The 143,869-nt window shown below is 43.3% G+C and overlaps 3 protein-coding genes across 3 annotated transcripts in view; 2 read left to right on the forward strand and 1 right to left on the reverse strand.

The window, feature by feature from the left end:
* The window catches only part of AGBL4 (AGBL carboxypeptidase 4), an 880,299-nt gene extending 864,091 nt beyond the window's left edge, over positions 1 to 16,208 (forward strand). Inside the window, exons 12-13 of the mRNA XM_041421668.1 lie at positions 4,571 to 4,667; positions 16,085 to 16,208. Coding sequence (XP_041277602.1) covers positions 4,571 to 4,667; positions 16,085 to 16,208 — 221 coding nt within the window. The remainder of the gene's footprint in view (positions 1 to 4,570; positions 4,668 to 16,084) is intronic.
* Positions 16,209 to 40,122: 23,914 nt separating this feature from the next.
* On the forward strand, positions 40,123 to 82,383 carry SPATA6 (spermatogenesis associated 6). The gene is made up of 13 exons (XM_041421815.1): positions 40,123 to 40,279; positions 44,821 to 44,958; positions 46,389 to 46,437; positions 47,176 to 47,217; positions 48,564 to 48,688; positions 52,905 to 52,985; positions 54,805 to 55,083; positions 56,764 to 56,851; positions 58,540 to 58,580; positions 59,673 to 59,842; positions 68,909 to 69,008; positions 72,516 to 72,583; positions 76,449 to 82,383. Exons 1-13 carry the CDS (start codon positions 40,232 to 40,234, stop codon positions 76,627 to 76,629), a joined length of 1,410 nt encoding a protein of 469 aa, XP_041277749.1. The 5' UTR covers positions 40,123 to 40,231; the 3' UTR covers positions 76,630 to 82,383.
* Positions 82,384 to 88,073: 5,690 nt separating this feature from the next.
* On the reverse strand, positions 88,074 to 108,492 carry SLC5A9 (solute carrier family 5 member 9). Its single transcript, XM_041421536.1, has 14 exons — positions 108,283 to 108,492; positions 107,528 to 107,599; positions 105,688 to 105,792; positions 103,694 to 103,858; positions 101,045 to 101,150; positions 100,391 to 100,471; positions 99,424 to 99,629; positions 98,467 to 98,602; positions 97,487 to 97,594; positions 97,155 to 97,305; positions 95,951 to 96,119; positions 95,214 to 95,429; positions 89,813 to 89,954; positions 88,074 to 88,282 (listed from the first exon to the last, which is right to left on the reverse strand). The coding sequence occupies exons 1-14, from the start codon at positions 108,409 to 108,411 to the stop codon at positions 88,074 to 88,076; spliced, it is 1,995 nt and encodes a 664-aa protein (XP_041277470.1). The 5' UTR covers positions 108,412 to 108,492.
* Between the last annotated feature and the right edge of the window lie 35,377 nt (positions 108,493 to 143,869).

A 143,869-nucleotide genomic window follows, 5' to 3' on the forward strand; every position in this document is an offset into this window, starting at 1 on the left:
TTCTTCTGGTTTTTAATTTGAGCTATTAAAAAGATTCATTTTTCTCTTTGTTCTCATTTTCCTTACCCTCTGTCTCCCTTTCTATTTTTTTTTTTTCTTCTTCCTCTCTGTCTGTCTTTAGGATAACTTAAAGCTGTTTGTCTGAAACAAAGGACTTGCGTGGGTCTGGTCAGTGGTGCCTCTGGACTGAATGGTCGCATTTCAAATCCTACTTAGGATTAAACTTGGATGAATTCCATAAGCTAATAACCCAGTGCAGTGTTTCAAATTGATGGAGGTGCCGTCCTCTAGATGAGACATAAAACCAGAGATCCAATCTGCTTGGCAGAGACCCCACAGGACTTATCAAAGATGAGTGGGGGCTGCTAACTGTTTTGCCCTTGTCAAATCCTTACCACCATCACGGTTTCTCTTCCTGTTCCAAAGCAATGACACTGGACCTTATGAAAATGAGATGGTGAATTTGAAGGAGCCATCCTTTTTTCTAATTATTTAAAGCAGTTTGCAGTGTCTGGCAGAAGGAGGAAAGAGAGATAATCCACTCACTTGAAAGTGGAATGACCCTGAATTTCAAAAAGCAAAACAAAAGCGAGCGAATGGTGCCACCACGCTCTGCAGCAGTGACATTATTAAAGGATCAGTGAGCTATTAAAGCAGCAACATTTAGTACCTCCCCTAATGACTTGTACTGCTAACTGGTTTCCAAATTGAGATTTTTATTGCCTCCATGCACAGACAGAACAAGGCTCTGTCTGCACTTCCAGAGGCTGGAGCTTAAGCAGACTGTTCACAATAGGCTCAATGAATCATGTCAGCTGAAAACTAGTAATGGCTCATGAGAGTCCCCACTCCTCTGTCCTCCTTTCTTACCAGGGCTGGAAGCTTTGGGCTGTGGGGCATGATAGGGATCATAAACGTGCAGGATTTTGCAGAGCCCACAGCACGATTCTTGAACCTCTGAACATCTGTGAAATTTGGCAGAGTTGTGCATAAACAGACTGTCCTGAAATCTCCCCAAATCTGCTGATGCCATTCACAGAGTGAATGCTGTGAGAAGGGCGTTTGCAGGAGGGACACTGGTTTCCACTTCCAAGTGGAAATATGGAGTATGGAGGAATGAGTCTGTGGAGAAAGAGATGAGAGGGAGCTGCAGATGCTAGTGAAGGTAAGGACACACCCAGCTGTTTCCAACATGGCTCTCCCAAATACATTTTGACTGTCTTGTGTGACCTGAGCTCCCATGATGGGAATAACTGGAAAATGGCCTTCTGTCAAATGTAGTTCAGGCTAGGAAGGGAGATCCTGTGGGCACGCAGCACGTGTGACTGCAGAAAGGAGGCTGGTTAAAAACCAACCAAGTGACCAAACCACCCAGTAGAAGTGGGTTTGGGTTGCAGTAGCTGTTATTTATGTGCTCAGGATACACTGTAAGCCAAAGTGGAGTTTGAGCTTTCCATGCACCAGAGATAAATGCAAATGTTATTGCTTTAATTTGTTTTCCTCTGCTGGTTCTGCACACACGTGCTGCTGGCGCTTGCTGAGGGAGGCACTCCAGCTCTTGCCCAGGCTGGACAGTCACAGGGAGAGACTGATGCTCTGCCCCTGGTTTTATGTATCAGGTGCCTGATTTCCGTGACAGAAACCGTTCATCCCTTGCAGAAGTGACAGGCAGAGCAGAGGGGGCAGGATGGCTGAAAGACTAGTATTAGAACATGCACATTTTTTATCCCATGCTGGTTTGAGTCTCTTTTCATCATTGCTGACTGCAAACTATTTCCATTTTGTGACTTTTCAGTGGATGCATGTGGCACTGCATTTCCAGTTTCTTCACGCTCTCCATCTATGTCAATACTCTGCAAAATGCCCTTACCTTTCTTAGCAATCTTAGCAAACAGGTCTCTGTGTGGGTGGCAAAATATGTTCAGAACTGTAGGAGAATGGGGTGAAGTGGCCTGGGAGGCCCTTTTATGTTTCCTTACTCAAATTTCATGCAGCACCAGTTACACCTAAACCATTCATGTCTGCTGTGGGTTTAGCCTGTTCTTGAAGACCCCTGGTCTGGAGATTTCCTAACATGTTAAAGCAGGTTATTCCAGTGGTTAACTGTCCTTAACAGCTTCAGAAAGCTGTTCCTAAGACCTGAGCTCAGCAGTGGAACTGGATTCATGCAGGCTGGGGTTAAGGCAGGGAGGTAATGCAGGAGCTTGTGGAGCCACTTCCTGGGCTGCCCCCACTGCCATCCAAGGGCTTCCTCCCCTAGGACAGCAGGTCAGGTTCTTCCCACCGTGCAAAGAAAAGCAATGCAGAGAGACAAAGAAAAGGGCAGCAGGGCCACTTCTGGCAGAGAAGCTTTCTGAGATTGCCACTGACAAAACGTCCTCGAGACTTTACTGAGTCCAATTACCACTTTATGTCTTTAAAGTGACGAGTAAATGAAAGAAACTACAAGATCAAGCCATGTTAGTCTTCTCAATCCCTTAAGTGCCTGACAGCCTTCTCCCCTTCTTCCTCGCTTCCTCAGACTACTCTGAACTCTTAACCTTCGCCACTGCTTTGAGTCCACATCCGCAGCAACAAGACTACCCCCAGCCATCCCCAAATTCCAGAAACAATCACAAAACACTTTCAGAGCAACACTGCCCTCCCTCGAATTGCTAAACTTCAGGCTGTCTCCAACTTTTCTGAGCCTCCCTGCATGCAGGGCTGGCCTTGCCCAGCAGTGCTGCTAGGCTGCAAGGGGAGCTCGCTGGGCACTGCCACAGCTGGGGGACAGCTGGTGCTGATCCACACTGCCTGTGTTGGTCCACACAGCCTGTGCTGATCCACAGAGCCCATGCTGATCCACACAGCCCATGCTGGTCCACAGTGCTGCCTCTCCCTGTCCGTGCAGACAACAGCTGGGAGCACCAGCTGCTCCAGCTCTGCCCTGCTGCCGGCCAGAACAGAGGTGCCCACAGCACATGTGGTATTAGGATCATGAGTGTGTCAGGACAGACCCTCAGGAGGGACAGATCCATGGAACCATCCCCAGGCACAGCGGTGGGAGCTGGAAAAGCAGGATAAGATCATTGGAGAGAAGAGCAGTCTCAGGAGTGATCCTTAGCCACTAGACCTGACTGCTAGAGCTGGTGTCTGTGTTTTTGCAGAAGCAAAGGCTGTCACGTTGGCTTGACCTTCCTTATAAATAAATAAATAAATGATAAAGAGATCTCACATTGCTGTGTGAACCTGATGTCTCAGGCTCACTTGTTTTGATGTGTCTAATGTAAGTGGGCGGGTAATAAAAGCTTCATTTAGAAGCCAGTGTGTTCAGTGGCGCTGCTGGAAGCCCCTGGGATGCCGCACTTCTGGAATTTTCCTCTAATGGAAACATCAGCAGATAACTACTGATAAAGCAGAACATGCATACATGCACACAAAACAACCCAGCAATGGTTTATCCTCCTGGACTGCAGGGTGTTGGATGCAGAGATTCCTTCAGACTCCCCAGGTTCTGTACCCACCTCAGCTGCTGCAGCAGCCCTGCTGAATGCTCCTCACCATGACCCTCTGGGGCAGTGCCCTGGAGCACCCTGTGATTATTGCAGCCTGGGTGGGCATCAGTTCAAAACAGGCCAATAAATGGAATCCACTGGGTATTTCCCAGCTGGACATCACCCTGTGGATGATAAGGAGATGCTGCTCTGTAACAGCCAGATTTAATGCTTTTAATGCTTTAACAGACTTTTCACCTGAGCAGCAGATTCACCCCATGGACATGTTGTCTGGGATATTGTTTTTCAATGCAAGCCACAGGTTATTCAACTTCTTTGTAAGCAGTTGAGTCTTCAGGAAGGTCTGGTTCCTGTGCCCTGAAGTCTCCATGGCAGCTTTGATGTGCAGCACCTGCCTAATGCTGGGTTTAGGGGCCAGCTGAAGGAGAAATCGTGGCTGGTGAGAAGACACACCAGACTTACTGCTGAACTTGTTAAGGTAACCTACTGTCCTTCCAGGTCGGTGCTAAAATCACCATTTCAAGTCCTGAATACAACACAGGGAAAGAACAGTGAATTCTCCCACGACACTCTGGAGGTCAGAGCTAAAGGTGTGGAGGGCTCCAGCATTAATCCCAACCTTCAGTACACTGGTCCATGGCAGGTTCACACCGTGGTATAGCTGACCTTGTATCCTGGATACAGAAATACTGCCTGTATCCAAGCATTTTAAGGTAATTATTCTCCCTGAATGTGAAAATTGGAGGGCCCCTTTTGTCTAGTGCATTATTTCATGAGAACCAGAGGGATCTGCAGCCAGGCATGGGGGGAAAGGGAGATTGTTTCCTCCTGTCTGGGTTTTTATGCAGCATCTGCCTGTGAAAAGAAGAAGCAAACAAGATGACCCCCACCTTATCTGCCTGCATAAGTCATTTTTGCCTGAAGCCTGAGCTCTGTGGGATGGTTGATGTAAAACTTGCTCTTGCATTAAATAGAAATAACTTACCTTTAGACTCTGCTCTTTTTTAAATTATTATTATTGTTATTATTATTACTTTTAATTATTTTTAAAATGCTCCTTAATTAAAAACTCACAGATATGAAGCTTGGAAGAAATGTGGCCAGGACATTCTTGGATTACTACAGGCTGAACTCCTTGGTGGAGGGACCACTAGCACCTACTCCTAAAACTCGGTAGGTCAGAAAGCAATTTCTCTTGCTTTACCTGGGCTGCTCTTTTAATACCTTTCCTGACTAAACTTCAGTGCTACTGCATTACGGCTTTATAACAAGTGCTAGTCTAACTGTGCTTATTTTATTGAAATTCCATTTGGAAATAAAGCATTTGTGATCAGGAAAGATACCTGGTTTATGTCTGAAAAAATATTCAGAGGATTTTGGAGATATCGATATCTTTCCTGAATTCTGTCTGCTGTGCACCAATCTCCCACCAGTATCTTTAATGGACTTACCCTTCATTTATCTCCTGAGAGCGAATCAGACCCACTTTTATTTCACAAAGTTTTAATTCTGGAAGTGAAAACTTTTTCAGTGCTTCAGGAAGTTACTGGCAAGCCTGTGCTGAGGCAGAGTTCTCCCCCTCCCCTTGGAGCTGCTGCAGTGCTGGCAGCCAGCGGCAGGTTCCTTCTGCCAGCCCAGCTGCACACTTTGCCCAGGGATCCCCTCTCCTCTACTCCAGTTTCACAACCAGCTCAGTGGGTGTTTGTCCAAAAGGAAGTGGGATGTGAAGTCAGGCACTGGTGAGCAAGGCACAAAGGCATGAAATGGCCAGGCTTGGCTCCCTGCAGCACTGCTGGTCCTTCTCTGGTGTTGGCCAAATGCATCCTTTCAGTGTCCCTTCGCTTGTGTGAGGAGCAGGGGAGATTCCACTGAGCTGTTTATGGAGAACCAGCATTCCTTGAGCTGGAAAGGCTGTGTAGCAACATGAAGAGGGGTGCAGAGCAGGAACCGGAGCACCTGTTTTATGGGAAACATCATATTCAGTATTTCCTCTGTTCTGAGAAAACAGCAATAATGCCTCCAAACTGAAAAATTTCAATTAAATGCATTTGGAAAAATTGGAATGTTTCATTTGGGTTTCTACTCTTAACAGCACAACCAATATATATAGTTTATAGTTTGCAATGGAAAAGGCAATTCCAAATTGGCAAGGGAGGCAGCTGAGCCTTGAGATTTTCCTGCTTTTTTTCCTCCCTTAAAAGAGTAGCTGTGGGAATGTTTCTTGTTTGCAAAGGAACACTTCCCTACTGAAGATTTCCTAGTGATGTGTAAGATGGATGTTACAAATATCAGCTCAGACCAGAGAGTAATTGCTGGAGTTCCTTCTGCAGCCTTTAAAAATCCTCTCATTGCAGCCATGCTGGCAGTTCCTTATATATGTGGTCAGGGCCAGGCTGCCTGTGTTAGGCCTGCTTTGAGCCCATCTCCCTTTTTCTGTTTGTGATCTTGACACCACAGTTTAGGCTGGCTCAAGGAGGATTGTCAGCACTGCAGCTCTGAATGCTCTTATCTGCAGAGACCTGCAGGGTTAGCAGAGAACAGCATCCAGCATCTTCCTCTCCTCCGGAAATTGAATGTATCATTTCTCTCAGACTCCCAGGGGCCACAGCCTCCAAGGCTAAAAACCCACAACTATTACTGAACCTAATTACCACCTGACAGCAAAGTGCTTTTCCATAGCATCATCCAGTTACCTCATCAAAAGGAATGGTTGTTTGCTTTCTTCATTTTAAATTAAAGAACCACTGACAGTGGTAACTGAAGCATTTTAATCTCATCAAATATCCATGTCCATCTCTATAGAGACAGCCACGCCAGCAGGGAAAGATACACATCTCTAATCGGGTTGCACAGAGCAAATTCTTCTTGTCCCCCCACCAGAGCCTAATGCAGTAAGGGATCTTTTGTTTGGGGGGTGCTACCTCACAGTAAAATCCTAAATACAGTCAATGTTCAGTCCAAAGCCAAGAGATGTTTAAGGAATAGATTTTTAAAGATTCATGTTGTTAATTTCCTGATGGATTTCAAATACCAGCTTTTCCCTGTAAGTAGATAAATGTCTTCTATTTGTATCCTGGGCTTTGTCACCTGACATTTGATCAGAGCCTTTGTGTGTGTGTGTGTATATATATATATATATATATATATATATATACACCTAAAATGTACACCAGTGAAATGAAATTGTTCTTTGAAGCTGCTGTGTTAACTGCAATCCTCTCCAAAAGGAATTGTTGCAAACTGCTGGGAAACAGAAGGGAGATGGCTGTAGCTTTAAATGTGCCTTGGCTAGGCAGTGGCACTAAGAAAGGACTGGAATATGTAAAATGATACTAAATATCTGTGTAATCAGGACTAATTATATGGCACGGTTATTAGCTGAAACAGGACATGTTGTGCCCACAGTTTATGAAAATATATTTAAACATTACTGGATTTCACATAGTCATTGAAAGAAAGCTGCAGAGTTAATAAACGTGTAAGGGACAGCTAATTGCCTGCTTTGTCCCAGACTAGGACAGGCAGAACAATTTCTGTTTGAGGGAATTAGTGCAGCCAAAATGTGTTAGAATGACAGGCCTGGAAATAGCAACAACCTGCAACACTTCCAGAGCACGTCTGACCGTAAGGAAGGAAATGTTTGTGTTGGAACCACCATGTTTTGGAGAAGGAAATTGGGGCACATAAAGGGAGAGGTGGACCTGAGGGTCAGAAACAGGGCTGGTACCCAAATTCAGGCGCCTTTACAAGAGCTTTGTCCATGCAGTCAGGCTGTCAGGGAACAGCCATCCTACACTGCAGGCAATGCAGGCAGCTCAGTGGGAATGGAATCAGGATCATCTGGAGTAAGAGGCAATAACTGATGCACCAGTTCTGGTTACAGAACAAGATTGAGGCTGGAGGTGGGGCACCCTCTGCCACCAAAAATGCAGCTTATTTCAAGGCTCATGAGAAATAACTGTATCTGTATTCTCTGAATAATGTCATCACGTGCCTGTAAGTGAATCCAACTGCTTGGCTGGACCTGGCATTGAATTCCACTTGTCCTTGCCTACAGGAGCCCAAATGCCACCTGTAGATCAACATATCACAGAATCACAGATTGATCTGGGTTGGAAGGGACTTTAAAGGTCATCTAGTTCTATGCCCTAGATGGTGGATCTTCCACTAGACCAGCCCCCTCCAACTTGGCCTTGAGCACTTCCAGAGATGGGGAATCCACAGCTTTTCTGGGCAACCTTTTCCAGTGTTGGAGCCCAGCACAGCTCATCCAGCTCCTCCCAGAACCCTTCAGCCCCTTCCCTCTGACTGAGCTTCCTCCAGCATCCCCCCAGTTCCTCTTGGAGTGACCACAGAGTTTCTCACAGCCTGTAAAGGAAAGTCAGGTTTGAAGCAGTAACCCCAGTGTGTCCTGCAGTCCTCGTGGCAGGGAGACCCTGTGATCCCAAACAAACACCCAGTTCACAAAGATAATGTCTGCTGTTATCTGCATGCTATGTAATTATTTTCCTGAAGGTGACGTGTCTGCAGCAAGGTAGGGAAGCGTCAATGACTCAGCTGAGGAGGGCAGGAAGGTTAGAATATTTTCCTCTGGAGCTAAGGAATTAAAAGCCTTGCTGAAAATGCTGGATGCTCTTTGGAGTGACAAGCCAGCAGGCCCATGAATTTCTAGCAGGGCACGAGAGAGCTTTGCGCTGCTCTGCAGAAGCTGCTGGAGAAGAGAGCACTGCCACTTAGCTGTGCTTGAGAGAGGCTCAGAGAGCCTGTCCTGGACACTGAGACAGCTCTCTAAGGGTGGGTTAAGTGGGCACAGAGCAGGAGAGAGCAGTGCAGAAAGGGGCTGTTGGACAGCAATGGAGGTTCATGCCCTTCCTCTCCTCTTGTTCCTTTTCTAAGCTGTTCAGTGACCAGAGTTCCACTCCCAGTGCACTCACTGGAAACCATTTGAGTGGGGCTCCCTTTGATGTTGCCAGTGGCACAAGGGAGCTCTTCTTCTTACAGAGTCTCTGTCCTGCTCCACCTCTTTCTACTTATGCCAGAGGAAAGGTTAAGATTTCTTGGGTTGAAAGTGTGAAATGTCCCCCTCTGAAAGGAGGTTGGTAAAAGGTGAAAAATTTGTAAGAGATTAAGAGACAGCAGAGTACAGCTGTTACAGAGAATGACTAAGGTGGAAAAGCAGAACTTTTGGTGAAAAATTCACAAATGCCAGTCAGCTTGCACTGCCTGAAGCTCATCCCTTTGCCCATATCAGCATTTCTCTGTTCTTTCACTCTGGCTCCCTGGCTGCAACAGAGCTCTACTCCAGCACAGCATCAGCAGAGATCTTCCCTCTTTAGACCACTGACTTTTTTCTCTGAGAGCCACCAGGTCTGTGTTACTCATATTCTGGACACACTGAATTTCAAATTCTAGATGTGCTGAGTGTTTAAACAGCTCTGGCAGAGGTTAGGGAAGATAGGTTTTGAACAGAGTGTGGGTATCCTGAAAATCCCACCTGGACCTTGCTGGTGGAGCATTCTGCAGCTCGTGTCTGCCCCATATTTTCCTGTAGGTAAAACCCAGGTGTTCTGTTCACAGAAGTGCTGGAAATGAAATTCCTTCCTATGTGGGAACCTCACAATTGCTGCAGTGATACACATGAGAGAAACACGCAGAAGAAGATGAATAATTCTAAGAGCAGGGATCTGATGGCATGTGGCAAATAATGCCTGGGGCCTCACACTGAATGAAAAAAGGACAGAACAAAATATTGACTGGCCCTTCATTAATTGCCGTCTGTCCATCGTGCCCTGAATAAAGAAGCAGCCTTGTTGAAGAAAAAGTAGGCTGTGATGAGGTAATTAAAGACCCCATCAGAAGGCATATCTGCCAGGAGGTTGAATTAAAATTACTCTGACAGCCTTTATTCTGGCAATTCCTCCTTTTGCTGCTTGACTTTGCAGCTCTAATGATGATGTATGAGAGCACAGCTGCATCTCCAACTGGCTGGATCTGCCCACAGGACTGTCCCACCAGCCTCAGAGGCCATGGGCACTGTCTTCTGCACCACACTGGCTGGGGATGGGGAAAGGCTTTGTGTGTGGGCACAGTCTGACCGAAGGTAGGTCCTTCTGCCTGGACAGCTCATTTTGAGCCCCATCTCAACACTAAGCAGCTGTGCCCAGAGGTTGTGTGGGCTGACAGGCTCTGACACCATCCCAGGACTGTGCTGCTCTCTGGCATGTGCTGAGTGCAGGTCCTTCTGCCCCACTGGGTCTGTAATTTTCTCCTGAGTTCACATCTACCTGTGTTTCAGAAAAACTCCTCTCTGCATTTTCAAGGTCAGAATTTTTGAGGTTTCACCTACAGCTGGCTGTGCTTTCTTTGATCTGGCCATGACTGGCGTGAGATCTGAGTGAAGCCACCTCCCTGCTTTATTCCCAAGAAGCTCTGTTTCCATCCCCAGCTCACTTGTCCCAAACTTAATTTATTGTCTTGTTGTCTTTTCTCCCACCATTTCCAGTGGCTAAGAGGAGAGCAGAGTGTAATAAAGAAAAAAAATGTTCTAGATCAAATGAATGAAAGGTCAGCAAAATGTCTTACAATTTGCAGAGGAGGGAGGAAATGGAATGAGGGCAGCAAAATAGAAAAGAGTCAAACAGCTTCAATTTGATTTCCAGGTCTCTAAATTGTATTAGTAATGGGAGCACTACTAAGGTTTAAAGGCAAATTATATGTTTTGCCTAAAAAATTAATTTTGGAGGGGTTTCCCCCCGTTCTTTATTTGTAATTATAATCTGTCAGCTCACTCCCACACACAACTGCACATTTTATGCAACTCTTGATACTTGTAGCTGTCACTAAAGAACACCTTCCAGATTTTGAACGGTGACATTTGCGTGGGTTCAGTGAAAAGGATTCATTTACAGAGTTTAGAGATGTGCAGTGCTTGGCCAGCTCCCAGCAGAGGCTTCACCAAAATTCCTCATTACAACAATTAGCTCCTCAAGCACTTGGGAACGAGGCTGCCAGCTGCAGGGATTTTACCCTGGATTTAAGCACGTGCACAGTAAAGCACATGCAAACACCCAAATACATGTCCAGCTTGGTCCTGCTCTTGGAGACTCCCTGAACAGAGGGAGTGTAAAAATACTTCAGGATGGCGTGCCTGACAGGGGGCCTAGCAGGCAAAAATAATCTGCATTACTGTATGAAGTAGTCAGGGTCCACGTTAACAATCCCTTTCAAAATGAAGGTGCTGTCGGCTGTTTTAATTTAATTTACTACACTTTAATTTACTTTTTGGAAATGAGCTAAATGAATAAATTGAATTATGGCTACTTTAACTCTGAAGGAGCATATCACATAAGAGCTTGCTGTGGTTTCACTAATCAGCTTTGCATTTAAACCCTAAATGTATTTAGATTAGCTCTCACAGGCATCCTCACTTAGGTATGCCTGCAGGTACCCACCTGCTTTCCTTCTCCTTCCCTGGTCTTGTTGCTCTGAGGAAGCCAGGTCTCAATAAGCAGATTTACAGCATTTGTGCTACTTCATGCATCACCCTGGCCTGGGATTTTCCTGCTCTGAAAGCAGAGACAGTGTGAAGGGTGGGTTGACGTGGATAATGTCTGATGTACACAGCATGTTAATCCCAATATCCTGCTGGTAACTTGAACGAGCTCAAGAGACTGCCATTTTCTGCTACATCTCATCAGGTGAGTGCAATCCATTATTGTCCTGCTGCTCCTTAGGAAATGGGAGGACAGGAGCAAGACAAAACCCATTCCTGTGCTTTCAGGAGCTTCCAGCTCCAGGGTCAGCAGAGGCACACAAGGGTGGCTGCGTGTGAGCCATGTGAGGTGCTTGTAATTGTGGCTCCTTCTCTTATGTGATGGTGTGGCTCCAGCTATAAACAAATTATTCCTGCCTCTGGGCACTGTCTCCTGGATAAAGCAGGTGTGTCTTGCTACACTGAGCTGGAGAGGGAGGCCAGGAAGTGAGGGATGGATGGATGGCAAGCTGCAGGATCCCCCCTGTGGTGGAGGGAGAGACATGTGCACACCCTCTAACATCTGCCTTCTCTATATCAGTATGGGCCAGCCCCTGCACTCAGAAGGGCAGAGCCATAGAATATGGACCTGATGAGATTTCCAGGTAGTGCTGGGATTCTCCACACACCACTTTAGTGGGGTTTCTGTGGCCCAGAAGTCACAATGTGCTGTAATAGATGGGTGGGCATCTGGCAAACATGACTACACACTCACTTACTGGAAATAGGTGCTGGTGACCACTTGAGAAAAAGAAAAATCAAGCCTGTGGTAATGGCTGAGCATTTCTGACCTTTGCTCTAACATTTCAAATTTTTTTTATAGCTTCTAATAAGCCTTGCTTTGGAGCATGCACATTATCTCACTGTCAGGGCACTGGCTGTCATTATCTGCTGGGTCATTTGGTTTGTGTTCTTTACGATTGAAACTTGTCAGGCATTCTCAGAAAATACTGCGCTCCCCTTGCAGAGTCAAACATGGAGCTGGTTAATTGTGCATCCCTGAGAGTGAAGCATTGGGACTGATCAGGCATTGATTGTTTAGCTGAGATGGACGCAATGGAAACGTGTAAAAATTAGATCAGCAGCAACACAACAGCAGCCAGATTTCTTAGTTTCAGGGATCAGAGGTTACCCATTTTCCAGCCTTGATGACTCATTTTTGATCCCACTCACATGTCTTAGATATCTTTATTTTTACCTCCCTTTGCAATTTAAACACCAATTCTCTTCTATTTTGACTTTCTTTAATACATCAGCTGCAAAGTCACTGGTTCAAATCTCCCCACCTTGCCTCGCTTCACGAGATGGAAACAAAAGTCAAGAAATATGTGCGTGAAAGAGCTCAAAATGCCACAGCAGCACAAATGTGCCCCCACTGGTGGCTCTGTAAACCTCAACTCATCCAAAACATCAGCCCAGTTTGTAAGTCTGCTAATTAATTTTAAGGCCTTTAAGATTTGGTAACAATTAGAAATCCAGGTATTGTTATTTTGGATGTGAACACTACATTCAGAGCAGGTGTATATAGGGCTTGTCCTGTAGATGGGCTGGGAGAGCTGCAGGCAGCAATAGCAACATCCCCAGTTTCAGAGTAAAAACAAGCTTTGCTGGGAACACCAGGCTGTTAGACCTCAGTGTGAATTATGCATCTGCTGTATTTAGATAGAAGCAATTTTCCTGTTGAAATCAGAGGTTGGCATTTTCTTTCCCATGGGGTTCTGTAACTCAAAATTGTGTTGAGATCAAGCATGTAGTGGAGGCTTTTTTAGCTGTAAAGGTGAATGTATTCAGATTATTCAAGTGGTGATTTTTTGGATGTACAATTAGTTGAGTGAGAGATGTGGTATAAATTTGGTATTGTAATTGCTATGCCTCTGAGATTTCAATTTGCAAAACAGTTTGCATGGCTGCACGATTAACTGTTGTCTGTGCGATGAACATGTAGCAGAGCTGTGGTTTGATTGTGACTGTCAATTGGCTGTATGTCCAAAAAAACCACTTTGTCACAAGTACCTGATGTGAACTGACTGGTTGATTCTCCTGATGCTTCAGTTCAGTGGGTGGCTGAAAAAGGCCAGAGTCTAAAAAACTCACCTGTAAATGCTGTTGGCATGAGAGGAGTTCCTTTTCCTGTGTTAACCAAATCAGGAAAAAGGAAGTTTAACACCCATTTTTTTCCTCTTTTCATATTTTGCATTATATTATTTCCTTCACTTGCATAGAGAAGCATGGGAATGACACTCAGCAGTGCTGCTGAGTGACTGGAGTGGGTGCAGAGAAATGGGGGTCTGCATGGACCAGGAGCTGAGCCCTGCCTGCCCACCCAGTGCTGGCTGTGCCCTGGGAGCAGGCAGGAAGGCTGTCAGCAGTGACATGGGCAGTGCTGATGCAGCCCCAGGGCAAGGGATGGGCTGCCTGGCTGGCTTTCTGATGTTTTTCATGAGTCCCCATTTGGTTCACAGCTGCTGCTGTGTTTGGGTCTCCAGTGTTGTCTAGGAACATGTCAATGTAATTAGACACAGAACCAGAGAAACTGCTTGCTCTCACTTCACTGTGCCTTTCAGGTCTCCCTCCCAGGGTCCCAATTTATTTATTTTTGTCTCAGTGTTTATCTCTTCAAAATACCACTATGCCTTAGGTTGGTGATTGAACTGTAGAGACGCAGTAAATACTGAACTGGTGGCAGCTGTGACAGTGGGGAGGGAAGGGCTGGGGCCCCTCAGCAACTACATTATTACAATTTTTTTTAACATATATTAAAACATTCTTCTGCAAATAAAAGCAGAGGTACTGAAAAACACACTTGTGTGGTGAGGAAGGCAGGTTTCTCTGTGTCACTACAGAGGGGCCCAATACCTTGGGGTGAGTCAGGGTGCAGGGAGCAAGAAAACTGGGGTTCCATCAGCTCTTTCCAGTTCTTCCCAGGTCTGCTGCGTGGCCTTTGGCAGGTCACTTCACTTCTGACGTGTGACACGGATGTGTGACAGAGCTCCTCTCCCTCCCAGTGTCTGAGGCTCAGCAGGGTTTGGTACAGCACCAGCACCAGCCTGCCCAGGGCCAGCAGCTGCCCTGGGGAATACAAATACCTGACCTCAGAGGGAGCAGACTGGGAGCTCAAAAAGCATATCAGGCACAAGTAAAGGATCTTCTAATTTGTGTCCTGCCACAGCAGTGGGGGAAAATGAGCGAAGCTTGCAAGGCATGGCTGAGGGGGCCAAGAGCTGCCTGAGGGAGCACCCTGAAGGGTCACTGGAGCCCCTTGGCTGGTGTGAGCAACACTGACAGCACACTTTGATTGCCTTCCCTGGGATGGGAATGGATAGTTGGGTTTTGCTGCTTGAACAAAGGAGAAGCTCTCTGAAGGTATATCTTCCATCAGGGGATGGTGATGGCTGCTCAGAGATGGTGCTGCTCTGGGGTGGGTGTGAAGGAACCCCATTCTCCAGTGGTATTCCACAGGCAGGCTTATAGGGCAGCCAAAGATAGTTCCTCTGGCTCCTGGTCCCAGTGTTTGTCTCACAGACAGCTTTTCAGTCCCACTGAGAGCCACCAGTGCTGGCAGGGGCTGTGAAGGGAAGGTTCCTGCTCTGGGATAGCCCAGTGCTGGCTGAGCCTCCCTGAAGGAGAGACAGTGCTGCAGGACCCACACCCTCTGCAATCCAGCCCCTCATCAAGCAAGGCTTCTGGACACAATGGTGGGAGCTGTGACCCTTTTTCCCCAGGCCTGGCTCTGCCCAGACAGACAAACCAGGGCTGAGGCTGTCTGGTCACTTGTGCCAGTGTGTCATCTTGCTGTGACCAGTGTGTCAGGACCTGGAGGGAGGAGGGGCAGTGAGAGTGGTAGGCTGTGAGATGGAGGATTTTAATTACAGCCTCTAAGCAAAATGGCTCTATAAGTAAACAGAACAGAAATGTTACTGAATTAACTGTTAACAGAGATTTATTTTTCCTTAAAGTAGAAAAAATTCATCATGCACACTGTAAACACATACACAGAGGAGTGTTTTGTTTGGGAAACAAATAATAAGACTTAGTTCCTTATCAGCAACTGAAGTGTTACAAAGCAAGTCTTTCCACCAGATAAGCTGTGGGAAGCTGGGGAGCTGGTTCTGTGGTGCTGAGAAAAGCTCAGTTCTTACCCTGTGAACTCCTGGGGCATCACTGCAAAAAGCACTTTGTATTTATCACAACCCTGCTCCTTTGGAGGCCAGTTATAAAACTCCCACAGCTCTGCAGCCTGAAAGGGGCACTGGGAACTTCAAACTATACTGACAACTGAAATTTGGCATGAAATTTGGCTAGATAATTTGAGTTAGATAATTGAAGTTAGAAAATTGGAGTTATGGGCACAGTGAAATAGCAGTGTCACATCTTTGTGGGCTCTGAAGGCACTGGTCTGGATGATGGAAAAGCTGGCATCATGTTCTGGGTGTTCCTTGGCCACAGAATCAGTCTGTCCCCAAAGACTCTGAGCCAGCTGTGAACACCCCTGGCAGTGGGGGCAATCCAGCTGTGAGCAGATGTGTGAACCCAGCCCTGCTGGGCTGGGTGTTCCTTGGCCACAGAATCAGACTGTCAGTCTGTCCCCAAAGACTCTGAGCCAGCTGTGAACACCCCTGGCAGTGGGGGCAATCCAGCTGTGAGCAGATGTGTGAACCCAGCCCTGCTGGGAATGGTACGTGCCCCAGAAGGAAATACTCAGAGTGAGAGGAGGGCTGTTCATGAGCAGAAATGAAGGGACCTCAGTAGGAGAAAACAGTGGGAAGTGCTTCACCCAAAGAGAAGCAATGGGATCCTTCTCTTGGAGAGCTCAGAGCTAGCACAAAGCCCTTGAAGCCTCCTGGAAGGACTAACCCTGCTCTGGCCAGAGAGGGATGGGACCAGCTGGTCTTTAACACCTCTAATTTGTCTCGAGCTGCCAAAGCCCTCCTTACAGATGCACTTCGCTGCGAGACGTCACCCACGGCTTCTCCTCGGAGCGCACCCCACGCACAGCAGTTACCTGCTGCTGGAGCACCGCAGTGCTGACAGCACCTGTCCTCTCTTCTTCCTTTGGCAGGAAGGACAACGTGCCACTCTACAAATGCACTGCCCAGCGGGGCCCCGGGAACAGCCACGCTGCAGGCAAACCCGAGAAGAGGAGCCAGGCGCACCTGAAGGACTCATCTCTTTCCACTCGCTGAGGAGAGGAGAGGAGAGGAGAGGAGAGGAGAGGAGAGGAGAACTGTAGGGCAAGGCAGAGGAACACGTCGCAGTCAGGAATCGATGATGTTTCTCTTTTTTTTTTTTTTTTCCCAGACAAATATTTCTAAGATAACAAATAGTCCAAGGAGCAAAAAGGGAGAGGGAAATTAGCTAGAAATTTTACTATTGATTCTTTTTTATTTATAGATGGTGAATCAATTTCAGGGTTTGGTTTTTTTTTTCCTATCTGTGGGGGGAAAAAAAAGAGTGAACTTATAGATTTGCAGAAATCATTTGTGGTGTCTGAAAAGCTATTTGTTAAAATGAGAAAGCCTCTCCTTCCTCCACCAGTCCCCTTCTCTCTCTTTAAAGGGGTAATCCATACAGTGAGCTAATGAGGGAGTCCTGGCTTCTCTACTCCACCATCTGATGTCTCCCCTTTTAGTGTTGGGCTCAGAAGCTCTTATGCCTACTGCATGTGCTAGTCCTGTTAGCTTGCATTAAGAGAGCCTGATAAATAGCTTCTGGGAGCCAGGCAGGTGCTCCTCAGTGTGCATTTATCATCCACTGCATGGCTGGGTTTTTTGCTCTTCTATCAGATCATCTGAGGAGAGGGGTCATGTGAGAAATGGGACTGTCAGGCTGCAGGCATGAAACTTGCGGTGAGACCTGTCCAACAGGCAGGGACAGTGGTCCTCCATCAAAAACTGCTTGGGGTCTAGAAAGACCAAACTTGCTAACAGACTGAGGCAGTGTGAGTGAGGAATAGTGCTGAAAGGGGTGAACAAACAGTGTTGTGTAAGAAACCCCAAGTAAAACCTCAGCACCTCCCCATTACACAGACAGCATGTGAAATCTCTGCTCAAAGCCATTGTCACAAGGCAATGTCTCCTGAAATGTGTGACTCTCTGAAACACCTGACCTTGATTCTCAAACTGGAGACAAAAAGAGGATGACCCAGAGTGGAGTCTGAATGTCTCCCAGGGGATGGAAAGGAAGAATGCACTTAGAAGTGCTTCTTCTCAACCCATCAGAAGCCTTGGGAAGCAGCTTCTCTTCAGCCTTCTGCCAGGAGCTGGGCTGGAATGGTGGCTTGAGGGAGAGAAGGTGCCAAGACCCAGCAGGAAAGAGAGGGAAAGGATGAATGAGACTGAGGGTGAAAAAAGATGAGTGAAACATGACTGAATGAGCTCCTCTTGATGTGGGGTGGCCCCAAAGAAGTACTAACCCCAGACACTGTTCTCTAGTAAAAGAAATGTGTAGGTTGTCCCTCTCCTCTTTCCCAGGACAGGAATGCCATGATCTAGGAACAGAGTCAGGCTGAGCTGGGTCCCACATCCCACTGGACCTCCTGGGAGCCATTGGCACATGGTTTCCACCCAGTTTATATTACTGCAGCCAGAAAGAGTGAGCAGGTATGAGTAAGGACAAAAGCTTGGCTCTGCATGCCTCTGAAGAAGGACAAGCTACTCAGGATCTGCCAAAACTTGAGCTGAACTCATCTGTGCATTAGCAACCCATTAGCTGGGCCTTCCTTAGTTGCTGTCTGACAAGGGAAACTCACTTGAAAGCAAGGAGGTATCCCACTGTAAGGAAAATTATTTAAAACACCAAGCAAACCTGCTACCGTCACTATTTCAAGGTGAGAGGGTTAAACTGTGTACATTTTTGAGGAGAATAAAATGCCTTCATATGATGAATTCCAAGGCATCCAAAAGGCACAGTGCTGGCTCTCTGTCTCCAAAAGCAGAGTAATGAATAGCAGTGACAGTGAGATAATTAAAATGACCTCTTGGAGATATGGATTAGAAGGTACGTGGAAGGGGGGGATAAGTTCTCCTTTGAATTAATCTACTGCTAATTTATGACTATCATTGGGTTTTATAACATTTTAGTGAAGATTTTCAAAGTTGGTTTACTGGAGTTAAAATGTTCTTTCCCATGTTCATTGCAGAATTCCTTGTTATTTATTTTTGGATGTTACTATATATACATACATACATATATATATATATATATATATATATATATATAATGAGAGAGTTTCAATATTTGCTTAGCTGCTAGAAAGACTACTCTAGAAATATGAATAAAGTGAAAAAAGCAGCTGTGGAATGAGTGTGTTTTTTCATTTCCATTTCTTCCTCCTCACAGGCTCCCAGATCACTTCAAAACCAAGACGGCTGGATTCTGGGAAGCCCTTGTGCTGCCCTGCTATTGGCTGTCACAGGCTCCCTCTGACAGTCTTTTAAGTTTAGATTTAATAACTGGATTTTCCTAAAAATCACTGTCTCCACTTCTTACTTGTCTTGTGCACAGGTATCTGCCCCACAGCCTGAAATCTGCAGGTCTTAAGACAGACCTAAAGTAGACTCATCTCTGCCAGAGATGCTGCCTTTCTGCTGAGACATTCCAACCTTTCAGTGGCACAGGAAGCACAGATTGGAGACAGTTACCCATATGGGGAATGATGACATCCCATTTGTCAAGTCCCATGGTGCTAACCTTCCCATCCTCTCCACCTGCCTAGCAATGCTGTAACATCCAAACATAAGGTTATCTGCCAAGAGCATCTGCCTTGCTCTTCAGCCAGGCAGCACGCCCGTCCTGGAACCCATCCTCCTCATCCTTGTTCCAGAATGTCTTGTTCAAGCTCTTTGCTCTTGCCTCCCATTTCCTTCCTCTTTCAGTTTGTCTCTGGCACCTTCTGGCCGAGCCACAGTTGCCAGCACCCAATTTTTCCGAGCTGAGATCCCAGTCACATCTCTCCTGAACCCCATAGGCAGAGCTGACTTTATGGTGCTTTACCCACAGTTGCTTTCAGGGTTCTGCAATAAACTGTGGCTCTTGAAAGCTCTCCCTGACCAGTTGGGGATGGGAGCCCGAGCCTTTCTTTCACTGAGGGGTCTCTGCTACTTTGCCTGAGGGTTTACACATCCCATTCTTTGGGGAGACTAGCATGGGAGCTGAAAACAGGAGACCTTTTGTTCCCAGCCTCTAGTTCCCTTCCCTGCCATGTGAGTGTTGAAGTTCTCCTCCTCTACCCGCTTCAGAATCTACTTCTGGCTTGCCATTAGCCTCTTCTTCCTGGAGATGATCTGTGTCTCAGATGTAAGTAATTAATGTTGAACTCCCAACAGTAATTCCTTATTAGTCACTTGTGTCAGGACCAAGGTAAGGTGACACCAGGGATGCTGATAGGTTCAGAAGCCAATATGGGTCCAAAACTAGGCTTTGATTTGGACAGAGTGGTATTTACTATTAAGAGCAAAGGCACATGTTTATCTGAACACAAGTGGAGGGCTTTTCTTGTGAGGAGACCAGTGGACCATTGCAAAGCCCTGCCTGCCTCTTCACATTCCCTACTCTGGGAGCTGCAGGGCTCTCCCTTGGAGCAGTAGCAATGTATTTGCCTCCCTTCGTACAGGACTGGATGATGAATATTAAAATGCTGAAATTAACTTGTTTTCCATGCATTCTGCTCTCCTGACAAGAAAATCCCACTACAAACCCCTGCACGGGCAGTCTAACTGCAGTGAGTTAGACCCTCACTGTGAGGGGATTATATATTCTGATTGGGGCTGAGTTTGCAATTATTCTCTCTGCCACACCAAAGACCTTTACTGCAGAGCTGCAAACCAGTTATAGGAACATGAAATGCTTTGACTTCTTCACTAGGGAAACATTAATCCAATCACAGGTTATGTCCATTACAGACTATGGCAATATTGTATACAGGAATTCCCAGGAGAAGATTCTACAAAAATTGGAATCTCTCTATAACCATGTTATGAGATTTACTGGTGTGGATAAAATGGGCAGAGTTAAAATTACCAGGCTGGCTATCTCTAAAAGACAGGCGAAGTCTGCTGGCTATCATTGCTTCGCAATATTACAAATGGAAAAGCCCTGAAGTAATTGAATAACACATCTGCTGAAAAAACCTGTGAACTGCTATAACCTAAAGATAGACTGCGAGGAAACAATGTAGGTACGGCACCCGGTTAAAAGGAAAAAGATGCTTTCCTTACCTGGTGCAGGAAGATATCACAAATGCAGGTACAGATTCTCTCTTTGCCTCCTAGATTACGTGTGTCTGTGTGTGTGTGCTCTATATATTTTTGTGTGTGTGTTCGTGTCTACCTACCCCTTTCTTTGCTCATCAAAATGAGTTAAACCAGGTTCCTCAGGAGGCAGAGGAATGGTGCTGGATGGGAATGATACATAAGCAGACCTCAGTCTGTTTCTTTTTCCACTGGAGGTTGCTGAAAAAAATTGGCATGGCTGGCAAAGGAGCTGGTTTCCATCCCCTTAAAGTCTCTCTGTCCTTCTGCAGAAAAAGATTTCAAAGCACTTTGCAAGAGTTGATGGAGGTTTTCCCTGTGCTTCAATATCAGTATTCAGTGATCTGTAACCACAGTTTAACAGCAAAGAGCAAGTTCCCTGGCTCCCTGCAAACCCAGGGCCCCAAGGATGGAGCTGCTGTGGCCGGGGCAGCACACAGCCCCCTCGGGGAGAGATGGGCACAGCCTGGCCACAGCCTCAACACCGCCCTGCCAGTGCAGCCACATCACCTCCAGGCATGGACAGCACAGCCAGAGCAGCAGTGACTCTCAGCAGCTGAGTGACCCACCACGGCCCCATCCTTCTCTGGAGGTGAGTGCTCTGGGGACCGGGCGTTCGTGGCGTGAGAGGGGATTCAGGATGGGCCAACGCCCCTCCTGTGGTTCTGCCTGGCATGGAGGAGCTCCTCTCATAACTCATGTTGCTCCCCATCTGGTGGCTCTGAGCAGAGAACCAAGGGCAGCTGACATGGATGCACTGCAGCAGCGTGGCTGTCAGGGGCTGTCACAGCTGCTCTGTATGGGGAGGTGTGATTTATTTCACATCTCATGCACCTCTCCATGGCAGAGCAGTACACATGGAATGATGAAATGCTTTTGAGTGCATCTGGAGGGCTTTGAATCCTCCTGTGGAAGGATCACAGGGGAGACTGGGAGCATCAGTACTGATAGGCATGGACATAACAGATTTTTTTCTTTTTCATTAAGCCTTTCATCAAAAAAAGTTGTTTATTTTTGAAAATGTTTTAAAGAATCCAAATTTGTGAAGTATAAAAATGCTGTTTTTCCAGTAAGGCTTGAAATTTACTGCCTGGAAGCAATGGGAACTGAAACCAGCCAATTCAAACTGCACTACCAATAGCCTGTGTATCTGAAGGAAGGTTTTATTACCAGCTAGTGTTTGGAAGAAAACAGTACTAGAGCAAGTTATGCCATTGGGGATGAAGTCTTTCTCAGAGCCATAAGGGAGTCAACATCCTACTGTGATTCCTGTTATGTACACAAAATTATCTTGGGTATAAAGAGCCCCCTGTTAATTTTGCACTTTTAGGGTTGTTACCCCTGATACTTTCAACCAAAGCAGCCTGAACAAATGCTGAGGATTTCTAGTTTTTTCCCTTTGGTGCCAGGTGAAGGCAGGGAGTTTTTGGGGTTGCTCAATGCATGTACTGCTAAGATTGATGAGGATTGTTCAACAGCATTTAGGGCCCATTTTAAGGCTGGATTAATAAATTTCTAGAGGTGTGATTATTTTAGGCCCTGAGCATTATCCTTGGTGGGTGATGCCCCTTCCAGAGCTGCCATGAGCACTAAATCTGCTCACTGGTGTTCACAAGTCTGAAGGCTGAGCACAGCCCTGCAGGGAGACAGCAGGCTCTTGGTGGGGATGTTGTTTTCTGGCAAATTCATGTTGTACTTAGCACTTAATCATTTCTCTGTCCCCTAAGGCAGATTTCTTTTCCCTCTCAGTCGGTCACAGCCCCGTCATGCTCCCAAAGAGTTTGAGCAGCTGATGCTGAGTCACCAAGTGGAAAACACAAAGTATGTCTGAGGAAGCTTGACTGAGAAGTAGGAAGAGGATAGGAAAAAAGGGGAGGAAGCACAGTTTAACTTTAGCTGAGGAAACTGGTTAGAGCATAGAGGGGTTCTTCAGCATGGCAGTCTTGAGTCCCCCCCTCTTCTCCCTTTTTTGGCATGGGAACATGGGTCTCACAGAGCTTGTGATTCAGCCTCCAGGGGCTGAACCTTTCGTCTTTTTAGGTGAAGAAGCATTTTGCTATTTTTAATAACGCCAGAACTTCACCCTGGAAATCTTGACTGCAACTTTTACCTCTTCTATGGATCAGATATTGCAAGATTTAGGATAAGGTGAGAAATATTTATCTCTCTGATTCATGTCTGCCGTCCAAACCCCCATGATTTTTACCTCATACTAATGTTGCTTTATATATCATTTTTTCCATGTGAGGAAACACCCATTTCTCACATGGTGGCCCAAGACTCAGGCAGATAAAGTGAGCTGAAGCAGGGCAGAAGTGGGTCACAGAGCCAGTGAGGGAAGTGAATGAGGCTCCATGCCTGAGTCACAGCAGCCAGTTGAGTGATGGCCATGGGTGCTTGGCTAAATCACACAGATGCTCCAAGGCAGTGTTGGCACAGAGTAAGCAGTAATTATTAATAACTGTTAAATGCAGACATTTCATATCTCTCAACCTTGAAACAGGAGAAGGATTTTTCCAAAATGCTTCCTTTTTACTCACTCTCATACTTCATGTTCAGTACACCCTGTTCCTGAACCGAGCTGTCACTCAGCCATCCTGAGACTTCCCAAGCCATTCATCTGAGGATTTCTGCCTGAAATGGCTGTAAAAATCAGAGTCCCCAGGTTATCATTTAGTTCTAAGTGCATGATATAATCGGGAAATCTCTGAGATGAGAGCTTGTGTGGAAAGCCACACAGAGAAATGCCCTAGAAACCCCCATGCCACTTCCTACAATCAGTGCAGGTGTCACCCTCTGGGGTGTAATTTTTCTTGCCCAGGATTAAAAAAATCAAGATTTCCTAAACATCCTCAACTTCAACATATTTTCATTCTTAAGACATGTATGTAGCCCAGAATAAGCCCAAAAAACTAAAAAAAAAAAAGCTACTTCATTTAGGTATTGCAGATAGGTCCCGAGATGGTGACCTGGAGTAGTTTTGCCATGAATGGCCAGTTTTGCTATGTCCTGCCTCGTGATGCAGGGGAGGCACCAGGCATACGAGGGACAGAATGATGGTGCAAAAATAATGGTCATAACCAAGTTGTCCCTCTCCAAGTTCAATCTGGTGCACCTGGTATTTGAATGAAATTATTTGCTGGTGCAATGCCATTTTTAAACAACTTACACTATAATTTTCAAATTTGGATTTGGATTCAAAACAGCCCATGTGTGGGTTGGGGAAAAAAAAAAAAAAAGGTTTTCCTTGATTTAGAAAAATGGTAACAACCTGCACAGTCTGAGGGCAGAGGTGGAGACCCAGCTCTGTTCTGAGCAAGGTTCCATGCAGCATGGGACATGCCAGGTCAAAAGGAGGGCATGTTCTGGGAAGGGGAACATGTATTTGGAAATCACCAAGGGCCATCAGAACAACTAGTGCTGTCTAGGGTAAATCTGCCTGAATTTTGTTCCGACCTCCTCACCATTTCAGTGTCCAGATGCCTGCCCTTGGCTGTCCCAAAGGATCTTCCCCTGCCCCTGGGAAGATGGGAGGGCTGTGTTCTCCTGGTCAGGGCATTTAATAAAGCTAGGACTTCACCCTGGAAATCTTGACTGCAACTTTTACCTCTTCTATGGATCAGATATTGCAAGATTTAAGATAAGGTGAGAAATATTTACCTCTGTGATTTGCAGGGCATTAACCAGAGGAGCTAAACACCACTAACCCCTTGTTACTGCCTGCCATAAACGTAACCAAACCCAGCAAGAAGAAGAGGGATGACGGTCTGGTGAAACCCACACATGGACAGAGCGAGGGCCTCACCACGAACTGGGGATTTCTTCACCCCATCTGGACCAGTTGTGGCATCAGAAAAGCAGTTCAGTCACAAACCAAGCCATGAGGCCATCACTCATCAGCACAAGGCACTGATGCTACTGCAGAATAGCAGGAAAGGTTCTATCCCCATCTACTTTTAAATCATCAAGCTAATAAGTACCCTGGATGATAAGATGTAATCTTTTAAATGCAGTATGGATTTCTTCCCTGAATTATGCATGATAACATCTTTAGGCAAGAGAGGTTTTTTTCTCCTAGAAGAGAAGTCTTATGGTGGTAGTGGTAATCACTGTTTTACAACAGGCTCACCTGGGAAAGGCTCCCTATTGCTGGGCAATCTCTGCTAACTTTCTGGGGGTGTGGAGCCCTTGGATGGTGCTAGAGCATCTCCAGGTGATGGGAGGCTGTTAAACCCCCTGGTTCAACAATCTGGTACTGACAAGCAAAAGTAGCCTGTTGAGGAAAATCAAGAAGGGGAAAAAAAGAATGAACGCTGGGATTTCAAAGGTGACTGGGCAAAATCAAATCACATCTGGTCACACGCAGCCCCTGTCTGGTCCTCACTGGTTCCTCAGGGGGGCAGTGGGGACCACATGCTGCACATAAGGCAAAGGGCACAAATTAAAACAAATATATGAAATTCCATCTGAGCACAAGAAAATTCATTTTAACTATGAGGGTGGTCAAATGCTGGAGCAAGCTATGGAGTCTCTATCCCTGCAGATATTCAAAACTCAGCCAGATACAGCCCTGAGCAACTCCATGTAGGTAACTCAGCCTGAATGGAGGGGATGGACAAGGTGATCTCAAGATCCTTTCCAACATCATCCATTCTGTGAGTCTGTTTCCTGTTTCTTACACATGATTTTGACAATTGTACTGGCCACTTCTCAGCAATTACACCATTTTGCAGGGTAATAATACCAATATTAAGCTGTGGTACAGCATTTTTCACTCCTTGTTGTAGTTCACATTGATCAGCTGGGGCACCCAGAAACCAAGGGATTATCTTAAAGACATTCAGAAAAGTGGGGGCAAAGGGACCAAATCTCCAAAGTGTCACCTCCCCTTCCCAGACCAGCACTGCCACTGCAATGCCTGTGCCAGTGGTATTTCCAGGGAAATGCCTGGTGTACCAAGCACCCAGTGACAGCAGAGGATGAAGGCTCTGGAGGCAGCACTCTGTTCACAGATGCAGCCCTTGGACTGCAAACCCCAGCAAAGGAAAGATGTTTCTGCATTTTGCCAGGGAGCAGTGGTGCGGGCAGCCCAGCTCTGCTGAGCTCAGCTGAACCACAAGCAGGCAAGCTGGTGCTCCAATGGAACTGTATCCACAACTGGTAAAAACAGGTTTTACTCGCCAGTGCTTCAACCTACAGGTCAGGTTTCTGTACATCACATGATTTTTTAAATTATTTTTCTCCCAGTGTCCTGGTATCAGATTTGGCCAAGCTGCAATGTATAAAAACCAAAACATTTCTTCTTAATAGTACAATTATTGCCAATCCTTAGAGACTGATGTTTGCAATATCATAAAAATCACTTTACTAAAACTGACGTTGCTGTGATTTTGCATCTCAATGTATTTTGATCTACAGGCAAGTATGCCTTTTAAAAAAGATATTCTGATTTATCTCATGGGTAATGAAAACCAGACAGAAGAGCAGATGTGCATGCATGTCTACACACAAGAACTGAGCTCCCCTTTAAGTACTTGCTTAAATCCCAGGTCCTAACAAATAGGAATGATCTTGTTACTCCTTTGGTGAGCTGAATAAATACGTGGACTGTGTTTGTATGGAGTAGAGGAAGCAGGCAGTGGTCATTTATGGATGATTAATCACAGCCATGTATTCTTTATTTCCTATTTAGGGGTGATACAGTGGGCTGAATTCTAATCAGCTCTCTCTATTGCAGGGTTTCATGTTTCTGCTTTCAGCAGTTAACACTTTAGAGATAGCTGAAGTTAAATGAGCAGAATGGCTATGGATTGGGATCCAATGTGTGGGCTCCTGGGAAGTTACACTGGAAATGGGTACAGATAATAACACCTCCTAACAGCGAGCTGAGCCCAACTAGAACCACTTCTGATCCTAGATATTCATTCACTACCTAATAAAGTTAAGAAAACCAATGCAAAACAGAAAAAAATACTACAACTGGCACGCAGGGAACACTCCTATTTGGAGCTGCTGTACAGCTGTTCAAGTGGGATAGTGGTAAGCAAGTGGAAAAGGGAAGTTCAGCCTTGTGCGCCTCTCATCAGCAATTCCTCCAACAGCAGGAATGCCTACAAATGAACACAAGGTTTTAATGTTTTCTGAACATGTTATTTGGGAGGTAAAGCTGTCTTTTCTTAATGGTCGGGAGTGGAAACTACCCCTGCCTGGAGGGGCAATGCTGCCCTCCCTGGCCTCTGACTCTGGTGAAGCTGTAGTTCAAAGGATGGGCAGACCAAGTGCTCCAAGGTTTCAAGCAAAGCTCAGGAAGGCTCAGTAAGGGATTGTTGCAGGAATGATTCATCCATTCTTCCTTGTTTTTTATTTTAAATATGCGGCATGTCAGAACACTCCTCAGCAGAGACACAATCTTCACCCCTTTGTTCAAGGAGTGGAGAGAAGAATAATTTTAACAGAGCCAGTACCTCTTCTCCTTGCACAATGCTCAGTTTGACCTTTCCAGTACTACAGTGGTATTAAGATAAGAATCATGTACTGTACCCTGACCTCAGCTACACCACAGCACATCTGAATTTGGAGTCAGTCCACTCAAGTAATTAGAATTGACTGGGACTAAGACTGGTGCAGGCAGTATTTGATATTCCTGGCATTTGTAGTGCAGGCAGTCAGTGGGATCCATTACCTCACCCACACCTGCCCTCGGCGTGCTGCTCACAATGTGTTTATTACGTGTGGCACTAATCGCACAGCAGGAGATTAAACTGGAGAGCTTTTAAAAGGCAAATTGGCCTTTTACATCACCTAATTTGGAATGGGGGCCAGATTGCTGTGGATGATTTAGATACCTAACTCAATCAATGAGTATGAGACATTGAAATGCCTTTGGAAGAAAAAAAAAAAAAAAAAAAAAAAAAAGCAAAACAAAAAAACCTGCAGTCCCTAATCTTGAAATTTCGTCTTTAATTTTGGAGTGAAATTGGTGCTTAGAAAATATATCTCAGGGAGGGCAGGGAAAGAAGAATCCACTGGGCAAAAGCGAAATCTCACTGAGCCAGGGACTGTCATCAACCAAAGAGGAGATGGGAAATTAGCACACAGCTCAGGCTGGCTCACTCACAGGAATACACTGACAAAATCCATGCAAGCAGATGACGCCATCCAGCCCCTACAAATCTAAAGTCCTTTAAAATTATGGCCCTAGGTGAGAGACACTTTTCCAGGCATTAAGACTTTGGCAGCCCAGCCAAAGTACAAGATCAAGAAAATAAATGTGAAGGAGTTACTTTATTACAGATAACAGTCCTCTTCCCAGATAGCCACGCTTCAGTTAAACTCACTGAACCAAAGGCCACATTGCAATTCACTTGGGAAAAACAGCTTGGCCTAAAATATGATACAGGACAAGAAAAATTAATAATTTTGAGACGTATCATCATAGGAAGAATGTGAGGAAAGTTTTTTTATCTGTTTTTTTATTGAGACTCTTGAGATCTCCTCCTGGGCTACTATTTATGGCCCAACATTCTTTGTGCTGCTTGGATCCAGTTTCCATAGCCTAGCACAGAAAGAGGCCTCTGAAAAGAAGGCAGCACTGTATTCTGCCAGATGCAGTGGACCAAGTGGAGAAGAGCCACCTCAACAGTGGATGTTACTCAGCAGTGGGAAGAATTTAAATGACTTTCAAGAAATGACGATTTAGTTCACAAAGGGACTTGGGGACATGGAGGCTAGAAAGATTTGGAGGCAAAATAATAGAGCTTTGATTTAAAGTCAGCTTGAGACTACAGAAAACCACTCTGAAATTACCTGCTGGCTTCAGGTTATCCTTGTGTTGAGAAGGAGATACTTCAGCTGTCTATTCTGGAGCTAGTGAGAGATCTCAGCCTTCAGAGCTGCCTGTATTCAGCACTGCAGGTAAGTTGTGACAAATAAGATGGGATTTACAGAAGGAGAAGTGCTGTTGAAGTGCAGTAATGGAGGTAATAAAGACTTTCCTCCTGGACACACAAACAGGATTTCCTACTCACTTGACCAGCCTGAGGAGAGAAATGTTGCTCATTTGGACACATTTGTCTGAGTCTAAATCAGAACACACCTGTGTGTGCATGGGCAGTCTGGGGTTAACAAAAGGTTTCTGTCAGTTTCCAAGCACTGCCAGTTTGTCCTCTGCTACACCTAGGAAATATGAACAGCATGGAAATTAAGATCTACTCATGAGCAGTAACTTAGCTCTTTGATGTAACATGCTGTAATGAAGATTATTAAAGCTACCTTGACAATTTCCAAGTCCAATTATTTTTCATTTTCCCAGGAATTAAACTTTCAGATCCCAAATGCAGCTTTAAAATCTGAGTTTGTAGGTCACAAACATCAGAGAGGTTTGTAACCTTTGGTTTCCTTCTTGCCACAGGCTTTGTTCACAGACACAGCTCAATGAAATGTGACTCCAATGATGGACGCAGACCAGTGACCAACACTTCGACCCTTCCAAGCCCTAGGACCACAATCCTATGGATGTGAGAACCCACAGCAGGGGGAACCAGCTGGAGGAACATGCACAGGCCAGTCTTAATGCAGGAAAGCTTCACCCAGTTGCTCCTGTGCATCCATTTTACCATATTAGACCCGTTATTTGATCTCCAAGAGCTGGACCATGAAAGATTCAAAGAAAGCCAACAGTTCAGGTGAGTATTTGACTGTCCAGTGTGGCAGGCAGAGAGCTCAAACAAAAGGGAAGGTTGGAGTCAGTCACTACAGCAAGACCCTGGGTTGGGAGGATCCTTACATTAATTCCCTTCTTGACCTCTAAAGTATTTTTTTCTCTTTTTTTAATATTGTTTCTATCTACATAAATGTTCACAGACATCAAAACTAGTTAAGAATAGACTAAAACCTGAGCTAGTCCAAGCCACCAGGTCAATGAAAACACAGTTCAAGATGCCAGCATCATGGCCTGTTGACCAGGTGTCGACTGGAAAGAAGTCAGAGAAGGAACTGTACCTCCAGTCTGCTGAGGTTTGTGCTGTATGCTCTTTTGCAAGTCATGGCAGCGTAAGTGTGGTCTCCAAATCCCAACTTTTTTAAGAGAAAGGTTCAACCAGGGTGGCTTTTTGGAAGCAGCAAAATTGCAGATTTAGATTGATGTTCTTTTTTATTTTGTGATCATAGCTAATTAAAAAAAAATAATACAAACACATACAGATCCAAAAGTTTATTAGAAAAGAAACATTTTAGTTTAATTATGCCACTATGTTGTGTATGACACAAAGCCCACTGAAATCTGAATATTTGATGATCTCTGGAATTTGACTAAGAGCTCTTCAGCCTTAGGGAGAAACTTGACAATTACTAATCTACATATGCTGACAATATCAGGGGCCCCATGAGGGTCTTTAATTGCTCTGTAAACTTCAAACTGGAGTGTTCTTCAGTAGGACAAAACAAGATGCTGCATTCAAGCTAAAGAAGAGTGGTAGTTGACATGTTTATTAAATATCCCCAGGCCCTGAAGGATTGCAGGGTTGAAGGTTCTCTGGATAGAAGAAGTTATAAACTCAGCATCTGATTTATTCCAGACAGAATAATTAAGCATTAATGCTCAGGTGCAGTTACAGCATGATGGATCCAGGAAAACTTTCTGGATTTCCACAACTCCAAACTGTTTTTCCCATTCACTCGCTTCCACAGCCCTTTTTGCTACATTTGCTTAAGCTTTGTGACTGAGCACACGGAATGTCTGCATGATGTGAACAGAAGTGGGCGGTGAGTTCTATAAGGTGCTGACCTGAGATTTTTTGAAAGCAAAATGTGTGACATTTGCCTTACTGTTGCTTAATTGGAGGCAGTGAGTTTTGTCCATGTGTCTGGCAGGGGAGGGATTTTTGTCCTCCAAGATACCTTCAATACAGGGCCTGAATTTTTGCCAGAAATTTTAGTAGGTCTGGCTCAAATGGCAGCTGCAGAAAAATGGATTGTTTCGTAGGAGAACTGATAGTTTCCTATTCTTTCCCTTTAATTTACAGCTTGACACAAGCCCACACTTTGATGCTGAAGGTTACGTGTGTGTGTTATGGCCAGCACAGAAGGTTATTCTAGCTCATTCTCTTGTTGCTGTATTGGCTTTGATGTTTACCTTGTACGTTGTCAACATAATCACCAAACAAATTCTGATTGCTTCATTTCTCATTTTATTTCTATTTCAGGAAAGTGTAGAGTTATCCTCCCACTGCTGTGAGGGTTCATTACCTCTGCTGAACTGGCCACAGCTCGTGGAGAAACAAATAACATTAACCCTTCCAGAAGCCATCTAATACAGCAGAATTGATCTTGGAGAGGGCTTTTACAGTGTTTTGTCATTTCTGGGGAGCAGAAGGAACAGACAGAGCTTCGATCACAATCCAATGCGATGTGCAGCACTTCCCATTAGAGGAACACCTTGCCTTGCAATGAAGTTGATCAGGGAGTAATAGGATAGAGTAAATCCTGAAGGTCCCAGTGCCAGTTTCATTCTGGGCTCTAACAACACAATCCAAACCTTTCAATTTGGGATGGGAGAATGTTATCGACACAACACGTTAAACAACCTTAACTCCAGTGAGCAATGGCACCAGTAAAACACTTGTTTATTAGCAGAATGCATCTGATCTCAAAGGCCTGCATGACAAGTTCATTACATATCAATTTAATTAGCTGATTTACATTTAATTTACATTTCAATTAATGTCTTTAGCAACAAAACGTTGCCTTAATAGGGTAATTGCCTATTAGGCAATATGTAAAAGAATAAATAGTTGCATTCTGAGGAAGAATTCCTATTTTCAATTTTTTATTACCATAAATAACCTAAATAATTATTGCTCTTAAGGGGCCATGTCCTAGCTCCCTTCTGGGCCTAATTATAAAGACTTAGTACCTCATTAGGCAAAATGGTTTCAGAGTCACAGAAAAGCATTACTCTAATCGTGACTCATTAGTTTCAACAAAAGAGGGGAAAACTGCAAAAGTCGGCAAATTTTGCCATATTAGTCTTGTGGCTCATAAGCAGAGGAACATTTGAGAAGTGGCTCTTACAGCTGTGTAGGTGTTTCTGTCATGAAGTCCTGTTTCCAGAGGGTTTTTTTTTTTTAACTTTAGTCATTAAGAGAGAGTCACATCCAACTGGAAAACCTGGCACGTGCACCCCTGGTGTGGAGTTAGAACTTGAGCAAACTTTTGGGTTTCTGTTCCCTGGGTGCTCATCTTTTCCCCTCATGGCCATGAGCACGGGTGGCTTGCTTTGGGACTGTAATATAGGGTTCATCTTCCACCATGCCAGAAGAGTTGCTTTCAACACCATAATATATTCCAATGCATTGAAAATTAACAAATGATTTATAGGTTTTATTTGAATTCAATGTTGTTTTATCACAGTGTAAAATTTACTGCAGGCTTGGGTGTGACCAACCTGCAACTTTACGGCTCTCAGTGTTGGATCTACTGATGTAAAGTACTGAACTCATACATGCTCACCCTGATGGTTCAAATTTGTTTAAAAATAACATGGAAGGTTTGGTGTAGTGCTGATGGGGTTTATGCTACGTTAGGCATCACCTCTCTGTGCTAAGCTAACATGACACTGGATCCAGAATCCTCTGTTCCTCTGGCAGCCAGTGCAGAGCCAACAGCAGAGCACCAAGCTGGCACCAGGTGTGTGTCAGGAGCTGTGGATGATTTGATGGACATGTCTGTGCTTTGTTTGGATGAAGTTTGTTCTGCTGGAGACTCAGCAGTGCAGAGATTCAGAACTGATGAGTGGAACTAAGGGCACTGATTGCAGTTGCTTAAAATTATGCCATGTGAGGAAATAAAAACGGACTAGTTAAGATATTGTTTAGCAAATAATAAATTAATAATATTCTAGGAATACATAGAGCTTTTAAAATGAAAATGTTTAAATAATGAGAAAACAACCTTTTCATATAGTGTTAGTTTTCTCATTAACCTTTAATGATGATTCATATGTAAAAGAAACACAAACAGCTAGAAATGGGATTGTTAATTATAGCATTGTATAGCCTCCAAGAACAGATAATCAGTGGGGGTTCTCCTTTTTCCTCTTTTTTTTTTTTTTTTTTTTTTTTGCCTTTTTAGTGACTAGGTGTTAGTGTCCTCATTTTACAGGGAGTTAAACTGGCAGCACAGAAATGTTAAAGGATGTTTCATATCTGAAAGCTGTAAGGAGACCCCCTACCCTTACACTCCAGCCATCCTGCTCTAGTGTTTACTGAAGTCAGCAATGTCTCTAGTGGATTTTGGAACTCATCTTGAACCCCAAGGTCTTCAGACCACTTATGTCTGTCCCATACTGTCCCAGCCTCTTACCTGGTGTAACTCACCCAACTCTGGAGGCAATTAATCTGCACTCTGTGTTTGGGCAAATTTATTGCCAGAGATTGGGAAGTTCTAGTTCATTAGTACTTACCTTTCCTTTAACAAGGTCCTGTGTGTATATACCATTAAGACACTGAAAAAGAAAACAGGTAGGAGTCACTTTCTTATAATACTAAGTGCACCCTTTTACCAGGATAACAGTGCTAGAGAGAAGGAGAGAGAGAGAGAGGCTTGACTTCCAAAAAAATGTCTTATTACCTTCAAAATTTAATTACTCAGGATTCAGATGTATCTTCTGCTATTCTGAATTTTATTTTTGCCCCTACACCTGATAGATCTGGAATTCTCTTTTGAGCTGCTAACCCAAAAGCTCATTTAAAACCTTCCCTACTTTCCCATGTCTCTGATTAACACTAATCCACTCTACCCTTTCTTCTGCTACAGCTTCTTATGCTCACTCCTTGCTGCAGCCTGCAAGAATTCTAATTGGCATCTGCTCTTCTTTGTGGGTTTCCATTTTTTTTTCTTTCTTCCTGCTCCACTTTCTCTCTGTCGCTATCTGGACTTCTCTATACCATCCTGTTACACTTTTTAGCCCAGATCTGCCTAGTGCTGTAAAGGATTTGATGATTTTCTTTAGGAAGAACTCTAATAATAGCCACAATCCTGCCCCTTTACAAATCTTCTTACAATGAAAAAGAAAATGTTCTGCCCTCCAAAGAGAATTCCATTGAAAACCAAAAGTTCTTGTCATAAAAAAACCCTAATTTTTTTAAAAGTGTGTATATCTATCTATCTATCAATCTATATATATATATATATATATATGTATGTAATATCTCTCTCTATTCCTGATGGATTGGAGACATTTTAAAGGAGCAATGTTATAATATATGGGGAATTTGAGCATAGATCTCAGAGCTTCCTATTAGAAACGAACTTCAGTTATTATTTCAAAACAGCATTTCAGGTTTTTTCCTCTAATATAAAAAGCTATGATTTATAACAGGCAAGCAAGCCAGCCAGAAAGTCCTTCAGGTTCTCTAGTGACTTTGCTGTTGTCAATGAAAATAACAGGGAAGATGCTCAAATGCTTCTGCTTTAATGGGCAGAGGGACAAAACTCCTGACACACCGCAGAGGCTTCTGGAATACAAGTGCCTGATGCCATCTGAGCTGGGTGAGGCTGGCACAAGCCAGACCCTTTATCTGGATGTGATGGATTTTGAGCCTTAACTGCTGTTCCAGGTGCCCTGTGCCAAATCTGTGACTTCTCAGCCCCTGTTCAGCTGCTGCCTTGGCCTGGCTGCCCACAGGTGAAGCTTTTCTCCCTGCAGGTTCAGAAGCCTCAGAAGCTGGCATTCCCTGCCACCCCTCAGCAGCTCCCTGGGCAGTGCCAGGTGCTGCAGGGCACAGGCTCCAAGGCAAATCCTTCAGAGCCCTCTCCCCTGATCTCTGCTCAGTAAGCAGTGCTTTACCATTATTTGTTAAAATGCTGTACAGAGTCACAATGTTCACACACAGAACATACTGTCAGGGCAGCCTCCTGTACATCACAGGCCATTAAATACTGTTGTCAATCTTCTTTTATTTTTGGCTAAAATATGTTTTGTTTCAACAAAAGCATTTCTTCTGTCAGCTTCTCATTTTCCTTTGGTATTGTCAGGAAATGGAGAATTCACTTTCTCTTTGATAGCCTGTTCCAGTGGTTACTCCCCTTCTCTGTTACAATATACTGCCAAAGATCTAATTCAATTTTTTTTCTAGCTTCAGCCTCCAGTAACTGATTTTTGCTACGCCTTTCCCAGTTAAATTAAATATCCATATAGTATTCTGTGTTTTCACAAAAGTACTATCTGTAATCAAGCCACAGCTTTTGGCTTTCTGCTCAGGCCACTGGGCTCTCGCTGTTGCAGCCAGAGTCATTGTGGCTGACTTTCCATGAGCTACAATCTTCCCTACAGAGCACTTTTGGACACTACCAAGCTGCTCAGAACTACTGCAGGACAAGAGTCATTGTCTCTGGGGTGGCAGAAGAACAGACAAGAACAGTGAGTCGTGTTTGCTTCCTCCATGACCGTTGTCTTGAGTTGCTTTGCCAAGCCAACAATGTTCTTTTCTTTGCTTTTTAAATACAAAGCTGTACATACATAAGGAATAAAAAGCTCTAATTTATTCTGTGAAAGTGTTCATCAAGTGAGAGACAGGACTCTGGGAAAAGATTAAGAGCTTACATTTTTCATTTGACTTATTTCACATAAAATTTCATAGAGGATAAAATGATGGGAGGCAAAGAAGCAATGATATTTCTGTTTTATCTCTTCCTAAGGACCATAAATCTTTCTGAAGTATCATTAATTATAGCAGCGCCATTCACAATGCTATTGTTAAGGGTCTATCAGCAGTCCCATTATAAAGCCCTATTTTCATGGATTTATAACTTGGTTAGAAGAATTTTGTTTCTGGCAAAAACTTTGCTGGGGCAATGTCTCCATCTAAGACAATTTATTTTAAATGTAAAGCACAAAGAAAAATATTACCTCTTCTGAACCGAGTAAGGGAGAAACTAGGAACTTTCTGGGGTACAAAGCTAATGCTGTCTTAGCTGATTGAATTTGTGCCATCTGTGAATTCCTAAGACTGTATTCAAAGAAGTTATCTCTTAGATGAATTTAGATGATTCCTTTACTACACGAGTTTCCAATTACTACAACTGAATTCAAGATCTGGAATATTCCTCTAGTGGCTGTAATCAAATCAGGTTTGATTTCTTTACCTGCAGCCAGTCGAAAAGGAATTTAGCAGACCTGGAAAATAGCTTATATGTTAAGAAAACTTCAGTGTCTTTAGATAGCTTGCCTATTAACTTTTTGTTGTTGTTGCAGGCAGGATACACATCAAGAATGAGTGAAGCTAATGCTCACACGCACCACAGTGAGTATTGACTTAGCAGCAAAATGGACGAATTGCTCTGTCATGAATGAGCCACGGTGAAATGTTAAAGAGGCACCGAGTTTCTCCAGATGTGCAGTAAAAATGCCATGCAAAAGCCACTGGTGAGACTGGGAGGGCATGGCGAAGAAAGGTCACTGCTTCACCTACATAAAAACATGAGCAGGTGGCCTTTTGCCTCTAGCAACTCGTAGATTTATCAAGAAAGCCAAGAGCTCTGCCCAGTCGCGTCCTTGCACGTTAGGAAAGAGCAAGACGCTCAATAAGACAGGATCAACAAAATCATTGTGGCCTTTTTCGAAAGCAATAGATATTAATGAATGGGAACTTCTAGGCAACTTTTTTCTCCTGCTTTAAAGTAGAAAGATTAGATGAAAATGTATTTTGTGAGGAGTGTGCTGACACCCTCAGGTAATCTCCATCCTCTGTCCTCATCAATAATCTAGCACTCTACCTTTCCCTGTTACATTACTGTCTGCAGTAATCCAATTCACTTCGGTCCCCTTAGATCCTATTAGAATCTCTCACAAAATTCTTCCAGCTCTGCTCTATAGTGTTCTGGGATTATTTAGTCTTAACTTCTGCTGCCTGTTTTCCTCTACTACAATTCTTTGCACAGGGACCAACTTTTGTGGATTGCACATTTAACTTCACAGTGAGTCAGAAGATCAAAATTAATGCAAGGGGGTATTGTCTAGTGGGGTCCCCAGAGCACCCTAATTCTGTTTGGAACACTGTTGAATATATCTTGAGATAACAAGTTCCACTATCTAAAGTACTTTCATCTATCAGTTTTGATTTTGTTGTCTTTTAATTTCACTGCACCTGTCCTTTAAAAGGATAAATAGGCATGGACAAACAGAACTTATTTCTACCTATTATTCAATCCCTTATGTGCCTCCTTTGTACTACATCTTATTTTTCTCCTCTCTAAAGTAACACAGTCTTAATGTTTTGTTTGTTTGCCTTTCTAATGTGGAAACCTTACCATATCCTGTAATTTATTGCTGTTACTTGAGCAGATACCTTCCTGGATTCTCCTCAGTTATTCATGGTAAGTCAGTTGTGCTCAGTGATGATATTTAAACAACAGGCTCGATGTGCAGGAACAGAGATGTCTCCTCTGGCTGCCTGGGCAACATCAGGGGCTCAAAGTAGGCAGAAATGGACCTCTGACAACATCCCTAAGAACTGCAGCAGAGGGTGGCAAAATGTGGAAAGCTCCTTTATTCCCTTCACTCTGATTGCCAGGATGACTGTGAAATACCACTTTGCACCCAGCATTCTGCTTCCTAAGAAATGGAGAAAACCATTCCTGGCTTCTTAGCTGAAAGTGAGCCTCTGACAAACTCAGTGATGTTAGGCTTGCTCACTGATCTCCAGCCTGATCTGATCTAATTCTGTCTAATCCCTAGTATTTTTTAAATACTGAACTGTACAATACCCACTGTTTGCAAACCTGACTCTTCCTCTTTTCCCCCGCTTTACCTCTTTTGTAGTGCATTTCAATGCAATTTCAATTACATGAATCTCCTGATGCCTGACCACCACAAGAACTGCAACAATAAATAAATAAATAAATAAATAAATCTAGTGGTAATTATCTTAAACCAGTGTGACTTTAATCTTTTGAGAGTTACTTCTAGTTTGCAGTGGTAGAAATAAGAGCAAAATTGAGTATTTTGATGACATCACAGCTCTTCCATAGCAGCCATGTTAGAGGGTCCAGAGGACAAGAAAAGCTGAAGCCCATAACTGGAGTAGATTGTAAAAGAAAAAATAACACAATGCAGAGAAGTCATTCAGAGTCTTTTAATACATGGAACTAAGTATAAGTAGTATTACAAGAAGATTTATTGCTGTAAAAGCAAAGGAATTCATGTGCTTTCACAGCAGGGAAATTTTACAGCAGTTAAAATCTCAGCTCTATTACAGGAGCAAGCACTTTTTTTTGTCATTTTGGTTAACAGTTTTTTCTTATTAGAAATGGATTTTTAGTAAAAGTCCGGGTTTTCTCTCATTGTCATCCAGATTCCTGCATTACCGTTCCTGCAGTGCAAATGCAAATGTAAATCACACATTTAACAAAAATTAGAAGGTCCAGCTGGGTCTCACTGCTGCAGAAAGGGCTGGAGAGGAAAGCACTGCAGCAGCAGCAGCCTTCCTTCCCAAGGCCCAGCAGGGAGAAGGGGCAGAAATTCTGCAGACCAGAAGGTTTGCCAGGGAAAAGCACTGAAATTCATCACTGCCTTATCTCTTTGGAGAAGCTTTCTGTCCTGCCTTGTGCTCCTTTTGCAAGGGCTATAAAGTGCTTCTGTTCCAGGGCACTGCACATGGATATTAAATTCTCATCACAAACATGATACCATTTTTGATTTCAGCATTTATCTATCTTCTGTTCTTATATGGCCACACTTACCATAATATCTCATACTTCACAATCTTTAACACATTATTTAACCCTCTAAATAGCATACATATGAAAGGTAGCTGAAAATAAGCAATAAACCATTTTAATACTGCTACCATCTGAAGCTATGGATCTGGAGAATTTTCTTCTCATTAACTCTGGAATGCTATTCATAACCTTGAGACTGATAATGCTTAGAAAATTATTTCATCCAACAATAAGTCCCTCCTTAATATATGTACTAGAAGTCTACAGAGAATTTTCCAGGCCCTAAACACAGAATCCTTTGCTAAAGCAAAAAAAAAAACCTAAACCAAAACAACCCAAACCACACCCTAAAAAAGATCCAAAACCACCTAAACAAAAACAAACAAAGCTTTACAGAAGTCACATTAATGAAAACAAGGCCTGCCTTTCCAATCCTTTGTTTATTTTAAAAGATTAGTACAAGTATTAGTAGCAATATTTAATCCATCTATAGATTTCACTTTAGTCTGCACTGGTCTATCATGTTCTTTGCTGTTTTCTTTAGAAAAAAAAATAAACAAAACCAAAAAACAAAGACAAAAAAAAACCAAAAAAAAACCCCAAAGAAATCAAAGCATTTTCAGAATGCTGTTTCTTTCCAGATTACTTAACATGATTTTTCTTTGAAATTGCAAAATTAAAATTAAAAAAAAAGCCAAGGGAATCATTTGAGCCACTGCTTTCTTCTGGAAGCAATTAAAATTTTCTGTCCTCTCTACAGCTTTACTTGGGAACTTGGAAAGAATATTTAAAGCCCAAAATCCCCTCAAGGTCTGAGGCTGAAATAACTTACACTTGCTAAGACAGAAATCAGACTATTTTGGTGTTGGATGGGGTTGCAAATACTCTGAAAACAACTAAGCAGTAGAGACATTAAGGAATATCCTTGATATGACCAAAATGGTAAAGATAAGGAAATAAATCTGAGTTTATGGGAGGGTAGGAATAAAGATATGAGTGTGCAGACAAAGTTTTCAAAGATGGAACATACCCTGTGCACTGTGTCTCACCACAGAGCACATTAAAATGGGTTACTCAAGTGAAAAGGGCCCAGATGCCTACAACACGATGCAGGTGAATTGCATCAAAAGAGTAAAAGGGGGGGGGGGGGAAAAAGGCATGGAAATACAGTGGTTTTTAGCTACTTAAGCCTGGAGATGTATAAACCTTGCTTAAAACTGCTCTGCTGAAGAGAAGGCTCTCTCTGCACCTTTCTGCAGGAGGACCAAGAAGCTGGAGGACTTTGATAGATCAAGAAGCTGGAGGACTTCGATATATCAAGAAGCTGAAGGAATCGGACACATCCTGAGCTTCACGTTCCTCCTGGATGCCCCAAAGCAGCCCTGTCCTTGCCTGTGGCCTGCCTGGTTCCCTGCTCACACTGGACACTTGCGCTTTCACACCAGTGCTCCATCGCCCATCACCGGCACTGTCTGCCTTTCAGGAGGCAGAGGCTGGAAATTGTATTTTATCTACTATTTATGGTATTTTATTTACTATTTATGGTGCTATTTCATCTACTATGTACGGTACTTTTGGTACTCTCCAGCAGCCCCCCTGCAGTTCCACAAAGCCCTGTGGGGAGTGCCCGGACGAGCCAGCCTGAGGTCAGGAAGTGTGAAGGTGGGAGAACCAGAGAAGATTGTGGGATGAGCAGGGATGAGGGACAGGATTAGCAAGAGGACAACAGGGCATACTCTTAAAGTGCACCAGTGGGCGTTTAGGTTGGAAATTGGGAAGAATTTCTTTCATGAAAACGATGATTAAACACTGGAATGGGCAGCCCACGGCAGTAGTGGAGCCACAGTCCCTGGAGGCGTTTAAAGGAAGACGAGATATGTGCCACTGTCTAGCTGAGAGTGGTGTTCGGCCATAGGTTGGACACGGCGACCTCAGAGATCTTTTCCAACCTAACTTGATTCTGTGAGGGCAGGAGGCCCTGGAGCGCAGTGAGGGGCTGAAGGGAAGGAGACATAGGCGCTCAGGGGACGCCTGTGGGCAGGATCAGCACTGCCTCTCATCACTGCAGAGCGACAGCGGCGACGCGGGGCGGGCACGGAGCCAGGGAGGGGAAGGAAGGGAAGCCGCCCCTGAGGAGGGCGGAGCGGCCGCCGCGGCCGGACGCGCCCCGGTTACCGTGACAACGGCGTCGGCCGAGCCCAAGCGGCCCGGACCTGGCGGGCCCCGCTGCCCGCCCGCCCATGCCGCGGAAAGCGCTGTGCTGCGTCCTGCAGCTGGAGCTCCGCTCGGTGAGTGCCCGGGCCGCCCTCCCCGCCCGCCTCAGCCGGGCCGCGGCCGGCAGGAGAAGCCGCGCTTCGCTCTTCCGGCATCGCTTCCCGCCCCGCTTTCCTCGGCCGGCCGCCGCCCCGCGCTCCCGGCCCGGCCGAGCTTCTGGGGGACTGCTCCGGGCCTTCTGCCGAGCGGGGGCCGCGCTCCGTCTGGCATTCCAGCCCCGGTGTGCGGGCATCCTCCGCAGCCCCCGCGGAGGTGTTGGCAGCCCCTCCGCAGCTCCCGTTTTCCTGTGGCAAAGTCGTGGAGGATGTTTGTCCCCGTGCCACCGCCCTTCCGCTTGTTTTAGCAACAGCTGTGCCGCTTTAGAGTTCTCATTTTTCTCATTTTCTTGTGGAAAAGGTGTTTCTTGAAACACACCGATTCTTGGGAAGCTGTAGGGTGTGGGGGAAAAAACAAAGAAGAAAACCAAAACCAAAACAAGTCCCAGGAAAGAGCGGCTTGTTCATGATTCTGGGAACGCTTGTTCATGGTTCTGGGCAGGTCTGAGTATCTGGGTGTTTGTTACATGGCAGGGAGTGAGGTCAGAAGGTGTGAAAGTGGAAAGATTTGACATTAATTATGTTAGGATTGTACTCTTTGCACTTTGCAAAGTTTTCTGCTCATATCCAAGCTGGGAACACAGCAAGGAGCTGTATCATGCTCCTGAAAACTTCACAGAAGTTAGGCAGTGCCATGTTACCCTGGAGTTGGCTTCGTATGCCCTGGTCCTGTAATCCAGAACAAGCACTGCCATATATAAAACAATACCTGCTGCTGAGAGGAAAACACGAGATGCTATCCACAAAACTCGAGTGCAGATCCGGGAAGTCTATACTGGGAAATTGCCCAGGTATTCCTGGTTGCTTAGCTACCCTTGTTCCCAAACGTGAGTGGCTGCTCCGAGGCAGAGCTGTGGATTTCCACACATGGATGGCCAGGGTGTCACCCTGGCGGTGTTGCTGTGCTGTCTCAACAGCTGGTGTTTGTCTCCACAGTGCCAAGGCCTGCTTGGTTCCTGGAGCAGAGCAATGTCCTTTCATTTTCTGTTCCCACTGGCTGTGAGATATTCCTGTGCCAGGAGTGAGTACAAGGGAACACATTTCCCCAGGGTCAGGCTTTCAGGTGTGGGGTATTTGTTATTTACCCCTGCTCTCAAGGCTACAAGTAAAAATGGAAAGAGACACAAATGTAAACACTGGCCTTCCATTTAAGGAGTTTTTTTTTTCCTTGGCGTTTGCTCGCTTGATGTATTTTTTAGGCAGCAGTTCTTTCATTTCCCAGTTGATCTTTATCAGCTAAAGCAAGCTGGTATTTTTGGTAGTATTTTGTGTGATGGACTCCCCAGCCTTCTAACCATCTTAGGGATGGGAGCTGCTCTTCCACTTCGAATTTGCATTGGTCAGAGTCAGAATTGGACCCCTTTCTAAATGGGGTATTGCTTTTGTCTTAGGTGATGTAGGGAAAAAAAGTCTAACTTTCATCCTATGTATCTTGAGTCAGGGTCATCAAAAATGTTAAAGGACATGAATCCCAGTATGCAGAGAGGAATGTTTTTAATGGTAAGCTCAGCTTGATGCCTCCTTGTTTTTGCACATTATTGATGCTGTCCTTTGGCCAGTTCTGTACCATCTTTTGCTTAACTCCTCTACTAACTTATTACCTTTTCCATCATAAATAATAATTTCTCATTATATCCTTTATCCAGAAAATGGATTTTCAAGAAATTTTAGAATTTTGCGTGGTTGATTTGTTTTTATGGAATGTGTCCTACTGGGTTTTTTCCTAGTGTTCTTTTCATCCATAAATTTATTTTCGAATATTTAAATATTTAGATCAATGGGATTGTCAGTTTTCATATCTCTCTTTGTCTCACATGGTCCTTGTGTTTGTTATTTATGAGCAGATTCTACCTTCCTTGTTTTCATTACATTTAAGAAAAATTACATTTTTTCACAACATTTACTGAAGATGGTTCAGGCTCCCTGTGGCTCCTTGGTCCAGGCCTAGTGCATATTGAATTACATTTGTTTCCATCATTTAATTCTTTGAGTTGTTTGGTTGTTTTTTTTTCTCCTGTGTTAAATTTTATTAAATCCAAGGCAAAATATTCAGTTGTGTTTGGGACATAGATTAGTTAGCTTTCACATCTTGGCTGATTTATGCTGTGTCCATTAATTCTCTCTCTGTTTGCTTTATTTGTGACCAAAGTCTTGTCCAAATTTCTGATCTATTTTCCTGCCATTTTTACAGTGCTCTGCATATTTCTCCACCCTCTCTGAAGTCTGTCCAGCTGTGTCAAAAGTTCTGCCCTCTTTGTTTTTCCCTTGCTTTAGGATACAGATGGGTTTTGCTTCCTTTGACTTAATGAAATTCCAAGATCTTTTCCCATCTGAGTCCACCAGCTCTTTGGTTTGTCTTGCTGGTAGTTTCCTTCATTTCTCTTCTCAAATGGAAGGCCTTACTTGAAGACTAAGTAGTTTTTTTGTTTGGTTTATCCTGCCATGGACCGTGTGTAGTAAGTGCTCTAGAGGGTTAAGATCAGTAGAACTCTGTCCTTTTCTGTGAGCTTAATTCAGTTATTTCTTTATGGCCATATGTGATGTCCAGCAGTGGAGCGTCTGTGGACTGGTACACATTTTCCATCCTCCCAGGAACTTTCAGCAGAGATGTCAGGCACAATCCTGTCCTAGAAATTTCTTGTGGTCCTTGGGGTTGCTTGTGAGGTCAGTTAATTGCAGCACTGATCTCCCTCTTCCTTAGCTGATCCATAGATAACACTCTTACCATCTTTAAAATAATCCCTCGTCCTGCTGGAGCAGTCTGCAGTCAGATAAGAGCTTCAGTTTGTCTCCCAAGTGTTATGGAGCTCTGCATGTTGCAGAGTAGGTGTCATGAGCTGCAGATAAGCACGTGTCATTCATTTTTGGAACTGCTTTAAAGTTACATGGCCACATAGATTTGGTGTTCCAGCCCAGGTGATGAATTGTGCAGTTTATCTCCAGGGTAGTAGAATCACAAGTTTCCACATGTGCTACCTTGGCCCACATGCTCATTTATAAGAATTTGTTTCCTTTTTACAGGATAGCCAGAAAAAACGTCACCTGTTGTTGGCAGGTTTGCCCATTCCTACATCTTCAGATCTCTTACTTTTCATCTCAATAAATAGGCAAACACTGGCTCCCTTCTCCACAAAACTCCAGCTTAAAATGGATGTAAATTCTACAAAAATACTGAAGACAAAAGTGAGAAGTAAAGCTGATACGACATGTAGTACGTAGTTTGGGGATCTTTCCTTGTATGAATGAAATCTGTCTCTCTGCTGTTCACACTTGCAACTGCATGAGTGTCATACAAGCTGTTTAATGCTTGACAGACTGTTTCAATTGGATTATCCATTATTCTGGCACTTTTCTTGTAGATTTGAAGCCTTCATTTATATGGAGAGGAAACCCTTTTTTTACCTTATGCTTTATCTGTAGCGATCTATCACACATTGTTTTCTTCTAGTTCTTCCACCTTTTTTCCTGCTGTTTATATAGTTTTCTTTTAAATCCAGTTAGGATTTCTCAAGTAAAATGTTCACTTGGGAGTAGGAGACTGTAACCAAACCACTTATTTTAATTTCCATCACTCTCCTCCTTTGTCTTTCTACCTGACAATTGAAAGTCTGAACGCTTTCTCCAGAAACCTTATGCTGGAAGAGACAATTTCGTGTTTCTAATACTGACATAGAAAATGAGCATGAGAACTTAAGTGAAAGGTGTCAATTCTCTGTCAGGGAAATAAAATAAATCCACGTGGCTTGAAGAAAATAGCAAATAGTTTTGGAAAGAGTTGTGCACATTCTTTTTATCAGAGCTATAAAAACAGACTGACTTCTTAATTAAAGAAATTCAGAATTGTGCAGAGAAAATTGAGAGATATGTGGCAGCCTAGTAAGAAGCCTTTCCTGCTTTGAGTTTAAAGATGGCCAGACTTCCCAGAGAAAGGAAGAAATGTGTCTGGTAGTACTGGAACAACAGTCGATTTTTCTCATTTACAGAAAATTTGCAAATAAACTTGCCCTTTCTGGTGGCTGGACAGAGTATGGATATCTAAGCCTGTACGTTTACCAGTTTTATTCTGTAGTTAGGCTGAAGTTTGGGTGGGGTTTTGTCATCATTCAGACTTCATTCTTCATGAGTCTTCATGTAGGAGATGATTGTGCCTTACACAGGCAGAGCATACTTTTGACTGTATTAACCTGGCCTTGGGTTTCAGTTTTGGTTGAAGATAATGGAGTGTGTTTATTTAAGCAAGAAGAATTTGGTCCTGATTGTTTTAAAATGGTGACTTTTTTTCCTGACCAGTCTGTACAAATAGTATTGCTTTAGAGAAGAATTTTTTTGCTCTAGTCTGTTGCATCCTGACTTTCACAAATCAACCATTTCAGTCTTGACTGTTTCATTTTTATCTTGAAAACAGCCATTGCTTGTCTAGCTAAAGTTCAGTTTGTTTAATGAGTGTGTTACTCCTGCAGATAACTTGTCCTGGAGTGCAGCTGAAAGACAAACAAGAACTTTACCTCAGTGTCTTTGTACTTGGGCAGTACCACAAAACTGAATGTGTCCCTGCAGTGTTCCCGCTCTTATTTAAAGAAAAACTAGTATTTGAAAAGGTAAGATATGTCAAGGGCTGATACAACCCAAATAAACCCCATCACAAATTCTACAAAAATTGTCTGCAAAACCCATGAGCACAAATAATCACACTGAGAATGGAGCACTATTTTATCTCCTGCTTCTCTTTAGCACAGAGGAGGCGTGTGCCTGTATTATCCACATGGGGACTCAAGAATTGTGTGTACTGATGATTCTAATGTATGATGAGACTTTTTAGGTGTTTGTTGATTCTTTTGTGAACTGTCCTTCCTCAGTGTCTGTTTTCCTGGCTTGAAAGGGGCTGAATGTTTTTGTTCTAAAAATTATGGCGAGGTGAAGAACAGAGACTGTACAATATAGGAGAGGCAACTTAATTTAGTAGAAAGATAAAATAGCAGCTGAAGCCTTTTTGGTGACATCTTACTCCCTTTGAGATACTTTTGTCATGGTTTGTCACCAGAATTCCCAGACTGGTACTCTGACCCTGTAATTTATAGTTGTTTATCACATATTCTGAGTCCCTACTAGCTTCATTATTAGTACCACAGGGATAATGAAACGCAGTATCTTACAGATATGATCTGGCTTCTTCACTACCTATGAATAATAATACTTTGCCCTTTCTAGTTCTTTTCCTTTAAGCATTCCCCAGCACTTTGAAAACCAGGCTGAGTAAACTTGCTCAGAGTGGTGCTCTGGCGAAGGGGATGAGAAACAAACAGTGATAATTTCACTACCTGTGAAGAGTAAAAAAGATTGTCATTCTTTAAAGGCAAACATACTTAAGGGAAATGTACTGAATGCTGTTTTCATTGTAATGTAGGGGACCTCCATCCAGTGCAACAACCTCCCCTATTCCTTGCTATCTATTCACACAGCATTCAGATTTAAAAAAAACCTGAACAGGAGACTGAAAAGTCACCTCTGTGAAAATGAAGCTTAAAGTATTACTAATAAATTAGAGAACATTGACCTATCAGAATTGTAGTACATGCAGCAAATTATGTTTCTCTCTTGAAATTGTCTTCAACAGTGCTTACCTTTACATCTTCAACACTTCACAATAAATTATTTTTTGTTATTTACATACAGAGAAGGAACTCTGTATGGATGGAAAGTATATAACAAGAATTGCTGGCTTTCAATGAATTTGATCATGTTCCAAATGATTATTTTAGTGGGGATAACACTTGACAACCATTTTGGCAAGGAAGAGTATTGATTTTTGGGTTTTTCCCTTCACTTTCCCAAGAGGTCCATCTGTTTAGTATGCATTCTTATTCCAGTGGGGATAACACTTGACAACCATCTTGGCAAGGAAGAGCATTGATTTTTGGGTTTTTTCCCTACACTTTCCCAAGAGGTCCATCTGAATACTTTGATTGTGTTATTATTATTATTATTATTACTATTATTATTATTATTATTATTATTATTTCTTTTTCAGGAATTTGCTAATATAGTTGATCCTGGAGACCTTGTGAAGTTGCTGGAGTGTAAGTTCTAGGTTTTTGTATACAATGTTATATCCATTAATGCCATACATATATGAGCTCTAAAGATGTTTTGGAGGTTTAAAGTGTGTGATAGTTTTTCTGTCAGGAGCCTGTTCTCTGAAAAACTAGTGGGTAACCAATATTATCTAACAAAATGCCTCTAGAAAGGTATGTTACATGCTTTGGAACAGGAAAAGGGTAAAAAGTCCTAAGTGATTGAAAGTCCAACTGGTTATCTGGTAGTGGGTTCCTTTATATGGTCATTTATTTGATTAATTTTCAAATTATAGAAGGATAAACCTCCAGTTTTTTTAAAGTTATTCTTTTCATTTTTAAGAAGATTATGTCTTGCTACATGTGTATAATGAATTGTGGTGAGAAAACTGCCCTGAACTCAAAATGCAGGAATATGCACCCTTGCATGGGAGTTATCTGTAAAGGGGGCAAAGCTTGCATAATCTTCTTTAAAAGAGGAAAAACTTGGCAGCAGATAGAACTTACAAGTTTTAAGTCAGATTTAGTGTTGTCATTTGTACCCTGCTAATGCCATTGTGTTCATCTATGATATTTATGCAAGCTATACTTAATTTTATCTTATTATTGGTGTGGTGGAAATAGTGCAGCAATGTACAGTGCTGTGAAGCTTAAATCAGTGGTTCCTTTTTCTTGGGCTTTGACTATGGGAATTTTCATTTTAGGGTTTTTTTTAACTCTTGAAAAAACTTCTTTCCCTTCTAGTTGACACAGCAGTACTTGAACTAATACAGCTCGCTCCTCCAGGTATTGTATCTGTCTTTTCATAAATTATGCAGTTTAATAGGTGAATTTCCAGGAGAACATTGCCCATTACAGCACAATCACTTTTTTTCAACACACAAACAACACAGAAAGCCCTTCAACAAATAGTCCTCTGAATAGAAAATGTTAATAGATCAAGAGGATCTCATTCTTGAAAGAGAATAATAACTGAATATTTAAATGTATCATACTCAAGCTTAGGAAAGTGATAGTATTTTAAAAATGGAAAATAAACTGAAATCATCCAGTGCATAATTATTAACTGCACCACAATTCATATCTAGAGAGGCTGTCTGTGAAATTTCAGAGTGCATAATCTTGTTCTCAGAGTGACACTTTTTTTCTTTCCATTTTAATGGTGACCACTGGGAAAACTCTTATCCTCACTATAAGTATTACAGGTCTCTTGGGATGTGTGAAGATAATAAATAGCGATTTGTCATACTTCTGTTATTGGTTTGTGTGATTATAAAAATCTATTTTAATGAAATTCAAGTGTTCCCATGAATAATGTAAATCTGCATTTTATTGGAAATAAAGTCAAGTTTTAAAGAGGACTCATTTGGAAACTGTGGTATTAAAAGCACTCTCTGTCACTTCTCCTTAGTACTTTCAAGGAAACTACTGCTTCTCTCAGGTGACTTATCAGACTGTTTACTTGAAGAAATGTATTGAATGGGGATTTTTTCTTCTTTGTGGGAATGTAAAGGATCTGGCATAAAAATTTATTTTCAGGGCTCGGACATGGGTGTGATACAGCCCAACATCAGCTAGCAAGATGGCTGCAATAGCACAAGTTGCATTTCTTCACAGTATACATTCAAGGGTTTACCTCTAAAGAAAAGCATTTTTTTTTTAGAAGTAGCAAGCCAAGGTATTGATAAAAACTTTAAAAAATTACTTTGCTGGTGCTTGTGTTTCTTTTTACTTCTGCTATTACTGTTCTGTAGTATGGAATGGTAGCTTGTCATAAGGGGTTGGGTGCCATTACTTGTTTTTTTTCTGTGACATGGAAGGGATAGAAAGAAGAAAAGTACTGAAAAGTTACCTGAGAAAAACCTTTCATGTGCCTGTTATAGAAGAGTTAACACAATCTTCTTTAATTTTTTTTCCAGTAACATTGAAACATAGTTTCATAGTAGATTCTGCACATTTTTGCTGCTGATTTAACTTGATGAGGTTATTTCCTAGTGCTGTAGGAGTTTTAGAGCCATGCTGTTAATTTGTAAAGAGCAAAATTTATCCTGGTTTCAACATGGCTCTGTGTGTGGTGTCTGTGCTGTATGGCTTTGTCTATTTTCCAATTAAAGTATGTATTTTCTTTTTAGTTGGAAAAGTTGTAGCTACATATGAAGAAAATACAAGAGATTTCCTGTTCCCTGACCCTAAGCTTACCCATGGGCACCGTGGTTTGCAGCGTGAGGTTTTAATGAAGAGGTCCCCGTCTTTCACAGTGAGTGAATGTCTGTGGATTGTATTTGTGACACAGTCTGCTTCACTGAAGAAACCCCTTGAACTGCTTCAAATGAAAAGCGATTACTTCTGACAGATTTTGCCATTTTAAGGTGTTGAATGTACAAATCCACAGTTGAACTTCGGGGAAAGTATAATCTTTTTTCAAAATGCTTCAAGAAAATTATTTAATGTGGAAAAGTTAGTTTCCACTTGGTTTGCAGTGTGGCACCATGACATGTCTCCATTCAGTTTAATCTGTGATGCAGCTGGTGGCTGAAGGGATGCAGGAGATGTCATATTGACTTCATGGTTCTCAACAGAAGCCATGTAACCCTCCTCCTTGGTCCCTCTCCATAGCATTTTGGAACAATAGCTAATTGGTAGAATGAGTGCAATGAATTAATGCTAATTTTCTGGAGATAAGGGCTCAAGTACATGTTAAATGAAAATTAATTCATTTTACATTGCCCTTTCATGAAGTTTGACTGTTGAATCTTAATTGTCAGCAGAATAACCCAGGAAGGCACTGTAAGGAGGGTGGTGATGATGTGTTTTGAGGTTTTTGTGGAGTTTTACTGGTGGATTGGCAGGACATTTGGATAAGAACTCAATTACCCTGTCCGTTGTGGTTGGACTAAAAGCACATGGGAGGAGGAAAATGCTGATTAAAGTTCATTGTTATCTTTTAGCTGGTGTAGTCTTTCCCCAGAAAGGGCAACCTGGAAACTGCCCAGACACTTGCAATTAGAAGTGCTAATTTAGTGTCTAATGCTGTGTTACATTTGAATGAATTAAGGTTGTGATTTTGTGCTACAAAATGTCTGATTCTGCAGTAGCTTAAACTGTCCCTGCAAAAACAACCATTATTTTTTGGCTGTAGTGTCTCTTTGATATGGCTCATCCCATGCATGGTGCTGTGGCTCAAGAGATGGGGTGGGACTGTTTTTCTTTCATGCTGCTCACAGAATAGGTTTCTTTCTGGTGTTGAGAAAGAATATGGAGGTAGGAACAAATGAAGTGATATTAGCTGAATGTTTTTAGATTTTTTGTGAACAGAATATAGGGAGTCATCATACAAGCAGAGCTGCTAGACAAGTTTGATGGGTTTTGTCAAACTGAGTTATTTGAAACAAAAATTATGTATTTTCTAATAAACAGGAGGTGCCATAATTTGTGAGCTGTGAGAAGATGTGGTCAGAGTAATTTGGATGTGTAGGTGATGAATGATGACACTGTAGTAGCTGTAAAAAGTTGACTGCTGTAAGACACAGGCATACTTCATGTCCTTGGGAGCAGCATAACAAATCCATCTCAGCCCTGCAACAGCGACTGCAGAAGCCTTTGTTGCTCCATTCCATTTCCATAGCTTGAAAGTACAGTTTAGGAGAGGATTTTGGCATAGTGACCCCCTTTTCAGGAATAATGCAGCAGCTGGGTTTGATGGCATTGGAGGAAGGCTCCCAAAAGGAACTTCTTGTTCCTCTCCTCGCTTGCCAAATGGAATAACTGTGAAAGGATTTTTACCTCCAGTAGAAATGCAGTCTCAAGTGCCTTCCTCTCCCAGTGTTCCCTGAGCTGTACTGGCAAGTGTCTCTTGCTAAGTCTGTCAGCACGAAGCGCTGGATGTGAATGCTAAGCAAAAGGAAGTGTTAAACAAGGTCATGAGAACCCTCACATTATTCTTATGCCACTGAAGCCATGTTCTTCCCACATAAAAAGTTATTTATAGCCAGCTGAGATGTTGAGTATTTTTGAATGGCAGCTGTGCTTCAGTGACACTTTGATTCCCAATAAATTTGTCTTTTATTAAAAAAATAAAGGTAGCAACAGTAAGGTTATGGTTGTGGAGTTCAGATAGGCAGTGACAAGCAGTGTCTGATTAACACTGCTAATCTGCCAGTTGGAAGGAATCCCAAGTTGAGAGGATCAAAACTCCTCCAGAAATCTGGCACTTGGCTGATAATGTCCCTGGCTAAATGTCTTACAAGGTTTACAAACTCATTGTGCATACAAGACAGGCCTCGAGTTATCTCTCCTGGTCCAGTGTTGCCCAGCTGAGGCTCTTGCTGGCTCTTCTGTATTTCTCTGCAACCTTTACCTTTCAGAATATGTTTATGCCTGGACTGTGGTAGTGATTTCTTACGGATGTTCTTATCTCCATTCCCCACCTTCATGCAGTATTTGCCACATTACTTAAAACAGTTTCTTTTTAGCTATGCTATCTTCCATTAACAGGCCAGTGTAAGGCCTTCTGTTATATTCCTATATACCTTTTTAAGCTGGAGTTGTACTTGTGTTCCTTACAGCCGAAAGCACATATTAGACTTGTATTCTTCTAAATCTGAACCACTTTTATACTTTTTCTGTGATCAAATTGTGGTATTATGTCCCTTCTGTTTAATGATTGGTGCAGAAATGCTCAGGGCTGCAGACACCACTAAGCCAGAAGCAGAAGAAGACATCCCAAAAACTTTCCAGCTGGATTTTCATTTACAGACGTGTTTGGGGCTATATGATGGTATTTACATAATTCTGTGTTGAATATCCTACAGAAATCCCTGATTTGGGAACTGAAGAAAATAGAGCAGATCCTCTGATGGCTTTGGCATGTGAGTTGCTTTTAACATACCCATGCCTGTGCATTCAAATGCCCTCCCATATTCCCTCTCCACAGACTATTTCTCTGAAGAAACCATAGTTTGTGTCATTTTTTTAGGGATGAACACTTAACAATTTTGTAATCATTTCCAGTCTCTGTAAGAGCAGTAGGTGCTCTATTGTTGCATTTTGTAGTAGACTTACTAATTCTGATGTGTCCTTTTTTAAATTGTTGATAGCACTTGACAATTCATTAGTAATAAAAATGAGTTGATTAAAGATGATCAGGCTTAAAACCTCTTTTATGTGCCATAACTTGACTTGATTGAATCCTGGACTCTCTTAATTGCTGTAACTGAGCTTTCTTGGCATTTTTGTCATTTGATTTCCATAATCTATCCTGGGGCCAGATCATATTCCCTAATGGGAAATCAGTGTTTAGGCAGGTGGTAGAGAATAGTTTGGTTAATCAATAGACTTCACTCATGAAGTTTCTGCTAATTCTTATGCATGTGGGACAGAGTCACAAACAGACCCAGCTACTTTTAATGTCTCAGTGATTTTGTGTGTTCATGTGCACAAATGTCTGTGCACTGAGATGCCTCAGGCAGCAAATTCTGTCCAAGTTGAAAGAAGAGGGAGTAAAAATTTCTGGGGGCACTTGGTTCTCTCTTGAATTCTGCAGTGCTGTGTAGGATGCACATAGATGATTGCCACTTGTTTATAGCATATGTGGCATTTAGTTCTTTTATGCCTTTTTTAATGCTGCTGTTTGGGAAATAATGCTTGTGTGTTGTAATCCCTGTCCTTTACACCCAGTAAATTCTGAATGCATTGACCGATGCTCAGTGAATAGAAGGGCAATAGTTTTCTGAGGTGTTGTGTTCCTAGCCATGGCTGCAGTAAAAGGTGAGTGCAACAGAAGCTGCTAGTCAAGTAGAAATGGAGGGACCTGCTGGCCATTACTGTGTGTGCTGTGCTTCACCAGGAGGCCCAGTGGGACCCCATTGATTCCAAGTGGGACAAATCAGGGCTGCCCTGTGGGCAGGAGGGGATTGTGAGGGGATGGAACATGGTTATAGAACAAGGGAAGGATCCACAGAAATCAGACTACTCCAAAGATTACAGAATGAAGGGTTTTCTTAGTCATACTGTTAAAAAGGAATAGTTATTTGCAATGTGATTGACTGATTAAACAAAATGTTTTTACAAATGAGATGGCACAACTGAGACTGTTCACAAACAAGTTTTACAAAGTTAGCATTAATGAAACTTCTAGAGCATGACTGAATTTTTTATTGATGCCATATAGCATGGCATGAAAAATCTTCAAAAGTGCTTTTGACAAAAAAATGTATTCAAATAAAAGTCAGACCTTAATTGTTGTACAAAAGCAGTGTAATCATCTGTAATTGAATTGTCAGAAATGCAAATGTTAGCATCTTGACATTTACCATTGCTGTTCTGTCTTTTCTAATTATCTTTATTAAAGGCTGAAATTAACAAAGGAAATGGCTGAAAATTAGGAATGGTTTGTTACATTAGGTGACATTTACCTCTTTGATACCCTTTATCTTGAGTTGAAGCTTGATGTGCAATTATTGTCTCTCTTCTAGGGAATTGCACCAAAATTGAGATTTTCTACAACCTGCCTTATTTCAGACAGTCTGTTAGTCTTAGGAAGAAGTCACATACAGGTTAGCACAATTTAATTGTTTGCAATTTCTAGATTTAATATTGATAGCCTTGCTTCCAATTTTTGCATGTGCTGCTCACTTCAAACTTTCCTCATTCTTTTGTTTTGGTTAAAGCAGGTATCATGGGTGCTTGACAACTTGATTAAATTTTTAATCAAGTATGAGTAAAGAGTGGGTTTGGTGCATGACAGTAGATGCTGAGAGTTCCTTGAATCTGAAACAATTATCAGCTGCTGTGTTCTATGATCAGCTGAAGTGTCAGTCCCTGGTGCATTTGTGCATGGGAAGATGCCTTCTCACCATTTGTTACTGACACTTAAAATTAAGGACAGTAAAAACTAGGTGAAGTTAGAGAAGGTACATTATTAAACCAAACCAATTAATTTAATTGTTTTCCATAACTGTATCATTGACAGTAATGGGAATGCAGATTTTTGTTGAAAAGGGTATCACCTATATTAATCTGGAAATGCTGCTTTTGCATCAAGTAAAGTTAAAGGTGAAGTACACTCTTCTCTGGTCTCACAGATTGGAATTTTGGTTTGTATTTCTGGCACAAGCTGTCATGTAGTTACTCTTACAACCTCCTTTTTTTGCTGTGATATTGAAAAATGGTGCAGCGTCATTGAAAGGGAATGGTTGTCAGGAAGGCTTGTGTGCAGAGACACTTAGGTGACTTTGACCTGTTGGTGGCATTGCTGATGACTTCAGTGAGAAGTTTCTTCCAAATTTAGGAAATTTAGAAACAGAAAAAGAATTAAAAATCAGTGAAAATTGTCACTGTCAGAAAAGTGGCTTCAGTGAAGGTGACTTGAATAAGGGCAATTTGATTTAAAATTTAAACTTCCTAAAAGCATCTATGAATGGCAGCTCAGATTTGCTTGTGTTGCACTGAAGGTGAGTTTCACAACTGGTGCAAGGCAGGAACAGCACCACCTGCTTCTGGTGAAGCTGAGCTTAGTCTTAGAGAATTAGGTCTGGCTTTGTGTGGGCCAGGTCCTTTCTGTGTCTCACTGTCAGCTGCACCAGTGAGTTCAGATTCTGTCAGTACACAACAAACACGCAGCCTCAGCCTCACTGGCTGGCTGTAGAGGGAAAGGCTTGAAGGCAAGCTGAACATTTTATTTCTGGGTTCATCTGAACCAAAGCAGTCCATGTAACATTCAGATTTAGGGCTAACATCAACTAACTCCAGCTTGAAAAAGAATTTCTAACAGAAAGAGTATTATTTTTCTCCTTTTATTATCAATTTTTTTCTTCTTTTATTAGTTCTTTACACTTAAGGGAGATAATAAATTCACCATAATCCAAGAAAATACAAATTTTAAAGAATGTAGTTGCACTTCTTCTGGAGCTTTAGGCAACTCTGCAAATAATTTGAACTATTAAAAAGGTTCCTCTTTTAATTTATGTCTTGTACTTTAAAGGGTAAGAATTTTAAAATAAAAGCTTAAACAGATTAATATATGCTTCAAATCTGTGTATGGCTTATTCAGGTGAACTTTGTATTAAAGGAGCTTGTGACAAAATTCAATTTAAATTTTAGAATCTCCACTAACTCTGTGAGAAAGCTAATTGACTAAGTATCAGACACTTAACATCTAATACGCAGTACTAGGTGTTTAACTTCCTTTTGGTTTCAGAGAAAATGGTAAACATGTTGTTTTTTAAATTGCTGTTTGATTACAGTTTTGTGATGGGAACTTCAGCTGCCATGGCATCTCTTTCTAGTAAAATTATTCCTTCCTTTTTTCCGTTATGTTCAGCAATCTTTATCCTACACGCTGTCAAATCAGATCATTTCTCTTCTTCGCTTCAGACTGATCAGAACTGCGCGTATCATCCAACCCTAAATGGAAAGATGCCCTCAAAGGTGTCCAAGAAAAGCCCTCCTTCAGCAGAGAGGGGCGGGCAGAGCTGGGCCGTGAGGAGCTACGAGCAGCCCACCATCGCCTCCAAGTCGCGCTCGCCGTCGCCGTACACCAAGCGCCGCATGTGCGAGCTCTCGGAGGAGGCCAGGCAGAGGCTGGCCCACCTCAACCTGGGCCCTCACGAGTTCAGGAGGGACACTGACAAACCTCCCTTTGTCATCAGACGGGTTTGTATTCGCTCCCAGCTGCTTCCAGCTGAAGCTCAGTTCAAATGTTGTTCTTCCACTAAACAGCGCTCCAAAAATTCATTCAGCTCTTAGTTTAGATGAATAATTTTTTCCTCTCCTTAACAGACTGTCACAGAGTGATTTAAATGTAAAATTAACTAAAATAAAATTTCTTTTATCCGCTTTAGTAACAGACAAAGATCAAATTCTTTCATGAATATCTTGGTTAAATTCTCTGAGGCCCCATTTCTTTTCTTCCAGCACACTAGACAGGATAATAGGTGTATAAATTCAGCTTGGAAGTAATTGATATTAGTATTAACAATTCCTGAATAAGACTTTAAAGAAAGAGTGTCTAGTCACATTATGAACACTTACACTTCCTCTCTTTCAACTTTTTTTTATGTTGGCATCCTGTGATCTTTGGAACACTTCCTTTGCTCAGAGCTACATCTCAAACACTTTGACTTAGAGTTCATAACATAAGGACATTTTGCTATACATGAAAAATTGTCCTGAAATTAGGTACTTACTTAAAGAAACTGTGTGTAGCTCTTTTAAAATGAAGGGGCTACATTTCCCAGCCACTTGGAGAATCATATAATCTTTCTTTTTTTCCCCTCTTAATTGTTCTTCTTATTGCAACAATTCTCTGTTTTTAGAAAATCACTTTGAATTTGTGGAGGCAGAAATGGGATTTTTATACTCTGTGCTGTGGCATTATGATTTCTCTACAGTTCCGGGCACTTACCACAACCAGTTAGATAATCAAGTGGTTAAATAGTTTGTTTCTACCTTATCTTTTTACCTAATTAATCAGTACCAATTAATTAAAAATCTATTGTAAAAGTTCAGAATTCTTTCCCAAGTGTCACCTTATCTTTTTACCTAGTATCTGTACTAATTAATTAAAAATCTATTGTAAAAGTTTAGAATTCTTTCCCAAGTCTTATTCTACATATAGCTACCTTTTAGAAATTCAAAATGGCCTGGATAAGTAATTAATAATTCATCAATCTACTGTTTCTCTCAAATACTTTTAAGTCCTTTTATTTAATTCTTCTGGTTTTGGATCTATAGGTGAAGTTCACAGATTAATTATAGTATTATTTACACTGATTATTGATTTTCAATGCTTGGTTATGTTTGTAAAAAAAAAAAGGAGAAGGCTTGTCTCTTAATTCAGCATGTCCTGACTGTCATGGCCTATCTAGATTGAGAATTCTCCTTTTAGGGCATCTTTACTGCTGAGAACTCTTTTGGCCTGGAGATTTTGTGTTATGAAGATCAAAATTGGATTATATTAAATGTAACTTTTTAATTAGGAAGAGATTCAGATCTCTCTTGGTGAGATCTGAGCTGTTTAGAATAAATATGAGATACCAGGAATTGTTTAAAAAGACTGCAGATATTACAGATGAAGGAGAAACTATCTGTATTTTCCCTTTCTTTGAACAATAGGATATTCAGAGTTTTCTAGACCTTTCTAGCACCATTTCTGTTTATGCACAGTAATGCTAATAATGCACACAAGCCAAGTGCTATGAAAATAGTTTAAAATAATATTTAAATAAATTAAAATATTGCAGAAAATACCAGTTGTGGTCTTACTAACAAAACCAGAAAAACCAGAGATTGATACATCTGATACTGAGTATTTTAATAGTACTTTTGCTTCAGGTTGGACAACCAAGTCGTGGTGCTAAACTTCATTCCTGGTGTTCCCAGCGAGAAAGCACAGCAGAAGCCTGGCCCAAGGCACCCCATGGTCAGTATTTTCTGCTATATATCTCATAACTGCTTTTGATTTCTGCAGGAAGCAGTTTTATTTGGGGCTTTTTATTATTATTTTGGGGTTTTTTTTATTTATTATGAAAATAATAAATAAAATCTCCGGTCTGTGATGGAGAAAAAGCTGTTAGTTCTTCCTAGGAAAAGGAAGAATGCTGAATAAATTACTGCTTCAAAGGGTGCCCTTGAAGAGTTCTTTACCTCATGAAGCTTGGAACATAGTTCTGCATGATTTGAAAATAGGAGAGAATTCCAAAGCTCTGACAAGTGCTCTGTTTCACTCGCTTTTTTGTTGAGTTGGATGATGGAGAAAATCTGCACTGGCTTGTAAGTAGACGAGTGCTCTGTTTCACTCGCTTTTTTTATTGAGTTGGATGATGGAGAAAATCTGCACTGGCTTGTAAGTGTGTTAGTCAGGCTTGGGGTATTGATGATTTTGAAGTTCAGGGGCTCTGTTCCTTCAAAAATGAGTAATTTTTGTTTCAGCAGTATTTGTGAGTAGTGGATCAGTGACTTACCATTATTAATGAGCATCCAGGATGTGCTCCAGTATCTGTTTCAGCATCCTTTGGTATCAGTAAGTGAGAGTTTAATAAAAAGTGTGGGACCAGAAATTTAAGAAAGCACCCTAAAACTTGATTTTATTGCAGGTGTCTTACAATATGAGGATTTTAATGAGTCTCATCAGTATTTGTTTATGTGTGCTCTGCCTCATTTTTATTTCATTTCCTCACTAATTATAATTTGTTACACAGCAAATCATTATGAACGTGTTATTTTACGTTTGTTCTTTGTCATTGCACTGGGTGCTGGATTTTAAAGGTTTCACATCCCCTTTGGGAACAGTCTGTGTTGGCTGGGTAATGGAACAGACCAGATCATCTGATACCACTGCACACTTACAAAATGAGCTGGTGGTTTCTGGCCAGTATTTAGGAGACCAAAATCTACCTCACTATTAATCCAGAAGATTTTGTGGTCACCTGTCTGTGTCTTGAGGCTTAACTGTAACTTCTGAAAAGAACAGATCCTTAGGATTAGTAATCTTAATGCAGACAGTACCGTTTGGTCCATTTTTGCTTTTCCTGGGTCACAGTGTGAGGGTTGTTCAGTACAAACTGGTAGAACAGATCAAGAAGGTAGATTTAATGTCAGCCTCTCAGGGATGAGGTGCATATTGACACTGGTGAAAAATCCTGACCCAGGATAGGCCTGAGAGTTTCTCTCTGTGTTTCTCCAGGATTTGTATTTGTGTCTGTGAGTCAGTAGTGAAGGAAGGAATGCAGAGGTGATAGAAGGGAGAGATGCTCACAGGGAAACTTGTTCAGAGATGGTTTGTAAGGCAGAGCAGTGTACGTGGGAATTTTTGGGAAAGGTAGAGCTTGTTTTGATACTGATTTAAGCAACAAATACTGAAACAAAATGTGCCACATCTGTCTCTGCAGAAGATGATGCCTACACTGATTCATTACTGCAAACATTGTATTCCATTTAATGGGAAGTCGTGGTTTTCAGCTAAAGAAGGTGATTTCGTGCAATATACTGAGGACACAAAAAAATGCTTTAGTTTTGTTTGTGAGGACAGATAGGGTGCTTTATAAAATATTTCATCGAATTTAGGATATGCAAATGTATTTTTGATTTCCTCCTTTTTTCCTTCTCCAGATCCTTCTCCTCTCAACAGCTACAGACCCAAGAAAACTGAAGTGAGTACTTACAAGTGGTTTTGCTTATACACTGTTTTTTGGGAAGCTCTGAGCTTCCCAGTCATTCTTGGGTTGTCTTGCATAGGTATTTTTGAAACTTTATCTACTGTAATATCAGAAGCAAGAAAAAGGACATTTTAAATCTTATCTAGCCTGGTTATGGCCTGCTGACAGATTATTTCCAAACAGTAGAAGGAAACTTAGCACTCTTTAAAGATAAAGATGCCTGCACATACAGAATTTGCTTTTCCTTGGCATTAAGGCTTGCAGCAAGGCCACAGAGGAGTCTTTAAAGTCCGTTTGCATTTGCCTTACCAGTTATCCTGAGAGCATTATTCCTTCTGGAAATGTGTGTGAAGGTGGCACTAGTACTACTGGGAAGCCACTGTTGTGTTATTTCACATCCTTTCTTTTTCAGATTTTGGCTTCTTTCTCTACTAAAGGAATCTAAAGATTAATGTCAGGGTAGTTTTGGGTTTGGGAAGTTTTATTCATTATGTTCTCATTTAGTTGTTTTTTGCCTATGTTCCTGAAGTACTGTAAAAATTGTGGGTTTAGCCATTTATGTGTGCCCTCCTAGATTTCCTAATGGCTGGGAAAACTGATTATAAGAGGGAGGAGGAAAGAAAGGCAATTATGAGGATAAACCTTGATATATATGTTAAACACACTTTTGTCAGACTCTAAACTTCTGTTACCAAGGGCTGTAGTTCTGTGTATCGTGTGAATCTAATGTATTGTGCTGCCTCTGGATTCTTGCATGGGTTGTTTAGACTCTCAGGCATTATTCTGAATCTGTGAGATTCCTGGGAAGCCTTCAAGTTGTTCTCTCAGAAAACTTGATAAAAGGGCTGTTGCAGTAGAGTTTCACATAAGATTGTCTGCTAGTTACCAACAGATTCCTCTGAGACTTGTTGATTTACTTCAGACCATGGATTTTTGTATGAAATGAGTGTCCTTGTTCTTTCCCCAGCAGACAGATACTCCTGAATGAATATACAATCTTTAACCTTTCGGGTTGAGAAATAAAAACATGAAAATTGTACATCTTGATATTTGTAATAAATTATAGTTTGGCGGGGTGTTTTTCAGGCAAAATCTACCAGTGGAAAAGGCTTGGACAGTTCTGCTGTTTGCAAGGAGGATGTGAGCCCAGATCCACGGAACAGAGAGTCCCATTCTGCTGCTTTGGAGCGTTCAGCAACTCCAGCAGTCCAGGAGTCTCCGAGCTCTGTGCTGAGTCGATCTTCTCTGAGGGAAAGGTAATGCCCTGGTTTTGTTCATGGCATTCTGGAATTGGGAACATGAGCTGATGATAGCAATGCCTGCATGACTGTAGTTTGCATGTTTGGAGGTGTGAGGGCTGAAGAGACTGAAAAATCTTCCTGCAACAGCTGTGTTGTTATTTGACTATTCCTTTTGCTGTGTTTGCCATCACCTCTGCTTGATGATTACAATCCTAGTAACGTGGCAGTGAAAATCTCGGAAACAGTGACACCCTGGGTTTCAGGGTGCCAGTGTCCATCTAGAACAGAGAATGAACAAGTCATCACTTAAAGGAATCATCACTGTTACAGAGGCGATTGAAATCTCAGGAATATAAATACAAATATGTAAAAATGGCAAGTAAACTTTACAGTAGGAACTTGGAAACCTTTTTTCCATCTGACTTTTCACAGGGGTTTTGAGCACGTACTTGTTTCTGTGCTGTACTCAGATGTGTGACTCGTGCTTGGGCTAGCTTTAATCTACTCAGTGTGTTATTTTCCAGTCTTTTCACTTTGTTGACATCTTAAGATTTTGGTTTTGATTTTTTGAGTGCACGTGTGGACCTCTGCAGCTATTGTGTGTATATTAATTGCTGTATTTCAATTATTTTTCTTAGCTATCTCTACTGACCCCAGTGGGACTGGGTTGGGGACAGTTTCAAATACCCTTTGATTTAGTGGATTTCAGTCCCTGGGTTAATATTTTGGGCCAGCTTCCCAGCTTCAGTGTCTTATGAAGGTGGGATGGAAGAAATGTCAAAAATGCAACAGATGGTTTCATGCTTAAGCCCTCCAATCCTTCAAGGAGAGTATTCCCTACTTCCTGCTGAGTAGAACGTGTCCTTGGTGCTTCTCTTGTACATTCAAGTAGCAAGTTACTGGTTGGCTTTCTGGGAACAGAAAAACTGTATGCAAAGCTAGGCCTGAGTAAGCAAATAGATAAAATAATTGTGAGAAAATAAGGATTAAACTGATGACCCATCCTGAATGCTGAAGATGTGCTTTGGTGACCAGTTCACACTGTGTTACTGTCGGTACCAAGTAGTCGGTGCTTGCAGGTTGCATTTTACAGCCTACACACAGCCTAATGCTTGCTTCCAAAATAGAAAAACTGTCTCAGTTTTTTCTTTAAAAAGAAAAGTGACAGATGGCAGGTGGGGACTGAATTTTTAATACTCACAAAGATCAAGTTGGTGTTTTAACATCTTCCTCTGCTTGAAAACTTGTTTGTTAGTTGTTCTGTGTAATAGTGTATCTTGGTAAGTGTTATGCAGAGATTAGGATGTATCTGGGGTTTGAAGGAGGCTTCTTTGTCATCTTGTCTGCCTCCCTACTCTCCTCTGACAATGTTTGTGCATTAGTTACCCATATCTGAGAAGAGATATTGTCATGGTAACTTTTTTATCCTTTCTTCAGCTGGACTCTTTTTGGGGGGTTGAGGCTAAATTATATACACATTTTATTTAGAGCTGATGGGGTGCCTTCTGTTGATAGCAGGAAAGTCTTGTATGTTGTGAGCTGCTGTTACATGCATAGTAATTTAGTCGTCTGCCAGCTAATCTTGAACTTGTCTGAATGTTCTTGCTTTTTCTCTTTATGAGCCTTTCTCCAGAAGAGATTTCTGATCTTGTGAAATTATGTTTTTTCTTCTTATTAAAGCAAATGTTCTCAGCTCTTCAGAGCTGTAACATCTCTTTATGTAAAATATGTAACCATTTACTTCTGTCATCAGAAAAAAATCAAAATGAGAAATAAAGGGCATAGTTTAAAAAAAAATTGATCTCTATTTCATGCTTCTGAGATAACAATGGTTTTAGCTGATTGTGTACTGAGAGTTATACTTGGAATGACAAACATGGTTTAGAGGTCAATGTTTGGAAATGCATGCAAACGCTGCTGTTCAGATCATAGAAATACAGAGGAAATCAGTGCACTGAAAGTAAATCAGTGTTAGTGTAATTGCAAGAATATGGAGTCTTATCTCACAGTATTTGGTGTTTATTTCCTCAATTTTATTTTGAATTACAAAGACAAATTGCTTAGCATATCCAGGCTACTGTTTTTAATGCTAGTCAATCCACAGTCAATATGAAACTTGACTCCCCACCTTGACCTTTAGTTCCCTCTTTTCCCTTTCTTTTTAAAAGGTAGTGTGAAGTGACTGGCTGCCTTCTTGGGAGAATGTCCCAGAGCCCTGCTGTGTGGTTGTTAAACCACTGCAATACTTTTCAGTGAGACAGAAATTGGGGTCTTGTGCAAGGTCCTCTGAGCCCTTTTGTATCCTCCCTGGCAGTTTCCAGTCCTTTTCTTTGAGCCTGCTAGAGACACCACAAATCAATCCTCTCCCCCTTTCCTCTGAGATTTCAGTCAGAAGCAGAACTGTAAATAGATTTACTATTGAACAAGACAGCCAAGTTTTGAATATTGATTTTTCATACTTTCTTTTTACAATTTTTCATTATGTACATCATCTAAGGAAAGCATTTGCTGATGTTGAAAGCTGACATTCAGCAGTGATGTGGCCATACAGCCCTCCAGAAGTCCCTTCCAGCCCCCACTATTCCCTGATTCTGTGAGGTTTGATTGCAGCCCCTGTGCAGACCAGTGGCACTCACAGATCCTCGAGTTCCTGCTCACAGTGTGTGCCTTACAGTGTGCCAAGGCAGTTGTTTGGTGGGTTGTGCAGAGAGGAGCATCCTGGACATCCTGGGTGCTTTGGGAAAGAGCTTTCATACTCAGTGCTGCTTCGGGAAAGCAAAACTGGAATCCAGCCCTTGCTTTCATGGTGCACAGACATCCTCACACCCTCCTAGGAGATGGATTTTTCTTGGGGACTTACAAGCTAAGCCTTCCTTGCAGCACAGAAACCTGCAGCAAAGTACCTGTCAGAAAGAAAAGGAGAAATAGTGAGATGGATTCCATAAGGTCAAAAAGTCCTTTGAACAGAGCTGTGTGCTGGCACAAGAAAAATCCTTTCCTCAAGAGACTACAACAATCATGGGAGTATTTGACTATTTCTGTTATGTGAGAGGCAAAGCTACTTCTTGTGCATTTGGGATCAAAGGAGTCTTTTTCCTGCTCTGGAAATAGCATGCTTCTACTTTTGTTTCCAGATTGAAGTGCAGTTCGATAGCTTTTTTCATGTTCTCCTGGTTATGCTGCTGAAATGTGATCTTACCTGCTATAAAATTTAACAAAAAACCTAAGTTCTCTTTGAAGTGAGACAGAGGTTAAGTGTCTGGATAAGATGCCCTTCTGTAATATTCCTGTATTGTTTTACTACCATCTTTTTATATTCCCATTTTCCTAGTACTAGGGAAATAACAGCATGAAGTTAGATACTGGTAATGATAGATATAATGACAGACACTAATAGATACTAATGAAATACTAGATCCTATGTGAAGCTTTGAAAACACCAGTTATCAGAATTTTTGGCTTCAGTGATCTTGAAAATGATCATCCCAGTATCTTGGGGGTTATTTTTATTGCACAGCAAAAATCAGAAACAGGTGGTTCACCTGATATTTTAGAGACTGGCATGCATCCTGAGACAGGGTTTGCTTCTGCAAGAGGGTATGTTTTAAGTTTTGAGAACTCCTGCTGAAAAGTAGAACACTGAAAAATATTGCAGACTTCTTAGGAAAAAGCTTGCTCTCAGGAGAGGCTGTACCTTGGTTTCCTGTCTGTTTCTAGCCATTTAAAAGTCATTATTTCTGATTTTTGGAATTTTCTTTGGTAGGAAGGTTTTGGGTTTGCCAGTCTCACCTGTTGGGAAAGCTTACTTCTTTTGCATCCTTTAGATATTAACCTCTGGAATCAGCACTTGAAAATCAGTTATTTCATACTGCATTCCATGAATGTGTGCAATACCTAAGCCTTGTTTCATGTTTTTGACCAACGTCTGTACTATTTGTCATTTTCATTGGTTGATTTTGCTGCAGCAGTAAGTAAATCTGAAATTGATTGCTGTCAGAGCCATTTTGTGTATAAATTAATAAATTCAGAGAAGATAGAACGTAATGGAAAATCTTGCAAAGAGCACAAAGAGGTGCAGCCAATTTGTGACAAACTAATGATTTAGTACCACAATGACTTCAACCTTTTGGGAGCAACTGCTCAGCTGGAGTATTGACTTTCATTGAAATTTCGGAAGCTGTCTGCCATTAAGTTTCACTTTTTACATGATGTATATTGCCACAGTTTTAAGGGCTGGATATGAAAAGGAGGGGGAAAATAGCATTTAGTAATTTAAGAACTCAGCACTGAACGTGTCTCAAGTGCTTCAAGGCCCATCTATAAACAGGGCTTTTGAAAGTAAGAGAAGCTGCATAGAAAGCATGAGAAATTTTACCTTTTTTTTCCATGTCCTGCTGAAGAAGGAGAGCAAATTGGTGCACAGCTAAGCTGTCAGCTTCTGTTTCCAAATATTTAGGCATCTGTGCTCTTGATTTAAGGCCCTGTCTGTGTGTGGTTGTTCTTGCTTTGTAGTAATATCCTGCCACTGTGAAAGCAGCCACCCTCCTCCACTTTCAGCATTGTGAGAATGGAGGGGGTTTGTGTTGGTGTAACTTCATTACAATTCAGGCTTCTATGTACAAACAGAGCCTCTAAAACACTTCAGAGTTGCATCATAGCCATCATTCACTTTAAGAAAAAGCAAACCAAAATTCTGTCCTTGACTAAATAGACCAGGAAAACCCTGAAGTGTAGCCCAGCTTTTCTATTGTGCCTCCTTACAAAGCAGTATGCACCAGGTCCATCCTGCTGAGTTACCGCCTCACGTCTCAAAAATGAGAGTAAAGCAATGTCCTTCCCTACTATGAATGCTGAATAAATACCTGCAGAGGTACACAATACATGAGGCGGGTTTTCTGTTTCAGAGTTAAATATTTTTGGTTTTGCTGAGGCTCTCTCCTGTTCCATGTGTAGGTTCTTGCAGATTGAGGGTTTTTTCAGGTTATACCCAGCTTTAAGGGTTCTTACTCCCTCTTCCCCCCAGTTACAGTAGCGTTCTCTGCAGTTGTGAATCGGGTACTGCAGGTCTTCATTGATTTCTGTCCTGTGATGGTTTGTCCTTGTATGTGGCTTTGCTCAGCATGGGGACTGTGTCTTTGAAGCTGATGAATTCTCGTGGAGGCCACATGCACGGAATTGTTCCCAAGGCAGGGGAGTGCTGTGGTGGGGGAAGGGGTCACGAGAGCCACTGCAAATACTCTGCACAAGGTTCTGGCATTAATTCTGCTGATGTGAAATGTATTAATATCTCAGCTGAAATGTGATATTAATGTTTTTGCTGTGTGCAAGTGGATGATTGGATTGTCTGACATTTAAAAATTCCTATTTATTACAGCTCTCAAGTTTGCAAGCTGCTGTTTGAGTAGAGTACATGGGTGGATGTATCCTGTTTGCATTTCTAATGGAGTATTTCATCCTAATGGATAAAATTATACATGAAAAGAATCTTTAGCACAAAATCTACACTGTCTGTTTGGCTTCTTTTTTTTGGATTTTTTTCATCAAGGTAGATGTTGTCTGTATGACCTTAAAAAAATCCTTATCTCATAAAAGAAAATAAATGCCTTTTAGTCACATTACAAGGGAAAATGGTTCTGTTTCCTTGATCAGACTCAACACAACATCTTTGAAATTAATCTTGAAAAGTTCTCTGATTGATCTGGCTTTTTCTAGGTCACTGAGCTATATTTCCAAAGTGTTTATACAATCTATTGGAATCAATAAACAATTTAAACAGATGTAACTGCAGAATGTTTGCAAGTCCCAGGGAAAATTGAAAGTATGACAAAGAATACAGCTGTAGGAGTTTATTTCGTTTATCAGGACAAACAGTCATTGAAATGAAATGACTTTCCTTTGAACACTGCAATATGATAGTGACACCTTAATCACATAAATAAGTAGCTGGTCATTTTAAAGAGTTGTTATTGGTGATTTTGGGCAAATGGAATCTCTTTATTTATAGTCCAAGAAGCTGTGCAATAAAGCCTGTTTTAAAAAGTATTTCCAATAGGAGAGTTAGAATGTCATAAAAAGGTTTCACTTCAGATTATAGTTGTTGTGTTTCAGGCATGATTTTATTTTTGCTTGCATTTCAGGCATGATTTTATTTTAGTTGCATTTCAGTTGGCAAATATTAACATTATTCTTTAAACGTGGATTAGACCCGATAGTTGTTGCTAAAATTAGACAATAAAAATACTAGAAAAGCTAATTAAAAAGAAGCTGATACCATTTTTAATCACACTTAAGGTTTTGATTTTTTCTTTTTCCTTTTTTTTTTTTGGTAAATGAAGATTGGGGGGTCTGTGAGAGGGACCAACATTTGTTATACCACAGCGCACACTAGTGGATTGATGCATAAAATCACCTGGAGAGAGAATTTAATAGTTCTCGAATTAAGTACTTAAATCTTCTTCTTGCAGACATAGCCATGTATTTTCTAACTGAATACAATAGCAAGCTGGGTTTTCTTTTTTTTTTTTTTCCCAAAAGTAAATACATTTATCTCCAAGGATATTTGTAAATTTATGATTAATAACAAAGACCTGAAATCTTACATACGAATTTCACAAAATTTATTTCCCAAAGGCAGTCTATTCCAGCTTCCCAGAGCAAGCAACCTGAGTGTTGGAAGAGCAGCAGCTGCTGTATAAATAAGGGAAAATGCCATGACTTCATGGCTCTATCTTTTATTTGTCAAGTGGGAAATGACTCACTCTTACTGCATCTAGGATGCAGATTTTTGAACGTGCATTTCAGAGGTCCTTTAATATCAGTAAATGTTGTAAATTCTAATGGGAAGCCATAAGATGATAGTATCACTGCAGACCCTTTCCCTTACCTCTGTTCTTTTAAAAAAAGAAAGTGGGGGTTTTTTTAAAACACAGGTGGTAGAGCACATGCATTGTAATGCACTACATCAAATGGGGTTTGACTGCATTAGGGAAATGAACATTGCTTTCTGCTTAAGGGATTCAAACTTCTGGTTTTTTAAAGGCAATACTTTTCTCCCCTAACAAAATTCTCAAACCATTTTACTTCCTCTTAGAAGACGTTATGTGAAATCTTTTAGTGCAACAGATTGCTGGATTCTAGTATGCAAAAGAATTGCTCAGCATGAATTTGTCATACATGCTCTTGGGTTTGGAATTAATTGTAAAATTCTCTGGACAGTAATATGAATTCTGTAGTCATCTTGGTGAAAATTGCTGCTTGTTAATCCAAGGATTATCAGTGATAAAATCATTAGAAACATGGAAATACATCCCCATATAGATGATATGTTGTATACTTCCAATATTGTATAATTTCTTGGCACCCTTTCCTGAAGAAAAATAGAAGCTGAATTGATTTAAAGAAACTCATAAATAAGCTGAAAATACTGGTGCTGTTTAGAACCAAGAGAGAGATATTTTGGGTATACAAACAATAAGTGAATCCAAGAAAGTTGCTTATATAAAAGAAAATAGAAGAAGATTACTCAAAAGCAGAAAACTGGTCACTTTCTAGTTACATTTCAGTCTCTATCTCTGGTAATAAACGGAATGCTCCAAAAGATTGCAAAGAACTCTATGCCCTGCATGCAACCTTCAAGATAATCTGGCACTTCCCACTTTTGGGATCCTGCTTCCATTAATTTTTACATTGCCAGGCTGCTTGTTTTGCACTGAAGCTTTCTCTGTGTACTTGGTTTGTTCTTTTTGAAAGGAGCTGGGGAATTCTTCAGCTATGTTGAAATTTCTGGAGGATTGGTGAAGGTGAACTGAGCCAGGCACGATCAGACTGGGGATTTGAGAGTGATAGACTGGATAATGCAGGGAATGTGATAACTTGGAGAGAGGAGGGCAGAAGAGCTGGCACTGCCAGTCCCTGTACAGAGCAAACTGTGGAATCTCAGGGTTCAGAGTCATGCTGTTTCTCCACTGCATCAAATTTGGGAAGCCACCAAAGCATGTCAGTGTTCCTGGTGCTCCGCTGCAGGCGGGGAATGGCGGCTCGGTGCTGCTGCTCGGCAGCTCCGATTGCAGAGCCCGCTCTGCCAGCGCACAGCTTGCCCAGTGCCCCTGCTCACATCAGCATGGTGCCACATCAGGAGCCGGGATTTTCTGGGTGCCAAGTCAAGCTGTCAGAGCTCAGGCAACGTTGAAATGAAGATGCACAATCTTCATTTGGTGCTCTGTTTCTTTCCAGTGTGATGAGCTTGTGTATGTAAGCATTTCATAGCTTCCCTCCAATTATTCTTTCCTTCTGTTGATGTCTCTTTTTTTGAAAAAATACATTTTTTAATGTAATAACATGGTTGGCATGTAAATGATCATATTCTTAAAATCTTTGTTGCCTTCCTTAAGAGACAGAATAATTATTGATATGAAATTTCTGTCAGCTTCTGAACTTGCTCAGAAGGATGAGCTTCTGAAAAGGATGCGAAGGACTTTTTGTAGTAAAGTGGAAAAAAAATAATCCAAAACATAACAAGGTAAAATCCAAAAGTAGCTGTTTGTTTTAAATTACTCATACCAAGCAAGCTACCTAGATTTTAGTAAAAAAAAACCCCAAACTTAAAATGCAGTTCCTCTTGTGAAATAAAGACTGCAATTGCAAGTTTTTGACTCCATGCGTTTTCCAATTTGCATGCATTGGGGTTACCTTTTGATTTATTCCAGTGAAAAGAACTTCATGTGTGCAATATTTCCTTTAAAGAGAGGCAAATGAAACCTGATGACTGGGAATAGTATAGGTTTTTTTATTCTGTAGGGACCACACAAGCATTACAGAAGTGCTACTCAAGTTACAAAATCATCAACATTTTCTATGTTTTTCATCTTCTGTTGGTGTTGTGGCTGCATACTGTTTATGCACTGCTTTGAAATGTTTCTTTACTTGTACCCCAGAGGAGAAAAAAAATCAAATTGAAACATTGTGTTCCAAGTAGAAGGAGGTAATGTGTGCTTCATAATTAAAAGGGAAAAGAAATCTGAATCATAGAGTTTTTGAACAAGAAAATATTTCTTCACGTTGTTTTTCCTCTTCCTCTTGCAGATTTAGTACTGGTTGGCCTTCACCAGCAAATGGAGATGAGATCCATAAAAGAGTGAAAAATATTTTAAGGACACACAGTGCTAGACAGCGCCTCATATTTGTAAGTTTGACTGCAAACTCAATCCTTTCTCTTCTCCAAAATGGCTGAAAAAGAGAACTGTGCCTACAGTCTTGGATTTATTGTAATGTTGTCCTTTGGGACAGCCTTGATTGTAGAAATATGGATTTGGTGTGTGAGCTCAACTGTTTCACACTGATTTCAGAAGCCTCCTTGTCTTTTGCCTTTATGAAGTAGTACAGGCAGCCCTCTCATGGCTTACTGAGAGCAATTATATTGGGGTGTGGGTTTTTTAATATCCTGATTCTCCACTCCCAATTTAAGCAAAAAATGTTACAGATGTGTAGAACATCAAGGCTTAACATGTTGTGCAGCTGCACATCAGCAGCTGCATGTATCCAGCTGTTCCTGGAGCTAATATTATTCTTCAGATGTGTGATTTTTTTCCCTTAATTACTTGGCTTTCAATGAACAGAGCTCTTTGTCTAATGAGATTACACCCAGGAACAGAATATTTTACCTTTGATGAAATTTTGAGGTGTGGTTTTAGACAGACAAATTTTTTCCTGTTGTGATTTTGAGAAACACAGTTTCTCAAAAAGTGTCGGAGCATTGTACCAGCTGAACAAGATTGTTCATCTGCAGAGAATTTAGAATCTTGAGTGTGAGGTGAGGCAAAAGAAAGGTAGGATAAAATGGTTGGAAGGATGAAAGATGATTATGATACAATGATCATAATGATGATTGTGATATAAGATGATGAGGAGCTCTGGCGATCTAACTCAGAAATGTTATTGATGGGGTAGAAGAGACATAAGTCTCCCAAAGTGGCGAAAGGCATAGTTTTTTGCTTCAATTTCTCTCTTAGAAAATAGAATGTTGACAGAAATCTGCTTTTGAATGTTGGTGCAATTTTAAGTTGCTGCTGTCCCCAGCTGTCCACCTTTCCCCTCGGCTGCAGTTCCCTGTGTCAGTGGGAAGTGGGATAAAAAGTGTGGGAGCCCTGATGTCCCCCCTCACCTTCCCCACAGCAAGGGCAGGTGCAGCTGGCTGGGATGGGGGATTGCACTGGCTACAGGAAACCCATGGCAGAAGTGATCTTTGTTGTCTTGATCCAGTCCTGCAAGATGGATTGAAGAACAACTGTTTCCACTCTGAAGTCCTTACTTATTTAGTTGTTTGCTTGTTTGTTTATTCATGTTCCCAGATTTAGACATGTTGGGCAGCTCATTGTCTCACCTCATTCTCACTTAATCTGATTATATTCTCATTTCTGTTCAATGTTCATTTTTAGCATAGTTGTTATTGTTTTTGTTTTTAACTCAGAAAAACCTTATCTCATCCATACTAAGACTGATCTAGTTCATGCTGCACCTCCCTGAGTTATTATGTGAATGTTATGATTTTGTGAGCTGCTGCCTCTCAAATAGAAGATTCCCATGACATTTTTCTGTGTTTCAGCCACTCAGAATAGGTACAAATCATGTCAAATGCTCCCCTGATGTTTCAATGAACTTGAGATAACAAACTGGATTTCCTGATAGTCCAACATCTACATGTAATGAACACTTGCACAGCCTGAACTATCTGCAGTGGTTCTTGACTGCTTTGCTCGAACAGCAGACCATGACTTTATGATAAGGAGAGTTGGATGATTGGTCACATGGTCTCTCCATACAGTCAAAAAGACTGCAAATATTGTGGTGGAATTCTTGAATCGTGATATTTTCTGTTGGCTTTCTCTTTGTTCACCTTATCACTTCCAGAATCAAACACTTGCTGAATCTTCACAGGGATTAACAAGCAGAGATGATACTGTGTCCTCTTCTGTTGCAAAATCTTGTGATTCTCCCTAAAAAATGCCGCTATTAGGGTATTGGGTCTTTGATCAAACCAGTGCTGGCAAAGGACCATGTTTCTCACTGTTTTCTTCCACTGAGCAAAAGGAAGGGAAGGATGCTACAGAGAAGTCTTGTGGTGTCAGATAGTTGTGTAGAGCTGGCTCATGAAAGCTGTGCTAACAGCAGCTGACCTAACGAAAAAAGAAAAAGAAAATATCCCTGCAGTGAGTGCTTTAAAATACACCAAGATAGGTTGTGCTTCCCCACATGGCCCAAAATCAAGGCTGTGGTGTTGCTCAGCAGATGGCTGTGGTAAATTGAAAGTGAGGGAGTAGTAAAGCAAATGTATTGGCAATGTGGTGAGCAGATTCTGGCTCCAGTCTAGATCCTCTTCAAACTTTGAAAGGTTAAGAAGTGCCTCTTACGCTGTTTCACTCCAAAGAGCCTAATATACTAAATAACCATTCCCAGAAGCATACAGCTGTGTCTTCCAAAATTTCTTTTTCACAGTGCTCTGCAAAATAGTTTGACTGGAGCTCTGCTGCAGATTCCTTGGGGTGTCCACTGTACCCTTCTGCTGTGACATTGTGACAGCATCGTAATGTTTCCGTCTTCTTTTGCTTTCCAGAACATAATTTGCCTCTGGCAAATGCTGCAGAATTTTATTTACCACTGTACCCCATTTCCTCTTCAGTGCTTTGTAGTCTGTGACTGCTGAAGGAAGAGAGCTCTCCTGTTTACAAACACACTTATTACCTTGTATTTCACCACAATAAATTCTCTCAAGTTTTTCCTCATCCATATGCTGCTGTTCAGCTTGCTCTGCGTCTTATTGCCATCTACCACTATATTTATTGTCTTTTCTCCCAGTTCTGTGTTGCCAGCAAGTGTGATTATTTTTACTGCAGTCTTTTTTCCAATTATTTCTCCTATAGCATGAAAGATGACTTTGTTTAGTAATCCTTACAGCAATTGACTTGTGCTGAAAGCATCACTTAATATCACCCCTTAAGCAGGGGTCTTTGCTCTTCAGAGTAGAGTGAGCATGATTGTGTGTGCTGGAATTTCTACCATCCCATCTCAGGTGAGCAGCTGGCTCCCTCCACATGGGTGTTTTGTTTCTTTCTTACTTAAGAGGGCAAATTTGGGTTAATTAATGTCTAGATAGCATTTGGAAGGTAAAACTGCATTCTAGCAACTGAGAATACCTGACTGAAGGGTCATTAAGTGTATCAGATTTTTTTAAAGTTCAGTAAGCATGTACTCAACCTTGGATATGAAATTCAAGAATTGAGATGTGTGCAATGCTTCTGCCTTGTAAAATATATGAAATGGATAACATAATAAGTTTTAGGTGTTTTTTCCCTTTCCTGCAATGAACACAAAAGCAGTAAGTAATAGGTTTCATAGCATTTTGCCAATGTGTTTATTGGGATTTATTGAAGCTTCTGCTGTCTGCATAGTTCTCTAGATCTACACTGTCTAGAAATTCTTTCCAGTTTATTACCTTAAAATTATTAGCTGAATTGTACTGAACTTAATTAAAAGTGTTCATAAATGGCATTTGGCTCATTACACTTTGTCCCTTTCTCCCCCAAGAAATGTAAGCACTTTAATAGTCCTCTAAATGGAAAGAAAGTATTTTTGAAATGAGATCATTGTAATCAGAAACCAAGGTAATGAGAATTTGATTTCTGGGTTTTTTTAGGATGATTTGCCTCAGATAAGAGAACCTGCAGATAATATGCCCTTAACTATGAGTGAGCTGCGGAGCAGGTATGGAGTTTTTCTTTCACCAAGACAAAGCAGTGATACTCAATATTGCTCAATATATATACTTTACATTTAGCTACAAATTTCTCTTCCCATTTTGAGCTTTGTCCTATATTGCACAGGAAACAGGTTTCAGGAGCCATTACTCATACTAAGCTTACTCACCTAAAAGCAAAATACAGTTAAATGTAATTGTGCCTTTGATGTTGTTTGGCACTGTGTCAGTATAATCTTCATAAAACACTGGGTTTGGAACTAGACTTTGCTATAAAAATGATTCTTGGGCAGATGTTTTTGGAATTTGTCAACCAGAGGGCAAATGTCACTTTTAAAATAATCACTTGTTTTGGTTTTTTTTTTTTTTTCCTTAGAACTAGAGGAAGGCAAAAATAAATTTAAGTTTATTTAGTAATATGGTTTGAGGCTGAGTTTTTGGATTGTCATTTTTTGGGGTTTTTTTTGTTGGGTTTTTGGGTTTTTTTTTTGTTGTTTTGTTTTGGTTTTGGTTTTTTGTTTGTTTGTTTGTTTGTTTGTTTTTGTTTTTGTTTTGGCAAAGCAGATATTTGGAAAACAAAAGCATTTTCCAAAAAAATACAGCTGATTTGTATGGTATAGTTTAGTGATTCAGCATGCTGTATTTCAGAAGCTTTCTTGGAAACCTGAGATCTTAAAAACCTGGTTTGTGTACATTAGTTACTCTGTGTACACCTCACATACATGACCAGGGTTCTATTTGAATAATTTACTTATAAGATACCAATTAAATTGATTTTGATCACTTCTGTAGTAGAAGTTACCAATACTGATGTTCTGTGTGTATGCACACAGTATTTTGTACAATGTTTTGGATATCTATTGGAGGAAAGATACTAAGTATTGGAAGTCCTTTTTTGGCTGCAATAGCTTTTCTGGTTTTCTTTCTGTTAAGGGATAAGTCCTAGAACTGTGGTTCTATATTTGAGCGGTGTTGTCATTAGAAAAGGCTTTATTTTGATAGTTAAATATCACACACTGTTTTCTAACAATGGCACCCCAAATCATCACTATATACACCTGAAAGGAGGGTATTTCAATGTGGGTACCATAACAAACCAAACAAACAAACTTCTACTTGAAATTTATAAGCTCCAAAAAGTTCATTTCTGATTTGCTGGCTTCTTTAAAAATCCCTGTGATTTGTAATCCCCTCTGTGCAAGGGATTACTTCGATTTCCATATGGTTGTGAAGTTGTTGCTGCAGTTGTGTCTCCTGTACCTGTGCTCACTCCTGTATTCTGTGTAGACTTTCTGCTCCTTTATCCTTTGTCCTGACAGCTGGGGCAATTAAATTGTTTAGGATGTGTTTGTGAGAGAGAAAGTGCAAGTTTTTGTTTTGAGGCAGCTTTGGGACTTTGAGATTTACACTGAAACTGCAGACCATGAAAAAAAATGGAAAATAAACCTTAATACTCCAGAATCCTGAAGTGATGGGATATGAAGTGTGGCACTTGGGTTGGGAAAGGACTGCTCCTTGGTTTAGAGGCCAGCAGCACTGGGGTGAGACATAAAGGCCTCGAGGACAGTCAGATTGCTGAGTGTTTGCCACAGTGCTCATAAGCAGGATACAAGGACAGAGACAGAGTTCATGGGAGGACAGGGTACTGTCGACCAAATGCTGGCAGTAAAGTAGATGGATGATTGAAAACCGCTGGGAGTAAGGAAAAGGTCTGTGTTTTGTGAAATATTTAGTATATGATTCACTCAGAAAAGAACTTCTGGGACTCCTAAAGGAGATGTATGAGGGAACAAAAGCATATGACAGGTATTTCAGAGCAGGGAGTTGCGTGCAGAAATCCTGCTGTTAATATGATTTGTGAGTGTAATTCCCAGATTGCTTAGCTTAGGTTGTCAGCTGGTTTCCAGTTGAGACAGGAGAGGGAGTCTTCCCTGCCTTGGCTGTAGCTCTGTCCAGGTATCTTATGCACAAGGGGCTGGCTAATGGAAATGCACAAAAACACACACCCCTCCAAAAAGTGAGAAGGGAAGATTAAGCCTTTTTAGAAGTCTTTTTCAGTACCAGAATAAGGAACTTGTAGAAGTTAACTGTTAGTTTTTGAGTCTTTACTGCAATTAAAGTGTTGGGTTTTGAGTATCTCTAGGTAAATTCAGCTTTTAGGAGAATAAAAGGCAAGCACAAAGCTGCTGCAAATGGATTCCAAGGAAAAGAGTGTCAGAGCTGATTGTTGTATAGTTACAAGTGGTGTGCCTGCTTGCTGGCCTGAGAATTCTCTGTCAGAAGTGAGGTACAACAAACTGCAGGAAGGAGGTGAAACTGTTGGTGAGTCCCCAGGGTATTGACTTGTCTGCATTTGACACAGGCCTGTATAACTGCTCTATTGATTTTGGTTGATAGGTTGGTTTCTTTGTGTCCAAAGTGTGAGGCACAGTTAACTCGGGATGATAAACAGGTTTAAATTTGCTCCATGCCATTGACTGACTTTAAATGATGGAGCCTTTTTGAGTAACTGTGAACGTGGCCTTCCTCTCTTTTTAATGTTGGAGCCACACGAGAGGTCTTGTTTTATTTGGTGTAGGTTGGCATCACCCTAATATTTCAATGTAAGGAGTTTAAAAGCAAAAGCTGTTCCTTCCTTTTTTTCTTTTTTTTTTTTTTCCATGGGGCAGTAGAAACTTAGAGATGTGAATTTAGAAAACTGATCCTACATCTTCCTCTTCTTCCCCCTTTCTGTTCTTCAGATGAAAACCTTGTGTTTTGATGCAGCTGAATACATGTGGCCTAATAGGATGTGGCCTAAGGTTTCTTTCAGTTTTGTCATATGTTGGCAGATAGTAACTTGAGGATGAAGTTTTAAGTGCTGGTTTGATTGCAGAAGACACTAGCATTAATAAATTACATGTATATAGGAAGCTGTAAAGCTTCCCTGTGAAATGTAATCCATTTCCTAAGTGAAGATGGTCACCTTAGACTTCACATTTCCAGTTTCATTTCCCAGAGAACATTTGCAAAAGCTGAAGATAACTCAGTCCTAATTTTTAAGTGTCTTAAGTGCCTAAATCTCCGAGCAGATGTGAAAAATGCCATCTCAGTTGTAATTTTTTTCTGATGATTTTTGAGCTTCTTGTTTCATGCATTTTTACAGGGAAATTGCTCATTTAATTATATGACACAAACCTTTGTTTTGAAAGTATCAAGAGGAAGCAGATAGTCATGATGTTGAGATATAAACTATTCAGACTTGTCAGTGTTTTGTAATGATTTGCAGAGTATAAATTTCACTTCACAGATCTCAGGAATAATTTCTCAAAGCAACTGAAAGATGAGCCTGTATTTGTGTTTAGTATTAAAACAGTGACACAGAAGATGGGGTGGGGAAGGAACCCTGGATTGCCAGTATATCAAAATGTAGGTGGTAGAAAACTTAATCCATGGTGCTTCCAACAGAGCACTTTACAGCTGCAACCACAGTTATTTAATATCTCCCTGATAGATTGTCTTCATATTGAAATGGCTGCTTGTGGTTACAATTTCACCTTCAAAGGACACAAAAATCCTACTGTGTTGCTCTTGCCTAGCCACACAGCCTACAAAAATACAGCAGAATTACTGAGGGTTCTCTGAAAACTAATTCTATTTGGGGGCATTACAAAATGTACTCAGATAAGTGGGGGAGGATTTGTGTGAATGAATAACATGGGAGGGGGTGGTTCCCATTTCTTAAAAGTAGCTGCAGTGCAGTTTTTATTTTGGTTTGTGGAAGGGAATCCGTGCTAAGCAGTTCTACATTGGTATATCTGCTGGTTTTGTGCTGCTGATTCCTCTTCCATATCTTGGTTTGATCATTGTTTCTTATCTTCTTTCCTCTGACAGTTCTCCAGTGCAGCAGAGCACTCCTGTTCACTTGGATAGTGGTGAACGTTGGCCTGGTCCTGCAGCTGTGTACAAAGAGAAGCCTCACAGAGCAATCTTGGAGGAGAGTCTTGCAAAAATATATAGAGAGTTGTATGAAAAAACTGCTGGTGCTGTTTCAGAGCACAAAACACATTCCTGAAGGCAACTCACCTGAAAATCCACAGTATACAGTATTTGCAACTAAAGCTATTTTTATACAACAATATTTGTACTCTATTTTTTAAGGTGTCTTATGGTTAGGCAGGGCTTTGGAGAAATGGGCATTTGGCCTGGGCTGAAAAAAGGAAATAATTCACATTTCACCCCCAAAAAAAGAAACAATAATCCCTAACAAAAAATCCCCTCCACAACTAAGCAAGATGATGTTGCTCCTTTGAGACTCAGAACACAGAGAAGACTAATAGCTCTGCTGGACATTCCTGTGTGACATCCACTCAGATTTCAGCTGCAGCCAGCTCTCATTAAATATCTACATCTATTTGGCAACTTTAACAGAATTGGTTGAAGAAGCAGTATGTCCTGGTGGGCAGAGAGGGGACCCAAAGGAGAAGGTGAATGTGAGTGCTGATTTAAAAGTGACCCACCTAGGACAAAGAAAATTGTTTTCTAGACAATTACCTTTGAATTGTTTGTTTTGGAGAATGGCACAAACTTTGGTTCTGTAGGACCCGTAGGAGTGTATTTGAAGTGATTTTGAGCACCTTTAGTCACAAGTGTTTTAATGTTGTGAGATTTTAAAAGAAAACCACCCAGCCCAGCAGCCTTTGTGTGAGATGAAAGGTCATCTTCACACAGCCTTTGCATTTGAAAACTTCCACGTTCTCCTAAATGCAGCCATGACATTTGCCAGTACACTTGTCATTTTAAAAATATGAATAAGAAAAGACTGTGCAGGGGGAAAGACCAGAGCTAGTCAGCAAGCTCCTTGTGTTCTGTACAGGCCTTCTGAAATTCCTGCATCACAATCCCACCTAATTTGGAGCCTGTCCTTCCCGGTCTGCTGGGATCCTGTTGGCAGCAATCACTTCATTTTTGCTAAAGGCCACCAAATGTTCATCAGCAGTTCGATGCTTTCCCCAGGGATGGAACCTTTTCAGCCTTGCACTGAGCAGATCCCACATTAGCAGACCAGGGCAAATTGCCCATCCATTGAAAAGCTGAATGTTTTAAAAGGGCAAGAGTGTCCATCTCCTGCTTCCCCCCAGAATGCGGAAAAAACAAATGCCTGTTCTGGCTGCCTCCCTCTCTGAGCAAACAGAGGCAGCTCCACCGATGCCATTTTACCTGTTGTGATTAGATAGAGGATAAAGCTAGCAGTACAGATGGCACAACATATGACTGGAACCTGCCAGCATGCCTACATAAACAAAAAGTCAGTCTATTCTGCCTTCCCTCCTTTAATGCTGAGACAACATAATTGATTTGAGAAAGCAGTTGGTGAGCAATTGCACTGGTGGGAGAGCACGTGGAGGGGCTGTGTGCTGCTGTTTCAGGCAAGGGCACTCTCAGAGGAAGTGTCTCACATACAGACATTTCTATTTCTTCTAACTGTTGGACAAGTTGAAGTGGATTAACACCGATAACTTCCTGTCCCTGCTGCCATTTAGCACATTAGTGCTTTCACAGGGCATTAGTGGCAGCCTCTCATCTATGGAGAAGTGCCGAGTCACTCTGTGGGGTACCAGGACACTTTTTATTGCAGAAGGGAAAAGCAGAACTTGCCCAAGCTGTGTCCCTGAAGGCATGGAGGCCATGGAGGGTTGTGCTACCAGGACCTGGTGTTCACTGCCCTCTCCAGTGACCCTGTGTTAGTCCACAAAGGAAAAGTTTTCTTCCTGCTCAGAGGAATAGCTGTATTGAGGTAGATCCTAAGTAAGCAGGGCAGATTCTGAGAAATACTTTCCGAGGTTTTGGTGTAAAATTAATCTGTTGAAATCTGAAGGTTTTTGTAGTTTCCTGTATGTGTTTGAGCCATAATATTCAGTGTTCTCCTGGTATCCTGCAGTTTTCATTCAGTATTCTCTGTGCATTTCCTCCCCAGTGTCTCAGCTGAGTAAAAGTTTGTCTTCTGAAGATTGGCTGCTCCCCTCTGGCCTGATGTGGCTCCGTGACATAGACAACCTCTTTGACTTTTCCCTCCCCAGCAATCTAGCAGATTTCAGTCCCTGTTTGTTCAGTGTGTGAAAAGGCCTGAATGCTGAGGGATTGTTATGGGGTTTTTCTGGATGTTTGATGGAGGACACAGTTTGCCATGAACTGAATACACGAGGGTATGAGAAAGTTTGGGGGCCACTATAAAAAAGCAAGGTGGTGCTTTCAAAGGGTCCAGGGAATGGCTGGAGGATATCTGTTTGATTCCCTTAGCTAAAAAAAGGAAGCATATGGTAATATGGCAACATTCAGTTCTCATCAAAGATTAAAAATTTTTCAGCAAAGGTGAAAACTGGATGAGAGAAAAAAATGTCATTATTGAATTTTGACCAGTCATTTTTGAATATTCTCAGATGTAGCCTTCTTCTACAACATAACATGAAATGGAGCAGGCAGTCTCTGAGTATCTTTGGCCCTGCTCCAGCTGGGAGGGAGATGTGTGTTCAGTGTCTCTCTGAATCAGCTGCTGCAGGAGATGTTCCTCTCCTGGGTCAGAGTCATTCCACAGCTCACGCCATGATACAGCAAAGAGTGCTCTCTTCCAAGCACTGTGCTGGAAATCCAGTTTGGAAAATGGAAAACTTTCCTCTGGAATGTGACTTCAGACCCAAATTACTCTGATCTGTCCCTAAAATCTTCAAGGCACTTTGTTTTCAGCAGCATTTTCCCTTTCCCTGTTTGCTCAGGTGGCCCTGCCAGCACACACAGCTCTGAGCACGGCTGCTGCTCTGCCCCTGCAGCCTGGGAGAAGGGGAGGTTCAGGCACTGACCCAACACAGCCATAAACTCTAATTGTTTAGTGCACCTTACCTTCTAATACAATTTAAATCCCTTCTCTCAAATGCAAATTTTCAGGTGCCTGAGTGGAGCTTTAAATAGCATTTTCTGTGCTCATTCCTTATCTTTTGCCATCCACAAAGTTCCAGTGACAGTGGGATGGCATAATTCCACCCCTGTCGTTTTAGCTCCTAAAGGAGAGCTGCCTACTCAAATCTGGCAATAATGGGCCAGATGAGGAGAGAATTGGAGCTTTTCTGTGGAGTCTGTGTCTCTCTTGCCCTCCCCAAGTTATTATAACCCACGAGTGTTCTCACCAAAAGCTGTTCAGCATCCAGTGATGCTTGCAGGATGCAATCAGTGCAATATTTTAATCACTTTCATTTTAGTGAGTCAGACTCTGCTTCCTACTTGCTCCCTTCCTTCTCTCCTGTGAATAACTTGGTACAGTTTAGGATCTTGGGCTGGCTTTAGACAAACTGCCTGCCCGTGGTCAGAAGAAATGCAAATCCTTGGCTGACAGTAGCTGCTTTGGAAATCACTAAGTCATTGACCTGATGTGAATTAAAGGCAAAAATGTCAAACTCTTTAATGAATTGCCTTATCTAAGTTCTTGACTTAGAGGAAGAGAAGCTTAAATTGCTCCACTGAGGATAAGAAGCATAGGGATGGCTGGAGTAATGGGAACAGGTAAGAGCAGCTTTGTAAGATAGATGGGGAGCAGTGTTTATGCTCCAAAGCTGAGCAGCTTGGGAAGTGATGAGGGCTGTTCTTTAGATTGTGCATCACATGTTCGAATTTTACTATTACTTCACAGGCTGCCAAAATAATCAGGGGAGAAAAAAATCTACCTGGAGATGTTCAGAATCTATTTTTGGGGTAAAATAACAGAACATTTAGCTCAGCTCAGTATTAAATAGTCTTTTCCAAACTCCTTCTCATTGTTACCTCAGCTGTAAAATGGGGAGTTTGTGCTCTGTTGAAGCTTAATTAAATGACTGTGAGGTGCTTTGGGATCCTGAGGTGAATGTTAAAGAAATTATTTCATGGAAGCCTGGCTGAAAAGTCCCATCTCATCTCCAGGTTACTAAAAGAGCTTTATTTTAATTTTACCAGATTTATTATGTTTTAATCAGACAATTATTAAACAAATCTTAATCAGATTTAATAGATTTCTATCTTGATCAGAGAGGGCTAGAAAAGATAATGAGCTGCTTTACTACATGTGCTCTTAGGAGCTAATCTTTGCAGTTGGTATCTTGCTCAGCTTCTGTCTCCTGCATGATCTGGGTTCATATCCTCACACTGATTGCTCTTATAATACCTTTTTTATCTTTTTTTAAATATATTTTTTTTTCATCCTGATGCCTTAGTGCTGTTTGCTCTGTGTGCTAACCAGCATTGTTAACATCTCTGACATCATTTATCATCCTCTCCCCAGGAACAAAGGGTACAATGTGACAGTGGAAAATTTGTGTGGTGTGCCATGGGTTTGTCAGAGAAAGCTGGAAGGAATCTCTGCTTTCCCACCCCATGTATGAGGAATAATTTGGTACATAATTCTGCTCTTCCCAATTTTTAAGCTTGAAATGTTTTTTAAAACACTGAACTATGCAACAAAATTCTCAGCCTTTTAGCAGTGGTCTCTTGCTGTATAAATCTGGTAAAGTGGAATCTCTGGGTCAGAGGAAAGGCCATGGTGTTAATTACTTCAGTGGTCATGGAGTGACCATTATCAGGTTGCTGAGAATTTCTCATGGGATTTGTTTGGTAATCAAGGAATTTGAGGAAACTCAAATCAATGAAATTGAGCCTCTTGGTTCCAGTGAGAACACTTGAAGCTGAGAGAGGACAGCACTTCTAGGGCCAATCTTGATGAGCTGCCTCCCTGACAGAAGGGGTGTCTGCCTCAGGTGATGTCTCCAGGACCAGCAGAGAATTGGTCTTTGCCCAGTTCCTTTCAGTTCCAACAAATGCAGCAGCCTTGTGGGAAGTGATTGAAGCCCCCAATATTTCTGTTTCCATTGCACAGGAGCTATTAAGCACAAGCCCCCTTGATTACTGTTGGCTTCTGCTGCTTTCCCCATGGAATTCAAAACATCATCAACCAAAGCCCTTCAAAGGCGTGGCTGTAGCTCCTTTTGTCAGTGTTGGCTTGCCAAAGGCATGGGGTTTGTTCCCATTCTATCTTTGAGAGAAATTCTCTGAAGTGCGGTGATAATTTGTCTGGATGGCAGCATAAAGGAACTGTAATCTTTCTCTTTGCTTGATCTATGTGGAGATTGTGCTTTTTCTTGGTGTGCATTTCCCTTCAATTCTGGGTGATTGCCTCTGGCCCAGCAGAGAACTCGTGCAGCCTGAGCAGTGGGATCTGAGCCACCTTCTCACCTCCTCGGGGAAAGGAGTTTGCTGCTGCAAAACAACATCCCTCCTGGTTCATGAGGATTTACTGATCCTGAGGAGACAGCACAAAAATTCTTTTCTATGGCCAGGCCATTGCACACTCCTGTGGAGCTGATGGCATGGAATGAAGAGAGCTTCACACAGAGCAGGGTGGGAGCCTGGGAGCAGGGCAGACAAGGAGAGTGTTCCATGCCTGGATGCCATGAATTACGCACGTCTATACCATAGTGTAGGAAATAGCCTGGACAGCTCCTGAGTAACAAAAGCACCATTTACATCACTGAGTGGTGGTGAATTCTAATGCTTGTATTTGTATTGTTACCCTGACTGTAGCTGTAGGAGCTGTTTCATTCAGGATTCCAGTAGTAAACACTTTCTAAGAGGTTGCTTTCCCTGCCTGCCTTGATTTCACCACAGTCATCTAGTGTTTACATACATTTTAGCCTCTGTGCCATTTTTGAAGGCTTTATTTGTCTCATTTATGTTTCTGGTTTGGATAATACTTAAATATGAAATCCATCTGGGAAACATATTGTATATTCACGTCGAGGGGTAAAACCAGTTTTTAATTAAAATTTTATACAGCACTTGTATTTCACTTTGTCCTGTTTTATTATGAAACACTTCAATCTTCTTCCTAAAACACATATGTCTTGTGCGTTTCAAGATGTTCCTTGTTGCTCATGCAGAACCAGTTTGGGAGCTCTGTCAGCACAGTGCCATATGTTCTGGGCTTCATTTAGCTTCTCTGCCGTTTGTGGAGGCAGCAGATTGGATGGAATGCAGCTCAGCTCGGCTCCATTCTTCTCTTTGTAAACTTGTCAAGAGATAAAAAAAGCAGGGAGAAGGAAAACACTGAATAATACTTGAGTTTGAGTTGAATTATCAAGAAGTTATGGGAATGTGGCCAATCAAAATTGAGGTTTCTCATGTATTTGAGGATTTTCCTTAATTGCGGCTTTTGCAGAGCCTATAAATTGATGCATCCCAGTCTTACACCCAAAACCAGCACTGAAGATTGAGATATAACCTGAGTCATTTGGAAATGACAAGCATGAAGTGCTTGATGTTGATCTGCTGGTTTAAATTAAACAAAAAAAAAAAAAAAAAAAAAAAAAAAAAAAAAAGAGTAGTGAGTAGATTTCACAGAATATTCTGAGCTGGAAGGGACCCACAAGAGCCAGTGAGGCCAGCTCTGATGTGTGTAGTTCATGCAAGGATCAAAGCCTGCCCTCGGTGGTGTTTGCAGCAAGCTCTGACCCCTGGAGCAGGAGCAGGAGCAGGAGCAGGTGGAGGGGTCCTGCTCCTCTTTGGTGCCTTCTGGCTCTGTGAGAGTCACACTCCACTTTTTAAGTGCCTGGTACTGAAAAGAGGAAGCTCAAGAGTGATGGTGCCCACCTGCTAAAACAAACACACACAAACCCCAGAAAAGGTCATTTTTCTTACCAATCCATTCCTGTTTCTTCCCTGCCCCCCATCTTCTTGACCATGAACCAGTGGGTGCCATCAGCCTTTGATGCATGGCTGGTGTGCAGGCACAGCCCAGCTGGTCACTGGCCATATCCAGGGATTCCAGGCACTGCCCTGCTCAGAGACTTCAGGACCACCACAGTGGCTTTGACAGAAGACCAGATTATTTCTGTGATTCTGTAACTACAGCTTTAAAACAAAACCAAACCCAAAAGAACAAGAAACTGGCAAAAAAGGAATCCATATTTTCTCTGTCTCCCCTTTTGCTGAGGCGTGAGGCTGGAGGGGAAGGGCACGAGCAGCTGCTTGATGTGGCTGTGGAGGAGTGGGGAGGGAAACTTCTGCAGTCCTGACCTGAGGTCGGTCAGAAATCACCAGCTGGAGTGACATGAGTGTGAACCTGGTTGAAGTGACAGGCAGCTCAGCCCCTGGGACTCTATTTACATATGTTTAAAGCAAACAAAAGAAAGCTGCCTTTGTTCCCTAGGAAAATCTATTTACTTGGCATTCAACTCGTGTATAAGCTGGAACTTCTTACACAGAAGTAGAAACAAAGCGACTGACATTTCTGCTTTGATGTGAGGCTGCAGCTAAGATTTGATTTTGAAATATGAGAGTAAACTGAAACTACCTCCAATTTAAAGGTGGATTTTTAATGACCTTAAAAGTTTTGAGAAGTTTTTTTTTCTTCTTCCCTTAGGGACTAGAAAAAATTATAACAGTAATCTTACTCATAGCTGTAAGTCTACAGAGACAGTGGCTGTAGGTTAATGAAAAATTGACACTGCTACTTGCTGTGCTTCCAGCAGAATATTTTTTTACTTCAAACTGAAGTGAACTATTGCACTGTGTGAGCTGGTTATGAGTCTCACATATTAAACTGGATGCTGCTTTTGTGGAAGCCAGAGGAGCAAGTCACAGAACAGCATTTCTGGTTGGAACATATGCTGAAGTAATTATCGGGTTCTTAAAATGGTTGCCCTGGTCCTTCCCACTGAAATAAAGAAATAAAGAATTAAAGAAATGAAGAATTAAAGATTGCTGGGTTAGTCTAAACCAGAGAGGGGCAGAGGAGCCATTCCCAATGATCTCCATCTCAGTGCTGTCAAGCAGCCCCACCACAGTCCAGCAGGGAAAGCCTAGAGCAGGAATTGGGTGTTGTGTGTGCAGATGCTCCTGTTTTGCACTGTTCCACCCTGCTCCTGTGGCACAGGGACTCCCCGGGGACTCCCTGTGGTTCACAGTTGTTCAAGTGCCCTCTGCAGTTTTTTTGGGAACAGCTTGTTCCTGGGAATCAGAAATGGCACCAGCTCGGCAGCTCAGGCTGACTTTGCTTCGGGCTCTGAGGACAGAGTGACTGTGTGTTGTCCTTGGCATGGTGGTGCCATCTGGGCCTGCTTGGACAGCAGGGCTGTGATCCTGCACTGCCTGAAATTCCAGCTCCTGCTGGTGAGATCTTGGGCTCTGCTGGAATGGCAGCACTGGCAGCTGGGTGCCAGCCTGTGGCAGATGGAACAGCTTCAACCACCCCCGTGAGCTCTGCTGGAGATGGACACACAGAGGTGTTGGGATTGCTGTGAGACAAAGGGAGGGAAGGCATGAAGCTGGCTTCAGGTGTGATACAGCATCCCAAGGCTGGAATTAAAGAGACACTGGATGTCTATAGGGCTCCCTGCTCCCCTGGAAGGATTTTAGACCCATAGACCCATACCAGTAACAGTAGGAAGGGAATTCCCATAGGTTCTTTCCAATAGGTATAATTATTACTATTATTATTATCATCATCGTCATTTTTATTTTTATTTCTATTTTTATTTTTATTTTGTTATTTTACTCAAAAGACAGGAAGGGAAAATCAGACAAGAGTGCAGAAGAAAGGAAACTAAACCATGCAAATTTAGTGAGTTTGTTTCTTTTCCTCCTGGGGAGCAAAAGTACAGAAGGGTGCTGGCACTCAGCCCACCCGTGCCCTCCTCTCCCTGAGAGCCCACCAGCTGTACCCTGATGGAGTTCCCTTCTGCAGGAACATAGGGAGGGCAGTGCTCCCTGCAGGAATGAGAGCTGGGATCCTGGTTAGGACCCCTTTAACTCAGGAACAGGGACCTCCAGCTGCAATTCCCCTGGGCAGGTGCCCATCTGTTCATGCCAGAGATGCTGTGGATGCCTCTCCCTCCTTGTCCCAGAACTCCAGCGCAAGGAACCAGAGAATTCACAGTGCCCTGTTTGCTCACTCTCCACCCTGCTGAAATGCCTGTGGTTTGATTCTTTTTCTTTGTAATAAACTGTGCCCACCACAGCGTATATTCTTTTAAATAACATTTTAAAATATTTTCCAGTAAATTAAAGTGATGACATGTTTGTAGGGCTCATTGTTAATTTCATTTCCTTTGGCTCAGCCAGCCAGATAAAATGCAATGTTATTAATCTTTGTTTAAAAGAAGATCCTTTGCCGAACAGTAATAAATGATCTTGATAGATTTGTCAGGAAAATGAATGATAATCATTTGCAGATAGACACAAGCCTAGTATGGAAGATTAATAAGAAAATATGTATTGGCATCATTAATAACATCTGCTGCCAATGCACTTGGATATTGGTTACAGCCTGAGAGCAATGTGTTCTTGTTAGGACACCACAACTCATCCCCTGCTGCACAACCAGCCTGCACAGTGCTCCTGTTCAGCTGGAGCTCCATTTTTTGATTGATTTGGTTTTAATTTTTTTTTTTTTTAGCTAATTACATTGTTTTCCTAGAAAACACAAGCAAAGGTCAAGATGTTTTGAGACAACTTTGCTTTATTTCAATCAAACCTCTCAGACTTCCCCTCCCCAACCATTCCTTTCCCTTTTGTTTCACTTCAGTGCTTCAAAGCAGAGTAGTGAAGTCAAATAAGCTTACCCATGAAATGTGCTCCTCCTGGGAGCACAGCTGGCTGCATCTGGCAGTGTGGGTGTCTCCACTCCTTCTCAGAGCCAAGCTCAGAGATGCAGTCACAGCTCTCAAAGTGCATTATTTTGTTTAACCAAATAATCAGCATTAACAAAATAATCAGCATTATTATTTTAAATTAAAAGTTACCTTCAAGGATCCGTGGGGTGAGATGAGAAGAACTCATCACATAACCAAAGATCAAAAATATTTTGTCATTTAAAAAAAATAGGCTTAGTAAAAATCTGTTCTGCTCTCTGCAAAACGGAATGTTTCTTAGGGGAAAAAAAATAATCTAAAATGTTTTAAAAGCTGCCCTAGTTTTCCTCATCCTGCTTGGTGTTGCTTTCCCATGCTTTAAGGGGATGTGTGGTCCAAAAAAGCCAATAAAGCTGAGGGTCTCTGTGGCCCAGGGTGAGGAGGTGAGAGCTCTGGTATTTCTAAATGCACTAAAAATGTACCTATTATTACTAGACATTTGGCAGCTATTAATCACTGCTGGTAACTTGATTTTCTCTAAATGTTTTGAGGCCACCCTCTAATCTGGGCACTGCCTGCTTGAAACTGAGTATTGGAAAGGCAAGACCAGCTCTGTGTCGCGTCCCTCTTCCCGTAGGATGGATGGGCAGCTCGTGGTGCTGAGCTCCCTTGTTCAAAGAAATCTACTTTTTCCTCTTAGAATGAGCAAATGCTTGTACTGACCTGCATGAGGCCATCACAGACCCCATCCAGCTCCATCCAAACTGAGGGAAATCGTGGCCCAACTTTCCTGTGCCTGGTGGAAACAGAGCTTTGTTTCTTCCCTCCTTGCTGGCTCATGACTCATTTTCTTCATCTTTATGGTTCTGTGCTCCTCTGTGTGCCCTAACCTCCCCATGGTGACTTGGACCTGCCCTTTGCATGCAGGGTCACATCCCTGTGGGCATTTTCAGCCTTCTCCAGGCACAGATCTTAACAGTGGGTGCTGCTGTCTCTTTGTGGCTTCAAAGATTTTGGCTGTGCCATGTTACGTGGAGGCACCAAGATGGGTCAGAAAAGCCCAAACTTGCTCAAGTGAGATCCTGATCCAGGCCCCAAGGAAGGATATTTATTTTCCCTGCCACAGCCAGGTCACTGTGATCCCAGGGAGCCCTTTGTGTGTCAGAGCAGGACAGATGACCACAATAACCCAGAGTCAGGACTGGCTTGGTTACCCAGGCACATTTATTGCTGGAAATGCTGTTAAGGGGCAGCATCAGCCCTGTGAGCAAACAGGCTCAGGCAGGCTGGGGTAAGCCCAGCCCTCGTGCAGCACAGGGGGCAGAATGGGGGGCTTGGGGAGCAGGAAGAAGCCCCCTGTACCCACTGCTGATGCCATGGAGGGGTGGGGTGGAGTGGGGTGAGAGGGGTCTCACACAGGTTGTGGGGAGGCTGTGGGAGCCATGGTTGTCACCGCTGAGTTAATCCAGTGGTCCCCAACTGATCCAATCTGAATTTTGGCCATATAAAAAACCACAGCTGGTGTTTAGATCTCCTTCTCCTAAGCCCAGCAGTGCAAAGCCAGCCCTGAGAGAGTCCCCAGCCATGCCACAGCTGGGCTTTCCAAAACCTTTGCTCCTCACTGGGCTCAGCTCTGCACCCATAAACTTGACCCCAAACCTTCTGACTTGTCCCACATGCTATCCCACATGTCCCCTGTGTCCCAAATGTGACCAGTGCTGAGTTTTGGCCACCCCTCGTGGACAAACTGAGCCCCACAGTCGTTCCCAGCAAGCAGTGCCTCCAGGGAAGGGCTGTGTGCTCTGTCACCTGCTGCTCCCAGCTTAAGACAGGAGATGAGAGCAATCAAAGCCACGCCATTCCTGACCCCAGCTCAGCCAAAATATGCCCACAGGAAGATGTTGGTGGCCATCAGGAGAATGGCACTAATATCACACACAATCCTCCACCGGGGCTCCTCCTCAATGCTGGTGAGCCTGTGCTCCAGGGCAGCTCTCTCCTCCTGGGACAGGGTGGGCGTGGGGCCCGTGGGCAGACCACAGAACCACATGTACACCGTTTTCCACCAGGGACGTTTGGCTGCTGCAAGAAAGAGACCAAAATGTGGCTGTTGGAATCTACTGGGACTCTTCCCTCCCCTCTCCCAGTCTTTTGGAGGTGCACTGGCCAGTCTGGAGTGGGGCTTGAGAGGGACCTTGCATGGGAGATGCAAGATGATGGAAGAAGGAAAAAGGAAAAGGGGAAAGGAGAAAAGGAGACACAGAAAGAAAAGGAGAAGGAATAGGAGAAAAGGAATAGGAAAAGAGGAAAGGGAAAGAGGAAAAGGAAAGAGGAAAAGGAGGAGAAGGAAGAGAAGGAGAAGGAAAAACCTTCTCCCTAGACTATGTACGGCACAGCCTGATTGCAGAGGGTTGATTGCACCACTCACTTATGAGTTAATTAACAAACCTCTTCCCCCTCCTCCCCAGCCCAGATTCCATCCGCTTTTAAAATTCCTGACAGCATGATGGTCCATTTAGAGAGATCCCAGCTTGTTTATTACACATGGCATGTCAGGTGAAGTGTGTGTTTTAATTGTCAGTCCTGTGCTGTGTGTATTTCACTCGCTGTTCTTTCCAAATATAACCTTTTTTGAAATACAGGATGTTATAGGGCCTTGAAAAAAGGTGTTACCCAAAAAAAAAAAACCCTCATTAAACTGTCAACTGCTGTGTTTCACATTTCCTTCCTCATCTTTGCTAATTACCAAAATACCAAGATATTTGTTTATAAAAATCTGAGCTAGTAAATTGAACTAGGAATTGATAAGAAATAAGAAGTAATGCTGAACAACTGCATTCAACTTCAACCCAAATTTACTCTATAGGGGAAGAAAAAAGCAAGGGACTTGTTTAGATGTTCACTTCTATTTAGCCTGGCTGTGACTGGATCCAGTGTCATTTGGACTGACCAGCAAATGGAAGAAGTGAAGAAATCTTGTGTGCCTCTTTATTCTGAGGTTCCTGCTCTGTAACCTTCGAAAGTGAAGCTAAAAACCAGAAAACTGCATTTTTAATAGATTTGCAGAATAAAGCTCTGTCCATTCTGAAAATAACTAGACTATGTAGCATCTCCTGCTACTGTTGTGTCTCCTGACAACTCCTTAAGCTCATTTTGCTCTGCTTTCCTTCCTATTAAATACCTCTGGTAGGACACAGAGCTATTTAAGGTCTGAGTTTTAACCATGGCTTGCATCCTAAGGGAAGATGAAAAGATCCTGTTGGCATCATGGAAATGAGAAAAGTGAGGCCTGTGGGTTCATTCTAGGGCATCCACAAAGTGCACATGTCTGCTCCCAGGGTCTCTTGGTCCCCTCAGTCTGTGCTGCTATTTTGGTGCTCTTTTTTCAGGGATGGCAGCTCTTCTGAGCCATTCAGAGGGATGTGACATGGAGGTATGTTGGGAGGACCAAGAGCCACAACTTTCATTTGTCAGCTCCTTAAAAGTGTAAATACAAGCCCAAGTTCCAATGAATGCACCAGGTGGCCCCTCATGCACTTTGGGGATTTTTATGGGATTCTGGCCGTGCACTCCCAGTCACGTGAGGGTGTTTGTGCACAGACAGAGCCCTACCTGCCTCCTCCTTGTCATCTGAAGCTGCAGTTTCCACCAGGTCCTTCTCACTCTGTTCGGGGTCGGGCTGTGCTGCTTCACTGTTTTCCAGGTTTATGGCAGGTGCTTTTTTGTGCCTGGTCCACCACATGAGGCCGTCCAGCTGCAAAGTGGAACAGAGAGAATGTGGTCACTGCCTGTCTGTCCCGGTGTGACCACCCACACATCTCCCTTCCTGGCAGGCACAGGTCCAAGGTGATGCTGAGTCCCGGTTGGGATGATCTCCCACTTTCCCTCCCTTCCTTCCTGCACAGGTGCCCACACCCTGGGTAAGAAGGTTGGCACCATCCAGCTGGTGTTGAAAAGCTGAGAAAAAATGTGAAATAATCTGGTTTCTCGCCTTCCATTTTTTAAAAGAGCTTGTTCTGTCCCTGTCTCTGAGGAGTAACCCTTTAGTAGACATTGGAGAAGCAGCTTCCTATTAGCAAGGCTCATGTGATTGATCTGAAATAGTGATGGTCTGCATCCAGAATGGCAGCCCTCCAATAGAGAAGGGTAATAAAGTCAAATAAATAAAAATAAATCAAAAAAGAAGCCAAGACACCCTCTCTGGATACAGTCAGTCACAAACAGCTGTTATGCTCTTAGAAGATTTTTTTTTTTAATTCCAGATTTCTCTGATGGGCCAGTACAAGACATTGCCTGTCTCTGCAGAAAGTCACAAAGAACAATCAGTCTGCTTTACAAATCCCCAGGTTCTGGAACTCTTATCCCAGAGCAAGCCTGAAAGTCTCCCTGGAGCACAGGGAGTGCACAGGAGACATCAATCTCACAAACCTCAGTGGCCCTTTGGCAGCTGTTGGGGGGCCACACACCCCAGGGCTCAGAGATTTGGGGTTAAGCCAGGCTGGCCGCTGCTGTGGCTGACCTTGGCATGCCCAGGATCTCGGTGGCTCTTCCTGACCCCTGCCCTGGACAGGCCAGGCAGCAGGGACAGGCTCATCCATCCCTCCCAAAGGCAGCTGCCAGCTCCAGCGGCTGCCCTCCCCCTCCAGCCCACGCTGCTTGGCAGAGGGGCACAGGGGGGACAGTGCAGGGCTGCCGTGGTGACAGCAGGGCAGGCAAAGTCACACACGTGCCCCAGGAGCAGCTGCCTCCCTGCTCTGCCCGTATGGAAATGAACCTCCCCAACGGGTCACTTACAAAGTAACGTGAGTTTAATTTTGCACACACAAATTCAGGCAGAAGCTTTCAGCTGACACAGAATGTTGCATAATTTCCAGAAGATTTATAGCTTTATTTAAATCATTTTCAACCAAGATGAGCATTGGGCAGGGCTAATCTTTCTTGTCATGAAGTGCTAAATTGCTTTGATTTGATGATCCTCATCTTTCTCGGGGATTCTTTTTTTTTTAATCACTTAGGAAATGTCACTGGAACATAGTAAAGTTTCAGGGTACTAAAGGAGTTCCAAAACTTTTTTCCTTTTCTCTCCTCATGTGTCACTAAACCACTGTCTCTACACATTGCAGCAAAATCTTCGAGAGCTGGGGTGTACCTGGGGCTTGGATTCCACCAGAGGGATGCAATTCCCAATGGAAAGCAGCACAGACACAGGCAACCTCATGGCATCACCCCTCTGACCCACCCAGGAGCTGGTACCTCTGCCATGGCCAATAAAGCAAACCACCACCCTGGAGAGCTCCACCCCAGCCCTGCAGCTTTGAGCTCGGGTGGGTTTGGGCTGGCTGCATCCCTCGAGATCCCCCTTTCTGCTCTTTGCCACTGCTGGGGGGCACAGCAGCAGCTCTGTGTGGCCATGGAGGCCTCCACGAGGCTGGCTGGGCTTGCCTGGCACAGCCTCCCAAAGGGATAGGGAGGGGAGGCAGGTGGTGGCAGTGCCTGGAGAAAGCAGGAAAATACTTCACTACAAATTGCCTGCAGAGAGCTGTGTCAGCTTTACTGACTGGGACCTTGGAAGCGCTGCCTGAGGTCACCCTGTCCAAGGGCAGGGGAGCAGGAGGGAGCCTTGTGCTGGGTCCTGGGGAGCCCTGTGGCTCTGCCCCCATCTGCAGAGTCACTGCTGGGGGAGCTGTGTCCCCCCTTAGCTTGCTCCTGTCAGCACCCACAGAACTGAGTGTGTCTGGCTCTTAGTGCCACCAAGTGATGCTGCTTTGTGGGCTCTTCCCCTCCCTTTTCTCCCTCACAGTCTCCTTGGGCAAGGGAGTTTGCAAGAACTCAGCAAAGTTTTCCTTTTGTTGTTTGTAAACTAGAATAAATCCTTCTGTTCCAAAATGCCATCTGGCACCTGACAGTTGTGTTTCAGCTTCACAGTCTCAAATTTAATTGTAAGCTCTTTTGCAGGGTTCTCAAGGACGGCCTGACACAATATGGACTACCTACAATGAAGACATATGAACTCTGGAGCATACCAAACAAATTCCTTGCATACTTGTTTTCCAGCACAGCATCAATCACCACAGGGATGGGAGAGTGTCCAAAACAGCAGGAGAAAATGCTACAGCTTGCAGTTCTCAGATTGTAATTCATTTAAAGCCAGGAACATTAGCTCTACCACTCTAACATCAGATACAAATCTCTTTTCTCCTTTTGCCCATTTACTATCTCAAAAGCATTGAGATTCAATATTTAAAGTTGTCCAGTGTAGATCCTCAGCTGGTGCAAAGTGACATAACTGTGCTCAACAGCTGTTCCTGGTCTTTGAAGGCAATGGAGCTGTGGTGATTTACATCTGCTGAGGTACGATCTATCACTGTATTTCCTCAGCTTTGTCTTTGCTGGCTTGTTTTTCTACTCTTTTTGCTTGACAAAACAAATGACACAATTCCTAGCTCTTGTACCAACTCTTTCATCATTCCTTTCCCAAGCACTGCAGTTAAGGATGAGCAGAACCAGCCCCATGTGATTCTTAGGGAGAAATACCCGAGGCTCAGGAAGGGAATTGATTAACCAGGAAGCACCAGAGCTCCAGAGGTCCTCATGCAGGACACCCAGCACAGTGTCCCCCTCACAGCCACTGTCACAGGGACACTCAGGCTCTTCACCACAGGTTTGCCCATGTGCATGCCAAGTCAGTAATGGCCAAACACAAAGACCAAGCGCCACTTTCTACCCAGACAGTCAGAGCCTGGCACATTCGCCCTGACCTCCACCTCCTGCCCTTCCTTCCCCAAACACTTCTGGGCCTGAGCCAGCACAGCACAGCCACAGACTAGCTGGAGATGAGGGGGCAAACCATGAGAAACCATGTCATCAGAAGTGATGGTCCAAACCCACACCTCTGCTCATGTCTAGGGAAAGCCTGGGCTGAATCTGACGCAGGAAAATGAAAAATTTTGGTCCCAGTGTTGCCCACTCAGATTCCTGCCAGGCAGAAACCCAGCAGTGTTGTCTCCTACTTCAGTTAAACCCCACACCTTCCTTTGGCTGTTCTCTGAGGAACAAGGGCAGACCTTTCCTGTTGAAATCAGGGATAAATAGTAGAAACTGAATGGAATCAGACAAAAGGAAATGAGGACAGACTCTCCCATTCCTACTGAGCTATGGAAAGAGGGGATGAGCTACTGCTTAGTGGCATGAATTTCCTGGCTGTCCATCCCATTTTCCTTGTGGTGGGAACATACTGAGGGGCAGGGGGCACATGGGATGGTCATCACAAATACCAGATGATTGATCTGGGTCTCTGTGTCCAGCCTTTCAGTGCCTCAGGCAGTATCATTAATTCTCATTCATTTTCTACAACAGAATCTCTTACACAGGGGTCAAGCACTGAGCTCAGCACTATGTGGGGTCCATGGCATACCAAAAGGCTATCCTGAGCATCTCTATTGAAAAAATTTAGCCCAAAAAGCGCAGCTGATGTTAGTTCCTGGCCAGTGCTGCCCTTCAGCAAGCTCTCCTCCCTCCCTGGCTCTCCAGAGGTATCTGAGGCAGGGCAGCCACCACTTCTCATCCTTTGTTCCTCTGGGATAACTGCACACAGCTGCTTCAGACAGAATCCTGCCCTGCCTGACCATCCCCCTGGATCTTTGAAGAATGTGTTAAATAAGGTCACTTACATCCAGCACCTAAAAACTCACACATTTCAGTAGAAATACCACTGAAAATCTCCCCTGGGGAATCTAAGATCATAAGCTCTCTTTCTCTAATTCTTTTATAGTGGGGTCCATGCTGAAAAGCCCCTCCTGGAAGATACTTGAAATGTTTTCATACCTCTGAGGTCAGACTAAAAACCCTGGAGGTGCTGGGGCCAGTTTTTCCATCTCCTGAACTGCTGGTTTGATGCTCACTGTTCACCAGTGTTGTGTTAATGCATCTTATCTTGCTATTGCTGTGGGCAGGGAGCACTGCACATGTTTAGCTATCACAGGTCAGATGATAAGTGGGAACTCATTAAACCACAGTAATTAATTGCTGGCAACCATCTGGCCACCCCTGAGCAGTCATGAACAACGTAAGCAGCAGAACTAATGGTGCCTCCTTGCCAGTATTTCTCTCTCCCATGTGGATCCTCTGATAGCTAATAAAAGCTGAGAGTTTATCTCCAAGCAGACACAAAGCCAGCCTCTCTCCCCCCTCTTCTCCCCTATCTGAGCACCTGCTTTCATGTAATCTTCAGGAGCGGGGTCTCTTTGACACCTATAACATTCCATCAAACATCGATGGAGCTGGTTAATGCTTTTCAAGTTATGAGGAAGCAACAGATTGATGCCATCACAGTATTTTCTCTCTCATGTAGTTAGACAGGAAAAAATAGGTCTTTTTAATCTATCCAGTAACCTTTGCTGAGAGGTAGATGGCAGTTTTTGTTATATTGGCAGCTGCTTTAAACCTTGGGACTGGGAAGAGTTGCTTTAAGGTTTTGTAATATAAAACCTCCGAGCTCTGCACCACTTTAATGTGCTAAGTAAAAGAAAGTTGCGCTTCCCTCAAAGTTATTAAATTTAATTGAGATCACATTGGGACAAAATGTTATTTTCCTAAATGCCCATGTTGCAAAAGATATTAATCTTGTTTGCCTGCAAGATTGATGCTGGGTCTGCTGAAGCAGGCTAGATGCTACAATTAGATGTATTTAATTCCTCCTCAGCAGTGCTCTGTAATGTGATTTCATCTCCTTCCCCTTCTTCTTTTCTTTCCATTGCAGTTATGATGGGCTGTGGTGTCTGCCCAGCTCTGGGCACAGCATGGGAACTCACACTCAATTTGAAGCACTCAGTGCTCAGCAGCATTAACACTCTGTGGTCTGGGGAATAAGAGAGCTGAGGAGCAAGGGCTTCCTGGCAGCATATGCATTACACACAATTTCCTAGCCCCTGCAGGAGCAGGAAAGGGCAGATCTCAGGGATTTTGGTATCCAAACGGGGGCTCTGGGAAAAGGGTGATGCTGCAAGGCACTTACCTTTTCTTCAGGTATCACTGGGGTGCAGAGGCTGATGAGGATGATGACAATGGCAGTGAGGGCAAAGAGGATGAGGGCAAAGTAGAGGTAGTGCACATCCTTTAGCACAGCTGGTCTCTTGTCCTCCTCCCCACAGGACGGGGCACTATAACTAAACTCCATGATCATCCGAACCAGACCAACAACAAAGCCAGCCATGAGGCCCCAGAAAGCACCCTGAGAAAAGGCAAGCACAGAGAAAAGGTCACTGCAAATTACCTCTGGTTGTAGCTCTCCCTCTCCTCTCCCTCTTTCCCAAGACTTTTTACACCTGGTGGAAATCCACACTGAGGTGCATCAAAGGAGAATTTTTTTCAGGAAAAAATCCTCATTTTCTCTCATTGCCCTTGAACATGGAGCACACAGAGCACAAACAGTGTGAGAATCTCCTCCTAACAACACTCCTCCAATGAGCCTTTGACACATCATCCCTAAATGGCAAAACAACTTCCTCTCCATGCTTTCAAATGGGACTGCCAAAAAGTACCACTTGCAGTGACTTCTTAGAAGCAAACCCACACCCACTGGAGACTGGAGATCCACTAAGGCATGCCAGGAAAGGCTGTCTCATTGTCTCTCCTGAGCTGGACTGGCTCTGAGTTTAAACAGTCTCAAAGGCTAAGTACTGAGGGAAGAGATATCTGTTTATTTTATCAAATTAAATACATGTATCAATTGGCTGTTGACACTTCACTTACAGGCTCATTAACCCTCTTGCAGAAGATTGCCAAGATGAAGAGGGCTGCAATTGGTGGGCTCAGATAGCTGCCTATGGACTGAATATAGTCAAAGAGCTTTCCACTGTTGGCTGACTGAACCATTGGGATCCAGAGAATGCTGATGACCACAAGGATGAGGGTGAAGACTCTGAAAGAGAAGGATAAAATTGTATTAACTCTGTAGGTAGATTTGCAGCAAAACACACTCCCAGTTTCTCTTGGAATTTTCTAAGAAAAATCCACAGATCACTCTCAAGAACTTTTCCTTGTGTATACAGGAAAAGAAAAAATTGTTTTCCTGATGTGAGCCTGGTGTGCCCTAAAGTGTGACATGGTCTTCAGTGACCTTGCTCTTGGATATGACAGAAAGAGGGAGCTGGTAGCTTGTGGAAGCAATCTTTCTGCCACCTTTCCAGGCAGGTAATGTGCTCAGTCTCTTGCCTTTGCCAAATTCTATCTCGTTTGCTACTTATTAGAATTGTGTTTGGGGTCTCAGGTGAATATTGTAACCTTCCTCTGCCTTTGCACTGTGTGCCACAGAGGTTTGTCCATAGTGCTGAACAAGAGGTCCTCGTCCTCTACCCACTCTGCTATGGTGAAGTGTGAGTTTGCCTGCAGATTCAGCCACGTCTCAGCAAAGTTTAGACTTAATGCTCATGACTGGAGAGCAAAACCTCCACACTGAATGCAGCCTAAATTCCCCTGTCTGGAGGAGAACTTTATATGCCCCTGATAGAACACAGCACCAAAGCTCATCTGCAGAGGACACTACAACTTATCACAGAGACAGAGCTGGGAGGCTCAGCTATGCACTTTTCCCTGAAGAAAAAATTATTAGAAAAAAAAGAAGTAATTGCAACCTATCACTCCTGTCTGATACAAAAATAACATTTTTATAGACCTCTGGTGACAATGACTCAAGAGCACTTTCGGCTTTTCTAAAAGTTACGTTTAAAGCAGTATTTATAATAAGTTCAGCGAGAAGAAAGACAATTATCTGCTTAGCTCAGTGGAACACACAGAGTTTCTCCTTGACCAGGCCTATCCAAGAATAAAGCTGGAAAACACAACGCTCTTTCCCAAGCTGGCACCAGATTTTTCTCAGTAATTCCAGCCTGGGGGATGTAAAAACTGCTCTCAGAACAGATGATGAGAGGAACGAGACATAAATAAATGCAAGGACCTGCCCACAATCATCAGCTCCTGCTCGGAGGCCTGCCTGCGGACACGCTGCCAGATGTCCACCACGAAGAGGGTGCTGCTGCTGTTGAAAACGGAGGTGAGGGAACTCATCAGAGCTGCCATCATCACTGCAATCATCAAACCCCGGAGCCCTGCGGGAGACAAACACAGAAGGGGAATCAGGACTGAGCCTTGGGCCTCTGAGTGCTGTTTTTTCCATCCTGCTCTCTGGTATCTGCAGTGAGATTTCCACATCCTTCGGATGGGTGAGGGCAGCCTGATCCCCCCGTGCAGAGCCTGGCTCAAGCCCAGCCCCACAAAGGTGTTCCTCACCGTCAGGCATGAGTTCAATGACCAGTTTGGGATAGGCAATGTTGGAACAACCCACAGCAGCTCCACAGATCCTTTTGCAGACCTCTGGGTCCACGCAGGCCACTTCATCTGGGGAACACAGGGAAACAACAAGGAGTCAGTGCAAACCCCACTGAGCCATTGGTTGTTCGGATCAAGGGAACAAATCCTGATGCCTTGTGCAGTTTCATATAAATTCAGAGGTGGAATACAGCTACAATGAGTGGAGCTGGAAAATGCTTTATATCATATAATAGAGGTGAAAGTTTGAGATGACATTTTCAAATTCTGTTCAGGATACAGCTGAAACTCTCCTGGGTGTTGCATAACTGTAATCCTTGATGATTTGTCACTTGTGGGAACTGGACTGTTTCCATGAAGCTGTCAGCTGGGTTCCCAGGGATGCTGGAGGCTCACTCACTCCTATTTAGAAAATTTGGGTAATAGGCTCTTTCCTCTGGGAGTGGTCCTTCTAACCAACTGATTCTTCCTGGAAAGGAGAAGGCTCTGGAGAAACCAGCAAAGAGAGCTCCTTGGGACTTAAGGGATGCTGGTTTAGCCTAATCCACCAGGTCCTAAATGAATCTGTGTGGGAGTTTGCTAAAACATTCCAAAATACCTAATGGATGCAATCCATAGTATCTGAAGGACAACCTCAGTGCTCCATGAATTTAATTTCACTGACTCCCTCCAGACAGACAGATGAATACAATGTCCACACCATGGAGTTATATGCCCCCAATGGCAAAGTATGCCCCTTTTGGCTACTCCTGGGGATTTCTGCCACTGTGGGAGAACTGGAGATGAAGGGAGGGCTTGGGAACACCATGGTGCAACAGAAATCTCTATGAACATGCCTGCAGGACAGCAGTCTCTAGGATGCAAATTGCTGGCAGACCTGTGTGGTATTAGTGGTCACAGCAGGTATGGAGCCCCGTGTCAAGGAAGATGGGAAGGCTTACCTGGGAAAAGAGCTCTGCTGATCATTCCTGGCATGACAAGGAAAAACACAGGGAAGAGTTTCAGATATCCTGCCAGCACTGATCCACCTTTGGCATGGGAGAGGTTCTTGGCAGAGAGGGACCTCTGGACCATCACCTGCAACCAGTGCAGAAAGGGAGCAGAGAATGAAGCAGAAGCACAGCAGAGAGAGCAGGATCCATTCTCTCTGCCTCTGCTTCTCAGGGATGACTTTCATCCCGCAGGATCCCAGGGTGTTTTTCATGCCAAGGACAACTTTCCCACCTCACTGACTGCAGCCTGCTGCCACCACTCAGAGCTCAGTCCACAGGCTACAGGAGAGGGCAGTGTGGAAATTTCCTTTACAGGAATAATTTCACCCTTGACTGAAATGAAGCCACCTTGAGGGCTGGAGACAGCAGCTGTATGGCAGCAAGAGACACGGAGTGAAGCAGACTGTGGGTGTCTTGGTAAAAGTTCAGTGGTGAGGTTTCATAATTATCCCACCTGAAAGTACAGCAGCACCATGTCTCGAGGAACACACTCAGCTTTCCTTGTTTGTAGTTTGAAAAGTAATAAGGGACATGAGACATCTGGGAATATGAATGGAGGAATATTGTCTGGAGGTCTACTCAAGGTCACAGCACAGCCAGCTCCAGATTCACATTTTTATATCCTTGTCATGCTAACTGTGTGAAGACTCCCAGTACTCACCAGCCCACAGTGGGATAAAGATGGATGAAAACAACCTGTTCTCACTGCACTAAGAAGTGCATAAAATTAGCAGCTTGCTGAGAAGGTGGAAGGAGTGAGACATTCTGGTCTAGACCAGTAAAAAAAAGTAGCAACTCCTGCACACTGAGGCGCAGTGATTTTTTAGCTTATAGATCCACAGACTGAGGAATGGACTGAAAATAACACTGTGGTGGTTTGTCTGCTGAGGGAAAGATTTTATTTACCTGGTCAGTGCACCAGCACCAAAGAGCCACCACAGTGAGACCAAATACAAGGCCAGGCCAGGGAAGGTCTCCTGTGATGGGATCCCTGAACAAATGAAAGGCATCTGCACGTGGGAGGTGACAGTCTGTGTTTGGGACCGTGATCTTTGGTATTGCTGCGCTGTATTTCTCCTTAAGTCCTTCATACCAGCCAACCTTTTCAAATCCTGTAAAGAAAATGCCACTGATTTAAGGGCTGTTGCATCATGCATAGTTATTATCTAATCAGTCTCGTGATTACTTTTCTTTTATCTTCCTCTTATTTCTTTTACTTTTCATTCCACCCTTGCTTTTTGCAGTCAAAGTTTCTACAGAAGTCAGCTGGATTTTGCCCAGAGTCCTTGTGGTTTAAACAGTACATTCTGGAAGAGGATCAATGCAGGAAAACCTCCACGATCCTCGTCCCTGCAATGTCATCAGCATCTATTTTTTACTTATACACCCTCCAAACGCTAGAGCAGGAAATTATAACATGAAAAAAATATATATACCTAGTTTAGATATTTCTGTTTGCCAAGAAGGCTTAAAACAAAGACTGATTATTGTAATTTCCTTGTCACTTTTTATTTTTTTATAACGCTCAGTTGCACCGACATGAACTCCAAAAGTCAACACTGGAAGTCAGCAGGGTTACTCTGAATTGACATGGGCTTAATGAGAGCTGAATTTGGCTCTGAGAATGTGATGTTCCAAAGTTCTTTGGCAACTCCAGTGAGGTGAAGATAACCAGAGCCTCACCTCCATACAGTTAGTGCAATGGATGAAGAAAGTATGATGGCTTGGAGAATGAGACTTGTGCTGGCACCACTTCTGTGAGTGGTTCAAACTAATTTCTGCACCACACATGAAAGGGTGAGGCACCCTGCTAAGGTCTAGTGGCCTTGGGACCACTAAAGTGCTGTGTGGTGCCACTGCAGGTTCCCCTTACCTATGAACATGAGGACCAAAGCTCCTAGCACCATGATCAGGGTCTGCAGCACGTCTGTGTAAATCACAGCAGTCAAACCCCCTGCCAGGAGAACCAGAGACAGCAGTCAGTGTATCACCCTACACAGGGAAACAGGAACCTCACCTGGAAAAAAGCTTTCTTTAGCCCCAGCCCTGGGATTTCAGGACACACCCACTGGGAGAAGCTGGCACTGAGCAGGTCCTCTGGAGCCCACAGCTGTCACAAGCCCTCCCATGAGGAACAGCGTGGAAGGTTTTCCATGTTCATGAGAGAACTTGGAGGCAGCTCAGCATCTTAACAGCTAAAGTTGCTAATTTTGCAGAAAGGGAACAAAATAGCAAATATGGGCAGTGGTAACTTCCTGCACAGAGAGAGTCCAGAGTCTTGTGTAGTATTAGAAAATCCTCTGAAAACAGTAATATTCCCCCTTTACCACTTTTCCGTGGGCCAAGATGGGAGAGGGGAAGAGTCAAAGGTCTCCAACAGCTGGGAGTGACAAGGCAGGTACTACCAGCAACTGGGGCAATCTTTCCCTCAGACCAGCACCCGAATACTCTTTCCCCTCTGTAGGAAACGGGAAACTTATGTCCTAGGCTCCAGTTTATAATGTGTCCTTTAAAATCAGCTATTTACCAGCTATGGTGTAGACAGCAGTCACTGCTAGCAGGACCACAGTGGACAAGTAGAGGTTCCAGCCCAAAGCAGTTTGGATGAACAATGCTCCAGCAAAAATGTCTGTCTGGAATAAAAATACCAAGGGCAGTCTGGTGTTAGTAGTGCTCCGTGCAAGTGAAATCTAATAAAGCAGCCTGCAGCCTTCTGCGGCTGAAAGCACTGACAGGGGAGGACACCAGCAAGGTGAACTGGAAGGGGAGGAGAAGAGCTGTTGGGACTCTTGGCTCTGAACCTTGTTTTGCTGTTAGGAAAAACTTTCCTCCAGGTCAGAGCTTCCAGGATCTGGGAGAGCAACAGGGTGAAAATGAAGGTGCTATGCCAAGGGACTAAAAAGTCATCAAAATAAAGATCATCTTGAGGCATAGAAACCTGGCTGGCACAGAGAAGGACTGGTGTGAGCTGTCACTTCTTTTGGTGACTGTGAACATATCCCTGGATAGCAGAGCCCATGTATCCACAGGCAGACACAGGAGGGAAAGAGGGGGAGATAGCAGAAACCTTGTTCTTCCCAGGGCTGCCTCTTGGTGGCCTCCAGAGACACTCCCTCTTGAAAGACTCCTAAAGAGTCACTGATGTCTTGTACCATGATTGGTTTATCTGAGAAGGTCAACAGGTCGTTTTTCTGTTCATGCAGTTCAGCACATTAGAGTGACTCCAGAAAAACAGATTATACCTGCTGAGGACCTCACTAGAAATACAGAAAGTCCCATCAGCTGTGTTTTGTTTGGATCTTCTGGCAGAGTGACACCAAAAACCGGATGAAAGCTGGAATTACACAGATAACATCATTCAAAATTGCAGAAGGTGTTATGGGAGATGTTTATGCTGGGAAAGTATGGTGGAAGGACACCTGTGAGTGTGGTATGGGGTGAGATACGGGTGAAAACCTCTGACAAGGAAGAGAGAAGGGATGGGGCAAGAATTCCATTTGCTGTATCTGAAATGAGCACCTTAAAAGCGAGGAGCCAGTGCAACCCCTGACCTCTGTGGACCTGAGACATGACAGGCACAGCCAGTACTCCACAGGAATCCCTGCCCCTTCTGGGGTTTGGCTGCCCAGCAGGAAACACAACCACCTCTGTAGCCATGCAGGATCAGTCCTCTGACAACACTCTTTATTGAGATCTCTGTTTTCTTTGCAAGCCAAGAAGACTCTGCAGTGCCCTGGTTGTTGACCTATGTTTGGGCAGAAAGCACAGGGAGAAAAATCCTTCTTGTAACCAAGTGCCTGCTATCCAGCCAGCCACTAAATGAGCTCTCCACAAACAATAGCTCTGCTTAATAGAAAGAACCTGTCATGGCCATAAACTCCCCCAGCCACATCCGTCAGCCACGCGTGAATTGGCTGCACAGAGGAGAAACCACTGAGATGAAACAGCAGTGATGGGGGCCAGGGTCCTGCTCTGAAAAGCACTGGCAAATGCTGCTCTGCTGAAGGTCACTCTGAAAGACAGCTCTGTTTCATACCTTGCCTGTGTGGCTGTGCTCACTGTGGGCTGCTGCAGGAGAGAGTTGCCATTTATCCCTCACAGGTAAAGAGGCTTTAAGTGCCTTTTTGCAAGACCTCACTCACTCTGTCACCCAGGGCTGTGCTCCTGTCCCACAGAGCAAAGATGGAGGCAGTGGTGAGAGCACTGGGTGACATGACCAAGAGCTGCCCATTAGAGGGGGGAATCTATCCCACAGCCTGGAACTCCTCTCAATGCCCCTCTCAGGAGCTGAGACATAATAAGGCTGGGAGAAGGACCTTGATGCCACATGAGTGTTTTATCTCCAGTCAGTGTCTCCCAAGGCAATTTGACATCTGAATATTTCAGAAGGGTCTAGAGAAAACTGGCTTGTACTGACCTTCGAATAATCAGCTGGAGACAAAAGACTGACATCTTCAGTCCCTGAAATGGACTCTCAAATACACTCCTCTCCCTCCAAGGGCACAGGTAGTTCTTAGCAAATATCTCAGCATAACTTTCTGTTTCTTTGTGAATGGCATTCAAAAGGAGGAAATAGTCAGTATACCCAGTGCACTGGGTTTTTGTTATCAGCAGGGTACAATGCTACAAGCAATTCAGAAAAGATGCTGCATTTTGTCTTAAGCTAGAACCTACCTCCCTTTCACTGTACCCTTTTTGTGCAACACAAGTAAAAAAGAAAGAGGAACATCCATAAAATACCTAATGCTGAAAACTCAACTACAAGCACAACAGCAGGTTTATGATAATTTAAGAGAATTTCATCTCTACAAGGTGCAGCCAGCCATATTTTCTCATGGGGTAATGCAGCCCTTCCTCTATCTCTGATGCCTAAGGTTTGATGTGATAGAAGAGGAAAAGCAGGCAGACAGCCCAGGGTACTTACACTGTTTAGTAATTAGTTGCACATCCCTGTAAAGTTCTCACTGTGCATTGCTGTTTAATGAGGGCTCTGTCTCTCTCTTAGGAAAGGTCTCCATGATCAATACAGAGGCAAGAGCAGCACACTAACACACTGCAGCTGCTCCTGGGAGCAGGGCTGGTCCTTTCAAGGAGCTCACTCTGAGCAGCCCTGCCTTGTACGAGGATGCCCTCTCCCTGCCCTAGACAAGAGGGTGGGGTTCAGCTGGGTACATACAGATATCCTGGTGAATATATAGAGAATCAGGGACAGCACGGACGTGTAGATTTGCAGTCTCTGCCCTCCAAACCTCTTCTTCAGGTACTCAGGCAGGGTGACAACTCCTGCTGCGATGTAAACTGGCACGAAGATCCAGCCGAGAGCCAGCAGTGGCCAGATGGCCTGTTAGAGACAGAGAATAAAGGCACAGGATTCAACACATGAGAACAGCTTTCCCCCTGTTCTGTCAGTAGCCATCCTAAGAAAGAAGAAAGGTACAGTGCCATGTGATGTATTGGAGAAGCAGACTGAGTTTTTCTCCCTGCTCAGAAGATGAGCCAGCAGCTGGAGGAATTATTACAATTCAGTCCAAAGCTTTTGAAGATCTCCTCCTAAGGCCTGTATTTCTCTCTGTCATGGGTGTCACTTCCTCTTCCATCCCCTGGTCTTTTGAGCAAGGTGGTGTATGCTGTTGCTCTGGTTCTCTAAAAGATGGTGGTGTATTTGGTGGCCTTTAAAACCACTGATGCTGCGGCAGTGAAGAGTTAAGTGATTCAGAGCAGGATGGGAGCATCTGTTTGTTGCTCGATTAACAAGTGATGAGGCTGAGGCAGCAGACTGTCCCTGCGGAGCATAAAAATAAGCAACAGCAAGACTCTGCTGGGATGTTCTCCTTGCAGGCTGGTGCAGATGTGCTTCTGTCACTGGTAGATAAAGAGGCACTTTAGTTGCTTTGCCACAGGTGAAGAGTCTTTTGGAAAGTGTAAAGGCATTCCTCATGTATTTCTTCTCCAATTCCCAGCAAAAGCCCAAACAGGAGAACTTAAAGGGAAATGAAAGCCATTGGATCATCAAACCTCACCTCCTGGTTATCTCCAGCCATTATCTTTCATCCTTACATTTACTTTGATCAGTTATTTAAGTTTTCAGAAAAAAACCTGATCCCTGTCAGCAGAGATTGTGACTGACTGAGAGCAGCCATGGTTCCTGCAGTGGCACAGACTGGCTGTGGTGAAAGATGCTCATACGATCCCTCCAGCTGAATGATGTCCCATGGCACAGGGGGAGAGTAATGGTATATGTAAGTTCTCTTTCCAATCTGAGATAAATTAATCTGAACTCATGAAGTTGGATTTGCCCTGAAACACAATCTTGTCTTCATGAGCTTCTAAAGTGACTTGAATAGATTTCCTTTGAGTACAGCAATATTATGTCCTACACGCACCAAGCTGAACACAGTCTCTGTTTTCTTCACAAAAGATTTAAAGGTGACTTCAATGTCTAGAAAAAAAACATTGCAGTGAATACATACCCCAGGAGAGAGCTTTTGGTGGGCCCTGCCTGTGCTTGGCACTACTAACGCTCTCTGCTGAGGTAGGCAAGAGATTCAGAGTTAGGTGAGTGATGCTTCTTGTGAGGCTGGCACTAATCCCACTCCTCATCAGCTGAGAAATTTCATTAGCACCACACACCAAGGGCTTGGTTTTCATGCTCTTGTGTGGTGTCAGTGGCAATTTTCCAGACCACTTCAACAGGGCAGAATGAGACCTGCCTTCACACCCAGATGTTCACCCCAGAGGTGCCACCTTCTGGCAGCTGCCAGGTGAAGAGAGTGTTGCTGATTTTCATGGATTTACAGTGAATATGGGAGCACATGCTACTTCTTTTTGGTTTTTTTTTTCAGCTCCCTGCACCCAGAAGAATCCTGTGATTATCCAAGTACCTTTCCAGCATTCATTATCTTTTATTTTAATCTTCACAAGTAAAGACTAAAGCTTAAAAATAAGGCCATGCACCACTGGGAAGGCCAAAGAGCTACTAATCCTAGTGAATTCCAGTTAAACTAAAATAAAGATCTCATGTTTCCAAGGCTGTCGGAATGTCTGCAGGCTTCTCTCCTGAGAGTTGAGCACTTGTTGCTGCTGATACTGTTAAACACCTGATTTTGGAGAGAAACCCCCAATCCCTTTGTAAACAGTGACATCTTAGTCGGCAACAGAACTGGCACTTACATTCCACTCAAAGCCCCCAACAGCAATGCCCCCAGCTGCTGCCGTGCCCGCCAGGCCGATGAATGAACCGCTGCCCACGTCGGTCGACATCAGGGAGGCTCCAATCTGGAACAGGGCACAGGGATAAAACCGAGACAGTCACTTTGAGGAATCTCTATCAACCCAAGAACTTCCCCACAGAAAGTCTTTCCCCAGGATCTCATCTCCTTGTGCTTAGGCAGCTGGGTTTTCCGTCACCCCTCCAAAAAACCCACATTTTTATATATTAAAGCATGTTCCTGCTCCTTTCCACTGCCCCCACTCCAGTGCAAAGCTTAATCTCAGAATCAGGACTCACTTTGCCAGTGGTTCTGAGAAGCACACCTGTTACAGGGGCACAGCAGAGGGCGGGGAGTCTGGTGGCACCACAGATTCCTCAGTGTCCATGAAATGTGGTGGATTTCTCCATTCCCTTGTTAGGCAGAGAGCAAGGTGCCATCTCTGACCCTGCTGACCCTTGCTCTTGCCTCCCCATGTCTTGCAATTTAATATCAGATCTTAGCTGAGGCTATTTAATGCACAGCTGAAATCTGTCACTCTCATAAAAACAATAATAAATGCAGATAAGCCAGTCATGTACTCAAGGTGAAGGCCACAAGGAGCTGAGCCTGCAGGAGAGCTGCAGAAATGGAATTAGTTCTTACAAACAAATCTGGGAAGTGAACAGCATTAGAGGTTGCTCTGAATCTAAAAGAGTTCAGAAGAGGCAAGAGCTGACCTGTACCAAACAACCTCTGCAGCCACCTGTTGTGGGAGCCAAAAGCAGTGAGGATGTTTTGGGATTTGTCTGGGGGATTTTTTTAATAGAAAAAAAAACAACAAAAAACAGAAATCTTGTTTAAAAGAACAAGACTGAGGTAAAAATATTCAATTTTAATATATTTTAATTTTTTCCCTCCTAATTAGAGAAAACCATCAAACTTAGCTTTTGCATTAAATGTTACTTGGCTGAGACAGAAGTTTAAAGAACATTTAAGAAATGACAGATTTTAGAGAGGTGTATGTGTCTCTGGTGGAAGAGGCTGAAAATCTAGCCTAGTGAATTTATGGGCAATGCACGGCCAAAGGAAAAAAAGAAAAAACCTGTTTTGGTTGAGAAGTGCATTCCGTTACCCACAACTCACTGGAGAGATATATGGTTCTAGAGTCTGGCATTGGCTGAGAAGAATCTTTATTCCTGTGGTGGTTTTACTCCTTTCCAACTCTAAATTATCTTTATATGTACCTTTCACTCCCAAAAAAAGGCGCCTTCAATAGATTATTTTTTCTTTCACAGTGAAGTTTATACTTCAGTGGTTTGAAGTTTATATCCTTAACATCGTTAGTCAATAAACTCAACTCTGCTCTAAATAGCAAGGGCTCAAAGTCCTGAGATTAGGGATTATTTTTAATTCAGTGTTTAAATGCTCTTTACTGGATAACACATTCCTAGATTACCTAATGCTCTCTTGACATGGGAACATCAGTGGTGAGTGAGTTCAAGCCAAAAAGTTTCCAGCCCAGCTAGGCCGCCAGCATTCCCCAACTTTCTTCAATGGGAACATTTTTATTTCTGACTTTAGCAGAGAAACTGGGAGTTGGAAAACCCTGAAGGTGCTGAACTACCCTTTTGGCCTGGCAGCTCCATGCTGCAGCCCACTGGAAAAGATGTGTGGGATGATTCCTTATGGATCTTTCATCTGTCCTCTCCATCTCAAAACTACAGTCAGAACATATAAAGGCTGGGTCCCCTCACCAGACCTACTCTCACACCTGGAATTGCTTTCAAACCATGAGAAACAGAGAGAAGCATTTCACTCACAGGCCACCAAGACATGGATCGTCCAGCCAGAAAATATCCTCCAACAGTGCCCCGGCTCGCTCGTACCGATGACTGGAAGCACAGGAAAAAGAACAGGAAAAAGTGTTTTCCTCCATTCACCCTCCTTGAGTCAGACCAAGCCAGGAGAATCCTTAGTGCCTGCCCTCAGCACCAGCTCCAAAATAGTTTTATGGATCTGTTAAATATGCCAGGCTTCACACACTGCTTCTGCCCCTTTTTGTGCAGGCTTCTGACAGTCGTGCTTTGGAAAGAAACTGCTTGTCCCTGTTTAATGACTTCTCCCTGGATGTACCAACTGGGAAAGAAAAAACAGCTCAGCCAAGCAGAACACAGTAGGTGGCTGTAACAGAGGCCTTCGCCAAACAACACGAACAAATCATTAGCAAAAATCTTTCCAAAGTTTTTAAGGTCCCATTTTAGTCTTCTCCAGCACAACCATGGCTTTTCTTTTGCCTCCTGCCTGTCCACACCCAGATGTGAGACTGCTCTGCAGCACAGGAGCCAAGCATCATTCCCAGAACAACATCCAGGGAGTGATCCCACAGTTGTCCCCATGTGAGATGGAACTGAAGGCTCACAGAAGGATTCCTGTCACTCCCAAATTTGCTCCCATAGGCCCTGGGAGAAGCTGTGCAGAGGATGCCATTTGCAGGCAAACCCCTTTGAGGAGTCCAGGGAGCATCAAAGCCTCTCTGGCTCAGGCAGACCCAAACCCAGCCCCCTCAGGGACTCACCCATATCCCAACAGCGAGGATAAAGGCAAAGTACAGAACCACCACGACGATGTCTGCCACTGCAAATGCTGCTGCCTTGTCCCCTGGCAGCCCAGGCAGCTCCGTGGTGGCTGTGGTCTGCTGGCTCATGGCTCTGAGCAAACTGATGGTTTTCTCCCTCACGCTGGACTTAAATGCACGTTGGCCTTCATCATTTCCCTTGTAATAATTAACAGGCCACTCACACAAGGTGTGAGTGGGGAGCAGAGGCCAGGCAGGACTGTGACTAACATGTTTCAGCAGGAGCTTGGTCTCCATGGCTCATCAGAAAGAGCCACCACACAGCTCTGTGGTGTAAGGATTCCTCCCATTCCCCCTCGTGTCCATTTACCAGTGGTCCTTTCTCCTGCCCATTTACCCACTGGTGACACCCACTGGGATGGTTCTGCTTGGAGATCTGCCTGGAGAAGGCTTGTGCCCCACAGCCAGCTCTGGAATGGCTCTGCCAGCCCCAGTAGGAGCCTTGTGTCCCAGGACCTGGGCAGGAAGGAGGAGAGGGCTGGATCCCATGACATATCAAACTGTGAACCCAGATGCTCAGCAGGGACATTTCTCATCCTGGTTTGCAGACAAGGTGGGCACCCTCCAGCACAAGCCCCCTGAACCAGGGCACAGAGAGTGGGTCACACCAAACCTCTCCTCCTTCATTGGGACAGCTTTGGGAGGATCATGAAAGGTTCCTACTGGGTCTGGAAGAGCCCTTCCAGAGTCTTCTCCAGGCAGACCCCAGACCTCAAAGCAGAACCATCTCCTACATCCCCCAGCCTCACCCTCTCTGGCCCCTCACCCCATGACATATCACATGGGACATTTTAAGCGTAGGTGAGCTGTGCTTGATCTTGGTTTCAAGGGAGGCAACAAAATCTCTCCCTCTCGCTTTGTTTTATTCCCTTCTCTCCCAGATTTTTCTTGCAAACGCTGGCTACCTTCTTGCTCATTAATTGCTAACATGAGGCCCACATCCACCCCTGCTCCCCAGACTGAGGCTCCCCAGGAGCAGTGCCTCCCTATAGGCTCATTATCCACAAGAGGCTTTTCAAAACTGAAATGTTTCAACAAGCTGAAGTACAGTTACTAGAAATTAAATATCTGGAAGCTAAATCCCCTGGTATAAACAGGCAGCTCTCCCTGCACAGAGCTGATTTACACTCACCCACACACTTCTCCCTCTTAACACCTCAGCACCTGAAAGCAAAAGACAGTTGCCTAATCCTAACATGCATTAAATACCTGCCCAAGAAGCAAACAGTATCTCCAGTCTTCCCAAACCAGGAATGCTCCTCCACATGGGAAGCCCAAACCCCAAGTACATGCCTGACCTAGGCATTCACCCCACCTTCCCACACTGCTGTATTTGCAGCAACTAATACTTGAAAACACTTGAAATACATCCAATATGCCATTCCCAGCAGCCATGAGCTACCACGAGTCCATTGGACACACTGGAATGACACAGGCTGACAGCAGTAGGATGTTGTCAGGTGTTATTACACAGCCTGGATCATCAAAACTGCAGTGGCCAGCCCAGCTGCTGGGCAGGATTGCAGCAGCTGCACCTCAAACATGGATGACACCTTGAGTGCTTTTGTGGCAGTCCTTTCCTCGCTGCTCCATCCTGTTCAGGCAGGAGTTGCTCTGCTCCCCACTCCCAGGACAAGATGCAGGGGAGTTCTCCTCCCTAGGGATGAGACCAGTGTCCCTGCCCACAGCCAAGGGAATAACACATCCTGCTGTTATGTGGCTGCCCTGCCTTGCAGCCCCGGGCAAGAAGCAGGTGCACAGTGCAGGGTCCCAGCAGCAGGGCAGTGCTTATCTCCCACCCCATGCACTGCTTGGTCAGCACTGGGGGCCATGCACGCCCAGGAGATACAGTGCTCCTTGTCCTGGGTACAGATGTGATAGTTCATGTGCTCAGGAGACAATAAAAATTCATCTCACTGACAAACAAACGAGCAGCCTTGCAGTGAAAGATGTGTCAGCAGCATAAGCCCAGCACGTGTGATTTGGATCTCTGTTGATTCAGAGGGTGGCAAACTCTGTCTCCCACTTTTCTCCAGGGACCTCGAGTGTGCAGGTTACCTGCTGCAGGAAACCCACCCTCCCCAGCTGGCAGGCCATGAAGGCAATGCTGAATTTTGCTTGCCCAAAGTGAAGGAATGAGATGGTTTATGTTACCTGTGCTGGTGGGAGTGGTGGTGGCAGCAAAAGAGGTGCTGACAGAGATGGGAGAACCAGTGAGCACAGGGGACAAAGCCATCCCCACAGTGTCACCCATGGCAGGATCAGGTGCTGGCAGAGGTGTTGGCTGCACTCATGGGGGCAATTGGCACAGAGAGCTGAGGAATACAGATCTTCATCCTTTCCCCATTCTTCCCCTCCTGAGACACCACTCCTATACCTTCCAAAAACCATTCCTCCTCCCTCCAGGACTCACCTCCTGGTGCATGCCTGGCCTTATGGAGTCTTTTTGCTGTCTTGGTGAAGGCTGAGAGCAGGGCTATCAAACAGGGGGGAGAAGACAGCCCCTGAAGCTCACATGGTATTGCTGGGGCCACCCTGTCTCTTTGCCAGAGACAGCCCCATTGTCACCAAGGCTGCATCCATGGCTCCTCCCAGCCCTGCTGTGGTGCCCAGCAGAGGTGTGGGGCAGGCTGCACAGTTGCAGCAGCCCTGTAAAACCCAGTTTCAGCAGTACCTGGGAGCTGCAGCCAGACCCTGCAGCACAGTGAATACACTTTCCTCTCCTTGCAGCAGAAGTGACAGGACATTTAGTGTCCCCTTGTGGGGTGTTCACCCTCACTCCTGTCACAGAGGCTGAGAACGAGCCCTTCAGGGACTGGAAATTGTAAGTGGCGTTTCAAAGAGTGCAGCTCTGAAAAAATAAAAAGGTGCTGAAGAGCAAGTGTTTCTGGGGCAAGGGATGTTCGGTGGAGTGACAGGCAATTATTTTCACAAATGTTAACGAATAAATGGACATCCTCTTCATTACCAAGCTACTTCACAGTCATCAGCAAATAGTTCCAATGACAATTAGTGAATTTCTAAATGGATTGAGAAATTGGTTTGTACACAGATACGGATGCAATGAGGTGAGGTGATAGCCCAGCCTCACTCCTTACCTTTCCTCCTGAGGGATTTTCCTGTGTGCTGAATGGGTGAGGCATTCAGCTAACCATTATTTTCTTCTCAGCTCTTTCTCGGGGGAACGGCTCTTGAATGAAATCCAGCAGTTTAATTTTGGTGTGATATGAATGGGCTTTGAATGTATTTAATGTTTAAAGGCAGCTATTCAGCTCGGAGCCTGCTCCAGAGGAACAGCGGGAAGCAGAGCAGACCCCCGGGAAGCACAGCGGTGCTACCACAGCTCTTTTCTTCCCTCTGCAGGCCACACTCTGATTTTCACTCCTGGGCTGTTCCATAAACCTGGAGGCAGTCCATCACTTCAAGACTGCTTGAAAACAGTACTTTTGTTTGTTTGTTTTACCGGGGTGAGTCAGGGACACCTGTGCTGAGATAAAGGGATAAAACCAGGGATTTTATCCCTGTCTCACCTGTGCTGAGACAGGGATAAAATACCATGCAGAGGAGCCAGGAAAGGTGCTGGATTCAGTGGGAACCTCAGCACCTTGTCAGGCTGCTCTGATCCCTGCCACATCAGGGGGAAGCTCACAGCTCTGTGTGCTGGAAACTGCTCCTCTCCAGTCCTGGAGATGGGCAGAGCTCCCTGTGCAGGTGGTGTGGACTCAGTTCCAGCCATGCAATGCAAGTGAGCTCCCATAGGATGAGCTTCCCATGTCTGGGCTCCCTTGGCAGGGAGCTGGGAGCGTGGATCTCTCCCAGCAAGTGGCACTGACCATCTCTTACCCCCTCCTCACTCTCTCCCAGAGATCATCTGTAGCACTGTGGGTCCATAACCCTGGCATCTGCCTGTGGGCCAAGGACAGCCTTGACACACAGCACAGTTTCAAGTTACCACACAGCTTTTGCTGCATCTAAGTGAGATTAGTGAGAGGAGACACCTTGGGCTAAACGTGGTGTTACCAACCAGCCAGTCCAGGATGAGGTGGACTACTAAGAGTGGGGTCTCATCCTGGCTGTCTTTATCCAGACAACTCATTTGCTGCCCCAAACAAGGGCTTGCACCTCCCTGCTCAGCTGAACAACCTCCTTTGACTTCCCCTTCCATCCCCACACATCCCACTGGGAAACTTCTGTGACTACTGGGAAATTAAGGTGAAAAGACACAGAAGGAGTTTTAGGTCACACTTCCAGCCATAGCTGCCTAGAAGAATCATTCTAGGACCAAGCAGACTTAGGCTGGAAAAAATATGTCACATTTACTGAGTGACTTTTTTGACTAACAGCCAGACTTTGAAAAATATTAGCAAGGGTAAAACATTAAGTGACAGAACAAGGACACTTTAGATGAAGGATGTTGTTCTCCCTTTAATTTACTCCCCTCTACAGCCTTGCAAAGATCTCAGCAGAGTAAGTGTCCTTATTGATGGATACACTATCCTTGTTAAGATGGGACAATATACTTATTTACAGCTTTCATCATTGTCATGAAGGCACAAAGCAAACAGATATAACTAATGAAGATTTAGCTGTTACATAATGTCTTTGCCAACTCTATGCAGAAGACTGGGTAAAAACCTGGAAATAAATCTTTTTATGAGAGCATTTTAAAATGAATTTAAGACATGAAGAGATGTATTTGTAGTTTGTATTAAGACTCTGAGTATTGCTTTCCTGGAAAGATGTCTCAGGTTTGGAGTACAAATGAAGTGATGGTCTGAGAAACACCAAGGAAGTGAAAGTCACATCAGCCCTACAATCCAAGCAGTGAATTAGCACATTCATGGTGATGCTCCGTGGTAAAGGTGGTGTGAGCTCTAAATAAGTAAATTGGTACCACCAGCAGGATGCAGACTCAGTAATAAAGGATCAACAAGCAGAAGAGATGGAGCAGATGCAGTAAAAGCTTCTTCACTTCATTTGATACTCTCTAGGTCCCTCTGGAGATGAGACCAGCCATGGGGGAGCAACTCCTGGTGGCTGGGACAGTAATGCTCCACAGCACAGCAGGCAAGGTAATGCTTTCACAGCTCCTGCAGGAGCACGTGTGGTACTACAGGAACAAGCAGATCCCTTTGGTATTCTCCTGAAATCCATTGTCGGAGAATCACAAGGAACTTAGTCCAAGTTTTACCACTTACCAAGTGGCAGAACTGGAGCTGGTGCATGATCACCTGGTAAGCTCCTGTGGAGCAGGGAATGGGATGTTTCTTTCTGTTTCCCACTATGACCTCACACAATCTTTTTACAGATCACACAGTGGAGAAGAAAACTGTCCTTGCTGAATGATTTCTGATCTGTGCCCTCACAAAAAGCACTCCCTAAACACAACTAAAAAGCAATCTGAGGCATTTAAATTTTCACTTTGTGGCCCCTTTCAAAAGAAAATACCCCATGGCAAAACCACAGATGTGAATATCTGTTTTGGAACTGTGAATTCAGACAGGTATCAGCAGCTTGATCCATCTCTGCTATTTAAAAAATCCTCCTCCATGTCAGGAGAAAAATGGAAAAGTAGAATCAGATCCTTCTTTTTAAAGTTAGGAGGCAGGATAACGGCATTCTCCCTTATGACAGGTTAGTCAGTGTTTGGGGGTTGGTGGCTGGTCTCACAGGGAGGTGAAGTCTGGTACAAACCCGCTTGTCTAGAAATACTGAAGTCCAACAGAAGCAATGAAGGAATGGTTTCTTTACAGCTGGGGCCTCATCCCAGAGCTCTGCAGAGCTTTTGTTAAAGTTACAAGGTATCCTCCATGATGTTCTGTGTTCCTTCTTTCCCTCCTTCATACAGAGCTCCCTCCCTCGGTGTCTGTGCCCCACATCTGCATCAGGGCCCCAGGGAGAGCTCCTCTGCCAGCACCATCCAGCTGCTGATGCTCCCTTGGAGGCAGCCTTGAGCATCAGGGGCAGCAGCTCCTCTTGCTCCACTGAGGAGTCCATCAACACATCTAATTACTTTTCACATCCGTACTCATCAAAAGACAACTATATTTCACTGCCATTTACCTGCAGTCACTGTGTTACGGACTCACAGAACTGGAAAGGAAATCCATGTCTTTGAGCCAAACCCTATAGATGCAAGATCCCCTTTTAAGCTTCAGCAAGAGCTGAAGGTTTTTACAAAGTCTGTCGATCCACTTCTGGCTGAATAACATTTCAAAGAAAACTGGCCAGATAAGACAATAAGACACTTTTTTTTTTTTTTTTTTGTAAAGAGGAGCATTTTTGAATTGGTGCTGAATTTCTTTTGACTAGTTGATAAAATAGAAGTCAAAAAAAAAGCTCTGAGGGTCAAGGATATATAGGAAGTGAGTACAGTCTTTAGAGTTACTATCCCTAAGGAAAAGAACCAGAAAGGAAGGCTGAAACAAAATGGTTGCTGAGACAACAAAGGAGGAGGAAAGGAGGGGGTGGGGGGAGGAAGGAAAAAGTAGTAAAATCAAACTTAATGACTTGCTGCAGTTTATGGGGACTGAGGAAACAAATTCTGGAACTGAAGGAGTTGTCAGGCAGTGAGATAGGGTTACACATCCTCCACACAGAGCCTGCAGCACTGGCTTGATTAGGCAAAAGGACTTGGGATCACTACAGACAGAGCTGCCTTGCTCCCTGTCAACTTGCACAAGTAATCAGCATCCCAAAATGACAGCTCCCTCCAGGGCTGAGATTTCTTAAAGCAAAACTAAAATAAAAATAAAAGGCCTCTTTGGTCCTGCTTCAAACCTAGCTGCACTACCAAAAGGAAAAATAATTGTTAAGAGACAGAAAGACTCTGACATTCTCCAGCAACATCCCCAATGCTAATCTTCACCAAGATGATAATAATAATAATAACAACAATGACTTATATTATTCCTACACCACAGTTGAGCAGCTCATATCCTGAGGAATACATCAGACTTGATAAACTACTGCCATCAACTTGCACAGTGTGATGAGACTTAGCGTGGGAGGATGCTGATGTTTTGTGATGCCCTAGAGAAGCTGAGGACAAAATGTGATAAAGATTCCCCCCTGCAGACCTCAATTTCCAGGGAGGATTTTGAGTACATGGAAGGGGAATCATGCAGTTTGGGACAGTGGCCAGGGCACAGGAAAGAATGCCCTTGTTCTTGGCCAAAGCATCAGTGAAGCTTCGTTACTGCCAACTCCAAACCTTAAAAATTCTAGAGATGGGGGCCAAAATTGAATGATATTGGCTTAGATATGATGGAGACTTTTTTTTTTTTTTCCCAGCAGTAGAGTTTTTTTGTTCTTTCTGGTTTCTGTTCCCAGAGGGTGCATTTTTGTACTTTTCTCCATCATAATGAGCTCTAGTAGCAAGTCTCATATATGCATGAAATTTCAGAAGTTTACTGCACTCCCAAAACTGCAGAAACTAGGGCTTCAGGGAAAACAATTAATCTCACCAGTTTCACAGGAGAATTGCCAATGCTGGTGCTTATCTGAGGCTCCTCTCCACTCTTACACTCCCCCACTCTCCTGGCAAAGCCTCTGCTCTGAAATGTGCAGCAGTCCAAGCTCCAAGGATGGCTTTCCAAGAGGGTCTGAAGAAACAAGGTCTTCAGTGAGCAATTAAAACCATGAAAACAGCTTTTTTTTTGGATGTCCATCATAGTGTAGGAGGCTCTGGTGTCAGAGGAGGGTGTGGGGTCTCACAGACCCACTCTGATGGTCAGAATGCACTGCTGCTGTGGATTTTGTCCTGCTAAGGAGGCTTAAGCTCACACTTTAATTTTTCCTTTGTGGTGGGATGGATAGAATTTTTCTCTTTTGATCCATCATTTATTTATATAAATGGTGCTGCCTGGACCATGTATTCTTGTGATAGACCTGACTCATATTTTTATTGGGGAATATGCAGCAGAACAGTTCTGAAGTTGCACAATTCAATTAGAACCAAACAAACCAAAACAACTCCCAAGCCCCCCTAGCCAAAGACAGTAACCTCTTCCACTTTTTGCTAACCTGCTTTTCTGTGCCTAAGTGAGCAGAAAGCAGCAGAAACATATTTTAACAGATTGTTTCCCACCTCTTCCCCACCTCCCCAAGGCAGGTTTAATATCTCTTCAGAGAGAAAAATTCATCTCCAATAGACCATCAATTACTGCAGCACTTAAACCCTGCTCGTCCTTCAGCGTTCTGCTAGAAGGGGATTGATTCTCTGCGCATCCTGAAGCGTGATCCCTTGAGCTGAGCTCTTTGCCATCTCCTGAGCTCTGCTTTTCCCCGGCTGTCCCTGGGGCCGCTGCAGGTCCCCAGGGATGCGCGCCCAGCGCTGCCCCGCCCGGGACGGTGCCCGGCAGGGACGCGGTGGCTCCGGGCTCCGCGGGCGCAGCTGCCAGCAGATGGCAGCTGGAGATCGCGGAGGGAAATTTGGGAGTTCTCTGCTCGTGCAAGTACAATCCTGGGCGACCTTGGCACAGATGGTCTCACCAAGCAGGGATGGGTCCTCCCTGCTTTTCACCCCGAGCTGGGGGGGATGCACAAGGAGCCCCAGCAAGGACAGAGAGAAGAGGGTGGGAAAAGACAGGGTGCTTGTCCTTCCAGACTTGGAAACAGAATTAAAAAAAAAAAAAAATCACATTCCCAGGCCACATCTCTCCTCCCTTCACCCCAGGCTCAACCTCTCAAGCCACAGAATCATTTAGATGTCATTTTCTAACCCAATCCCACCACAAACTCACTCATGCAGGTCACAGCCAGCCCTCAAATGTATTTTAGGCAGAGTAACTCAGAGGACAGGAGCAATCCCTGTTTTTCCTCCACACCAAAGCCTCATCCACAACTCACCACTGCAGCAGCTCCCCAGAAACGAGCATTACCCTGTTATCAGTTCTTGCTTCTTTCCTTTTCAGGTCCCTCCACCACAGTCAGTCCTGCAAAAGGACTCACTCACTGTGCCATGGCACAACCCCAGCTCCACACTTTCTGAGATGTCCTTCTCTTCTCTGTTCTCCACCCTCTCCTCCCAGCTGATAGTCCAGGTCACAGAGCTGTGTCACAGAAGGCACCTGTGAGAAAGAATCATCTCCACCTCTCACCCAGAGGAGCTAGCTTTGAGGAGCTGCAAACATGAGAGAATCCACCCAGTCCCTCATGCACTGATTGAATAATTGCTTCTTCCTGCAGAGGCCAAGATGGGCTCTGCTAATGCAGCTGGGTTACCCCTCCAGCCCAGACAATAGGAATGCTCTGTATTAAAATATATTTAAAAGCTAAAGATAACCCCCCAGCTTAAAAAAGTTCCTTGTTGTCTAAGGGCCAGATCCATATCTTATCTCGAGGTGTAAGAAGCACTGTGCATCCTCTGGATCCCTGGTCAAATCTGTAGGACAAAGATGTGTCCCACCAGGGGGACTTCTGGGCAGGCTATGCTCAGTTTGGGGTCCACTGACCCCCTGAGCAGCTTTTACCCCCCAGAAGGATTCTGCTGTCCCAGGTCCTTGCACAGATTCCTTCTACAGGCAGCACAGAGATTATTCACACACAGAAGCTTTTCTTGGCAAGGACAGAAAATGAAAATAGCATTTTTCCCCTATTCCCCCCATCCCCCAGCCCCCAAAGCTTCAGTTCTGCAGAAGCCAATGGAGCCAAAAAAGGGGCTAGACAACACATCAAGCACTACCCATTTAATCCAGCTCCAGTTCCTCATTTACCAATGTCAGCCTCCTGTCCAAGCTTTCTTTGGCTTTCATCTCTTCTTTTATCTGCATGCTGTCTCTGGTTTGCCCCTTCTGGTTGCTACTGCTTTGATCTCTTGAACTTCTGCAATCCAGACCCAAATCCATGAGTGCTTATGCTGAAGAGTTTCCAGTTTTTTTCCTGTTGTTACACTCTTTAAATTCTTCCTTTGAAAATTTTCCTCTGAAAATTCTGGCAAATTCTTTCTGTGCAGCAAATGAGGAGTTTAGCTGTCTAGCCTGGGTAAGTAACCCTTTGGCAATTCCCCAGACCCTTGGACATTTGCATCCCTGTGTTTTTTTCTTTCTTCCATCCAAATCAGTAGTAGCTCCCCTGTTCAGGCTGAGGTTGTACCAGGCTGGGAGAGGTCTACAAGAGCCCCAAAATTAATTGTAGATTTTTGCCTATACCACGTTATCTGGTTACGTGGCACAGGGAGTGTCTACACACACAGAGAGTGTTCCATAATTAAATTTATAAGAAAAAACATGGGAGACACTGTGAGAACCCTGTGTCCTAACTCATTTGATTCCAGCTATTTCGTATCCAAAGGTGGATGGTGATTCTTTATTTCATCATGAATACAGTGAGAAGAGGAAAAAAGGCAGCAGCAGAAGGACAGACAGGTTTTTCAGCAAGTTTTGCTATTCCCAGGTAGGGATGTAGGCATCATGCAGCTATGAGAGAGCTCATTTCCCATCCTGGAGAATGTAGGAGCACTGCAGCAGAGCAGAGCATGGCAGGGACTCTGTGGATTCCCTGTGAGTGGCACTCAGCCTGCCTGCTCAGAAAGCAGCCCCTCGTGCTGTTCTCCAGTCATGTTAGAATAGCTGTGCGCAAGGGAAGTGGCCTCATTTTTACTCAGAAGTGTGGGAGAAGAAAAACATGAGAATACATTGTTGTGCTTTGAACTTCCTAATTCTTCACCCTCAGGGACAGTGTCAGGGCAGACTGTCCAGTCTGTCCCTCGTGGCCTCTGGCTGATATGGACTAAGTTGAAAAGGAGCTGGGGTCACTGCGCTGAAGTGTCTGCCCCAGACCTACCTGGGACAGCCACCTCCCCTCACCCCCAGAGCCACTGCAGGGTGGGGGCTCCTCTGCCCCAGAGCCCTCAGCACTGGGCCAGCAGGACCTGCCTCCCCCTCACAACCAGCCATCCCCAGCTCCGGGCCCTGCTGCCTCTCTTCAGGCTGATTCCTTTTGAAAGCAAAGCACATAACATAAGGCCTGTGTTTATTTTCCCCTTAAATTAGGGTGGCTTGATTTTAATTGAGAGATCTGCCAGAATAAAGCACATTTGTGCAGCTGTCATCAGAAATGCATGCTTGCTTTTTTCTCCTTTTTCTTCTTTCTTTCTCTTTCTTTCTTTCTTTCTTTCTTTCTCTTTCTTTCTTTCTTCATTTCCCTTCCTCTCTACTTCCCTATATCAATTTGCCTGATGCAACCCTTTCCAGGCTAAGCTGCCCCACTTCCAGAGAACAAGAAAAAAGGGGAAGAATTCCCAGGGGAATCTCAGGGAGCCCCAGCTGAAGTGGCACATTTGTTCTTGTGTACCTGGTGACACACTGGTGGCACTGGGCAAGCCATGCATGGCACCTCCAGAGAGGGCTGCAGGGGACAGACTGACACAACCTCTGTCTCACAAGGAGTTTTCAATTGATGGCCCAGACTTCCCCTATGATATGTGGAGTTTCTGAAGTTTTGAAGGAAGGCTCCAGGTTTGTATCATTCCCAGTCCCAGAGCTGAACAGCTGATGGACAGTGGTCCTGAGTATGGGATGCTGGGAATGGTCCCAAAAAGAGCAGTTGTCCAACAAGGAAAGGTGTCTTGGTGGCATCCTGTGTGGCATCAGCACCCCAGCATCCTCTAATCTCCCTAGCCCCTTGCTTTATATCAAAGAATTCTACTTTACATTGTGGAAAGCGACCAGGGAGATCCAGCCCCGCCTGATTCTTTTTCTCATATGGAACAGCTGGGAAAAGACAGTAGCCTGAGAAACTGGCTGACCTCTTTTGATGCATTCAGCTGTCTAGCCTTGTATTTGTCCTTTAAATAATTTGTCAAAAACCAAACAACCCCAAAACAACCAATCAGCAGTAAAATAAGAGCCCAAACAAAACAAGAGAGACTTCCTTTTCCAGCCTTGCCCTTCTGCAATTGCTGGTCTGAAGCAGTTTAATCTAAAGCAGGCTTTGGCAATTGCTGGAGAAAGCAATGTCCGTGATGGGTATTTAGAGACCAGGGCTCGCCTGCCATACACTGTCCAGGGGTTTATTACCTGCTGAAAAAGCTTAATGTGCTTCAGGTGCTATGTGACGTCCAGATGTCGTGGCAGAAGCCACTTGGAGAGTGCTGGTGATAGAAATGCTGCTGGGTGAATGCAGAAACATTAGTGCCAAATGTGATATTTAGTCCCAGTTCATCTATTTGTAGAGAAACACAGGCTGAGCTGCTCAGGGCCAGAGGTTCATTCATCCCAGTATCCTGTGCATGGCAGACAGCAGTAGTAGGTTCTTAATGCACAATATCAGGGCATGCAGATCATGGCTCAGGGCCAGTGATTTGTGGTGCTGGGATTTCCAGAGCCAGACATAGTGCCTTTGTATTTAATAGCCCCTGGTGAATTTTGCTTCCAGGAATTTACCTAGTTAATTCTAAATCCCTTTGTACCCAGTTTCCTGTGGCAAGCAGTTTCACAGCTTAGCAACACGTATTGTTTAGTGCTGCCCATTTTTTCATATCCTGAAGCTGGATGAGTGTTCTCTGCTGGATGCCACTCAAGACCTACCCCGGATCCAGCTGACACAGGAGAAATGGATGGATGGGTGGATGGAATCTGAAACAGCATTGCTTTGTGGTCAGATGTGCAATTACCAGTAGGCCACAAGCAGGGTGTGTTTTAGGAGCCAAGACACAGCTCCTCACCTGCCTGGTTGCTAACAGGTCGCATGGTGCTGTCTGTTTTATGGACAAAGGGAGTCTTTGAGAATGAACAGGAGAAGATGGGCACAGTCTGGTTAGGGAATGAAGGGCAGCATGGAGCCAGATGTGTTTGTCAGAGCAGTAGAAGATGGTCAGATTGAAGGCAACATCCCCTGTCAGGAATGTGGGAATTGTGTTCTAACAGCTTTATGCCCACTTCAGGGAAGGACAAGAGAGTTGCAGGCTGTGATCTGTATGCAAAGATTTGGAAGAAAGATCTTAAAGTGGGAAATCATACAGGGAGAAAGGACACAGCACCCATTGTGGCAACACATGAGGGGACTGATTTCTCTACAGAGGTCAGTGAGACCAACCTGGCAGACACAGTTGTCCCTTTCATCTGAGCAGTGACAGCTTTTGGACTAAAGCTCACCAAGTGGCTGGGCCCTGGCAAGGTAGAATAGCTGTCTTTAAATTAGGTCACTCAAGAAGTTCAGCTTGTCAAAGACACCTGCATGATTTCTACCCTTATCAGGAATAGTAGTTGTTGGGAATTGTTCAGCAAGCTCTGGCTCAGGCATGGGGGACTTAGAAATTGCTCTCAAACCCACATATGTTAAAAGCATCATGGTGCTTTATTTCCCTATGAACACGAGTGATGAAGCAGAAGTGGGAATGTTTTCTACTTAGAGTCCAATTTCCAGGATTGCTCAGCTCCCATTTAGGCAACAAAGTCATTGGCCAGATGTGGGAAAGAGACAGTCAAAGGGATGGTGCTGAGCAATCCTATGTGGCTCCTTCCTCGAATGAGAAATTCAGAGCCTCCTCAGCTGACTGTGAGCCTTATCCAAGGGCTATTTATGGATCCAGAGGCTGTTTAAAAGCTTCATGGTTGACCTCAGGCACACGCTGGATGGTCAGCACATTTTTCTGGGAAAGCAGAGTGCAATTCAAGATTTCTTGTAACTTTTTTTGTTCACCTGACACATGTGCTCCAAAGACAGTGAAAGATGAGAAAATAATATGGGCTTGATAAATGACCAAAAGGAAGTTTCCGATCTGCAGCAGTTCCCATTATTCTTCTTATTCTTGGCATCAGCAGAGTTATGGCAATCTCCCCCTTCCCCCCCTCCCAAGCTCTACTCTGTTAACATTTTTTTTTTCCTGTCAAATTCACAGGAGTGGCACCTGGGAGCATTTTGACCAAGGGGAAATTGACTGAGCAAAGTTGCCTCTTTTCAAATACATTTTCTTGAGGGACTGGAATGAATGAGAATCATAGTCATAACATGGCTAAACAGTCTTTGTTTAACTTAATGCAATATAATAACCTAAGTGTTGCAACACAGCTCCTTGCTGTGACATCCTTTTTCCATTTGCTTAATTTTCACCCCAAACACACGCTGTTAATAAGCTGCTGAGAAAATACAGCTCTTGTGACAAAATCCAGAAACTGAGCCCCATGTATGGTGTGTTAGATACACAACTCTTATTTGGACTGGCAAGTGGCACTGAAATTGGTATTGCAAAATATATCCATTTTTCTTGCTGCCAAATGTGATGGACAGATGAAAAAGGAGGGTTGGAGAAGTGGATGGCAATAAGCAGAGAACAAGTAAAATAAAATCCCTGACAGAACAGTAACATGTGAGTTAGAATAGACATGTGATTGCCAGAAGGGAAATGCAGGATGCGGGGTGCTTTGTCAACAGCCAAAGTTAAAATAAATGTCACACTGGCACTGAAAACTACAAGATTAAACTCCTCCTGGTGATTTATAATTTACAAGAGAAAAAGGCAGACAGACACCCAGTGACTGAGCTCAAAAGAAAAACTATTGACTTTAGTGGGTTTTGGAGAGGATCCAGTGCAGTAAAGGTTCTGATCTGATCTCTGGAGTCACAGTATGTTTGACCAGTGATTTTAATCAGCAGAATCAGGCTCTTAATCACAGTTTGGTTTACATTTACTGCCTTTTTACTTGCTTTGTAGCAAATCTGGAAGTCATACTTGTTCTTTAGGAGCTAAGCGAAAGTAAATAAAGACTGCCATAAAATTTTGACATCTTTAAATTAAAAGACAATTACATTAAGGAATATGAATAACCCTTTCCCCCTTGGTTTTACCAAACCAGCCCAATGCTTTAGAAAAGCCTGAAATATAGCCTGGTTTTGTACAAAAAAACAATATCTTGAAAGTTTCACAAATTGTCCTGCAGATTTCTGGGGAAAGAAGATTTTTCTCCAAGAGAAAATGCAAGAGACTGTCTTAGTGAAAGCTGAAAAATGTGTTTTATATAATTTATAAAAAGTAATTAATACAAAAATGGCCGTGTGGAAAATAGGAAATAAGATACAAAGACTGGTTCCCAGATCTTTATCCTTCCCACAGCTACGGCATTCTGTGAATTTTTCATCAGGGATTTCCAGACTTCAGTTGGAAAGTGCATTTGCAAGGCATTGAATACTGAGGTCCAAGATGCAAAATCAAGGACAGAATGCAAAATAAAAAAAAAAATCCAACTTTGCCCACTCAAACCTTTTCTGAGAGTCTCCATGTGTTTCAGGCAACAAGACCAGTGTTTGTGGAAGGAGTGTTCAGAACTACATTTCCTTTGTAGAGAAGGAAATGTCTTACAGAGGTATCCACTTGTGTGGGAGTGGATGGTTTATAAGCATACAGAAAACAGATAAATGCTGCTAAGGCTCCCCACACATTGGAAGTGGCTGTGCAGGGGCTCTATTAGCCCTGGACAATTTGGCACTGACATTCAAACCAAAGAAAAAGCTGCATGTTTGACATACTTCCTTCAGGAGCACTGAGCAACTGAGAGGACTGCAGGGAGCCAAATGCAAGTGATCTACCAGGGATGGTGAATTCAAACATATATTACTTGATTATTGATTATTTTTTTCAGTTATTTCTTGAATTAGTAAGTTTTCCTTTCAGTTAGACCCTCTGAAAGCTGGAGACACGCAAGTTACTTTTAAATTATAGATAGATTTCCAACCCCGGAAGCCTATGACTTCCCAAAAGAAGAAACATTTCAGATGATAATGAACAAAATTATTTTCCTGTAGTCTGACTGTAGTTTTTTTGCAGAATCTTTTACTTCTATCTGCTGAAACCAAATAAAATGGATGATTAACAGTTTCCAGTGTTCCAGAAGTTACGTCAGGCTCTGTCAAAGAGCTCCTGGGCTGTTCAAAGAGCTGTCTGAAGGGATTACAGATCCCTCTTGTTGATGAGATCCTCTGCACAGAGACCTGGCTCAACAAGGCTGAGTCAGAGTCATGGATTTGTGAGCAGAGTCCTTTTGAAGAGTCAGGAGAAAATCCTTCCCCATGCCATCCCCTTTGTGGTTCTGCTTCTTGCATAGAACTGGAGACAATTCTGAGCAGAAATTCCTGGCAGCCAGGAGCCAACATATGGCACAGGCATTGCTCTGGGGCAGAGCCTGTGGCTGTGATCATCCAGGAGAGGAATGTCTAACTGTGGGATAGCTGGAAATCACATAACTGAGATGGGAAGATGTCTTAACACAAACACTAGGAAAAGAAAGAAAACCTAAAGGCAAGAAAGAAGGCAAAATGCCTGCATTTGGAAAGGGAAAAAAAAGTGTTATAGCAGTTGCTCTAATGCATAAACATTGGGAAAAATCTGAAAATATCTCTACTTTGAGAAATGGAGACATCTTCATTGTTTGAAGGTGTTTTTTTCTGCTGGGCATGAGAAGTCAACACAGCTGCAGGGCCTTAGATTTGAAGGGCAAAAATTACTCAGAGAATATGGGCAAGATTGCCCACATAAGCTACAAGTGGAGAAAAACATGAATCACATGGACAAATAAAAACTCCAAGGAGCAATACCCAGAAACTTAGTGCTGTCTCTGGGAGACTGGGATTAGATCACACATTAATTGTGATTTTGGTTTGACATTAAAAATTCCTTTGGAGCAGGCTTTGTGTAACAGCAGCATTGCTGGAAAGAAAAGGTCCTGAAAAATGTCTTCATAGTTTTCCGTGTATGTGTATAAATATTAAACTGCCTTCCTTTCAGACATGCCACTGAACTCTGCTCTTGTTTGCATGTTGAACCTGGAAACTTCTCAAAAGTTTTGCCTACGGATAATTCATGAGTTAAAGCCCAAATTGAAATGCCATGTTACAACTTGTAGAAATGTTAGACAAATATAATGACCATATTTTCCAGTTACCTAATACCCACTCAAAATGTAAACCCCAAAAGAACAGAATTGTTTTCATTGCTGTTAATCAGACAATATCACTCCATCTAAATATAGTATGTGATGAAACCAATTTAAATATTGTCCAAGTATTTAACACTGTAAATATTAGACTTAACACTCCATAAAAACAGGCTTTGATGATGTAGGCTGACAAAGGGAGACTAGTTAATTGCAGATTACATCATGGCTAGGACAGCATCATTGCTAGGACAGCCACGATAAATGTGAGGTGAAAAGTAAATCTAATAAAATAAAAATAGTCTCTGTTCAGTGTTCACCTTTATCAGTTTTGCTAACCTTTCTTAGCAAAGACTGGGGGGGGGGGATGTAGTCCTAGGTAAAGGAGTATCTGAAGTTCAATATGTTGATGAAGTTTGCATTTAGGGCCTGATTCAGAAAAATATCCAAGTCTGTGTTTGACTTCTAGGATGAGGTTTTGTCCTTTACACTACAACAGAGCTCATATGACCTTCTGACATTTTTCTGCAGTGGATGATTTCCTGAGTCAGAGTCTGAATCTACCTCATGCCATTGTAAAATATGGCACAGCTCCATCAGAATTGGGGAAACAAAATTTTAAAGCTTTTGGCTACTGGTGACTTCAAAGGACTTAAACTTCTGAGTTCAGATAACTATCTTGAAAATGGGGACAATTTCCTGGCAGTACAGGCCTGATTTTCTTCTTGTAGCAACCTGCACCCTTGTGTGTCTATCAATCTGAGTTAACCTTGCTTGACATCTGCCCAGATATTGACATAAAGCTGGATTCTGCCCTGTGTTTTACACGGGACAGTTTTGTGGTACCAGGATGCCCTCAAAGCCTGGAGGTGGGACGTGTCTACATGGGTTTAGCTCCAGGCTCATACTGGTAGGAATTTCAGCCTCCAGGTGAAGCCTGGCCCCTCACTGGAACTCCTGAATGGGATGGAGGCATCCTCCTCTCCCCTCCACCGAGGGCTCCCAAATGTGCTGTATGGAACCCTTCACTTTCACTTGCCCAAGACAGCAAAAGTGCAGTTCAATGGACTACAAAAAGTGCATTGATTTTCCTGAAAGGACAGTGAATAATTCTGTGTGAGTTCCCATCTTTTATGGGGCTGAGCTGATAAAGTATCTTAGGGGGGACCTCATTTATTGTTGAAATCACTGAAGGTGCTTCTGGTGGCTGATGTGACCAGCAAGTGGCTGCCGCTGTATTTTGGGCATAAAGGCTTTGTAATTCCCAAAATGCTGTTTGCCTCTCTTATTTCACGGACCTCTTTTTCTCTCCTTCTGCTCTATATAAGCTGAGTTCCTGCACTTTCTACAACATCTTTCGGTGCTCAAAACACCTAAAATCAGTGATGCTGGAAAGAGCCTCCTGCTAACAAAGGATCTGGTCTCAAAGTGGCTTGTGAGGCCTGTTAACACATCAGAGGAAAATCAAAATAATGATGTTATATAGAGTAAGTGAGTCCAGCTGTCGATGTTGACACTCTTGAGCCATGAAAGGAGAAATGTGATATAACCTTGGGTAACTGTGGTTTGTGCAGGCCCAGCTCCATTGCCTGACTTTGTGTTTGCCTGCGCACAGGGATGGTTACCTGCAGAGATGCAGTGGTTTAGGTCTGGAGCTGGTGGTCAGCATTACCTCAGCAGCAAAGCCAGGAACTGAAATCTGCACTGGTTATAAAAACTGTCTTGTGTGTGTGTGTGTCTTTGCTTCTCTTCCCTGTCAGATGGTTGCTTTCCTCTGTCACAAGGGACACAGGATCACCCTCACCCATGGTCCACTCCGGTGTCTAGCACAGATTGCAGCAGCAGGGTACAATTTCCACAGGCCAGGAGCACACTGATCACAAGAGAAGGCAGGAATGGGATGCAGGCCCCCCTCCAGCTTCCCTTGTTTCTACTGTATTTGTCTTTCTTAATTAACCCTGCACCACGTTACTGACCCAAAGACATGGCAACAGCAGTGTTGAGAACTGCAGGGATTAAGACATTTGCGTTATAATACCTCAGCCATGAGATCATAAATGCCCTTATGCTGTATTTTGTTATCCTGGGTTGATAATGGAGGCTGATAAAACTCCCACTTTCTCTCTGTATTCAAGTGAGTTAATGTGTCTGGGCTCGTGAGATCCCGGCAGGCGGAGAAAGCAACAGCACAGAGTCCCCAGCCTCGGATGTAATCAAGTAATGAGGCTGTTTGAGGACATTACTTGTTAACATATTAGCAGGTACCAGGGGTAAGTGAGTGTTTATTTAGTCGTGGTGTAAAAGCATGTCTAAAATGATTTATGCTGGAAGCTGTTTCACAGCAAACAGGCTGCTTTCATGAAAGCAGGTCAATCACCATCTCCCGTCTGCCCTCATAAATCATATTCAGGTGCTAATGTAACCAAAAGGTTTATATAATCTGCACAATCAGCGTGGAGGTCTGGGTGGATACAGTAATAGCCTGCCTGCATTAATGTCTTCTGCCTCTAAAGGTTGATATTTGAGGGGAGTCAAATGATTGATTTAAAGAAGAAAGAAAAGAAATAAACTTCCATGACAAGTAACAAAGTGTATGCACAGTTTTCCAGCCACATTTTACACACACAGGAGTAACTTGCCACTGTTGATATCTGCTGCTGGGACTGGTTTTGCATCAGGATAACTTCCATACATATTCTCTAACAGAAAATGGACTGTGATTTTAAGGTAACAATGACAGATACCAGAAGCACAACACTGTAGACTGGGATTTGCTTTCTATGTTCCCTAAATTTCTCAGGTTAAAGCTTAGTTTCACATTATTGAACTCTAGTGGAGGACTCCTTTGAGAGATGACACAGGTCTGGAAGGACCCTCTGGACCTACATCCAAAACACAACTTCATTAAGTTCCATCTTGAAAATTGCCACAGATAATTTTTTTTCTGTTGTTTACTTCTTCATCCTCCCTCCTCTTCCTGAGGAATGTTACAAGACCACATTTCTCTTCTTCCCAGTTTTCAGCTCAAACTTATTCATTGCCAATTTATATTGGTAGCCAGATTTTATCCTATCCTTCCTGTTTTCTTTCCTATGCCAACAGTGTCCTTCAGTTTAAACAGCTTTTCTCTCCCACATGTATTTACCACTGGATAGGTTTCTACCTTGGGTCTTCAAGAGGTCTTAGACCACAGAACACATAACCCCCACAAAATCTTCCACTTTCTTCAGACAAAAGTCTTATTTTAGTTCACATTATTCAATAGTATCTTCTCTCAGCCTTCAGTAGTTCGCACCAAACAAGAGAAACTCTTTGTCTCATAAACCAATTTGGATCAGTCTCACAATGGTACATACCCTTGAGCAGCACACAGCTCCTACTTAGAAAGCTGTAGTCCCTCTTTTACTAACAGCACTGCTAGTGCTGAAAAGAAGGTTTCAAAATATTGTACCATAATATTTTGATTTGGGAACAATTCTTTATTAATACAAGAGGTGAACATATTTTTTCTGAGGAGTAGCATCATTTTACTTGTTTGCTGAAAGTGTCTGGAGACTTACTGATGGACCATGAAGTCCAGACTGTAGGTAATGACTGTGCTTGGACTTCAGATGTTAATTGCTCTTCATTATTTGCTTCTTATGAGTCATATTATGCCATTATAAAGTCATAAAGCATTAGGAATTGAATAAGGACACAGGAGGGATACTGAGCAAAATAAATAACCAGCCATGGGCAAAGATCAGTAAATAATTGGTATGAGCAAATTGAAGTTAACAAATAATGTTAAAACTTAGTGTTTGGTGACTAAATGTAAGTAAGAAAAGAATTTGTGGAAGCATTCAATAATAAAGAAGTATTTTGTGAGTGACAATGTTAATGAAGTGGCCCTCTGTGGTATTGTTTGGGGATTTTAAAAATTTCTTTTCCCATCACAATAACCCACTTTTTTGTTTTTGGTAATACTCTGTGCTATGTTAAGGAGAGCCAAGTTTTTTGTATGAGCTGCACCTCTTTGCACAAAAGCAAATAAAAAGGATTAAGTCAATCCAGACTGTAGAACAGCTCACAGATACTCACGAAGATTGAGTTTGTTTGATGTACATCATAGACAAACAAAGCTGCATCTATCTGCAAGGTGTGTGGTAGTTCCAGTTATAGGACATGCTTGTGACAATTTCTGTATTATGTCCCTTTTAGTTAATTTGTGGCACCAAAGGAAACCTTTACAGCAAGCAGAGATGCTGCTCAGATGCTAAGAAAGCTGGTTTGTGAAGAGCAGGGACATGGTGAGATCAGACAAATCCAGGTCTATATGTTAGGTACATAAATGAGATGTTCTTTCTTTCTTGGGAAAACGACTGCAGGATGTTCCGAGGAACAGGGACTTCCAAATGTTCTAGTAATTGACTAGAAAATGTTTAGACAGTGACTTCTTGCTTCTACAGGAAAGTAATGGCATCAGTCTCCTTGGTTTTTATTTGCTTTGGTTACTCTAGAGAAGATGGCGGGAATCACAGTCAGTACTTGTATCACCTTGTATTTTTCATGCTTTATTTCATTCCTGTTAAAGTAATTGAGGTAATGTGACAAGGCTCATTGAAAATCATCTTAAATATTCTTCTCAAGTCCCTTTGAGCTGCGTATTAGAGTGTGAAGTTGGCTGGGTGTTGGTTTGGGTGTTTGGCCACCCTGATGCCAAGTGTTCTCCAGAGATTTGCTGTGTGATGTTGGGCAAGTCTTCCTGCCCCACCAGCCTGCTCTGTTTCACTGGAAGTTCCTTGGCACTGATGATTCTGTCTGGCTGTAGGCATGGCTTCCACTCAGCATGAGGATGGGGGGTCTCAAACTACACAATTCTAGTACAAAACCCCCAAATTTACAGTAAGACTGTTTATTGCACATAATGGATCAGCTTAACTGTGTCATTCTCATTCTGAGAATCTCATTTAGGCATCAAAGACATCACCACAGGATGTAAATAGTCTTTCAAAAATTAAGTAAAGATGACACACATGAGCTGATTTTTAATTCTTTTACTCCAAGTCATGCACATAGTGGCTTTTTTCTGTGACAATTTATTTCAATTTTATTCCTTTTTCCAATAATCATTTCTTGACTTAAGCCATTTGGCACTTAGACAATCACTGTGATCTTTAATTCTGACTTAAAAATCAATATAATATGACATAATTAATATACCTATTGCTAGTGATTTGACAGGTCTGCCCTGATTGTCCAGCCAGCAATTTACATATAAAGAAAAAATTGCTTTTTGTCATTACCAATAAAATATACAATTAGCCATCAGGACAATGGAATCACTCATCATTTATCTGTCCTAGAAAGGAAAATAATACAGAATGGAACAGAAAATGGAACTCCCTGGATTGGTATCCTCAGTTGTGATTCAACTAACTAAGATAGCTGAGGTGAATGGAAGAGATGTTGTGCAATAACCTTAAACAAGATAACTGTTGTCTAAAAGACCAAAGTTAAGGAAACAAATTTCACCCTTTCACTAAAGGTCAAACTACCTGACTCTTAAAACAGACCCACTGAATAACCCTGCTGCCCAAGCTCCTGTGACAGCTTTTCCTCAAGGTCGAAAGATGAACGTAGGGTAATATTTAACATAGTTGGGAAGAGAAAACAGGAGGAAGTGGGATGTGGTGCTGGCAAAGGCATACACATTATCTCTCTGGTACTGCTAAACTGGATTACAGGGACTGAGGGGACACATCCTCCATGCCCTGGGAGAAGTCCCACATAAAGGTCAGGAGCAATAGGAGCCGATGGTCCTTCATTTCCTTACCATAGTTTTGTTACTGCCCACGTGTGAAATAAATATCCCTGAGTGGCCAGCCAGGCAGCAGTCACAAGTTTTTTCAATGTATAATAGCACTCATCCATTAACCATAAATAATCTGTATTTATCCAAGGGGTCCTTAACAAAGCCATGTGTACATTGCACAGAGCATTAGGCTATCAAGGTATAAACTATTTAAAGCAGCCAGTGTTTGAATTGTCATTTCTCAAGTTTAACATTATGTTGTTTCAATATCTAAAGCCTCCTTCCCAATGCAGCAAAAATGCAAAACACATTGAGAGAAAATGTAAAACATACTAACTTGATTATTATGAGTGCTCTGGATTGTGTCACAATTCACTATTAATTTAGACCACATTCCAGTGGCTTCTCCCTTCCCTCTGCATTCTGGACCAATCTGTCAGGGAGCTACACCACCGATTAAATAAAAAATGTATATTTGCATCTATGTATTTTAAAGTCTGCTGCTTGGAGGAAATGTTTGGGATATGCAGTTTAGGGAGCATTATTTTCCACTAGCAGCTAGAAGTGATGGACTGATTTTGAGGGTCACTTGTATAATAAATCTCTTCTGGACATCAGGGACATCCACATGGTCAAATCTATGGATACCATCATGGGCTTAATGGTGAGGTTTGTCTCACCTCCTCCCACCCATTAACCATCATTAACCAAATGATGGTTAAATCCCCTCACTAAGAAACTGTTGCAGCCAGAACCAATTTCTGCTTTGGGAGACCTTGGAATGGCCTTGTGGTCACAGCTCCAGAATATGGTTCAGCAAAACTGGGTTGTGTTTTTGCCTCTTTTATAGACTGCCAGTGTGACCTTGTGCAAATCCTTTATTCTTGTCCACCTGTATAGTGAGCAAAATGAATTGTCCTATTTTCTCAGCTTGAGAACATAAACACTTTGGGGTAAGTTAATCTTAGCTAGTGCTATGACAGTACTAGGCACAATGGGATCCTCCTCTTAATAGAACTATTGTGAATATAGTATTTATTTAGGGTACTTTGACATCACTGTGTCTAAGGCAGCTGTTGGAGGGAAATGCAAATAATGCATAATATCAGACTTCAAAGGGATGGTTTTTATGGGAGTTTTGCTGACTTTCTGGCCACAGATTAAGCAATCAGTATGGCAGGCATGTATTAAAGAGGCAACAACTATTCCTGGTCATCTCTATTGCTCATTTACAAGTTGAAAAGCCTATCTTCAGAACACCTTTTAAAAGTCTCACAGAAGGATTTCAACTCCTGGCAGAAAATTTCTCAGAATTCACCCTACATGGCAACAAAAGGACAATGTCATGGTTTATCTCCACCAGAACACTGGACAGATCCCTCTCAATCCGTGAGGTTTTGATGTATTTGTTTGTTGTGCTTGGTGGTGGTAGTAAATTTTGGACAAAGAATTTGGGATCCAAATTGTTCCTAGCTGGACAGCCCAGCTGCAATGTCTCTCTCCAGTTTGTACCCAGAGGGGGCCATAAACACCCAGCCAAGCACTCCCATCTGAGTTTCTTGCTTATGGGAGAAGAGCACGTCTCTCAGGGAAGACTTCAGCTGCTCGAGTCACTATCAGTGTGCGTGAGACAATAGTTTGAAGGATTAAGTGAGAGACCAAAAAAACCACAACTTTGTGATCTGTGCTAGGCAAATCCCATAGGTACATCTCCTGAATAGCAGGGGTTTTCAAAGGCCACCTAGGGTGGTCTAAGGTGGAGTCCTGACCCCAGGGAGAGCAAAGTTTAGCAAATATGTGGCAGAGGTTGGGGAAGATCCTTCCCTCTCTGAGTGGTTCTGCTTTAAAAATGAACTCTCCTTTCTCCAGAGACACAGGCCTTTTGTGTGCTGATGCTCGGCTGCTCCTCTGAGGGATAAAACCAGATTATGCAGGGTTTGCTCTAGAAAGACTGGAACTGGGTTCCAGCCTGATACCTCAAACAAAGTCATTAGCTGCAGCTCCAGTGTATCCTCGTTGCTTCCTGCCCTTTGTTGTAGTGCCCAAGCGAGGACACTCGTCACTCTACACTCCTGCTGTATCTACAGCCCAGGGAGTACCTCCAGCAGTACTCTGTCAACCCTGCTGATCCTTTCCACTGACTGGAGAGGGAGCCTGATGCAGGTGTTTCAGTGAAACTTATACAATCCAGATGTAAATCCAGTGGCAAGTCCCTCAGGATTAGACATGTCTGGAAATGAACATTATTGGGCTGATAAGATTTCTGAGCATTTTTTCCACAGGAAACCCACTGATTTTCATCTCCGGATTTGGCATGCAAGCTCCCTAAGGCTCCTGGAGAGGAATACCTTGGATTGCCTGTGACAAGATATGAACAGGAGAGCTCCAGCTGACACGAAGGGCCAGGCTGGGATGGCAGTTAGGAAGGAAAAAAACACTCTATTCTTTATTGTCGGCTTTGAAAATGTGTTCAGGAAAGGATTAGAATGTCAAGATTGTAATACTGGTTGCGTAAGAATCACTGTTTGGAGGAGTCGTTTTTTGGAGAAGCAGCTGAGAGAAGAGACCATTCACTTCATTTCTGCATATACACCAAATAAAAAGGGATCAGCTAAACCACAGACAAGCCTCATTTTGCTTTTGCAACTGTTCATTTTTTCCATCAGAACTCAGACCATGGTGCTAAAATCCTAAGTAATGAAAACCTTCCTTGCAGCCCATGGCTGCGCAGTGCCCTAGACCAGGCAGAGATTGAAGTCAAATGGAGTTGATCCCCAATTCTCCAAGCTGCAGCAGGGCAGACCATGGTCTGAGCTTCAGTCTTCACACAGATGAAACTGCTGCAGTGGGACTGGTTTCCGGGCTGATGTTTTTCATCTCTCAGTTACTGAGAGCTTGAGAGGAAGCAGAGAAACGTTATCAATTCCCTCTGCTCCAGACCATCCGTCTTTCTCTGCTGGCATACCTGACAGCTCGAAAATGATCAGGTAGCAGCTGCTTTTTGATTTCTTCTCTTATCTCTAATCCACTGTCTCACGAAATGGCACGTTAATGCTTTAAGGACCTTCTAGCCAGGGGAGTGTGCTTTCCCCTGTAGCCAGCAGGTAGAGCCAGCAAGCCTTGCATCTTGTCACAGGTTAATGGCAATTTCACAGAAACCTGGATAAACAGATCGCTTCCTCTCTCCCTTCCTCCCTCAGAGAAAGTCCTGACTCTGATAGTAATCCTAAAAACCCGTACAGGGAATGAAGCATCTCACAGTCAGAAAGTACTTGCACAAGTGACCTTCTGTAATGAAGATTTCAGCATTTGCTTAAGTGACTGCACAAGTAAGATCAGGAGATGGAAATCTCATTGGATGTAAATCAGCATCCAAACTGAGCCAGCTCTGTGTTTGGGATGGTTTTTTGTTTTGGTTTTGTTTGTTTGGGGTTTTTTTTCAGTAGGAAAGCAGAAAAGAAAAAAAAAATACCTTGCTGTTTTCCACAGACATGTCCCTTACACTGCAAGTGGTGGAGGGCCCAGGAAAGGCTGTTCTGGGCATTTTTGAAGCCATGGTTCACTTGTTTCTTCTTCTCCACTGCAATCATGACTTAGAGTCATTATCTTCTTTTTTAAGGATTTAAAAGTGTCCCAGAATCTCTTTTGGCTCAGGAGCTTCACACTGGCCGCTACCTCTGTGCTTCAGTCCCCATCAGAACTCACCTGCCTGTCCATAGTCAGGGACATGGCCTTAAACCATGTGTTTTACAAAAAACTACACTTCAGCTTGTATAAAACATAGTGTTATATCTGAGACAAAACCTAAATAATTCTACAGACAGTATTTATATAGAAAGAATATATAAGGATTTTTTCATGATAGCATATGTACACAAACATCTTTGATCATATTTGTGAATCCTTAGACTGTTGCATTTTAGCCTGTGATTAGTTTGAATAATTTCATTTCAATATCATTAATGACCATAGGTTTAATTTCTCATTTCAAAAATATTACTGATATTATCACCAACATTCCACGTTTAATACAAAACATGTAGTTACTCTTTTCCCTCCAGTGCTTTTAAAATCCTTTTGAAACTGCTCTCCAGTCCAATTTCTAAGCTTTCCCAGCACAGCCATTTACCTCTGATAGGCACAGTTTTTATGAAAGAGGTCAAGGATGGTGAAAGTTGCTATCACATCACAAGAGTTGATAGTGCTACTTTCCCCTCAATGCTTTCTTTTGCTTGCCTTGCAAGGCCTCTTTCAGTTCCCTTGACCCCGCTGCCCTGCTCCTTTCTCCTGATACAAGAGACTCAATAATAGAGCTCCGGTTTTCACCGGAGCCGCACAACCACTGGGATATGGCAGTAAAACACACAAGCAAACACTCAAAACAGCAAAGCCCCCCACCTCCTGAAATCCATTTTCCTTGGTGCCTTTGATCTGGGGCAGGTGGGAAAGAAAGCAAAAGGTCTTTGGGAGAATTATCACCACAGTGCCTTCCTAGGTGGCACGGCTGCTGCCTTGAGAGTTGCGGTGCCATTAATGGCTCCTTTGTGCCAGAGTGTATCAGACCACCAAGGCATTTACCCAAAGGCTAGAATATCTGTAGAATAAAAAGTAACATTTTGCTGCTTCTTTCTGAAGGTCAGATTCACTTCAATCACACAGCAGCTCACGCTCAGGCAGATGGGTAATGGGACAACAGATTGGGGGAAGAAGAGGTTTTCTCATCTCTGTTCTGTGGGAACAGCCATGACTTCTCACATAAATGTACTCTCCTCCCCCACCCCAATTTCCTTAAACCACTGGACAAATCCCCTTTCAATCCACCTTCCAAAATCTACTGTCAAAGAGAAGCAGCTTGTCTCTTTCCACAATGTCATTGCGGCCTAAAAGGCCAGCATTAAATAAACACCCAGCTCTGTTCATGTTGTTTTCTGCTGCTGTAGTTGTGTCTTGCCAGGTCTGCCAAAGTTTTGGGTAAGACTTCCCATAATTTGCAGAGATCACATGCTGGACAGGTGATATGGGTAGCCTTGTGTCAGTTGTGTACAGAAAAGGTCAAAGAACGATGGAAGTTCCCTCCCAGACTTATGAAGAACCTTTAAAAAGCAGAAGTTGCTGAAAGTGGTGTTTTGCATCTAATGGACTGAATGGATAAATGAGCAGGTTGTACAAAGTCCTTGTGAGTGTTTTGCTCTATCAGTGGTGTCAGGCATGAGGAAACTAATGGCAGCTGAGCAGGGGACAGACAGATTACTCCACAGAAATCTCTGGGCCCCTTGCTCTATCACCCTGTTCCTGCCACCTCCTCTCCTCCCCCCTGGGCCTGGTACTCATCCACAGACCACAGCCATGCAGTTGTGCCCATTCCATGGGAGAGTGTGGAACCTCTTGTTGTGGAGGACATGTTCAGGAATGCTTTCAAACTGTATGGAGGCAGAAAGGCTGCTGAGTTTGCCTCAAGCAGCGCGAAAGCTGTCTTAAAACAAAGGCAGAAATGTGACTATCAGGTTAATCTGCCCTGTATCCAACTGCCTTGCTTTGAAGACAAACACAAGTGCATTATTTCCCCATTTTTCCTGAGTCTCCAGAAAACCCTTTACAGTGAAGTCTGAAGACACAAGCACTGAAGTGCTGGGTGTCCAAGACAGTGTTTGAGTGGAATTTCGATTTACAGCCACAGTGGCTGTGGAAAAGTCATTGTACTTTTGAAATAGAAGAAAGAGAAAAGAAAAATATCAAGGGGATGGTAATGTATCTTTATAAGATCTTTTCTGATAAATTTTCAGTAAAGGTCAGAGAAGGCCATTCAGACTGAATAGAAAAAAATATGCTTGAACCCATGATCGTTAGGGTGGCTTGACTTCTCCAGTCTCCTGCATCTGTGAGTGAAGTATTGAAACTGGAAATTGAGAGTGATTCCTTTCCCCAGCTACCATTCTCAGACAGCACTGCTCAGTTGCATAACTCCCTGAAGACATTAAAATGTCTTTCCCTTCCTGAAAGAAAAGATTTTCTTTTCCTTTTCTTAAGACATTAATTACAGGGTCACTGACTTTGGCAGATTACTTGCTAAATTGAGTTGCATCCTGATATCCTATATTTTACTGGGATGACCACCCATCTTGACACCCAGCTTGGGCTTGACATAAGATTATCCAACAATGAAATCATGACTCTTTAAATGGAGTGGATGAATGGCTGCTCTAAAGAGATCTAAGATTATTGAACAAAGCACTCACAAGCACTCACCTTTCTCCAGCTCCTGGCCGTATGGACCAGCTTTTACTTTTGTCTCAACACAAAAAATCACAGAGTTGCATGGGGAGCTTAATCTACTAGGTGATCTGTCTAAAAAAAAATATAAAACATTGCAAATGTCTTTTTGTTAAGGCTGTTTTAAGATGGATAAAAGAGAAGGACTGAATCCTCCATAACTGTGATTGTCACCACAAAAAGGTCACAGAAGTAAATGCCTGCTCTGGCATAGCAAGGTCCTGGTGAACTTTGGGAGAACTAGTATTTCCTCCTGAAAATGGAAATTTCCCCAGGAATGGACGACAGGAAAGCACAGGAGAGCTGTGAGCCTCAAATCAGGTCAGTATGTCCACTGTACAGAGCTCTCAAACCAAGAAATGGCACTCATCACTTGACCCAGGTAGGGGCTCAGAAGGAGCAGTAGAAGGAGCTCAGGTTTGTCTTCTCAGACCAGCAGTAGATTCATGTGGCAGAAGGCACACAAGCTGGTTCCTGGATTCAAAAGTCTTTCTCATCCCTTGCTTTCACATCTTGGTCTCTGGTTTTATGTGACACAGATGCAGAACCATTCACTGGATTGCCATAAACCCTCACTCTTCTATTGCCCATTATCAAACTGAAACAAGCCCTCTGGCATTTTGAATTTTTGTAAAATTCAAAAAACAATTTTTCAATTTGTGTTTTGAAGTTCATGATAAACAATCTCATAATTTAGTAGCTATGTCAACAATGTGATTTAATACAGAAATTCAGCCTTCCTGATGCTTAGTGGAAAAAGCAGTGACAGATATTTTTATTTCCCCACCTGCAGGGAGGGGCTGAAACCCCAGGGCTGGTGGAGACAACCTCTGGCTGCAGTTTGGGAGCAGCACAGTGTCCTTGCAGAGTCGTGGGTCTGGCTGGGGCATTCCTTCATCAATAGGCACCATTTATCACCAAGATGCGGCTGGGTTCCAACAGCGACAGAAGGAAAACACTGGCAATGTTTTCATTAAAAGGTACAAAAGATTTGCAGTGTAGCTGACAGAGGCCATATGTGACCTGCTCAGTGTTCAGCAGGGCTGATAAAGAGCAAAAGGAGTGTCCTGTGAAGGTAAAGCTATACCTCACCTTAATGAACAGCCACTCAGGGGTAGGAGGTGGGAGAGGACGATCAGATTTCCTCTGACCTGGAGTTCAACTTCTTTGGATGCAACCAAGAGTGGGTGAGATAGCAAGGTAGCTCACAATAAAGAGAGTGAGAAAAGAGGGAGACCCTTTTTTTCTTCCTTAATGGAAAAGCTTGGCCTGGGGGTGTTCACAAGCTGCCAGCAGCAGCAGAGATCTGCATGCAGACCACTGTGTTCTGCATGTCACAGCAAAACCTTATCAGGAAAAGAACCAGGATGAGGGCAAAAAATGTGTCCGTTTTCACAGGTGGAAGCATTTGAGAGGTGTGGAGGAGCAAGAGCCACCCATTTCATCCCCGCGAATTTTGCACGTCAATTTTACACACCCGTGATCAGCTGTGGCAATGGCCATGAGGAGCATCACAAAGGCCTTGGCAGACAAATGAAGTGCCCATCCCCTTGGGCTCTGTCAGGAGCTCAGAGATCTGCACCTCCTCATCTTATATCAAGGACACATATAAGAAGTGCCATAGGACTGTGGGCAGAAATTAAGACAGTTTCTTACAAGAGGGAGTCTGCTCTTGTCTACCCTCAGTCAACACAAGATGCCCATCAGTCCTGTTCACCTTCCTGCTACTCTTCCCATCTGCCTGACCTTCTGTGTTTTACCTGACATTCCTTAGTTAAGTGTTTACAGAATGTTTCATATTTGGTACATTTTATTTCGTTCTAGTGTTTTCAGCTGCTACTGTGAAATCACTTTAAAAAAAATCTTACTGATGCAGCACAGGAGAGGTGGTCTGTACAATCATACCAGATGTAAAAGAAGAAGGAAACAAACCTCAACCTTACTTCATGCTGTTGAAAAACACTTGAATAAATCCAAACATTTCCTCAAAGTTAAACCAGAGGTCAGGGATAGAGGAAGAGACTTGAAGTTGCTTCATTCCCACTAGGCTTGAGATCAGAGTAAACTACAGCTTGCTTGAAACACCAGGCACTGACACGGAGCCAGCTCTGGGGTGGCACTTGGCAATGCTTAATCCAGCCAGAGCAGAGGCTGCAATTCTTCTGGCTGGAGGTATTTGAGTGCCAATTCACCTGCCAGTGGCTGGGGCCCTGGTTACAGCAGTGCTGCACAAACAACACGGCAAATGTTTTATCAATTAGGCATGTGAACCACAGAGAGCTGAATGTCCCCACAGCTAAAAGGTTAATATAAATAACTATATTTAAAAACATTATTTATTGTTTCTTCAAGTAGCAGGCCTTCACGGGCTCTGTGGCTGGGATATGGTTTCACAGAATTGACGTGGGCACTTGTTGAGGTGTGTGGGGGAAAGTTTATGTCCCAGCATCCTGACACCCTCTGCTTGTATATCACTTGTTCCTCGCCTCACTCCTGCCCTCTGCTCGCCTCCTTCACTGCCCCATCTGTGCAAAGGAGGCTTTGTAGAGCTGGCAGGGTCGGTGATTAATTACACAAAGACAAACAGAGTTAATATTCTTCCTGGATAGAACTAATTACTCAAGTGTTTGCTTTTATAAACCTCAGATTGATTGTTTCAGAGACAAATCAGTCTAATTGAAAAGACCGTTTGTTTCCAAGAGAGGAAAAATAACATGTTTGTGCATCATGGACTGGGGGGGCTTTTTTTCCTCTCCTTTTCAAAAGGAAGGCAGTGAAAGACTTGGTGCATATTGTTGCACCCTCACTGGACATCAGAGTGGCTGTGCCTCAGCCATTCCCAGACCATTTCCCCTTTCACACAAGCTGTTATTTCTCTCACCAGCACTTTGTGGAGGATCATGGGGTGTGAGGTGGAGGGTATGCACATACTGAAAAGCAGTCCCAGCCAACATGCTCAGGATTTAGCAGAACAAAGGCAGGAAGAGAGAAGGGGCACAAGATACACTCATGTCTTTTTCTTGTATATTCTCTGAATCAATTCATGAAGCCTCTCACATCTGGGGAACTGAAAACAACTGGCATATCATTTCTGCTCCAGTGCACTCAAAACACTTTACTGCCTTTCTGCTGCCTTAGTCTGGTGTGTCACCTCCTGCTTTCTCCTCTCCTTGGCACCTCACCATCTCAGAGCACTTTGAACTCCTTTGTCTTTCCTCGCAGCCCACCCTCTCTGATGTCTTCTTTCACTGATGTCTCCTCTGACCTTTTTCATTTGTATTTGTTCCTTTCCAGTAGATTTAAGCAGACAGGACTGGATTCATGGAGTAGCCATGGGACAAGCAAGCTGCCTGGGTGCCATAACACAAAGCACTGACACATGAGACAAGGTACAACAGAGAGCTGGCATGAAATGCATGCCTGGGCCCTTCACCCCTGAGAAACCTGGCCCAGTGGGCTGAAGCAAGGAACTGGGAAAAGGGCTGCATTTCAAGAGGAACTTTGAGAATTGCTATACCAAGATGTCAGGAATGTAGACTGAGGTCAGGCATCAATCTCCAGCTCCTGATCCCACTTACAGTACTGACCTGCTCTGCTAATGTCTGCATCACTGTCCACATGATCTCTTGGGAGTGAAGGGAAGAAGTTCTTGCTGTGGAATTGGGCTTGTGAGTGACCAGGATACTTTCAGGCCACTCAATTCAGGTTACTCTTAGCTAGGGAATTGCACTGGTCATGATAACGCAGGAGGCAGATGAAATTCTGCGCCCTTTGTCACATGGACCAGCAGATCACTTGCCATTTTTGGCTCCAAAAATCTCTCAACAGAGATGCACCCCAGGGAGCAGTTTGCTCCCTGCTGTCTGTCACCTGAGTGAGGCTGCAGGACATGAAGGCCACCTTTCAGTCTGGCTAGAAGTAATCAATCTTAGATTATCCCTGCTTAGTGATGACTGAGACAAGGGAAAACCACCTCCAAACAAGTCAACTGCACAGAGTGGGGCACCGAGGGACAGGAGGCATTTCCAAAGGAAGGTGATGTAGTACAGGAGCAGGAGGCTGATCTGAGAGTGAAGTGGCAAAACAGCCCCAGGAGCCCCCAGAGGAGGCATGAAAGAAGCACCAGAGACCAGGCAAGAGTTACTGGCATCATCTGAGGGGAAAAAACATGGAGGCTTTGCAGGCAGAAGGAGAACCATATGCAAAGAAACCATCTCCCACTGCTAGTTTTCAGCTGCTTGTTTTCAGCTGTCCTTGGGAAAACACAGCAACAGGGTCATTCTTCATAAATAAACACTCATAGCATCCGCTGCTTCGCCGGGGAAAATAACACTGCAGGCATTTGCTAACTAGCCATGTCTGAGAGGAACAGAAATTTCGCTGCTGCTGGATTAAGTGCTGTCCAGCTTTTTTTTTTTTTTTTTCCTAAGATAAAAAAGATTTAATGCAAATTTCTCCCTTCTCCACCACCACCAAAGTCAGGTGAGCATTTTGCACCTTGAAAGAATACAAACCATAAGGCAGACAAACACTTTTCAGGAATGTTCTCATCAGGCAATTAGCCAGCCCTCTTCTTAGGCCATGACAGCGATTATGGCATGCTGCTGCCTCCTGCACTTTGACTTAGGACGAGAAAGCCCAGCAGTACCCTGTAAATCCCAGCTCTGCTGACAGCCAAAATCAGGAGCAGCTCATTCCCCTGGGAAAAAGATTTGTGACACAGGTGCAGAGCTTTCCTTACCCATATGCTTTCTGTTCTCACTACATCTATGCCTTCACCTGCTTTTTGTTTGTCTCTATCACAAAATTCATGTGTGAGAGCCTAGAACTGAGAAGGATTTTCTACTTCCCCTCCCTCAAGAGAAGACACTTCCAAGTATTTGAGCATTTTCTTACAAAGGGCTTTTCTCCAACTCCTGGCCTTCCGTTGCTGTCCCTCCCTTTTGTTCTGGATGAATTATATGGTGTCAAGTGTCCACAGCAGCCATCCCTGTTCCAGTCCAGCACTGCAACATGCAGGAGCAGCATGGTGGAGAGGGAAGAGTGCAGAGAGAAAGGGAACTACCGGATATTAAAAATTGCTGACCCTTTACAATCACTAATGCTGAGAGAGGATATATTTTTCATGTGGGAGGCCTGGGCAATTTTCACGAAATTGGCAGGCTGTTTGGTGATCAGGCAGAAATTCAACTGCAATAACATGTTCTCCAGTTTCCTAGCTGAATACCAGGAGGTTTGGAGGTGAAGCCACAAAGGTTGACACGTTTGATCAAACCTTTCCTGCTCTTGGCAGGGGTTATTGCTCTGAGTGTGATACAGATCGCTATGGAGGTAACAACAATAACTTTCCTCCTTCAATTTCAGGGCTGGTTCCACAGAAAGCACCTGCTGGTACTGCTGTAATGGAGAAATGCTACAGAGCAACAGCCTTTCCCCAAGCTTAGTGGGAGCAGTCAGTGGAAATTATTTGAGACATCTGCTCTTTCCCTGTTTCACTTGCAGCTATCATTTCTTATTTCTAGTTGCTAATAACAACCACCAGCTTGATCACCAGTAATTCCTTTCTACATATTGCAAATAAAATCAGAGTATTTTTTTACAGAGTGGGAAAAGCAAAGGACAGGGAAAAGCAAGGCTTGCCCAGCACCACCCAGGAATCCAGTGGCATACAAACAGATTTCTTCAGCCCCAACTTTCACTGTCAAACAGGCAATGATTGAGCCAGTCCTTAAAACCACCTCCCTCTTGCTCTCCTTTTTCCTGCCACCCCAGTGACCTTATCTTATAATTGAATGCCAAAAGTCAAGCCCCAAATATGAAGAGTTTTCCCAAATGTTTCATGACAAGAGGTTTGTGGAGATTAGCATGCCTGAAACCAAAAAGACTTACAAAAATCAGGCTGCAATGCTCTGGAATTTACTACACAAATATACAGCCTTTCTGCAGGTACTTCTGCTTTTTTTATTTTAAATCTATGTAATCTGGCTGGAGAGGAGAGGAGAGGAGAGGAGAGGAGAGGAGAGGAGAGGAGAGGAGGCTTGGTTGATTGGAGGAGTTCCCTGCTGCTGTTAATCCATTGAACAGGCAGACACCTTGCAGGACTCATATTTCAGTTTTTCAAGCACAGTATAGTGTTGCACCAAGCAAACCCCCTCCAGAATATCTACAGAACTGCTATAAAGAAGTCCTCTTTCCAACTCTTATCTCATAGCAGAATGAAAGAAACTACTAGCAGAAAAGACATGCTAGGATATTTCTCTCTTTCTGTTGCATTTGTTTTCTGGCATCCTGTAATACCATTCTATAACATTGTGTCATGTGCTGAATGCTTTTCTGTGAAAATAAAAACACAGAAACATGTTTTTTGCTTCAGGAGCGAACAGCAGTTGATAGAAGCACTTTGTGGTCAGATGTGGCTACTGTAAATTTTATTGAATTTGAAACAGACACTGAGAGGCAAATCACTTTGCAGATGTCAGGGCAATTCGATCTGCAAGGAACCTGATCCTACAAGCTTCTGCACTGCACTGACTTTCAAACATTAGGAAATTTTAAGCATCTGAAACCATCACTAGAAGTTAAATGTTCTTGC

This window comes from Onychostruthus taczanowskii, unplaced genomic scaffold (genome assembly GCF_017590055.1).
Source record: "Onychostruthus taczanowskii isolate IOZ18803 unplaced genomic scaffold, ASM1759005v1 scaffold7, whole genome shotgun sequence".
Taxonomy (NCBI): domain Eukaryota; kingdom Metazoa; phylum Chordata; class Aves; order Passeriformes; family Passeridae; genus Onychostruthus; species Onychostruthus taczanowskii.

Excerpts from the sequence above, each read along its gene's own strand:
- SPATA6 (XM_041421815.1), top strand. The coding sequence starts at position 40,232 with ATGCCGCGGAAAGCGCTGTGCTGCGTCCTGCAGCTGGAGCTCCGCTCG. Across the intron at positions 48,689-52,904 it reads AGAGGTCCCCGTCTTTCACA|GGAATTGCACCAAAATTGAG; the intron begins GTGAGTGAATGT and ends TCTCTCTTCTAG. Across the intron at positions 55,084-56,763 it reads CTCCCTTTGTCATCAGACGG|GTTGGACAACCAAGTCGTGG; the intron begins GTTTGTATTCGC and ends CTTTTGCTTCAG.
- SLC5A9 (XM_041421536.1), bottom strand. The coding sequence starts at position 108,411 with ATGAGCCAGCAGACCACAGCCACCACGGAGCTGCCTGGGCTGCCAGGG. Across the intron at positions 105,793-107,527 it reads GATCCATGTCTTGGTGGCCT|ATTGGAGCCTCCCTGATGTC; the intron begins GTGAGTGAAATG and ends GCCCTGTTCCAG. Across the intron at positions 95,430-95,950 it reads GCAAGAGGGTTAATGAGCCT|GGTGCTTTCTGGGGCCTCAT; the intron begins GTAAGTGAAGTG and ends GCCTTTTCTCAG.